Raw genomic sequence first — 128,463 nt, 5'->3', positions numbered from 1 at the left:
GGGATCAAAAGGTACAAACTTCCAGTTATAAAATAAGTCATGGGGCTGTAATGTACAGCACGGTGACGATAGTTAATAATACTGTATAGTATACTTGAAAGTTACTAAGAGAGTAAATCTTGAAAGTTCTCATCGTAAGAAAAAAAATTTGTAACATATGGTGACTGATGTAACTAGATGTAATATGATGATCATTTCACAGTGTATACAAATACTGAATCATATTGTACACCCGAAACTAATAGAATGTTATATGTCAATTATATCTCAATAAAAATAAATACATACCTATGTAAATAGGGAAATAAATAAAATAAAATGGTGCAGCCACTATGGTGGTTCCTCAAACAATGAAAAATAGAATTACCATATGATCCAGTAATTGCACTTTTGGGGATATATTCAAAAGGATTGGAAACAGGATCTCACAGGGATTATTTGTGCACTGATATTCATAGCAGCATAATTCACAGTAGCCAAAAGGTGGAACAACTTAAGTGTCTATCAACTGATGAATAGACAGACAAAAATGTGGCATATACATACAACGGAATATTATTCAGCTTTAAAAAGGAAGAACATTCTGACACATGCTGCAATTATGCTAAGTGAAATAGGATGGTCACAAAAAGACAAATACTGTGTGACTCCACTTATAGAGCAAATTTATGGAGACAGCAGAATGGTGGTTGCCAGGGGCCGGAAGGAGAGGGAATGAGTTGTTGTTGTTTAATGGCTATAGAGTTTCAGTTTTGCAAAATGAAAAGACTTCTGGAGATGGCATTCTGAATGGTGGTGCTAGTTTAACAACAAGGTGAATGTGCTTACTGTCACTGAACTGTACACTTAAAAATGTTTGATGTTAAATTACGCATATATTTTATCACAATTTTTAAAAATGTAAAAACCATTCTGGGCTCATGGACTGTACAAAAACAGTGGTGGGCTATAGTTGTCCTATAGGTTTGTATTAGCGTCCGATCCTCCCTAATTCAGACATGCCCCAAAATTCCACGTGGCAAGATGCAGTCCCCAAGGAAGAAGTTAGGCGGATAATCTTTGTTTCATAGTAAGTGAAAGCAATGTGCTATTTTATTGAAAAGTGGAAATAAACGCTGACAAGTGCTCCACAAACATCAACATGGAGAAATACTTTTGAGCTTTTTTCCTAAACCCGTTTGCCTTCCTTCTTGAGGATGAAAAACTGCCTTTTGCTGAGCCTTTCCCTGTCATGATTTGGGGTATGAATACCCTGCCTTTAACCGTCAGAGCATCTTTGCCCTTCTGGTTCTCTCTGTTATTTTTGGAGATGAGTGTGAGTTACCAGGTACTTTTTTGCCTCCTTGGCAATAACCTTGTGTTCTTTAAAAAGCTCATTGCAGACCCATTGTAGAGGAATGGCAGAGCATGTGATTATAATACACCAGCTGCAAGAAATACTACATGGATCTGCCCGCCACTCCTTAGGAAGTTACTTCATCTCCCTCAGACTTAGTTTCCTGTTTGGTAACATGGGTCCAATAACATCTACTCACGAGGCTGTGTGAGCATTAAAGAAGGTTTGTAAAACAGGCTGGCCGACACACGCTCACTTGTTGGTTATGAATGCCACTGTGGCTATGAGATAATGTTTCTTCCTTCCCATGCCCATTAGACTCACACTCACCCATCATTTGCCCTTGAATATCCTTTATCTGTCTTTTGGTGTCAACAGTTCTCCCCAAAAGTCTGCACGTTTCCACTTCAGCCAGCAAGAGTAGGGACGCCAGCAGAAAGGTGACCAGTTTCTCTAAGAAACAGTCAGAATTGCCAACCCATACATTTTTAAACTTCACTGATATATCACTGATATATAATAAACTGTAAATCTTTAAGTGTATAATTTGATGTTTTGACATATGTAATCACTTACAAAACCATCACCACAATCAAGTGAGCATATCCAGCACCCCTCAAAATTTCCTTGCGCCTTGCAGCCCCTCCCTACAGACAACCTGCGTTGTCACTACAGAGTAGTTTACAGTTTCTAGGATTTTAGACAAGTGAACCCCACAGCACGTCCTCTTTTTTTGCCCCGTTTCTTTCACTCAGAATAGTGATTTTGAAACTCACCCCTGTTGTTGAGTGTTAGTAGTTCTTCCTTCGTATTGCTGAGCAGTGAGCGTTCCATTGTTGGGACATACCACCGACGATCCATTTCCCTGTTAGAGGACATTTGGGTTGTTTCCATTCTTTTGGCAAGGAAAGCTGCTATTACCCTTCCGTATAAGTCTTTGGATATGTTTTTGTTTCTCTCCATCGAATCTTAAAAACCAGTATTCTCTCCAAATGTCGGTCGTGTCCAGCATTTTTCTCAAGAATGTAGAGTCGGGGTGCCCCTGCGCTTGGGTCAGACTCTTGTCATTTAGGTTTTTATCAGGGCTGTTCTTCTCCGTGCTGTCATCACAGTACAGAGCATGCCCCTTTTTCTCTCACATCACGCACATTAGCCACTTAGGTCGGTAGGATTTTTAGGCAGGAGGTTTATGGCAACCCTTTTAAGGATCTGCACTTAAGGATTCCTCCCAAGGGCCTGGCTCCAGACAAGATCTGAGGCCTGAATCTGCAGCTGCTCCTGGCTTCTCAGCTCCCCCACGAGGCAGAGAAACAAGGGGAAACTGAGGCACAGAAAAAAAGGAGTATCGCTTGAAGTTGTTGTTCTAGGCGCCCTCTGCCAGGACTGCCTTCCCTTTCCCACTGGCTTCACCTTGCATTTTATTGAGAAGCAAGATGCCTGGAGTGACGTCACCTAAAAACAAGAGTTGACACATTAGGGTCTTTTTAACTGGAAGGGAATGTCTACATTATTTGCCAATTAACTCCTCGCTCCTCCTCAGGGGCGTGCTTTAGCCCCAGGGTTCTATAATCACTTACGAAATATTTCCACTATCATGATGCTCACCCCAAAATAAATAAATATCAGCACCCCCACAGATGTTTCCTTATTTGCCGAAGGAAAAAGAAGATAAACACAGTTATTGTGACTCCAAATATTTGTGTAAAAGGCACCACACTAGAGCCTTCCTAAGTACTCCCAACAACAATATTTTGGGAACTTTAATTTTTTATCTCTGATGGCTCCATGCCACTTTGATTCAGCTTCAGGTTTTACCCCTCAATGTTAACACCTAGATAAGTCAGAAGAGTTTGGGGAGATGGCCTGGTACTTCCAGGAATCGCCTTCTCCACCCCCATACCTGGAGGCTGGTTTCTCCTTTTCAGCAGTGTCAGGGGGACACCCAGGGAGTCTACAGAATCTGGAGACTTTTGCAGACAGGCTCACTGATCTAAAGTAGGGGCTCTCCAAATTGACCATCAGAATTCCCTGGAGTGCATGTTGACTAGCAGGCTGGGCCCCACCCGAGATGTGACATCTGCATTTCCATCAAATTCCCAGGTGATGCCGCCGCTGCTGCTGGTCTTGGGACCTCACTTTGAGAACCACTGATCTAATGCTTCTCTTTCTTTCCAAAGCTCCTTAAAACGATAACTCACAGCTGTGGAACTGATTTTGCACAAGCCTGAAAAGAGACTCTGCCTACTTGGAGGTTTGCGCTGAAATGCTGGCTTTAGTTGGGAGGTCAGGGAAGAAAGACCACTTTGCTGGTGCCCAGGCCTGGGTTAAGTAAGTCTCAAGAACTCAAGAGTCTGCCTGGTACCCGACAACTTTCCGGAAGGTACGCAGATTTGGGAACTCCCTGAGGATGACTGCTGGGAGAGATTTATGCTGGATTCTCTGTGGCTATCTGAAGTTCACCATGTCTGAACGCAGTCTTTGGGACTGAGCCAGAGAGAAGAGGGAGCCTGAGGCCTGCGCCTTGGACCCCAGTCTGTGTGGGCTGCCCGAGAGGGTGTCCTCAGGCTGGGCAGAAAGCTCTGTCAGTGACTCAGGCATTGGGAACTAGTGTCAGGTCAGGTGAGTCCAGTGAGCCTAAGATCTGGACGTGGAGGAGCGAGGGGACGTGGGCTTGTCAGGGGCCACCCTGAAGAGTTGAGCAGACAGTGTAGGGAAACAAAGGTGGAAAGGGCTTCTGAGCTTGAGGGCAGGGGTGGCTCAGGCCCCAGCCTGCCCAGTGTCCTGTGTCTGAGCCTGGCAAATGAGGCACTGTGCAGCTCTCAGGGCACTCGTTGGGTTGACCTAAGGACTCCAGGCCCTCTTGCTGCCACCGTGGCCCTCCTGTCTCCCTGGGTTCTGGCCTGGGCCCCTGGCTGTGACATTTGATGGTCTCCTTACCTGGGCTATCTTCCACACACTCCCAACCCCTGGACCCATTCAGACCCCAGTTGAATACATTCCTGGATTGTATAGTGTCAGGCCTCCCAGGAGCCTTGCCCAAACCACTTCCTGTTTCCTCAGCCAGCTTCCTCATTCCTGTTCCTTGATGCCCCCTCTGGACCCCTCCCATTTGGAGGCTGCTGACTGAGCCTGGCTGCATCCTGTGACTTTGCCCCTTGCTTGTCAGTGAGAACTGGGACTCACTGGCACTGGGGTACTCACCAGCCTGCTTTGAGGTTCTTTCCGTCTTCACCCATGGGGTCCCGAGGCCCTTATCTGTTAAAACAAGGTCTCTACAGCTCAGGCAGAGTGGTACACTCCTTCAGTGAGGACCCCTCAAGTTGAGTTAGTGTTGAGGGGATGAAGGAGGTGCTACCAGTGTTTGGGGCTCCTCTCCTGAGACTGGGGCATGGTCCTCATAGTGATAATGGTAACGCAGGGGTTCAGAATGAGCCACCCCAAGATACGCCTTAGTGGTATGTGAATTATTTTGAGCTAAAGGCAACCAAGAACCAGTGGGCTCAAGGGAAGCTTCTGACCCCCCCATAATTATCTAGAAGAATTCAAATTAGGAGCCTAGCCCATGATAAGTTATTACTAGAAATAACTCTTGACCTTCCTATATGGACGAGCAAGCTGATAATTACTGAACATGTCCTCTCTATGCAATGACTTTCCGAAGCCCAAAGGAACCCCAACTCATCCCTAGCCCAGAATGTCTTACATACCTTGATTTCCGTTTCCATCTCTGAACCTCTCATACATGTAGGGTCTCTGACTCTCTCATGTATGTGTGGTTGTCATACATGTATATGTAATTAAATGTGGTCACGTTCTCTTGCTGACCTGTCTCATGTCTATTTGATTGTTAGATGAGCTGACAGAACCTTGAGGATAGAGGAAAGCTTCCTCCTCCCTCACCATAACATTTATTTAGAAGAAGCTGTGTGCAGCAGTTCAGCAAAGGGCATGATAGCACGGTCCCCCTGAGCCTACTGTGTGGCCCTAAGAGAGGCTCTGGGAGCCTTGAAGGGGAGTAGATAGAGGCCCTTCACGGGCCTGCAAGTGGCTCCTGTAAGCCCAAAAGGGCCCCTCACCCAAGTCCATTTTGTCACCTTAAGATGACAAATGAAGGGTTCCAGTGGAGAGGCTGCTAAAGGACACCTCTTTCTCCCGACCCCACCCCACAGGGCTGGTTGAATTGGAATTGCAGGAAAACTGGGTCTGGGTTTGAGAAAACTGCAATTGGAAACTTGAATCCCCCCCAACTGCTAGGATGGCTGAAAAAGTTGACTGAATTTTGGCACTTTTATATACTACTGTATAGAATTTAAGATATGCAGGGGCAAGCTTGCTTCCCTCACCGCATTTTCATGGGCTGTTTGTAAAGGTTTTCACATAAATCTCAATACGTGGATAAAATACTTTCAGAGTGGTTAGATCTGACCACTTCTCTCTCTTAACTGAACAAGTCTGTCCTTAAGCATTTAAATAAAATAAAACGTCAAAAATTTCCAAGGTGCAAGTAAATAGGGCATTTAATTGTGATAGTTTGAAACAGTGAATGATTTGCTTCATTTTCTTGCTATAAATGTTTTTGAAATTTAGCATTTCCGTTGTTTTCTTTTAAACTGCCACCAAAAACAACTGAGTCCCAAAGTGATCGTTACACTATTATTGGTTATAGGTTTTAATTTCCTCCATGTTCCCCATACATAACCAGGGGTCGGGTGGGGAGGGGCTTGCGGTAAGAAATAAAGCCATCCAGAGGATGGGGAAATGCTGGGTCTATGCCTCATCTTTTTTGATCACTGGAAGGGCCAACTGTCATCCAAAATGTTGTCCTCTGTGACATCAGAATTGTCAGTCCCTTCAGCTCCTTATCTGAGTCCAAATAATCACCTTCACAAGTTGGTGCCAGCTTTGCTGTTTTAAGGCAGCTTTTTGTCTACAAACTATTAAAAGATAAACCGAGGCAAACATTTTAAGCTTTGATTTGAGCAAAAATCAGTTGGAATCAGGCAAACCAGAATTGATTCGCTCTCTGCCCACAGGAGCCAGGGGCCCCAGCCTCTCCTCAGCCCAGAGTTTCAGTGGTGGAGAGAGAAGTCACCATAATTTCTGGCTGTGAAAACCAGTAGAGAAAGTAGCTGAGATGGTGGGTGGCTACACTCCCAGGAGCTCCTCTTAAAGGGACTGGACATGGACTTACTTGCTGACGGACTCACTTGCTCTCGCTGAGCTCCAGTACTGGGGTAACAGCTGGAAAGACACCAGGAACATGCAGAAAGGAACTGAATTGTCTAGCTCCAGGGTGAGGGCTGGAGGGGCAGCTTTCTGGAAACCATTGTTTCTTTGTTGATCCCTTCCCCTCCCAGCATGCAGATGCAGACAGACGCCAATCTGAGTCTCCATTAAACTGGCTATCACCTTTCTTCTGCCCTGCCCTATTGATTCTGAGACCCCACCCCACCCAACTTTTGAGCACACCCAAGCTGCATCCAGTGGCTTTTCTGTATAAATGGCTTGCCTTGGCTCATGCTGCAGATATTCCTAAAATCTCTCAAAGGTTCACAAAACCCAAACAAGCAGTATCTGGCTTTAGCGTGTTCCATACCTCTGGTTGAGCAGCCCTCAGCCTGGCACCAGCAACAGCTGGCCTTGTTTCATGGCTTGGCCTCTCAAGGCACCTCCAAGCACAGTTTGAGTGGTGGCCATCTCTGGATTGCTTTGTGGCTCATGCCAAGTAGTCCTGGGCAGGGCACAGACTGCAGCTGAACTTGGCCTGCAGTGGGTCACCTCCCAGGAGGTCCCAAAGCTGGCAGGTCCAGTGGCCAGCTTCAGACTGGGCTGCAGCATCACTTGGCCACTTTCAAGGATGACACACCCAAAAGGCAGATTGGGAAGACAACAAGAGCCCTGCTAATGTGAACTCTGTCGGGTCAGCCCCTGCACAACAGCTCCTCCACTGTAGTCACAGCCAGTCCTCACAACCAATCAGCCTGAGGGCCAGTCCCTCCCAGTGACATGCAAACAGCAATCAAGTCTCAACTATAACAAGTGGGTACACAAAACCCACACAGAGGACCCACCTAGAGCATCCATCTCTGGTGACCAAGGAGACTGTACCACTGGGTCCCACAGAATACCTACTACATAAGGCCATTCTGCTAAGACTGGGAGGCATAGCAGCTGTACATATAAACAAACACAGGGAGGCAGTCAAAATGGGGAGACAGAGAAACATTTCCCAAATGAAAGAACAGAACAAAGCTCCAGAAAAAGAACTAAACAAAATGGAGACAAGTAATCTACCAGACGCAGAGTTCCAAACTGGTTATAAAGATGCTCAGTGATCTCAGGGAGAACTTCAACAATGAGATAGGAAACATAAAAATGGAGATAGAAAACATAAAAAAGAACCAGTCAAAAATAAAGACTACAATAACTTAACTGAAGAATACATTAGAGGGTATCAACAGATTAGATGAAGCAGAGAATCAAATCAGCAATTTAAAAGACAAGGTAGCAGAAAACACCCAATCAGAACAGCAAAAAGAATCCAAAAAAAAATGCGAGTTTTAGGGGTCTCTGGGAATCAAGCATAACAACATTCACATCATAGGGGTACCAGAAGGAGAAGACAGAAAAACAAGGAATTGAAAACCTATTTGAAGAAATAATGACTGAAAACTTTCCTAACCTGATGAAAGAAGGGGATATTCAAGCTCAGGAAGCACACAGAGTCCCAAACAAGATGAACCCAAAGAGGCCCACACCAAGACACATGATAATTAAATGTCAAACGTTAAAGAGCGAATTTTGAAACCAGCAAGAGAAAAGCAGTTAGTTACCTACAGGTAACTCCTATAAGAGCTCCCATAAGATTGTCAGCTGATTTATGAACAGAAACTTTGCAGGTCAGAAGAAATTGGCACAAAATATTCAAAGTGATGAAAAGCTAGGACCTACAACCAAGATTACTCTACACAGCAAAGCTATCATTTAGAATTAAGTGACAGATAAAAAGCTTCCCAGATAAGAAAAAGCTAAAGGAGTTCATCATCACTAAACCAGAATTACAAGGAATCTTAGAGGGACTTCTTTAAGACTAAATAAATCAAAAATATGAATAATAAAATGGCAACAACTACATATCAACAATTACTTTCAATGTAAATGGAGTAAGTGCTCCAATCAAAAGATAGGGTAACTGAATGGATAAGAAAAAAGACCCTTACATGGGCTGCCTACAAGAGACTCACTTCAGATCAAAAGACACATAGACTGAAAGGGATGGAAAAAAGTTATTTCACGAAAATGGAAACAAACAAAAAAGCTAAGGTAGCAATACTTATACAAGACAAAATAGACATTTAAAACAAAGGCTGTAAGAAGTGACAAAGAAGGACCAGTAATCCCCCTTTAGGGTAATTATCTGAAGAAACCCAAAATGCTACTTCCAGGGGATGTGTGCACCCATATGTTCATTACAGCAGTGTTTACAATGTCCCAGATGTGGAGGCAGTTGGGGTGTCTGTCAATGGATGCATGGATAAAGAGGAGGTCATACATATATCCAGTGGAATATTGCTCAGCCAGGGAAAGGAAAGGGTTCTCACATTCTGTGGCAGAATGGATGGACCTGGAGGGTATTGTGTTTAGTGAAGTATGTAAGACAGCAAAAGACAGATGCAATGTGATTTCGCTTATATGTGGCATTAAACAATAAACAAACAAAATAGAAACAAACTCAAAGATACGGAGAACATTTTGATGGTTGCCAGTCGGGAGGAGGGCTGGAAATGGGTGCAAAAGGGGAAGGGATTAAGAAGTACAAATTTGTTGTTGTGAAGCAGTCAAGGGGATATAGGGTACAGCATAAGGAACATAGCCAATAATATTGTAATAACTATGGATGGTGTCACATGGGTCCTAGACTTATTGGGATGATAGATGGGAAGGGTGTTGGGGGACAGGGTGAAAAAGGAGAAGGGATTCAGAAGTACAAATTGGTAGTTACAAAATAGTCACGGGATGTAAAGCAGTGCATAGGAAATATAGTCAATGCTATGGTAATAACTATGCACAGTGCTGGGTGGGTACTAGTCAGGGGATCACTTCTTAAATTATATAAATGCCTAGCCACTGTGCTGTACACCTGAAATTAATATAATACTGAATGTCATCCATAATTAAAAAATTATAAAAGGGGGAGGAAGGTGAAGAATAAGAGGTTCAAATTTCTAGGTATAAAACAAATAAATCATGGGGATGTAATGTACAGCATTGGGAATATAGTCAGTAATATTGTGATAGCGTGGTACAGTGTCAGATGGCTGCTGGACTTTCACGGTGATCATTTCTTTAGGTAGTAAATATTGAATAACTCTTGTGTACACCTTAAACTAATACAATATTGCATGTTAGCTATATTTTAATAGAAATCTTAAAAAAAAGAATCCGTCTAAAATGATGGCTGTTTGTTTTTTTGACAGTGCAGGCAGTGTGGCCTTCTCAGTTCTGGGTAGAGTTGAGAAATATATTAAATTTGGAAAAGAATGTTGTTCACTCCAGAGAATTCTTCCTTGATGAGCAAAACCTTTGTATCTAAGACTGAACTCCATGTCAAAAAGTAGGTCAATACAAAAAACGTACAAAAGTTTTGATATTACAAAACAAAGAGGAACTGAAATATACGGCAGAAAACTAAACAAACCTTAATAGCACTTTAGTCTAATTCAACAGGTTACATACACTTTCACTGTTATTAATGTAAAATATAGGCATAAGCTTAAAATATGGTGGCAAATTGTTTCACCAAACTTAACAAAGTCAAGTGGCAAAATGACAAGCCAAAGAATGAACCTTTTCGCTACAAAAGAACAAACCTCAGATGAGAATTTGTGAGAAATCAAGACTAAAGGTCTCTGAACATTGGTCAGTTTATTTGGAAGCATGTCATGTCTACCCACGACAGGCTATTCTCTGAAAGGTCAGCACTGGCCATTGCCTTGGAGTAGCAGAGAAACTCAGCAGTAACCGGAACACAGCTGTGCGAAGCTATGTCGTGTCTTATTCTTGTGTACACCTAAAGGGACTCTGCTTGGCCTCAGGTGCCTCTCATCTTGGAAACATGGACTTTGGAATGGGAAACTCAATTCAAGTATGGCCCGTCCTCTAAAAACACTAGCCTGGTTACATCACAGAACCCTGTCTTTAATGTTTTTGACAAGTTCTATTCTAATATATGGGCTAGTATGAAATGGGATTCTAGTGCTTCAATAAAAGTAAGATCCTTAGAGATTCAGAACCGTATTCCTTCCTCTTTATTAACCTTAACCTTTTCTGGAGTTGCGGGGCTAAGTTTTATGGAGGTTTATTTAGAGATGCTAAAGAGGGCTGCTGAAGCACTATGGGGAAGTATTCTTGCTTCTCTTGTTGGCGGCACAAGTTACTGACTAACCTGGTTGTTGGTGCTGTCACTATATTCTCGAGACAATTCAGCAAAATGGCATGACATGGTTCAAATTAGTACATCCAGAGGGATGCACAGAGGGATGCATCCAGAGGTGAGCTACAGGGTAGGCTCAACTGCGGTAGTCAATGCAGGACCTGAGGAATGAGTTGACTTTTTTGAGAAGAATAGAATGTAGCATTCTTCAAAAAGTCTAACAGGCTGAAAACCTCAGCTCCAAACTATTTGCCCAGACAGGAGCGGAATATATTCCCACACATGGGACCTGCATGGCTCTAGGGAATGACAGGGTCCTGCATGGCACACTGTAGGTCTTCAAAACAAGTCTGCTGGATGAATAAACAAATTAACGACCACAGTCCATCAAAAATCAGCCTAGTTAAAGGCAAGAATACTGAGGCCTTCCCAGATTGCTTCAGTATTCTTTGTAATTGAGGATTTCTCACATTTGCTATTCCCTTACTAATAGGCAAGGTACAATAATTTTAAACAAGAATTCCTAAATAAATTAGAAAGAGCTCACAAAGAATGGACAGGCTTTTTGTAATTTATTTTGAGTTATTTCCAAGCGACAGTTACAAAAGTTTTTAATTTTTATAATACTCTTGATAAGAAAATAAATTTTAAATAAAAATACATTCTCAACAATACAACATGGTTACACAAATTTACTACATTAAGTTTTGATAACTTACATTTTTAAACTGCACACTGTAAAAACCAATATTTACTAGCAACATATTAATTTCAAACTTATAAAAATGGAAGCAAATAATATCAAGACAGGTAATTTAACTCTAGAATGAGTCCTGTATTTTTCACATACTGTAAGGCCACCTAAAAGGCTTTGTTGCATTCTGTCTTTACAGGATGTACCGTTAGAACAAATTAAAGGTGCTTTTACTTAAAAAAAATAAATCTGCTCTCTAAAATCTGGCATAAATGAGCCTTTCTGATAAATGAAATTAGGCTTCAGAAACAGAAACAAAAGCCACATCATTCGTCACCTTTTTTTGTATAATAAGGAAAGCCTCGTTTGACATTTAATATGACCAGCGATACTATAATATAAACATATTTCTTTGGCAAATAAAATCGTTAACTTTGATAAACTATATTTCTGGGAGTAAAAAACTTTGCTATTGCCCATCATTTTATTAAATGAGTATTAAAAAAAACAAAGCTAAACAATACCCCCCCAAAAACAACGAAATAGGCAACAGATCACCAAAATTTCCACTGATGGAAATGGCTATGCTAAGAACCAGAACTGGCATTTATGGCAAAAGTTTCTCTGTATTATCGCTTTCTTTCCTTCTTGGGGTTTTCAGGTTTTAGGGTGAAGTGAGCTGCCATGTATTTTTTCAAATGTGGGAAAGGCAGAGAAAGCAGATCAGGTAGTAAAAAATATCAAAGTATTGTAAGTAACAGCTGAGGACTGAGGCCCTCAGAAGCAAGTACCTTGATTATCTAGGGTCCTACTGACATGGTCTCTTATTCCAGAAGACTTTCAAAGAAAATTAACTTCACATTACTTCTTTTTAGGCTGTGCAATGTTGGTTAATTCCAGTCAACTGGCTGTTTGAAAGTGTCATTTGAAGAAAACAACTAGATGACTGAACTCTTTCCTTCAAATTCGGCGTTATGCATCCACACAGCATTGGTCCCTTTGTATAATGCCATGAACTTTAAAAACCATCATAATTGGGAATTTGGTATTATAAATATCAGAAGAATATTTCTTTTGCCTTGAAAAATATAGCAGATGACTAAAAAACCACTAAAGATAAATGGGTGGTACCTGGCAATGCTCACATGTCCTTTTCAAGTAGACATTTCAGAGACTCTTAAAAGGAAATTTCAATCTGAATGAAATTCACCAATAACAAATTTATTAAATGGTTAAATTCCTTCACATTTATAAATCAGTATACAGAATCTACAGGCTCATAAAATTTAAAGGACTCTTTCAAACTTGTCTTTAAAATGGGCCAGGAATAACCTACCATAATGTAGACTAAGACTGTTTCTTAAATAAAACCAACTGATTTTCACAAGTCATTTAGGGAAATACATTGCTCTGGTATAATCATTTATGGAACAACTTGGATTGTGCGCCAATGGTCTTTAAAAATAACGACCTAGTAACAATATAATTTAAAAGCAATTACCAATTGTATAATTGGCAAAGTGTATCTTAAAATATAGCTTATGCTCAGGGAAACAAAAAAAGCACTATTTGCTAGACTTACATTAATAAGTCACAGTTTTAAACAAAGATGTATAAATACTCCAAGGTTCAAAGTACCACATTTAGAAAATGTTTGCTTTTAAAAAGACAAAATAAGAGTACCATGGTTTTTAATACTGATGAAGAAAAGTGTATCCCTCTTAACTCAAGGTGGCAACTTGCTTTGACTGCTTATTTACAGTTACGGTTTTTAAGATAAAAGTAAATTATCAGGGAAAAACAGGATTCTAACAGTTGCTTGCCCAAATTCCATTTGGCTAGCAGGTAATAAGCAAACAGCAATGAAATATAAACATTTTCAGGAAAGCGGTATTTCTAGATTTAAACACTGATCATTCAACTGATCATAAAGATTAGATACCATGGAGTATCTGAAGTAAAATCTGGGGCAGCCCAGATTATTAAAGTGCGCCGAGTGACTGTTCTTAAGTTAGTTAGCTCTCCAACCGCTACTAGTCACACCAGGAGGAGGGCATCCCTACGGTGGTCCTTATAATAATATGGAACAACAGGTGAAGTCAAGTGATTTTGACTTCACCACCACCTTCATTCACTGTTTACTTTCTCTTCTTTTTCAGAAGAGATGTCCTAACAAGTCATGTGAACTGGAACTCTCAAGTCAAGAGAATGAGTACCTGATATTTAAAACAATGAAAAAAAAATTTAGTGGTCTCATTTTTATTTCATCTGCTATCACTCATCTCAAATGTAAACAAGACGCACACTATAGTACATGTTCCCTGATTCTTCCTATCTGAGTTCTGTTTACATCTTTAAATAGGCAAAAGGATCTACCAACTTTCAAGGCTACTCTGGCCGTTTTCTCAAGTTTCTGTCCCTGCCCTAAATGTAATCTGTAATGACTAATCAACCAAAGGAAAAGACTTTTATGTTTTTTCTTTTTTGAAGAGGGAGGGTCTAGGTGAACTACCTGGAAAGCTCTGAGTTGTCATGGACTGAGATTTTCTAGTAAAACAACACAATGTCGGCAGTATAGAGCAGGCACTAATGGTAGTGAAAAGTCCACAGCACATGGAGTGTTACAAGAGATGGTTTCTTGTTACAGAAGAGTTCTCCTTTTTTTTTTTAACAAAGCTTCTTTAGGAAGATTCTTTCTATTAAAAAGAAGTTTTAGAAACATGGCTTTCAACTCGTAAGATATGAAGGGAAATCTTGGATTTCAAATTCTCTAGTAATACATCAATACCAGGATTCCCAAACAGTTAATTTCAATTATTAAATATTAAATACAATGTGAATGCAGGTGACACTGAAGCCAATGTTCATTCTTAAATACTATGAACAAAATATATGATGAATTGAAAAACAAAAAAAATTTTCCAGTTCTTCTGATTTAATTGGACAAATTCTAAGATGTTTTCCCAATTGGATTTTCCCTAGAAAATAATAAAAAGAAAGTCATTTTTCAAAAGTTAAAAAAATGTAACATTTTAAAAAGTGACAAATATCTCATAGTATCCATTAAGTATTTATCATTTTCCCTTAACAATCTCTCATGACAAGTCTTATTTCATTAATTCAACAAGTATTTACTGATCACCTATTAAATGTCAGGCACTGTTTTAGAAGCTACGGTAACAGTAGTTAACAAAATAGTCAAAACTCTTGCCTGAATGGAGCTTATATTCTAGCATGAGGAAAATAAAATGAAGAAGTAAAATAGTAATAGAAGAGTGACTGATAATTTTTAATAGAGAAAAATAAAGCTGGGAAGGAGTATAGTGTGTGTGGGTATGACGGGGAGTTACTATTTTAAAAGGATGGTGGAGCATGAGCTAGAACCTTATATGGAAACTTCGTGGGGCTACACAACTGCATGACCACTGTTGGAAGAGAACCAATTACGCTGATGTAGAAAAGACAAAATGAGGATGTTTATAATAACCTGTTTAATGCACTGAGCCTTCTATCCGGGAGACATAAAGATTTATACCTGTGAAACTGATTTTGATTGTTCAACAACCACAAATATAATTATTAATCCACATAATTTTAAAAGAATACTTAAAATTGTGGGGCCAGGATTTAAACACCATCTTACTAATCAGCTGTGTGACTTCGAGCAAGGCACTTAACTTCCCCGAGCCTCAGTTTCTCTAGCTATAAAATGGGGGTATAACCAGGTTGGGCTGATGTGAGGATCAATGAAAGTTGGCAAACACTTATTTGCCACTTATTTGCTGGTCTAAGCACCATCCCCTCCTTATTTACTCCTGTATAAACAGAAACCTGATTGCAGTGCTGGTACTGGGCAGCCCTGCATTCCTAGGGAAGCTGGGTAACTTTAGATAAGGTTCTTTTCTCTTCGTGAGGAGAAACTGCTTTTTCTCTGCCTCCCAGAACTATTATATGAAAGTGTGAGGCGTGGGGCGGCCAGATGGCTCAGTTGGTTAGAACGCAAGCTCTGAACAACAGGGTTGCTGGTTTGATTCCCACATGGGCCAGTGAGCTGCGCCCTTCACAACTGGATTGAAGGACAATGACTTGGAGCTGATGGGCCCTGGAGAAACACACTGTTCCCCAATAAAATTTAAAAAAACAAAGATAAAAAAAAATTAAAAATAAAAATTAAAAAAATAATGGAAAAAGGACTTGAATACATTAAAAAAAAAAAAGTGTGAGGCTCTGAACTATTATAGCCCATCTGTGACCATATAGCCTGAAGAAGACCGAAATCATCTTGTTGAGAATGGCTGAGTGGCCGGATGGTCCTTTTTGTTTGTTTTATAGAATTTTTATAAAAATGTATCTGAGCCAAAAAGAGGAGGCAAGATCTCAACAGACTGAGATGAATGCTTCCCTTGATGTGTTGAGCTGACGAATTAACCAACTGTAGAAACTAGGACTTAATTTGTGAGATTAAAATTTTTCTTACTGGTTAAGCCACTTCCACTGGTACGCTGATGATTTTCTGTTACTTGCTGCTAAAAACAATCTAGGTGATGTGATGTAGAGTTAGGCACAGTGCCTGGTGCTAGAATAAGCTCCCAACAAATAAATGTTAGCTGTGTTGTTATCCATCTACATCTGAGATGGATCCAAAAATCTACTATAAAATACTTCTGGAACCTTTACAGCAGATTCTTTCTCTCTCTCCTTCTTTCCTTCCTTCCTTCCCTCCTTCCCTTTCTTTTTTAGTACATATGTATAAAGCACGGTGGGAGATAATCAGAAAGGAAGAGAATCAGTAAAAACAAAACAACAAGCTACTGAGTATTCAATTTAATGAATTACAGTGGACTATAACATTAAAAGTGATGATAAAGTACAGCATCAACATAAGGAAATGATACCAGAATTGAAAAGACAAAGGTCACTGTGAGAGTGGCCAGGGAAGCTCTTACACAGGAGAAAGGTTCTGAGCTGGGCCCTGAAAGAGGAAGGGAAGCAGGAGGCCTGCATTCCAGGTATGAGTACAGAGTAGCAGAGGCAATCTCAAACTATGTTTAAAAATATGTTTAAAGTTTCTTAAAAATACTTACTTGCTCCCATATTTTGCACTACTTGATCTTTTCTTCCTATACTTTTCATGAGGTTCATCTAGTTTCTCTATGATGCTTTTTATTTGCTGAATTGTCTTAAAGGTTGTTACGGAATCCTCGATTACAAAGTTAGAATAATCATCAGGCTCTTTCTGTGGTCCTTGATAGACTGCTATAGTTCCACAAGCCTCTACAAGGAGCAGCAAAGTCTCTCATCAGACAACTATATTCCATAAAGGTAATTTGTAGCATAAGTAAGAACTTTTCAAGTGTCTCAAGCTGGGGAGATTCCCCCCCCGGGAATGCATTGATAACCCAAATACATTCACATTTTATTAATTATGATCATCACATTTATGCAAAAACAGTATTTTTCATGAATTATCTATGATAATTCATGGGAGTTTGTCAACTTTCATATAAAGTAACATTTTGGTAAACCTATGAGTATTTTCAACTTTAAGATAATGCCAAAGCAACACTATAGGAATTGGCAATTAAGGATCATAGTTACATAAAAATATTTTAATTGTACATTTACCTTCCATTTTCTGTAGCTTAAGTAAACTGAGGGTAAAAAGGGAATAAATTCTTTCTGTTTCTCTGTCTTCATCAATATCTATTTGGATGTCTGCAGGGACACCTCTATGGTAAAAATGAAATTAAAGACATTGGAAAAATTTCACTTTGTTAACATGCCAAAGACTTTTGATGATTTGAGACTAAAAAACAAACTCACAGAATTTTGCATAAGGAACCTCAGAAATCTAGTCTTGTTTGACAATTACACAGGGCCAAGAGGTTTGGTCATTATGTGACCCTAATCAAAAGGAGGGGAATTTTAAAGTGAAATCATTTTCATAACCTATGCTTCATCACAATACCAATACATTACATTACTTCTTAAGTCTATAGGGCGACAATGGCTGTTCCATACAATTAAAAATGAGAATGCTAAGCCCTTCTTCCTTGATATCTTGCTCAGGTTTATACATCTATTTAAACATTGCCCCTTTTTGCTGACTTGTGCCAGCACTACTTATTTGAGAACATTTTTATCACCCCCAAAAGAAATCTTGTATCCATCAGCAGTCTCCATTCCTCCCTCCCTCCAGCCCCTCACAACTGCCAATCTACTTTCTGTCTCTATGAATTTACCTATTCTGGACACTTTATATAAATGTTATCATACAGTATATGGTCTTTGTGTCTGGCTTCTTTCACTTAGCATGTTTTCAAGGTTCACGTGTGTTGTAGCATGTATCAGTACTTCAGTCCCTTTTATGTGTCAACAGTATTCCATTGTATAGATATACCACAACTGAAACATTGCTTTTTTTAGTCAGAAAGAAAACTTACGCAGTACATGGCTTGCAGCCGACAGCGTTTTCACTGGTCTCCTGACAGCAGAGCCAGCTTCCATTTATATATGCAGAGGGGTGATAGGAACTGAGCCTGTTCTGATTGCATCGGCTCACCCTGCAGAGTACGTCTATCCATTCATTAGCTTCTACACAATTATTTGCCTGGACATAGAGTGGTTTCTCCGTATGTATTACTTGGAACATCTTCATAGGCAATTAAGATAAAAAGTTAGTGACAGTCTAAAAACCAACACACAGAGCAAAACAGAAAAGGTATATAACAGAAACATAGTTTGCTTGGCTAGGTAACTGCTCAGGTATCTTATGAATTGTTACTTTTCAAGCAAGTTAGTCTCAAGGACAATCTGAGTCACATGTACTAAATAGTACAACATTATATAATTTTTAGAAGCCACACATGCCCAAAGGAATGGACTATCACATAAACAGTATAAAGGGAGGGAATTTCAGATGGAAGAAAAAGTATGAGTAAAGGCAAAGCAGTGGGAAAATACAGAGAAACAAGGAAATCATCTTGGTTGGCTTTAGTATAATGACATGTACTGAGTGGTAGCAGATGAGAAGATGGCACAGATTGCTTGAGACTATATTATTAAAGACTTGAATGTCGTTACCAGAGGGTAAGGGGGGAGTGGGGTGGGAGATGAGGGTAAAGGGGATCAAATACATGGTGATGGAAGGAGAACTGACTCTGGGTGGTGCACACACAATGGGATTTATAGATGATGTAATACAGAATTGTACACCTGAAATCTATGTAATTGTACAAACAATTGTCACCCCAATAAACTTGAAAAAAAAAAAAAAAGACTTGAATGTCAAATTGAGAAGTTTCAATAGGGTAATGATGAGAAAAGTACCTTTAACTTAATACTGTAGGCAGACTGACTATACAAAGCATCAACAATAACGGATATTTTTAAGACAGAGTTCTAACCAGCAATTATACAATAAAATAGTAATGATTAATGGCAAATACTAAAACGACCAGCTTCTTCAAAATTCTCAACTTAGTAATATATACAGTTTAAAAAGCTTTATATCTGTAACTTACATTTTTCTTGTTGAAAGAGCTCTCTTCCAGTTTTTCCACAGCAAGAATGTTCTTCACTGGAATTGTGTAAATTGCATCTTTGCCTAATAAAAGAAGTATGACAAAATTAAAATAATTTCCTTCAGAATTATAAAGATGAGAAGCTAATTCTGTAAAGTTTAAGTTTACCCTCTTGATGGTATAGGAGTATAAGATTTCCAAATGGCGCATTTAAAAATATTTTTTTGTTTTATGGAACAGATGAATTTTGATTGTTTTCTATAAAGTGACTTTCTCTTTTTTCAATATAAAATTAAAACATTTTCAAGGAAAAATGTGGGAATAAATTTGACTTCTATGTAGAAATTAAAAATGTTTTAATATTTTGTAATATTTATTATATGGGGATTGAAAGAGATAATATACTTAATCATAGAGGCCTACTCAAAACTTGCTAAGACATGGAATTTTCTTTTATGGAGTTATTACATTAACAGCTGATCTGACTGTACCTAAGCAGATTTTTCTGTTTTTCCACTCTAATATTTAATTAAGGGATTAACCCTTAAAATAGTGTTTTTACATTGAAAAATTGTTCATTACTATCACATATTGGCTGGTCAGCTGACTAGAGCTACCAAATTTACTCTAAGAGATACAGGAAACAAAAGTAAAACCTTTATTTAGTAGAGTGAATATTTAACCTAGTTTAAGAATTTGAAATTTGGGTTTGCTGAAGGAGCTCCATAATAATATGGCACGAGGATATGATGTACTTCAACGTACAATTTACCTGAGAATAGACTTGACCTCATGTAGTCATAGAAACGAAAAACAAACAGAATCACAACTTTTCCTGGTCATCTTGTAATGTTGTTGTTTAGAAAATCAAAGCTTTGCTTTCCCCTCCACCCAGACTTTAATGACATGTGGACTGACATGCTGGAGGTTAAGACCTTTACATTTTAATCCAGGGATTAATGTGTAGCTTTCTGGTCTAAGATAATTATTAGGTTAGTAAAGGTTTTTTGTGTTGAACAGAGAGGCTAACATAGAATATTTGCTAAGCCTAGTTCCTAGTGTAAAATCTAAAATTTATGTAATTCAAGTGGATGTGATATACAGTTTTTTTTTAAAAAACAAAACATCAAGTCACTTCATTCAACGGTCATACATTGAATGTCTACCATACACCAGACACTGTTTATGCACTTAGAACATAGCAGTAAACAGAACATACAAGGTCCCTAAAGAAGTTTACATTTAAGTCTGGAAAGACTGATAAAAGACAAATAAATATTAAGGAGAGATGAATGCTATACTGAAAATAACCCGCGGTGATTTGATAGAAGTAACTGGGAAGTTACTTTAAACTGGGTGGTTAGGGAAAACTTTTCTGAGGAAACGACATTTAAATTCAACAAATATAGATCATAAATGCCCGGGAAAATAAGAAAAGGCTCCTGGAAGAAGACAAAATCAAATTTATGGCAGCAGAGGAGGAAGGGCAGTGGTGAGGTGGGGAGGGAGTAAACTGAAAGAAGCCACATGTAGAAGAAGACATCTGCAAAAGTAGGGCTGGTTAGGAGGGAGCTTCAAGCCACAGTCAATGGTCACACTCAGACAGACATACCTCAGGATGATTAGTAAGTAGGTGAGCTGCATCTGAAACAGCTGGGCCAATTAGCTCCTCCCTCTCCCCCAACCCACTAGCTGTGCTAAGCAGCAGTCAGCAGCGGCATATGTCCCAGGCTGAAGCAGCAAGGATGCATACTGGGCTGCAGAACAGTGCTATGTCACAGGTAGTTGCTGGCCCTCAGGAGGGAAAGAGCTGCCACAGCAGGAGACAAGCGCCAGTACCCTTGCCCCGGCCTTGTAATCACTGGGGTAAGCTACTGAACACTCAAGCAGGTGATCTAACTGTAAAACACAAATATGAGCAAATCACCAATTAAAAGAAAATCACCAAACAGATGAGGAAATCACTAAACTCTGAAGGACACACATGCAACTAAGAGAATGACATCTGAGGAAATCAGAGGTATAATAACTTGGGGGGCAGAGAAGCCATGTCTTTGGGTACTGATCTACATGGGGGCACTACAGAGATCACAGAGAGTTTACAAATTTGGCAGAAGTTTCTAGCTTCAGATTTCGTGAATACACAAAGCAGGCATATACCCTACAGTTGCTGTATTTGTTCATTTCTGGACAAATTATAATATGGCTTACATAGAAAAAGTGCATGGCCCCCAGGCACATACACTGTCCATGATGTCACTAGAGTTAATTTCACAGTAAATAGTGTTAAATGGAATGAATTACAAGGTAAAATAGTAAAATGGAAGATCTTACTGAGGACTCTTCAAAAACACAAAGAAACAGAAAGTAAAAAAGTTAAGAGCCATGGTGGATGGATTAAGCAGTTTCAATACATCTAGTAAGAATTCCAGAAAACAGAATAGAAAGACTGTTCAGGAGAAAATTACCAATTAAAAAGAGATAAAGGTAGAAATCTTCAGATTGAAAGAATTCATTAACTGCTGAGCAAATGGAATAAAAAACAACATGTGGACACTTGGCTGTAAAATATTAGAAGTTGAAGGCTAAAGAAAGGCCTAAGAGTTTCTAGGAAGAAGAATCAAGACTACGAATGGTAAGATTGATGTCAAAATTCTCACCAGCAACAGTGGAAACTAGAAAACCATGGAGTAATATCTTCAAAGTTCTGAGGGAAAATAATTTTAAATTCAGTCTATTATTCAAGAGTAAGGGTAAAAATAAAGACCTTTTTTTTTTAATACATAGGGACTCAGAAAATTTATCAGTCATCAAGCCAATCTGAAATAATTCCTCAAGAAAGTATTCCTGCAAAATAAGTAATGAATCCAGGAAAAAGACGAGTATGTTATATAAGAAAAAGTGCTGGACAGGACGGGGTCCTGCCTCTTTCGCTCTGCTCTCGGTATAGGATTCTCTAGCGAACTTGTGAGTGCTATCTTCAAAATAGATCCAGAATGTGATCCATTTTTACCACTTCCATTGCTACCAAAGAAAATATAGAGAAAAAAATACTGCAGAGCCAGCCCTGTGTATGAAAATGTGAGCAGGTAAAAACCAAGTCAACCCAAATGTATGGAGATTTCTGTTGAAAACATTACGGAAATTTCGTTTATATTGTCCACATGCTATATGAGCTAGAACATTTGCAATCACGTGGAAGTTATGTAGACTGTATGTATGTACCTGCGTATGAGTATGTCAGGTCTCCCAAAAGTGGACACTATCTAAGCAAGTCTGGAGAACACAGGAAAGAATTTCAGAGACGAATTTGTTAATAATCTATATGCTTAGTGAAAATTTTAGAAGTCTGGTGTTGTGGTTCTTAACGTAATTAAGGTGATAGCATATCCAGAACACATGGTCTTCTTTGAAGAACACCATTTATTAAAAACATTGACTTGCTTTAATGAAGGAAGTAAAAACATGTCCCTACCACTGAGGATTTTTTTTTTTTTTAAAGATTTTATTGGGGAAGGGGAACAGGACTTTATTGGGGAATAGTAGGTACTTCCAGGCCTTTTTTCCAAGTCAAGTTGTTGTCCTTTCAATCTTAGTTGTGGAGGGTGCCGTTCAGCTTCAAGTTGTTGTCCTTTCAGTCTTAGTTGTGGAGGGCGCAGCTCAGCTCCACGTCCAGTTGCCGTTACTAGTTGCAGGGGGCACAGCCCACCATCCCTTGCGGGAGTTGAACCGCCAACCTTGTGGTTGAGAGGATGCACTCCAACCAACTGAGCCATCTGGGAGCTCAGCGGCAGCTCAGCTCAAGGTGCCGTGTTCAATCTTAGTTGCAGGGGGCGGAGCCCACCATCCCTCGCGGGACTCGAGGAATTGAACTGACAACCTTGTGGTTGAGAGCCTACTGGCCCATGTGGGAATCAAACCGGCAGCCTTCGGAGTTAGGAGCAGGGAGCTCTAACCGCCTGAGCCACCGGGCCGGCCCCACCACTGAGGATTTTAAAGACCAGGGGAAGAGAAAGACCACACAGTGTGACAGAAGTTATTACTAAGGTGATAAAGAAACACAGTAAGGGAATAGCTCAACTGAGGCAGCTAGCGGCTTATAAATGACTTCTGTAAAAAGCTAACATTTGGGGGCGGCCGGATGGTTCAGCTGGTTAGAGAGCAAGCTCTGAACAACAGGGTTGCCAGTTCAATTCCCACGTGGGCCAGTGAGCTGGGCCCTCCACAAGTAGATTGAAGGACAACGACTTGGAGCTGATGGGCCCTGGAAAAACAAACTCTTCCCCAATATTCCCCAATTAAAAAAAGAATCATATTATTGATTTAAAAAAAAAGAGCTAACACGACTTAAGGCTTAAAGGACAACAAACCACTGGAAGAAGGAAAGAAAGGGATTTCTAGGTAGAGCATACGCAAAAAGCATGTATGTAAAAGAGTACAAGTTAAAGGAATTACAAGAGCTAGGCTGGTGAAGTGACATGTGGAAAAAGCAAAAGATGAGGCTGGATGAGACAGGAAGAGGCTGGAACATCAGTATCTCATTTGGCTCCAACATACAACTAGAAGGACTTTTACTTGTGGAAGACTACTGCATTAAAATAGAGCAATATGAAAAACCATAATCACAAGCACATGGGTCTATAAAAAACTGTCAAGGTAATCATGACTGACAGCTGACTGAGTACCCTGTAATATTCATTTGCCACATGTTAATTTAGTTCTATTGAAGATTTGTTGCTTACTATTGCTGTTAGTAATTACCCAAGCAGGCATCAAAAATTTAATAATTTGTTTGAGAAAAACCCTTAAAAATGAGAACATTCTATTAATTGCTTTTCCAATATATAAACTGGAAAAAGGCTGTATTATTTGATTCTAAGTGGTAGAAAAATTCAGAATACTAGTGTCCAGTAAGAGAACAAAGTGAAGGACTCAATGATTTAGAGCTAGGTCACAGAAAATTTGGGAGGAATGCTTACAGACACCAAAGTCACATAGCAAGTGGAGCAAGAGACTTAACTAGTAGTCTTGGCTATCCAGAAAGCAGCAAGGAAACAGGCAATAAGCAAAACATTTGTTGAACAACCAAACAGGGAATACAAAGCCTATGTATTTTATCCATAGAGGAAAGTCCTTAAGTTTTCAAAGACTTAATCTTATGCATAATTTTAACAAACACAGTACCTGTATCCTGACTCACAGTATATTAGCAATACAAAATGAAGGTGGGTGATGGAGATGGAAGTGAGATGTTACATTATGTTTCACTAACAGCACAAGAAATTTAAGGTGACAGCCTAAACATAAAGGGGATAGAAAAAAAAAGTATAAAGCAAATACAAGAACACAAAAAAGCACAGCAGTCCAAGGCATTTAGCTGGGGACTAAACAGCTGCAGACACCCATAAGCAGCCCTGAAGACATTACTAAATCACAGCACAATATAGTAATTAATATTATCAATGATAGCCCCAAGTCTTCTAGAAAATGTTAACTTACGTTCAATGAACTCTTTTTTAGGAGGCAAGGAAGCATGTAATACATTTTGGAAAAATCCATCAAAATAGTTAAAGCAACAAGCATGGATGCTTAAAATTGTAGGCTTTGGTAAATAATCTCACAACTTCTTATGACAGAGCTCACTCCTCCAATGTCATGCTAAATTTCTTAACGTCTGGAAACAATGTAACTTCTAATGTTTCTATTTTATATCTAGAGTAGCCTAATCATTCTACAAAATTTTATTCTCCTAAAATCACTGGATACAATAGAGGTTCTTGAGAGTTGTGAATGGACTTTGGGTCTATGAACTCTCTGAAATTATATGCAAAATTTTGGGTTTAGTTTGTATGTGCATTTTTCTAGAGTAAAAAGGGCCTAAAAGCTATCATCTTAGTCTCAAAGTCTTAACCCCAAAGACTTTAGAATATTGGCTTAGATTAGAAAATGCTTTCAATGAGGAAAAAAATAGCTAATTTATTCATGGAGAATGACTAACTTAATTTAAATTTTGTATCAATGTACCATTAATGTAAACATAATTAGCCCATTATAACAGTGATTTTTTTTAAATGTTGCTATATATGTGAGAACATTTATATAGTATTCAACATAAGCTGTAACTTCTAAAACATTCAAAATATGCTTAGCCTAAAACATGCTGTCTGGAGGGGCAAGTATGTGGCCTACTGATGTTTAATCATTTGAATATTTACATGCCATAACAAATTGGGTGCCTAAAGATAAAATGCATTTGGTTTTGTCTGTCTTACTAATATATTTGGACATAAACAGCCATTTTGGCTAGGCCATTCAAAGAAATTATGAAACAAAAAAATGTTATTATCACGCTACTCTTCTTAACTGAGTAAAGTGAGTAACTTAACTATTCTTAAGCTCCATTTAACTGAGTTTACATTCTCTTGAAGGTATCCTATATCTGGTTTTGTTTTATCCGTTCAGAATTTATAGCAGAAGCTCTCATAAGAGATCTTTACCTAACAGATTTGATAGACTAACTGAGACTCCCCATTTCCTCTGTAAACCATACTAAATGACGTTCATGGGATGCTAAACATCCCATGGTTGCTAGGCTACTATCTATTAAGCCTGTATCCTTCTGTTCCATTGGTTAGGCTTTTTTGCTTACCAAGTCCACTGGGCTTGTTCCCAAACCTATTTATCCCATTTTTCCATGTTATAATTTTAACTTACTGAAATATATATAAAGTGATGTGCCTCCTACTAACAGGCTTATTATTTATTTGAAAATCAGGCAAGTGCTCTGAAAAGCTTCCAAAAAGGGGACTCAGACACACACAAATAAGGTTGATTTACATAGAGTTATAAAAGACTAGGGTGACTATCATGAAAATCTAAAAGGATTCTGTATTTGGATTACTTTTCAAGTATTTAAGTTCTAGCTTCACTTTGGAGAAATTAACCTGAAAACTGATGCATTAGGTGTATATTTGCACAAGACAGAAGGGAAATCCAATCTATAAATCCATACTCAAAGAAAAGATCTTGGCTCTCTATGAAAAGATTGGAAACAAATATACAAATATTTAAAATATGTATGTATCTTTTTGTTTCTTTTAAAATGTTTCTTGCTTTAACTGACCTTTTTGGTTAAGTGAACATCTTTGGATCCTGATCACTTAGAATAAAAAGGATTCTACTGTATGTGATCTATAATCTAGATACTAAGTTCTTCTTGCTAAGATATCAGAAGAAGCTAATGGCCTTTTATAGGTAATGCTTTAACCCAATGAAATAAACTGACAATGGAGATTTTAAGCATTGTGTCAGTCCACCGAGAAACTTTGCCTCTCTGAAGCCTTCACATCACACCGTAGAAAGATAGCTTTCTTCACACAGATAGCCTATTTGTGCTTTCTCAGGAGGCAGACTATTAAAACTCCCATCTTGGAGTTGGCTTGGCCAAAGTCTACAATGAATCTTATAACTTTACAGGAATCACAATTTATGGTATGACTATGGGAATTTTTGGTTGATATTATCCAGCAAATCACTGAAGTACTCTCCTTTATTTGATACTGATTCTTAACCATTTGACTCTGAGAGTTAGAGAAACTTCTAAGTTCTAAGAGATCTAAATGTTGTTCCTTATATATTGATTGTAACAGCAGGGATTTACTGGGGATTTTTAAAAAACAGAGCATGTGTGAGAAAAATGTAATTTACATGGTGCCACTTGTCAAACACTTATTCCATTCTTAGTGTGTATGCATCACTGTGAGAATCAATAAACTATAGTTTTATTAGTGAAAAGATTCACTAGAGTCACGTTAAGCAGCAAAAAAGAAATCATTACTGAGAACCAGGAAAGAAGAGGCCCCACAATAAAGCATAAACACAACTACCTGGCTGTTTGTGGTAGGTGAGCTCTCTGCTTGTCAAGCAGAACCACCGTTTCTTGAAGTTCTTTTTTCCAATCCTAGTTCTTCCCTGAGCTCTTTTATGCATCTCACTGCCAAAACAACAGATGTAAACATTTAGGTACAAATATTAAAATAGTTAATCCAAAACAAAAACTTGCTCTTTAATTTTAAATAATATGAAAGGCTGTATAAGATTGTATTAAATATATTAAAATGTCTTTGCCATTTATAAGCTTTGCATTTATTTTGGCCATACTAAGAAAATAAAGTCTTTAATTAATTTGATATTTATAATTGTGCTATCCAGAACTAAAAGGGCCAAATGAGTGATTTCCCCTTTAACTTCCAATGGTAACACTATTCTAAGACTGAACAGTGCTAGTACTTTTTCAAAGTACTCTAATACCCATAATTTCATTATATTTGCAAAACAACCCTAGGATTGCATGGACAAGGAATCTCACCCATCTGGCATAATGTTATAGGATAATGAGGGCAAATTACCTGATTGAGGTCACTTAGGCAGTTCTAGCACGGAACAAAAACTCAAGACTGCCTCATTCCCAGACCCATGCTATTTGTACTTAACGTCCTAACTAAAACATGCCTTTACTGTTTAATTTCATTAAATTACCCTTCTTTCAGGTGCACAGGCTCACTCGTACCACTGGATTCTTTAGTTTCAGTAGATGAAATTTCATCCAAGAACTAAATGGGAAAATAGGCAAATATTACACTTTGTGATAAGATATAGCATAAATTCAGTTTATCTTAAATGTCACTGATAATACTGTAAAATTCTTCATTATTAAGGAATACACATAATTGTAATTTACAAAGCTAAAAGCATATTTAATTGTAGCAGAAGTCCCTAATTTACATATGACAGGAATTTTAAAAAGTTTATTCTTAAATTACTTAAAACTCAGAATATATTCCCTGTAGAAATAATTCAATCCATAATCCCTTAACTGCAATTCTGGAATCTGTAAAGCACAAATATTTTTTCTTTTTATTTACAGTAAACTAATTTAGGGGTATAACTTAACCAGAACTGGGATAAGACTATTTATAGTCTATATGAATCTACTTAGTGTGAATATTCATACATTTACTACATAAATATTAACATGTTTGATTATGGGGTACGGTCCCAGGTCCCACTGGGAGTATTATAATACATAGCATATACTCAATTTTTAAAAACTTTGAAAAGCTGAATTCTGAAATACTCCTGGTCCCAAAGATTTTAGATATAGGACTGTGAACCTATGTTATAGATTAGGGATCATCAAACTATGGCTTGGAGGGCCAAATTCAACCTGTAGCCTGTTTTTATAAGGCCCACGAGTTAAAACTCGTTTTTACATTTTTAAAGTGTTGTAAAACAAAAACAAAAAAGAAGAAGATGTGGCAGAGCCCTTAAGTGGGCAGCAAAACCTAAAACATTTACTCACTGGCCTTTTACAGAGAAAGAGTTTGCTGACTTCTAGTATATACAATTGACTTTAGCCCGAGAGACAGTATTTCATAGTTATGACCGAAGTATAACTGGGTTCTCTGGAATAACCTCGAATCTAATCACCATTTATAAACTTCCTATGGAGAATGTGTGAATGTGGTGGCTCAAGAAAATTGGGAGTACCCGTGTCTAACAATGGCAAGCTACCCAGTGAAGAGCATTTAGCTTCATACATATGCTACCTTGACTGGTCAAGAGCTTCCTGTGTGGCTGTTGTGGGAAAGGGAAATGAGTACTTCAAGAACAATTCTTGTTCTTAGAGAGGAATCCTATTTTGTCCCGCAAATGCACGTCCTTGCTTTTTCCTTTATATTTTGCTTATGTTGTGCCATTTAGGACTTACAAAAAAATAAACAAAAACAGAGTATATTCCAATAAGAATGACACTGAGGCTCCAGTGCCTACTGTGAAGTAGAATTTGTGGGCACAGCCATTTTCTCCTATGACCAGCTGCAGATTGCCTGCCAGAACCCACACTGGGAAGTTTTCCAATGGAATGTTTACTTCTAGTTTGCTGGAAGGAAATCTTGGTAAGAGACACAATAAGAGCGGAGTTTCTTTTGCATTATACGTGGGTGATATAGAACAAGTATCCAAGGGAACTGAAGAAGAAGTATCCTATCCCAGCTTCAGTTGTCACAGATGGGCCACCTGCTAACGGAGTGTAACACACTGATTTGAACATTTCATTTCTTAGTTTTGCCCTTGAAGGCCCTGGTTTATTTATTTGACAATACTTATTATTTATTTATGATAATTATTACATTTTAAACTTTATTTGTATATTTATAAGGAATTATGGGGTAAATATAGTTATACAAAGTGAAAGAAAACACAGTAATTAAGATGGGACTAGACGCAGGGTGAACATAGGCCCCATTTTGCTCAGGGCTGTCCTTATCTACAACTGTGGTCCCAGCATAATCAATAGAACTCCCTGTTACTCTTGAAAATATCCAGGTTTTGACACTGAATTACATGGTCATTCTGTTTATAGACCTATCCAGGTTACCGTTACTAAACTGTAGGAATAGTAAAGGATTCAGAGTTATAACCTATTTTCTTTGGGAGCAGAGGTCAATGTCACTAGTGAGAACAATATGAAGTAAGAAATTGCGTTTTGTAAGTTTTGCAATTTATAACACTGCACATATCCAGACTTATCTAGTGAATAATAAAGAAAACTCTTATATTAGGACAAAATATCCTACGCTAGTTTAGGAAAATAGAACCAAATCTGAGGAGACATACTGTGGTGACAGTCCATGAGAATGTGAGTGGGTGACTCAGGGTGGATCAGGAACAGACTAAACTGGCATCCTTGAATGCTTTCTCCACTGACCTTATCAACTCTACACATTCTGATTATATCAGGAAAAAACAAAATCAGATGCTACTATGGCCTAGGTCATAAAAAAATGGAAAAACAACCCTAAAACAAAAGACAGTACATCATAATCTTGCCAACAAAAGTCTGCCTACACTGTCCCACAAATGTTTCAACAATGTCCTATAAATAAAAGGGTAGCTTTTTCTTTGCCTATTCTTTTGAAAGACTTTCTCCTCAAAAGCCTTCAATGGATGCTTAAAAAAAAATTTGGTTGAACTTACACTATTCTAGATGAAAAATTCCAACTGGCTTTAATTTTTTTAATTATCACTTTCATTTATTGAGTCCCTGTAAGAATTTTAAAAGTGTAATAAAAAGCACAAACATACTTCCACAAAATATACTCTTGCCAATCAATTGTGAACCATGCTGCAGAAATTGAATGAAATCTGTAAAATTTGGTCTTGCTAATTTGAATTCATTAAGTTAGAATTGTGATAAATAAGCTATAGTGTTTTCTTTAAGCCAAGTTTAAATGTACTTCAAAATAACTTTTTTTAAACAAATTTTTAGGATTTTACAACAATGTTAATTTTGTTTAGAATGATTCAGAACCAAAGACTCAAGAAATTATAGATCCTGTCAAAACATTCTCAGTTACTAAGTACAGTAATTTTTGTATATTATAGGCCTTGTGTTAGGATGTTATATACTGTAGGCTTTCGTACATTTTAATTTACAGTAACTTTCCTCAGGTTACTGCCACAAGCCTGTATCATTTATAAAATGTTCAATAATTCATAAATTTTTACAATGGCAGTTAAGTACCTACTATACGTCAGGCACACAGTAATCCTTTACCCCTAGATCAGAGGTTCTCAATCAGAGGCAATTTTGTCTCTCAGAGGACATTTGGCCACTTAGAGACATTTTTGGTTGTCAAACTGGGGGCATGCTACTGGCATCCAATGGGTAGAGGCCAGGGATGCTGCTAAATATCCTACAATGTACAAGATAGACCCTTATAATCTGTAATTATCCAACCAAATTGCCAATAGTGCCACTTTTGAGAAGCCCTACTCTAGATGTAATTTGTGTCATTAAGATACTGGCACTAGCAGCTGTCACTAAAATTCATTTAGGTATTTTCACAGCTAAAAAACCCGTAGTTTTGTATAGGAGAAGAAATGGGGAAAAAGACAGCCTTGTTATAATTGATGGTTAGTTTAAACATTATTTTTTAAACCAGAGATTGACACCTAGGAATAATAAAACATGTTATTTTCCCAGTGCTATATGTAAGAAATGTTAACATTTCCAGAGTAAAACAATCATACCTTTTTAACTGCTATAATGTATCCTTCTTCTTGAAACATTTTGAAAAATTCACACATGAATGTTTCCTTGAAACTTGACTAAGAAAAAAAAACACACAGAGGATTTATATATTTTCAGTAGAGAACTAAGACTATAATGGACTGTATTTTTAATAAAGCTGAAGATTAAGGCCTGAAAGGATTCAATCATATTTTTCAAGAGCGTGGAGCTGAAGATTTCCTCAAAAGCTGTCATTTGATAAGGGCGCAAACCGATAAACAGGAAGCACTAGCGTCTGTTTACTAGGCTCGCTCCCCGTTTAGATAGATTAGTTTAAATGAATTTATTTCCTTTAACAGGTGACGAATATACAACATCTACCTAAAAGACAGCTACAGAATCTATATATATGTATTTTGGGTTTTGCTTTGTTTTTAATTTGGGAGGGAGTAAGTGAGGGAGAAGGGATCACAGTAGAACAACATTTAGAAATGTGAATAAAAAGCAGGAGATGTAAAGACTTACCTTGCTTTTGGACAGACTTCCCCAGCTTCCCAAAGTTTGAATGGTTTTTGAGATGAGAGTTAATGTTCTAATTGTCGGTGCATCCTAGAGAATGCAAAAAAGACACGAAACTCCTGTTAAGTTTTCAAAAAATAGAATTTGTATAAGCATAGAGTGAGTGGGCTACATTGCTCTAAAACAGTGACTCAAAAATGTTCATTCAAACCACCAACATAGTTAAAATCTAGCTAAGGATGGGCACAATTCATCGAACTAAGGAATTAAGAGGCTAAAGAAGTCACATGTATTGACAATTCCTTCCAAAGTAATTATATTTGACATGTCACCTCTGAAAGACATAGTTTAATAAATATTATACATGTTGTGTTGTCCAGTATGACAGCTTTAATTACCTAACAAACTGCATGCACTTTTGAAATGTCAATGGCATCTACTGTTCTCTACCTTATAACTTAAAACAGCCATTTCCAAATTTTCTGTACTCAACCCATATTTAAGCACATTCAATAACTTTTTTTTTTTAAAGAGTACACTCTTTCCACCCCCTCTCCCCCTCCCCACTCCAGTTCAAGCTGTTGTTTCTCAGTCTAGTTGTGTAGGACACAGCTCCTTGGCCCGTGCTGGTATTATGAGCCTTGCGCTCCCCCAAGCTGAGGCAGTCGGTCGCTCAGCTCACGGCAGCTCTTGCCGGCTGCCGGCCACTCACGCTGGCTGCCGGCCACTCACGCTGGCCTCTGGCCATTCATGGTAGCACATGGTAGCCCACGGCAGCGCACAGCAGCACACAGCAACTCACGATGGTTGCTGGCCACTCACGCTGGCTGCTGGCCACTCACTGGCTGCTGGCCACTCACTGGCTGCTGGCCACTCATGCTGGCTACCAGCCGCTCATGGTGGCACATGGTAGACCACAGCAGCACATAGCAGCCCCTGGCAGCTCATGCCAACCTCCAGCTGCTCATGGCAGCCCAGCTCCAGGGAGATCTGTTGTTCACAATCTTAGCTGTAGAGGGCGCTGCTCACTGGCCCATGTGGGAATCCAACCTGTGACCTCGGCGTTAGGAGTACGGTGCTCCAACTACCTGAGCCACCAGGCCGACACCATATTCAATAATTTATATAGTTTCTGTAATCAATTCTTTTCACCATGAAAGCAAAGCTCTAAATTCAACTTAGGAAATGAGAAATCACCCAGTTCACATAGGATCTTAAGCAGAGGGTAACTATTTGGGTCTATTACCCAAGGTGTTTTTTCAGGCCTCTCTATCAGAAAGAAGTAAATGTACATAATATGATTAACAGTATTCCTTAGAGTCCTTGCTTCTTCCTTTTTTTTTTAAAAAAATTGAGATATAATTTACATATAGTGAAATGAACTGACTTTAAATATATATAGCCTGATGAGTTTTCACCAATTCATACATCTGTATAACTAATTCCTCTATCACTATATAGAATATCTTTGTTCAGGGGATTCAAATAAACAATATCATTCATCAAAAGACATGCTGAAGAAAATGTAGATACAGAAATGGTTTAGTTTTTGGTTTACATTCCTTAAAATTTGGTATCCACACACTGAAAACAGGCAGTGAATGTGAAGGGGATGAAACAACCGGAAGGTAAGGCAATCTGGAGAAAAAGGGCTATGTGGGATATGATGATTATGATATACTTATGAAATAGTTACATACCTTAATTAAGGTTATTCAGAAACGTTTTGGCTAGAATGTCCAGGATTCCACTATATATATCAAAGGTCCCTATAATTCTCTGCCTTGGAAGAATACAAAATTCTTAATGTGCTAATAAACTAAGTTTCACCAAGACCTCCCTGTTCAAATTTGGTTTTAAAATCAATGTTTTATGCCATCATCTCCCTGAACTAGAAAAAAGGAACAAAGCATATTTTATAGTTTCTGCCTATCAGAGATTGGTTTTCAACAACATGGCTCTCACAGCTATTTGACAGGCGTGCCATTCAGTGCCAGTTGATTCCCTGGTGTCTTCTACATAGAAGCTGTTCTAAGCTTTCCCCTTGTTACCATCTGCCATCATAATTTTTCATAGACATCCAGTACCTTAGACATCTGGCAACTAACACACAGCTTGGCACTGGCATATAGTAGATGCTGTGTAACATTTATTAAATTAAACTGAAATGTTGACTCAATGTTGACCTCAAAACAACATATCCTACCCTTTTTTCCTTATATTAAGTTGAACATATGAAATTACCATTATTTGACTATTTTTGATCTACAAAAACCCAAACAAAACAATTTCATGGGGTTCACCAGAATATTATTTCATAGGAGGAATTATTCTTTTTCCCAAAGTTCACACCATCACTTTTTAAAAAGATACTCTTTCTGGGACGGCCGGTTAGCTCAGTTGGTTAGAGAGCGGTGCTCTTAACAACAAGGTTGCCAGTTCTATCCCCACATGGGCCGCTGTAAGCTGCGCCCTCCACAACTAGATCGAAACAACTATTTGACTGATGGGTCCTGGAAAACCACACTTAAAATAAATAAAAGTTAAAAAAACGACACTCTTTCTGAATCCTCCAGGATACTGATCTGGTATTAGTGAGCCCCCTTCTCTCTTAATTTCTCCTACTGCTCATCTCATCTCCTCTATTTAAACCACATGTAGGTTTTCCCATTTTGGAAAAGACTCATCCTTTGACGCGCTCTCTCGCTGAGCTACCATCTTTCACTTCCCAAACATTTACTGAGCATCTACTTATCCTAGAAACTGTGCCATGTGCTTGGGATACACAAACTTGAAAAAGATCTAGCCCTTGCTCTTAAGGTACTGACAGTCCACACTCAGAGACTATAAACAGATGATTATAAAACAGTGTAAGAAATGCCATGACAGAGAGAGACACATGATGCTCCAGGCACACACAAGAGAGGCACCTAACCCAGAAGTCTGCCTTGGCTGAGTTCTTGAAAGGAGCTATCAATGAAAGAACGGGGAATATGGTGAGAAGGATAGTTCAATCCTTACTTTTTCCACTATAAAATTTCTGGCAAGAGTGGCCCGCCATGTCAATGGTAACATAACTCATGTTTTAAAAATACTATTCATTCACATGTACATGCATGTGTACATACCTGAATTTGCCCATATGTTTGGCAGCAGGGCAAGCTTACTTTTATTTCCTAGGTAAAACTACATTCACCTACTTATTCTTTAATCTTCTGCAATCTGATTTTCTTCTTCTCTTTTACTCTACTATTACTGGCTTCTCAAAAGTCAGAGAACTTCTAAATATAAAATCTAACGACTTTTAATTGGTTCTCTTCCCCAACCACTCTGTAAATTTTAATACTGGTCTTGACAATGCCATCACTCCCAGGTCTCCGAGATCATTCCTTGCTCTCAATTTGTATAGTGTGAATTGTCTATACTTCTTACTTGGTACTAATCAGGTCCTAGTTTTAGATTTATATATGTAGTTTTAGATTGTGTATCTTATGAATTTACCCTATTTCCCCAATTAGAATGAAAGGTTCTTAAAAAGAAGGGATGAGGTTACACTTAAAAGTAAACAATAGTGGGGCGGCCAGGTGGCTCAGTTGGTTAGAGCACGAGCTCTCAACAACAGAGTTGCCGGTTCGATTCCAACATGGGCCAGTGAGCTGCGCCCTCCACAACTAGATTCAAGGGCAACGACTTGGAGCTGATGGGCCCTGGAAAACACACTGTTCCCCAATAAAATTTAAAAAGTAAGCAATAGTTATATGACAGTATGAAGCAATCCTTCTGGCATACTGATAAGAAAAGTGACCTCAAATAACAGAATTTGTGGTTAAAAAAACTCTATAGCAACATCTGTTCCCAGGAATATGCAAATCCAAGTCTGAATACAAGGCAGGGTCACAAGCTCAGAGGTAGGAGTTCTGTTTACGTCCCGAATGTTGCTACCAAGCGTTTGCTTCCCCCGAGTTCAGTTCAGCTTCAGCGACACAGCCATAGAAAGGACAGCCATGTGAACAAAAGGACACTGACCCACGCTCTGCTGCAGTTACTCACAGACCATTTGTCCTTTGACAAGAATGGGTGTGTTGCTGCCACAGCAGCAGGGTTCTATTCAGTTCTCCAAGTTAAATGAGTGGCCATTGTCAAGAGGAGGCGTGACCTTCAGAGCCCTGTTTAACTCCAAAACCGAGGGGTCCTCCCCACACTGTATTAGTCAGTGAGTTTCCTAAGGGCAGGAGTCTTCCCTTCACTGCATCCCCAGGGCAGAGCACAGTGCCTGATACATTGTAGGGGCTCCAACACCTGACTGCCTAAGAGGCAGGAAGGAACAGGGAGCAAGCACACAGACTGGAAGACCGACTGAGTCAAATTCCGGTTTAATCCAGTTCAAACTGAGTGAGATCAAATCGTAATTTACTAGCTGTTTGACCTTGGAGAAGTAAGCGAATTGTGATTTTCTTACCTGCAAATGGGGATGATAATAGAATTGACAGGGTTATTGGGAGGACTAAGTTGAAACATATAAAGTACTTAGAACAAAGCCCAGTACAAAGTAAGAACAAAATAAATGTTGGCTATTACTATTATTTGTTAGACAAATCAGCAACAAAAGCAATTAAGATTATAAAATATTTGGGGCATGAAAGGTTAAAGAATTAGCAGAAATAAACTGTATGAGAAGGAAACGCAAACAGCAAAAATAAGGACTTTAAAAATGTTAAGAAACGTAAACCTATGTCGTTCAGATTCCTATTTAAATAATTAAATAGGACTTCACAACAAAAATATGATATGCTTTAAAAAAGTTTTAATCTCATACAATTACAACATCATCTCAGGTGAATAAATAGTAAAAATATGGAGATACCAAACAAACTGTGTTCCAATAAAAGTTTCCACAACTTTCAGAAATGAGCCTCTTCAAATTTCTGTGAGATTTAAAAATATTTGAAAGATTAAACTAAACTTATAACTAACTTAAAAAATCCTGTATTATGGAAATTTACAAACATGCACAACAACAGATGGAAAATATAATGAATCCTCTTTGTACCCATCACCAAGCTCCAACAGTTATCAGTATTTTATTACTCTGTGTAGTACCTTTTAACAACAATAAAAAACAGAATTTTCAGCCTTCTCTGAAAAACTGAAACGGCCAAGAAAAATGCCCAGTGAATTTAAGTATAAGAAAACATAGCCAAGTGAAATTGGCATATTTTATCTTTTCTTCATTTTAATAAAAATAAATAAAAATGGAATAAAGCTTTGAGAAGAACAACACTTACTGGATGATGAGGTCGCAAATGAAAAGTATGAGGTGATACTACGGCTACAGCAAAGAAACGAAGAAATACAAAGCTGCTCACTGCAGAATACTGAACATGAGGGTCATCTGCAGGAAAAAAATGGTGAAATGTCATGCACAAAAACACTGAATTGAAAAACAAAGATGACAAACTAAAAAATATTGAAAAAAACATGAAACTAAATAGGAGATTAATATAATTTGTCTAGTAAACATTGAGTAGATGAAATGATAGTAATAATTATGACTAAATTAAAGGAAAAAAATTCTATGACTAAAAAAATCTGAAAGAAATACAATAAATAATAAAGAAAATGAAAGGCAAAGCTGCTAAGTTTTCAGAAATATTTTAATTTGAAAAAATACTTCTTTCCTTAATCTGCAAGAGACTCCTGAAATTACAACAAAAATAAAAGTAGTATCTAGCACTACCTAGTGGTAATACTGAATCCCTTAAGACTAGAAGAGGAGGTTGTTTTCAACTTTGGGATATTATTTCAAGTTTCCCCTCAAAAATCTTACTAATATCAAAGTTTATGCAATGAAAACAATTCAGCTGAAATCTTTATTTTTAAAAAGTTATCAATATCCCATATAAAAATACAGATGAACTGGAGACAACTTGTGGCTTTGATTATCCACCTATAGCTTTCGTTTCAGACTGGAGTCAACTCTTAACCCAACAATCAAATGGTAGAGAAGCAGGTGATGAGGGAAAGAATGTCTGGATTTGGTTTGAGTTTTACTTCTTGTAAGTCACTCAATAGGTAGTCACTGACAAGTCATTTTAATTTGTAGTTCTTTAATAATTCTTGCTTCCCATTCATTGCTTCCTCCCCACTTCCCAACCCATCTTCTTCCCAGGGTGGTAAGAACAAATGAGAAAATATGAAAGTATTTTATGACAATAAAACTATCGTTACTGTAAGTCTACTTACAGTAGACTTACATACGAAGTAATGTATTCGTATACGAATACATATTAATATGTATACAAAGGATACGAGGATACGAAGACATATTAATATTTAAGCCAACAAAAAAAACAGTCAAGAAGATATGTTTGCATTTATTTAAAAAATCCTAAAATGTGTTTTAGATTCTTTATGTAAACAAGTTACACGCGTATAGCATATTTAAGGCCAGATCACTGAGCATTGGAGGTACAGTGATTAGCAGCAGGCTTTGGAATAGGCCAGGCCCAGGTTTGAGATTCTGCTTGCCCACTGGCCATGTCATGGACCTTGGGCAAGTTACTTCAAGTTCTCTAAACCTGTTTCATTATTTACCTGTGGTACTGAGCAGATAAGAGCGGGAGACGATACAGGCCAGCCCTGTGCCTGTTCACTCACTAAGCATTCCATGTGGTTACTATGTTCTAACTCACTAAAATATAATTTCAATCAGCATTTCATCTTTCCATATGTTAATGTCTCTATTCCCTTTATTTTTGTTACAAAGATTGGATTTAGTATACTTATTAAAGTTATTTGTTTATGTCTTTACTATAATTAGCAAAGACATCTAGGTCTGAATTTATCTACATGTTAGTTGGACAACTCAGCCCCACCACTTTATCACTGGGTAAATTTAATGGAAGGGCAGAAACTGCATACACAAGTGTGAACATACACACACAAAATCTCTTCAGATGATTATAGAAATAAATCATCTGAAAAGTTTCACACAGCTGGGTAAGACTGATAATTTAAGTAGCTCCCCCTCCCTGCCATTACAGGCAGATCTGGAAAGACAGCTATATCAAGTTTATTTGCTTATCAGAGATGCATGTGATTAGAATAATTCCAAGTATTGACCATCAGAGATAGCAACTCTTAATTTTGTGAAATGTATCTAAGTAAAGCCTTGACATAGCTACTGTCAAAAATTAAAGTATGCTAGTTATTGATATGTTCCTCAAAATTCTATGTATATTACAACAGAGATGTTTCTAATATCTAAAACCAAACTTATCACCACCAAAACCTTATCATCTCAAACTGTCAAATCTAGTCAGCCATAAAAATTCTCAGTATTTGAAGGCATGCACGTGGAAAAGGGAGTTAGTACAAGTAACAAAGATGTTTCTATTATAGTTAACAATCTCATAAGTACCTCATATAAATGTTTGTATGTTATAGTTCTAAACTTTGCCTTGCTTAAAAATAATGGTTTTGATTTACTCCTAGTATAAACTTGTCATTATATTGAAATAAAAAGGAATATATGTTTTCAGATTACAAGAAAATTAAATCAGATTTTCATAAAAAAGCTAGAAATATTTTTAAAAACTAAGACTGTACCTATAAACTGTAAACATTTCCCATAAACCAAATACACAGGGAACCTACGAAAAAATAAAATATTGAGAAAGAAACGGCATGTTTTAGAATACAAAGCACTTACTAGGAAATCTCTGAGTAGCCATTTGCCTTAAAGAATAAAAGATATCACACATTACAGTGGGGCAGCTCATACTTGATTTTATAATTGTACTGAATAACTTGTCTACATAGTAGCGCAGATTCTCCTGTAGGATTTAAAAAGGCAAACATTAAGATTTTGATTTTTACACATGTTCAATAGCCTTCATGGAAACAAATGCAATGAAAATGAGATCAATAAGGCAGTCACTATTGAGTATTCTAAAGCTCTGCTTCCCTTCACTAAACTCATCAGCTAAAGGACAACTTACAGCTTGACCTAATTTAATTAATTAGATTTAGACTAGCTAGATATAAGAGGTAAATGTATGGAATAAACTGCACAAGAAGCAACAGAGAATAAAACAATACAAAGGGAAATAACTGAAATACACACACACACACACACACACACACACACGACACTGCAGCACTGTTACCTACTGCAATGAAAACTTGTGGCTCTAACACATTCAGGATTTCCCCAGAGGCAACTATAATTATCGGTTGACCAAGTCATTGCGTTCCTTAGCCTGATCAGCTTGAACCTAAAGGACTGACCAGAATGGGGTTGCAACCAGACACAGCCTTACTTCACTATTGTTACTAGAGCAAAAAGGGAGAATCAAGAACAAAAGTAAAGTGAAACCTGATAAGGAGATAACATTCTAAAAACTAGACATAGGAAATGCTGCTAACAGTATGGGCATCATGTAAAGAATAAAAAGCACTGCTTCCCTCCACACAGCATTACAATAACATAAGTGGGAGATACGTATACCTTTACGGCCAATTTTAGTGCAGTTATAAAGATAACAAGGACATACCTTATTATTTTCTACATTATCTCCCTCTTTCAATTTAATAGGATCAATTTCACAGGATTTTGAGGATTCGCATATCTGGAAAATAGATTTTTCATTTACTGCTCTTTTAAAAATAATTTGGCAAAATGAAAATAATTAATATTTTTTGATATACAAGTTAACTATAAAAATCAAAACTGTAACAAACTTTAAAACCCCCATCCAGAGATAATGTATACAACACTCCCAAAGAACTATATAAAAAAATATTTCTCATATATTTGACACTCTAGCTAAAACAGAAATCCACTAACAAAGAAATAATTATGTAGATTATATCACAATTGCCCTTTGAGTAAAAATCCATTGATGAAACAGTAAATAGTTTATTTTACTTCTCAAGTGTAAAGCCTTATTTTTTAAGTAATACATGAATGGATATATCATTCCCATCAATAGATTATTAGATGACACAGATGCTACAATAAGGCTACACAAACCATTATCCTCAGAGTATGTATATTCCATACCTCATCTATAATAGGTTTTAATGTAACTTTCAGGTAGTGCCCTCCCACTATTTTCATCATCTCATCCAGACATCGGGTAGCCAAGGAATTTCCTCTGAAAATTGTGTTTGCATCTCTGAAATACAAAGAGAAATAAGATGAAACCAAGTAAACAAAGGCTATGAAATCAGTAATACAAGATATCTGACTTGGTCATATGAACAATTTTAGTAATTTGTACTGTCCATTTAAAAGCTTGATGCCATTAAGATTTTCAAACTTACAAAAACTACTTACTGAAAATATAAGAAAATAAGTTTAAAAAAAGCAAGCCATATTTACTAACTACAAACATGAAGACTGCGTGTGTGTGTGTGTAACAACAGACTATGACGAGACCGGGAAGCCACCTGATTGCTTTTTCTAATGTCACACCTGTGCATATAAGGGTGATATATAATGGATAAAGAAAAAGGAACTTGTGACTTTGTGTTTTATTTGTGACACGTGAATCATTATAAGAAGCTATGACTAGTAACAGGAAATTTTGACACAGTAAAAAAAAAATTAACATTAATTGTTAATTTTACTGTTTGCTAACTTAAAAGAACTGCCTTTTATTACATGGTAAGCAGTTCTTTACAGACTATGATACAGATTATGAAAAAATTTGACAAACTAAGGTCCATATCAATACATAATTGACATTTAATACAACTCTTACTGTGTGTCCTTCAAGTCTAATTCAGCCACTGCAGTGGCAAAAGGAACAAGTTTATCATGGTGCAGCAGCAGTCGTACAAGGGGCAAAACAGCATCATTTTTATCTCGACATATTTCACCGAAAATGTAAGCAGCTGAGGCAGATATCGGCTAGAATATAGAAAGGTAGAAAACAAGCACAAAATCAAGGAAACATGACTGACTATTCAATCACTAGCCTGTAAAAGTAATTCAAATATGTTCATTAACTATCGGAGATGAAATCTGGAGCACATATTGGAACCACAATACTGAGGTTCAGGTAAATTAAATGTGTGTATATATATATATATATACATATATATATATGTATATATATATGTATATATATATATATATACATACACACACACATACACACACATATGTATATGTGTGTGTATATATATGTATATATATATATAAAATTGCTGTTTTAATAAAATTTGATACTCTGAAATATTTTCCTCATCATTTATAGAATTATTTTAGCCTTTTCATATTAAATGATACACTTAAGATGTTTAAGATTTTAAAGTACCTGAACATCTGGTGATTTGAGCAGCAAAGTTTTCAAAGGACCATAGTACTCTGAAGGAAGCACATAGTCTTCTGTATAACATATATTTAGTCGAAGAGACCCCAGGTCATCAGTTTTAGATGACTTGTTTCCATTGTCTCTTGGCTGTAGCAAGTACCTAAAGTAAAACACACAATCAGTCTCATGTGATGGTAATGAGCACCCAAGCTGGAGGTGAATAAATAGATAAACTATAAAAAATCTGAACCAGAAACTCAGTATTTAAGGTTAGGACACTTCATAAGCAGCAGACTATTATATTAGTCTTCAGATTAATAGTTGTATATTGAACTAGAACGCTATGAATGGATTTTTATCCAAGAAACAAAAGGTACAGATAATACAAAAATTAAGACCTCAAAGGGATTGAGTAAGAGTTTGATTAGCTTGCAGGTTTAGGAAAAAAAAAATAAAAAGTAAAAAATTTAAAATCCATTGTATTATCAAAAATAACTTTTTACCAACTAAGTTTAAGAAAGATGCATTTAGTTAAAATAGATAGGACATACTACACAAAAAGGCGTAAGTGACCTTATTTAAAGGTAAATCCTGACCGGCCTGGTAGCTCAGGTGGGTGGAGCGCCCTGCTGCTAACGCCGAGGTCACTGGTTCGATTCCCACGTGGGCCAGTGAGCTGCGCCCTCTACAGCTAAGATTGTGAACAACGGCTCTCCAGGGAGCTGGGCTGCCGTGAGCAGCCAGAGGTCGGCATGAGCTGCCGTGGGACGCCAAGGCTCATAATACGAGCATGGACCAGGGAGCTGTGTTCTATACAACTAGACTGAGAAACAATGGCTTGAAGGGAGTGGTGGCGGGGGGAGGTGGAAGAAGGGAGGAAAAAAAAATAAAAATAAATCCCATATGTAAAACTTTGAACTTATTTTTTAAAAAGTTAGTGACTGAAGGTCTATTATATTAAAGGAGCAACAGTGTAACCACAATGAAAATTTTTTTATTTGTAAAAATCAGATTTACATGAATTTTTTTCAGTTAAGTAAAAGGAAAAAATAATGTAAAAAGAGACAGCTATAAAAATCCAAGCAAAGTTTAGAAATCAAGAGAAGTTTGGAGAACTAAAACTAGAAATCTAAGTTACTTTATAAGACTTTTTATTATGGAAAATTAAAACTACATAGAAAAGTAAAGACAGCAGTATGCCGAGCTTCAATAATTGTCTCAAGGCTATTCTTCCAGCCATACCTCTACTCACTCCTCCCATCTCACTCATGTGTTACTTGACAGCAATTTCCAAGTGTTTAATAATTTCATCTATAAATATTTCAGTATATGTAACTATAACTATATATATAAAACTTTTAAAAATCATTAACAGTCAGTACTCAAGTTCTCCCAAACTTATCATAAACAGTTTTCTACAGTTTTTTCAAATCCACGGTCCATAGATTATAATTGGTTGATAGCTCATATTTCTTTTAATCTATGGACTCCCTCTACCCCCTAAATATCAAATAGTTTGTCTGGCAGAACTTCCCACATTTGGGGTTGTGTTTGTCTCCATAACGTCATTTAACATGTTATTTTGTCCCTCTATATTTCTGTATATTAGTAGTTAGAAATAGAGGCTTGGTTAGATTCGTATTTGATATTCTGCCAAGAACACTTCATTGACAGTGCTGTGTAGTTCTACCAAGAGGCATTAATGTCTGGTTGTTTTTCCCTTTGTGATATTAGCAGTCATAGATGATCACTGCCTAGCACTGTTAATCTTCACAGGCTGCAAAATGATTTTATAAGTCTATCATTGCCCCTTCATTTATTAGCTAGAATGCTTTTTATAAAGAAAAGTCAGTAGTTTGGATATTTACTTTTGATATTTACCACTTATGGCCTCCCCCAACAGACTAACCTGTTTAAAAATAGGAAGGAGGAGAATTTAATAGAAAATTTATTAGCTTTGAGAAAGAAAGGATTAAAGACTTAAAAGACAACTAGAGAAGCAAGCAAGCAAACTTTTAAAGATGAGGGGATGGTAATACAGGGAGAAGAAATTATACAGAAATTATACCACTACCCACAAAAGAGGAATTTCTATCTTGGAAGACCAACCTTCAAAACTTCTACTGATTTGAGAAATAATGATTTAAAGATTTCCTAAGAAAATAACTGCAAATAAGCCTGTCAGCAAAGGAGACTCAGAAGTACCTCTAAGGGAAGTGCAGCTGGCTGATCACTGAGCATCTGGACAAGGGCATTACTTTGGGCATTTCCCACAATCGGTGCGTGTTCTGCAGCCTTGCAAATTCAGATACCAAGTTTCATCAGCTTCTAAAAGTGAACCTGAATTGCAATGACTGAGCAGAGGCTGGTATATTTAAAGTAGAGAGTCAATTACTAAATTTATAAAAGGAAATACAAGAGTCAAGTGGCAAAAATACCTGCACTTTTTTTGTGACCAATACATTTTATTATGGAAATGTTTCTTCACAGAAGCAAGAAGAAGAGTGATATTAAATACGAACACTCTCACCACCACCACGTTCCTCAGCTTCAACAATTACCATCATTTTCCATGGTATTTCATCTATATCCTTCACTTCAACTAATACAGTTTTTTCCATCTGTTAATAAAAATTCTTAAATCTGTTTGATTAATATTTTTTACCTGTTGGTAAGCTATTTGGAAAGCCAAATTATCAGAAGGTGCTATGGTGAGTACAGAGATACAGCACAAAGATTTCAGGAGGCTTAAGAATCTCTAAGCTAAGACAACAGATTTTGCCAAGGAAATAGTAATGCGTCTGGAGCAGAATCTCCTTCTCTTTGATCGTGCTCCAAAGGGCAGTACCCACCCTTGATTGCCTCTTTGGGGTCACATTTTTGATTGTTCCAATATTCCCCTTCTATTTTAACCTTGTATTACGGTTAGAACCTGGTTCTACCTCCCTGAGACTGAACCTACCCATCTTAAACAGTGTCCCCACACTCGGGTCAGATTTCAGACTCTGTTTTGGTTTGTTTTATAGAAATTTTACTCAGAGGTTAACTTTAATTCCCTTATCTCCAAATTACTGGAGAAGGGAGTATGTCTTATTCCTGTTACTCTCATAAACCTACAAAATACTAGCAAGCAAAATAGATCTACAGTTCTAACATGGCATGTTCTTTGCAGAAGGATTAGGATAGCACTATGCCAGTTATTAAGTTTTATGCATACAGTGTGTTAGGATGCTCCGAGACTCCAGAAGGGCTCACTCCTGCCAGACTTTTTAAGCTTGTCCTTGGGTTTATTTGGCAGGGTAAAAAATCCCTGTGGAGAAAATATCTCATCTGTGCCTACTTGAAAAAAATACAAAATTTCAAAATATCTCACTGTCCTACCCATTCCTTGAAGAGATTATATTTTTAATGAGTAGGGACCACTTCAATTTTCTTTTAAATAATACTTTATAATCAAAGGGAACTCAAATCTTTGCTGACAGCTTAAAACAGAATATTTTTGAGTTTTAAACATATTCAAAAATATGTATGACAAAACACAAATTTATTATAGTAGATTGGTTAAGAGCACAAACTTTGGAATCAGAGTTTGTTTCAAATCCTAGCTGTATGACCTTGGGCAAACTGCTCAGTCTCTCTGTGCTTCTTTTCTTATCTGTTCAATAAGGAGTAATAATAGTATCTAATGGATTTAATCCTTATAAGAACTCTAAAAAGTTATATAAATAAAGCACTTAGAATAGTCCCTAGTATACAGTAAACACTGCAAATGCTATTTACATAACATTTATACACATATAACCCTTACCACTTAAATATCTAAATAACCATTGATAAATGTAGTTATTTATATAACTATATAAGTATGATTTATTATTTTAAAATATTGTTACAAAAGGCTCAATTTAAATCACCTGAAGGGTCCCTTATAAATTAAGGAATCCTGTATAAATTGAAATTGAGGTAGGCAGGCAAAAACTGTAATTATTTGTTCATAATGTGATATAAGCTGAAAAATAACTGTTCAAAGGCAACTCTACTAATACTTGAATGTTACTTCTGGTTCCATAAAGATAACCATTATCAATGAATTTTTACAAGATAGGAGATTAAAGATTAGGTGCCAAAAATGGCAAACTAGGAAACCAACTCATCTCAAGTAAAATGTTTAGCGACTTTTAAATATGTATAAAGTGCTTATGTTGAAAGAAACCCAACCACTGCTTCATTTACTATTTGAATCTTTGTTTCAAAATTAAAAATTACAATATGAAAAGATATTTATATTCTTTTCTTAATGTAGATTTTCACAGTTTGGATCATTTTGGGGAAAATTATTGTACCAATCCGTATAATCACACAAATGTTTTACACACATTAAGTTCTCTGACATTGAGGAAACTGATGAAATGTGATTGAACTAGATTATCTCTAAGGTTCTTTTATTGATAACCTTCCAAACAATGGAATATTGGTGCAAAAAAAAGAGAAAGGATGCAGAAATACTATATGTGCTGATATGGAATAATGGTGATGACAACAGCAATAAATATAACGACGAGAACATGAGTTATACCCACGGTCACTGCGCTGGCAGCTCCCTTTATGCAAATTCATTTCATTGATCCTCTAATAACTTTGAGAGGCAGGTACTATTAGTATTACCCCCATTTTATAGCCAAAGAAAGCAAAGGCAAACAGGTGGAATAACTGGTCCAAGGTCACACAGGTAGTTGGTTAATGGCAGAGATGGGATTTGAACCAAGGCAGCTTGGTTTCAGAGTCCATACTCATCACTATTATCAAGAGACAACATATATATACATATTGAGATTCTACTAAGTAGCTAAGTGAAAAAAAGCAAGGTGCAGAGCAGGATACAGTATATGTTCATTTGTGTAAAGAAGGATATATATATGTATTTGCCTGTACATACATAAACTATTTCCCCAAAACTTAAAACAGTGGACGCCTCAGAGGAAGGAAACTGATTTTGCTGCTGGACAGAATCAGGCAACAGATTTTTACCTTTCGAACTGTGAACCATGTAAGTATATTACCTATTGAAAAAAAAATCAAATAGGGGCGGACAGATGGCTCAGTTGGTTAGAGCGCAAGCTCTGGGCAACAGGGCTGCTGGTTCGATGCCCACATGGGCCAGCGAGCTGTGCCCTCCGCAACTAGAATGAAGTCAATGAGCTGCAGCTGAGCTCCCAGATGGCCAGAGGGCTCAGTTGGTTGGAGCACATCCTCTCAACCACAAGGTTGCCGGTTCGACTCCCGCAAGGGATGGTGGGCTGCGCCCCCTGCATCTAAGGCGACCGGACCTGGAGCTGAGCTGCGCCCTCCACAACTAAGACCGAAAGGACAACAACTTGCCTTGGATGGCGCTGATGAGTCCTGGGAAAAAAAACACTACTGTTCCCCAACAGAAAGTCCTGGAAATACATACTGTTTCCCAATAAAGTCCTGTTCCCCTTCCCCAATAAAATCTTTAAAAAAAATAAATCAAATAAAATTCTATTATCTACATAGGTTCAAGTTAAAGCTAGGTAATATCAACACCAATAAGCTAATCCTAACGCTTGACAGACATTTCAGAATAAAGAACACGCATCACTACTCAGGAACTGAAGAACCAAGAAAGGACTGGGAAAATGATTGAATCGTGTTTAATTTGAGAATAAAATTAAATTGGAACCATCTAAAATCAGTTTTCAGAAAAAACTACAGTAGACAAATACTAAGTAGAAATTATGTGAAAAAGGAAAACAAACTGAGGCTTCTGAAACAATAGTATTACATTACTGATGATTTTCCTAACTCCTTCCTAGTATCAAGATTAGAAAGAATATGCCTGAAATCTTGAAGCTAAATAAAGCTTTCCTTGAATGTTCATGCAGTTACCATCAACCCCATAAGGAGGTGCTACAGCTCTACAACTGACAAAGGAGGCTAAAAGTTCAAATTTTAACTTAAAAGGAAACGGCATTCACATTTTATTTTTTATAATGTTAAATGCGTTAACAAGTAACCAGTAAATTATTTCATAAGAAACACTCAGAAAAAGATTATTAGGTGATAATACTACTAGATGGTCAAGATAAACATTATAAGCAAGATTTATCTCAGAAATCAGTTAACAGTAAGAATAAATGTAAACAAACTATCTGCTGTACTAATGCACCATGTTTTCATCATTTCACATCTTCCAGAGTATTCTTTCACATTTTTGTATTTCCTTACATCCATGGAAGTATAAATGAACTAGGAGATGTTTCTATTTCATGCTGGATAAATTTCAGCACTTTTGTTGGGTTACTTTAAAATATTTTAAACTACTATTGACAAAAAAAACCCCACAAAAAACTATAGAAATAAAATTAATTTTTATTTGTTAGTGTTCTTCCATCCTGCCAAGGTAGGTGGACAATGTTTTGCCAAATTTGGAGGGCCTGTCTGGAGATAGTCTTACTTAAAATTCATGCTACGTGGCACGTTTCAAGTTCACCCTGAGAGGCTCTGGGAGGCACAATTCACTTTTTATTTTGTACCAAGTAGTCTGGCACATAATTTTAAAGACTTAACAAACTGAGTTCAGAAATTTTCATTTTAAAATGTATGCTATTTTATGGAAGGTGGAAGAAGACCTCTGGGGGCGGGGGGGCCAGGCCTCAAATGTTCATCAATTTTTCACAGTGACTAAGTTTAATTTTTGCCCCTCCATGGATGCATTTTAGAAATTACACAAAATACCACCATAAAGACCAATAAATCTTAGATCTGCATCAGCAAGAGGTAAAAATAAAATAAAAATTCTGAGTCTAAAAATCAGTCTCAGAGGGTAACTCCTTGAACAGAGCAGTCCAAAGTGAAGAACATCTGATGGCCAATCAGGAGAGGCAGGCTTTTTTAACGACAAATGAGACTGGTGCCCAGACATTCAGTTTGAAACTCTTCTTCCAGGCAACTGAAACTGAGTTTTAAAAAGTTGGCCTTAAAAGCTTAGCAAATGAGAAGGTATGTTCTTTTATACTCAGTTGAAATCCAAGTCTAGCAAGAGGGCTGCTGGGCAACTCACTGGAAGGGAGAGCATATGCAGGCTTGTAAGTGCCACAGACAGAAAAAAACAATAGCTTCACATCAGTTCTGCTAAAGAAACTACCGTGTTTCCACGAAAATAAGACCTAACTGGAAAATAAGTCCTAACATGATTTTTCAGGATGGCATCCCCTGACCATAAGCCCTAATGCGTCTTTTGGAGCAAGAATTAATATAAGACCCGGTCTTATTTTCAAGGAAACACGGTAACATCAATTTAGTGTCTGAACATTACTTTCAAATTAACATCAATTTAATGTCACTATTAGAGTCATGAAGGTAAAATAATGTTGTGACCATTCTTGAGCCACCAGAGCTGTTGAAGTGTATTAAATGAATCAGCTCAACAACATCTAGACCCTCGACATTTAGAAAATATCACCTGGGCCGTTCACAGTGCATGTAATGTTCACATGCAATGTTCACAGTGCATGTAATGGGTGTGTGTGGTGAAGGAACATCACAGGTTAGATCCCTTACGCAGCTGATTCCCTACAATCAACCCTTTGCCCTCGAACATCCACAGGTCCCATGACCATTAATAAAGCTTCTGAACTGCAGATGTTAATTTGTGACCAAACATCTTCTCTCACGGGCAACTTTTATGTAATGCTTTACATGTTTTCCAGTTTCTCCTTAGAGATAGGATCTAGTTTTCAAACAGAAAAACATTCCTAGACAATTCAGGTCTTTTGTCACAGTACCAGAGGTCCAGTCATAAACCTATGTACTTATATTTCTGCAACAACAAATTAATGACTACATCAATTAATGTTAATGACTTTTGGCTCATCCCCTTGCAAATTTTAAACATGCTTATAGTAAGCATTTATTTGCATATACAGTACATTTACATGGAGTTCACTAGAATGTGTGTCTTCTTACCAGGCTTGATGAGAGGAATCACTTCTTAACACGTTCACAGGCACCTTAAGCTCACCTAGGAAAATATCTTGAACCAGGTTTCCGTTGTTCCACAAGTCGATCCTGAAAATTTTAAACTGGCTTTATTTTTTGCAAACAGTGTTTAAGACAACACATGCCACCAAATGGCTTCAAATTACTTGGATTTGTATTATAGCATTATTTTTACATGCTTAAAAGTAAGAGATGTTAACACTGTCATATACCTTACTGTCTAAACTAAAAAAGCAAAATACCGCAGTAGCTTTTATTTATAAGCACAGAAAGAAACTATTTTAAATAGTGTAAAAGGAAGCACTTAAGTTTCCTAGTTTCAAAGTCTAGGCTTTATTTTAACCTGTAGGAGTAAGGACTACAGTTACTTTGTTGAATTTGAGAAAAGAAACCGACACATGACTACAGTTTCTTTCTCAATTAGAATCAGTTAACATGTAAAGATAGGTTACTCAGAAAAATACATTACCTGATCATTCCAAACATGTGATTAATACACCCTTTAGATGAACACACTGTTAACACCACACCTATACATGCATTTACAAAAACTTTCCCCTCCCAAACAGCATAGATATTTAAGACCTAGGAAATAGCACAAACTTCAAACACATGCACCTGTTGAATTATCTTATAAGACTTCTTACCTCACTGAAATTTCTGTTAGACAGCAGATATGTTAAGAAGAATAAAAAAATTATTTCTAAATTGGCTAATATGTAATTACTTTTCTATATATTCTTTGCATCCATTATGCTATGATTCAGAAATTTAAGGAGCAATTAAATTTGGGAAAAATTAAAAATATAATAAAATGAGTGAAACAGTTCATTGTTGTTTATAAAATAAATATACCTTGACTATTTCTATAAAGAAATCAGATTTTGAAAATATAGTTTGGATTTAAATTAAATTAGATGCATGTTCCTCTAAGTTTTATCAACCAATTTGCTAAAGAAAATTCTATTAAGCTTGATTCACCTTTTCCAGTTAAATTTAGGATTTTCTTTTGGCACAGAAAAAAGTAATTCTGTAAAACTCCAAGATACATACCTAATTTCTAGCTTTTCAATGTCCTCCTCTTCTACCTGGAACTGGGACTTTCTGGTGTAACTACTGGATCTGGTTACCTGCAAACAAAATATTTTAGTAAAAAAAAATTTTTTTTAAATCTCTTACATGAACTTAAAAAACTATCATCCCTAAAACGTTCTAAACAGAGGAAAATGCCTAGGTAATATCTGACCCAAAAGTGAAATACAAAAACAGCTATGGAAGTAGCAGGGAGGTAAGAATAAGGTGGTGTGAAAATATCAAAAGCAGCCTTGCCTCCATACTGTTCCTTATCAACTCATCATAAAGCACCAGGAGGTTTCTCTGGCTCTTTGGTAATCTGCTGGCGACTCAAAGAGTAAAAGTGTTTCTATTTCATGCTAAGAACTGTTTGAAGGCTTTTCCATTTCTTTCAAGATACCAAATGCCACCCTTACACTTCCTTCTCGTATGTTTACTTAAAACATCAAGGTCATTGGCAGCAACTTCCTCAAATACTGTCCACCTGAACACGTCCACTCCCGTAAAGGTTTTTCTACCTGATGAGTTTTCTCATCCTCTTCTGAGCAAGATAATGAAATGATCCTGCTCTTTTCTAAGACCACTCCGCCCACACATAGTATGCAGTAAGCATCCAATCTATTTTAATTACAGTTTTCCCTACCAGCTTGTTCACCTCACTCAAGTCTAAGAAAAATTCTCCCCTTAAATTAGGGGGCTCCTATCTCTTTCCTTTCACAGACAAGTATCTCAAAACTGTAATCCATGCTCACAGCCTCCACTTCCTCACCACCCACTTGCTACAGTTAACTCCTCATAATCTGGCTTCCTCACCCGCCTAAACCCCCACTCTTAATCACCAAGTCTGATGATGAATTCTTGGTTCTCACTCTCATTGACCCCTCTATCTGAACAAGTGATCACACAACTACACCTTCTTTCCCAGAAACACTCTTTTCTTGGAGTTCGCCCAGGCACCATCCTGGCAAACCTCTGCTCTGGTACCTCTTCCTCCACAGAACATACACACATACATATGGGTTTTCTCCAAGGTTTTGTTTTCATTTTGCTCTACCAGCTGCACAGTGCTGTACAGCCTACACATCCATTATCTCCTCTGTTCATCAGACCACGGCTCTGAAGCAGGCAGAGCTCGATTTATTATCCTCATCTCGAAAATGAGGAAGCTAAAGTACAGAAATTAAGAGACATGCTCACAGTCGAACACCTATAAGTGGCAGAACTGAGCTTCTTCACTTGTCTCCTTTACTGTATACGTCTACTCACTTGGCTTTCTTGAGTCTCTGTAAGCAAATCCTGAGTCTTTATCCACAGCCATCACCCATCTTAAGTTTCAGTCATGAACTTTGAGCTCATCATGCCCCAAAATGAACCACTTAATTTTCCTTCTTCTTAAGTTTTCTGTTTTTCCAAATTAAAAACCATGAGGACATTGGACTCGTTCTTTTGTCTTTTCTTCTACAACCAATTCATTGTCTTGCCCTTTGCAGTTTCTTTCTCATCTGTCCCTTCCTATTTTCATATTATTGTCTTAGACCAGACCCCTTTCTTCTTCTTTTCTTTTTTTTTTCAAAATAACAGCTAAACTACAACAGTCTCTTGATTTTTCTCTCTGTCTCGGCCCACTGATCATGGTTAATTCTTCCTAAAACACTGCAATACTCTTGTCACTTCCAGGCTTGAAACATTCAGTGGCTAATATTTAAGCACCTCAGCCAGGCACTCAAAGCCTTTCATTAGTTGGACCTAGTCTACTTTTTTAAGCTTAGTTCTCATTATTCCCTTATCCAAACCTTCCCGTCAAACCATACTTGCCATTCTTTGGACATAACTTTCTTCTCTTTTGTCTCTGTCTCTGCTCAACATGTTCCTTCTCTCTAGAACTCTTCCTCTGATTTAACCCAGCTGGAGCTGACCTCCACAATATATACTACAGTTTACTGCTGTGTGTACATTATGCATGCGTGTGTGTGCTGTGTGTCTCTTGCTCTACTAGAGGTCAGTAACTGAACTTTATCTTTATAATTAGCTCAACAAAGTGCCTTCTGAAAGAATGTTTCAAGGCCTAATAGGTACACTTGGATACAGCAAGCCAGTCAGGCCTTGACTTTCAAAGGGCCATCTGCTTACTGCAAGTTGCCCTTTCTTTGCTTACTCCACGCTAGATGTAACAGCCATTAATAAATGTAGAAGAACTGACCTAAATCCTTAGCCAGGGAATGGAAAAGTCTCACATCAGTACATTTTCTTTTGTTCTTCCTTTTCCCTTGCCTCCCCCTCCACAATTCTTCCCACTCCAATTTTGGCATTTCCTTCAACCTGCGTTCCTTTATTAAATGAGGCAAGCCTAGCTGTGCTCTCACTCTCTCCACTTTGAAATATCAAGGAAAAAACACACTAAAGAAGAAAAAGCACAAAAATGTAACATTTTTCAAATCTTCCCTACATGTTAATCTCAACATTCTACAGTTAGAACACAATCTTTTAGAATAGAGAGTTTGACTTTTCTTCCGTAATTTTCAAATAATATGAAAAATAATTTCTTTAACAAATTTAAGAAATGCTCCCCAATAAAGAACTCCAAAGCACTGTATTTTGGGCAACTTCAAGGCAGCTGAAGATCCCTATGAAAATAAGCATGTGTCCATAGAGGGTACTTTACAGTCTCAAAGCATTCTTATTACATTTGGGCCTCATAAAAACTCTATCATTTAGGTAGGGCTGCTACTATTTTCTCTAACAAAGTTATCCTTTCACAAGAGGAGAAATTTGAGTCTCACATTTCATGCTTTGTTCAAAGTCAACTGAGACTAGACCTTGGATCTTCCAAGTGCTGTAATACTTACTTCACCAGTGGTGTTCAGACAGTACTCTGCAGAAGAGTCCTGAGGCCACTATGTCAGGTGGGGGGGGCTGGACAAGGTGGTGGGTATATGGAAAAGGGTGACACTGAGGATGCCTGGGGAGTGGCTGTGGCCTTAGACTTCCCCAGCCCCAAATCAATCAGCGCTCTGCCTGTACTTGGTTTTATATACTGGGCCTCCATTGCATAACACCATGGTTCTACGGCTTTCAGGAGAGAAATGTTTAGTTGCATTAGTGGTAAAATGATTACTATGGCTGTAGTTTGAAAAAAGAAGTCAACCAAATATTAAATATTCATTGTTAGTATTTATATAAAACAAAAGTTACCTCAAAATAAAAGATTTCATTAAACTGCGGATTGCTTGTTTTCTTCTTTACTTTTGTCTTCTTTTGGTCATTCCTGTTCCAATGTGGTAGAGTTTTACCTTGTAGAACTTAATAGTACACAATTATAAAACATGCTATTTCCAACCAGGGAGCCTGACCTCTGTTTAACTGTTAAGATGACTCAGAGAAGATCGTAGTTTTAAATATTACTTGGGGAAAAAAATTGAGGTATCTCTAGAACTTAAAAAATACACAAGTTTTGTATATCCGATATTTGCCAAGATTGCATTATTCTCTTTATGGCTATACTAGATGGATTGCCAAGTTTACTTCAGGGGTTTTCAATAATACATTTTATCATATAAGCAACTCAGAATAAATGGTAGAAAGAACACAATGAGATTCAGAGTACCTTTATGCTGAAAAATACCTGAGGAACACGAAAAGCATTCTTAACTCAGTTTACTTCTTGGGCTTCAGCAACAATGTGGCTTTTTAAAAATCTTTTCATTTTGAAATAATTATAGATTCAGAGGAGGTTGCAAAGAAATGTACAGGGAAGTCCCATGTAGCCTTTCCCCAGCCTCCCCCAATGTTAACATCTTATACAACTACATCACAACATCAAAACCAACAGTGACTTTTTAAAACAAATTCAAATGTCAAATAGTTTCCATCTGTATGTTGCTACACAATTACACCTGTGCCTGTCATGCACAGATTATAAACAAAAACAAAAACAGCTCCACTAGGTTAAATCTTTTTTAACATGAAAAACTAAATCCCTCTGATAGCATGAATGTTATAGGATCGGGTATCTCTTTTTAAATTTAAAACAATCTATAATAATAATAGCATTACTACTGAGAACCCAGTAAGTACCGGGCATGGTGATAGGATTTTACATACATATATACAAATACATTTTTCAAAGTGACTTACTGGTGATTTTCTAAGAAATAAGAATATCTAGAGAGCTTAAGGTTGGTGAAAAGGTGCATGTGTGTGTGTGTATGTTGTGTTTGTGTAGAAGGAATACTGTACTCTTTATTTCCTGATTCTAAATCTTGAAGATGTAGGCAAATTTCAGACTAGTCAAGCTCTGGAAGAAACCATAATGAAATGATAAAATATAAAACAGTACATGTGCTGTAGGTTTTTCCATAGATTATCCTGAGTAATTTAAGTCCATGATACAGCTCACTTCACCATGTTCTGGTACTTCAGCAGTTTGTCTACAGCTTAGAATTCTCTCTGTAGAGCACAGATGCCATAAACAGAAAAGGCACTTTTTTGTCCTGAGATGCTTTCCAGATAAAACTGTGGAAACTGCCTTATTTTGTTATTAAAACAGGATTTTACCTGCATAAAATCTAGGACATTTGCAAGTAGGAAGGCCGACGATGAATGAAAGTCCAGTTTATAAGTACATTTTAACTAAATACTATAAAATTGATGCTGTTCCCCACAGCTTAAGAGTCTGGCGGATTTGAAATGGCACCTACTTTCTTTCTATAAAAACAGGAGTTGGTGTTTGCAAGTGTGTAACAGAATTCTAAAGACTTTTTTCATTCAAAGCACTCATTATTTTGTGTCATAAATAGCTATTTAGCATTTGATCTTAGAACCTTAATTCTGTAATTCTTACATAAAACTTCAAAACTTAAAAATCTAATAATAATTCAATAAACATTACCTAGAAGGGCCCACTAGAGAAACTGTTGCATACGGGTCACAACTTTGTCCATTTATGAGAGGCAACCCATGGCATGCCTTGATGCTAAGAATAAAAAAAGTTAACATATGACATTCAAGTTAAACAGCATAAAACATTACCTTTAAGTACAAATTAATACATTCAAAGAGTTAAAATTGTTTTCCATATGTCTGCAGTTGTATGCTTATATACCACCTACCCCAAATATATTTATGTATGCATTTATTTACTTATGCTGTATTTCCAAAATAGGACTAAACTAGAATGCCACAACCAGTACTGAGACTACCAAATAACACGTAGCACACATACCCCCACTAAATACTGTATCCAACAAGGTACATTTTGTGGTTTGACAACACACTAAAACTGCTGTGGCTTCTAAAAAGGAAAAGAAATAGGTGTGAACCTTAAACGAGAAACTACAAAACCAAGCCAGATCTACAGTATCATATCCTCTGCTAAAGCATGAATGAGAAACAAGGAAACAACTGTGGTTTCCACTTAAAATCTGATTCATATACAGAGGGCAAGCCTCACATAATTCTGTAGCCTTTTTTCAGATTCTCAGTAACAGCTCCTGCATCATTCTATAGAAAATGTTTATGACCATAAAAACCAAGGCATCTAATTACTCCATGAGTAATAGTCATTGATATTTACAGAGAACAAAGAATTTGACTTAATGATCTACTCTTCAAAATTTCTCACTAAATACTGACGTCATGAATTTAGTTTAACATCTAAGGGTCTGTATTTCCTAATAACTAAGAGAAACTTTTGAGTGTTGCGGAAAAGTATTCTTTGTTGAAAGATATGGCCTATTGAGTAATATCCTTATTTCTCCCCACAGTCCCACAGGTCACATATGTGGGTGAAGTGCACACGGTGTACTGTTGAGTAAAGAAAGAAATGGTAATATGATTCATTTCCATTAAATTGGGTATCAAAAATCAAATAAAAAAAATGGAAACTAACCAAAGAAAGCACAGGCCAAGATAATAATTCTGGTTATTAATGTTAGGCTTAGGCACAGTCAAACTTTCCCACTGTACATACTGTGTGAAACTTACATTCTCAGGCTAAACCTCAAAATGATACCTGATTTTTATATAGCATTTGCAGTTTACTATGTATTTTCACAAATTGCATCTAATTCTCACAACTGCCTCTCAGCAGAGTATCAAAGAGTATCATCATGCCATTTTAAAGAAGAAACTAAAGCTCAAAAGGGTTATGTGAAAGTAACAAATTAAGGATAATGAAGTAATACAAAATGTTTAAAAAGTGGACCAAGACTCAGCTTCTACTTTCTTAACTGTTTCTAAAGTCTAGCCTTCTTCATTCCTACTGTGCCTGGAATATATTGTATTACTCTTCTTGTAAGACCAGATTTATCTCAGGTAAACACTCATTATGATCATTTTCGCTCTTTTTTTTTATATAATTTATACTTTTTTTTTAGTTTCAGGTGTACAAAACAGATGATCCCTCTTAATTACAGAAATTTACTACAATTTTATAAGGTATAAAAAAAATGAGAAAAACGTAGTTCAGTACACAAAGACTTCTATGAGAATACTCACAAACCAAAACAATGATACCTGTAAGCCAAAAGTATGAGACTATAAAAATCATCAGAAATACTCAATTTTTAAATGTAAGAGTTTAAAAATTGAGTTTTCTGAAAAACTTAATATTATAAATACAGATTATTTTATTTGCTATATATATTATGAAATATCCTATTTCTAATTACCCAGGATACAACTATTCTTCTAATGGGTAACCCAGGCAATTTCGTATCATAAACCATAGATGAGAAGAAAATGATGAAAATAACCACAGTATACGAAATATCTTACATCTTGTTTATATATCCCATATAAAAGCATTTGATATTAATACATATTTTAGAAATTACAAAGGAAATAAATTTATTTCAAACTTGTTTATAATACAAAGTGATCTGGATCTTTTCTTTAGATTTTTTTTTTTTAAACTAAAAGACAAATGTTTATTTCTACATGTAGCTAAGATAGAGTAACAGGGAATGGAGATATCCCTCCCACCTGAAAAAAAAAAAACTTAAAGAAAAGAAGAAAATCAGCACCACAGGATAGTCATCTCTCATGGCAGAAGAAACAAGCTGAGCCCTCCGACTGTCCCACCTCACTGCCATACAGTTTCCCTGAGAAGAGACAACTGTCAGCTGGGGAAGGCCAAAGTGACTAAAGTTCCAAGGGCAGAGGACTGGAGGAAAGAAATGGTAATATGATTCATTTCTCTGGAGAAGAAACCTCCAGAGAGCTACAAGAATCCCCCTGGAGTCTTCAGCTAGTGCTGATAAACATACATGCCAGGAAACTACCTGAGGCTAGGAAAGAATCATTTGAAAATAGTAAAGGGAACAATTCCTGAAGCCCATAAATGGCTAGCATGAGGTCTCACTGGCTACAAAAAAACCTAGTAATTCATGGGTGCTATCTCAATAGTGGGAAAGTATAACCTGTAGTCTACAGGCCAACTCTTGTTTTATCTAACAAAGCTTAAAAGCAAGCTGAAAAAGAAACTGTTTCGAAGTAACTTAACTGAGTCCTTAAGTATATTCATGGGAATACAAAAATATCCAGCAACTTCGTAATGTCTAGCATTCAACAGAAAATAAGCAGAAACACAAGGAATCAAGAAAATATGACACACAATGAAAACAAATTAATAGTAACAGGTAGTGTTGTAACTTCTCTCTCTCGCTTACTCGCTCTCTATCTCTGCTTCTCTAATATAAAAATCAGTGCCTGGACCTCATGTCACCCTGTACCTATCTCATTTTTCTGTTTGTCTCTTCAAATTTCTTGACCTCCCATTCACTCTGCGCCCTACTGAAACCTAGTTTTTTCTACATTCAGCATCCTATGGAAACTCTCATTAAGGTCCTCATTATGCTAGCCATACTTTTCAGAGCTCTTCTTATTAGACTTCTCGCTGCACACAATACTTCTGACTACTCTTTCTTTGAAACCCTTTTCTCTCTTGGTTTCCTTGGCCTCTACTCTCCTAATTTTCTTCATATCATCTATTGGTCTCCTTCATGTTTTCCTCACCTACCAGTCTACCTCTTCTGCTGGACCCGTTCTCAGTCAACTGCTCTCTTTACATTCTAATAACCTTCCTCTAAGCCTACTTCTATCTATTTATTCTCATGGCCACAACTATCGTTAACTTTACATTTCTATATGAGACCTCACCACAGAGTTTTAGATTTTTATACCGAAATGCCTGATGGAAATCCCCAACTAAATGTTCAGGAGCAGCTAAAACTGAACTCATTACCACTTAATTAAAGCAACTCCTCCTCCAGCATTTTTTCTTTGTTGCAAACACCACCATCCAACCAGTAATACAATCTAGAAATCTAGAAACCACACTTAAATTCCTTTTTCTTCTTCACTTTCTGTATCTAATCAATCAGCAAGTTTTAGTGATTCTACACTTTAAATATTCCTTCATCTGTCTTCTTTTCTCATATCTACAACTACTGTTCTGGTGTAGAATCCATCATTTCTCACTTGATCACCCTAACAACCTTCAAATTCACCTCCCAGTTTCTATACTTCACTGCTGTTACAGATCTGATCTTTCTAAAATGAAAATTTGTCCATGTTACTCTGTTGTCTAAAATCTTCCAATAGTTTCATAAGCTCATGTAAGTTTCACAAATTTATACGGTACAGAAGAGCCTCCAAGATCTAGCTCCTGACTATTTCATCAATTTCTGACCAATCTTTGACTCAAGCTTCATATACTAAGTAACATCAAATGGCTTCTCTCTCTCTCTCTCTCTCTCTCTCTCTCTCTCTCTCTCTCTCTCTCTCTCTCTCTCTCTCTCTCTCTCTCACCATGCTATTTCTTGCCTCCATACTTTTGTCTATATTATTCTTTCCTTCTGGGGAAAAAAATCTCACTTTTTCTAGCCTAGCTACTTTCTATTCATCCTTTAAGAAGACAAACGTTACCTTCTTTCTTCATTTAGTTGTTCCAAAGATTTACTTAGTGCTTATTGTCAGGCACTGGGGTGACCAGGTGAATAAGACAAACATGGTCCCTGCCCTCAGAGAGCTTAGAGTCCACTTAAAGAAACAGACAACAAGCAATAAAGAAGAAAATAATTGCAAATAGTGTTAAGTGCTATGAAGGAAAAAGAACAAGTGCCCTATTTTAGAGTAAGTGATATTTAAGCTGAAACTTTAAGGGTGAGAAGGAACTAGCTAGAAGTAGAATGGCATAAGGGTATTCCAGGCAAAAGGAAGACTGGATATAGAGCTCTGAACTGGAAGTGTGTCACATTTGAGGAATTGAGAGGAAGTGAGAGAAGGCCAGCAAGAATATGGACAAGGGGAAGCATGCCACACGATTAAATCAAAGAGGCAGGCAGGGTCAAAACGCTGGATCTCGTGGTCCAAGATAAGGGGCTTGGACTTTATTCTAACTGTAATGGGAACTCAGTAAGTGTCTGAGCACTTACTGAGTAAACATGATCTAATTTATGTTTTAAAAGATTACGCTGGGTGGCTATCACGAGAATGGACTGCAGACTCGAAGACCAGCTAAGAAACTGTTGAAACAGACAAGGTAAGAAATGGTTGGTTTGAATGAGAACATGCCACTAGACATTACTAAAAATTAGAAAATTCAAGAAATATTGTGCAGAATCAATAAGAAATGGATCCAGCATGTGGGGACAGTGAGGAGAAAAGATTTTAAGTGACTCCTAGAATTAATGGCTTGAGCAGTTAGGTGAAGAACAGTCCCACTTGCTAAGGCTGTGGGGAGGAGCTGGACAGATGTAAGAATCAACATGGCAGTTTTAAACGTATTAAAATTTGTGATGTTGTTAGACATCAATTAGAGTTGCCAAAAAGACAGATGGACATATGAGTTTGGAGCTCAGAAAAAAGACCTGGGTAGAATGAACAAGATACAGACAAAACTTTTTAACTTCTTATTTTGAAATAATTTCTGACTTACAAAAAGTAGCAAAAATAATATATAAAGTTCCTGTATACACATCACCCAATGTTAACATTTGTGTAACCAGAGTAGATTTATAGAAAGAGGAAACTAGCATTGATACAATGTTAGTTAATAATATTAACTATTCTATAGACCTTACTCAAATTTCACCAATGTCCTTTTTCTGGTCCAGGATGCAATATAAGATCTCACACTGCATTTAGTTGTCATGTCTTCTTAGTCTCCTCCATCTTAAAATAGTTCCTTAGTTTCCTTCTTTGTCCCATCATCTTGCCAGTATTGGCCAGTTCTTTTGTAGACTATTCCTTAATTTTAATTTGTTTGATGTTTGCTTGTGATTAGATTAAGGTTATGCACCTTGGTGTCTTTCTCAATGCATCATATAAGGGGGTACTGGATGCTTCATCACAGGTAATATTAACTTTGATCACTCAGTTAAGGTGGTATCTATCAGACATCTATGGGGAGATTCTTTGAGACTATGCAAATATGCTGCTTGTCATCATACTTAGGCCCACTTATTTAGCATCTATAGATGATTTGTCCATGCACTAATTATTATTGTAGTGATGGCCAATGATGGTTTTCTATTTCCATCATTTGTCCTACTTCATTAATTAGTTTGTTTATATCAGCACTGACTTGTGTATATTTTATTCTATAGGCTTTTTTTTGAATAGTCAAAAAGGACTTCATTTAATGATATGTAGACTTTTGCATAGAAAAAAGGTTACAAACTCATCTCGTTTAATATTCTATAGGTTTTAATCCACCATTACCTTTATTTATTGTGATGTTCAAATTGTCCCAGATTTGGTCATCTGGAGCTCCTTCAAGTTGGTTTCAATGTCCTTTCTACATGCCCTGATTATTTTTTAAAACTTACGAATTATTTATTTCTGAAATTTTCTATTTAATATTTTTGGACTGTGGTTGGCTGTGGGTAACCGGAACCACAGAAAGTGAAAATGCTGATGGGGGGCGGGGGACTACCGCACTTTATATATCCCAGACCGAGGAGGAGAGAAGGTGTCAACCTGGAAACACCAAGGGGCATAGACAAAAAACATGCCCTAAGAAAAATCCAGCTCCCTGTAGCCAAAGGACAAGGAACTGGGCAGTTTACCAAGACAGAAACCATTTTTACATAATAACCACCTACTCCAAACAAACACCATGAAAACACCATGGCTCCACCCTTACCCCATCAACAAAAGGCCAAATGTTGAGGGGAGAAGCTAGACTTCCATCTTTGACAGGCTGTAACGAGCTCCTTCCCCCCATGGTGTCAGGAGGGACCACTGGCTTTCCATCCCCCCTAAGATCAACAAGGCATCCTCCCCCTCCACGGCAGGGCAGTGTCAGAGAAGGCGGAGTGGGAAGGCAAGGCTCTCCCCACTTTCTGTGGGTAGCTAACTCCTCCCAGCCCTGGTGTCAGTGGAGGCCACATGGGGCAGTAATGAGGCAGTCCCCTGGTCCCGGTCAGCCTGGTCATGGGAGAGGACGAATGGGAGCCTGAACTACCACTCCGTTCAGCAGTAACAAGGAATGCTTCTCACTCTTCCCCAGGGGTATGAACAGAGGTTACGTCAGGAACCCGGACTTCTACCTGATAGTAAAGAGTAGGCACTCCTCTTCTCCCACCAGGAGAGGGTCAGAGGAGTTTGGCTAAAGCAGAAGTTTTAAATGAGATCTAGAGTCTCACAACATAATACCAAAAACGTCCAGGACAGAACTGAAAACCACTCACTATACCAGAAAACCAGACAATCTTCAACTTCAATGAGAAAAGACAATTAGCAGAAACCAACACTAAGATAACATGACCGTCAGAATTATCTGGCAAGGAGGGGAAAGCAGCCACCATAAAAATGATTCAATGAGCAATTATGAACATGTTTGAAATAAATGAAAAAAACGGAAGTTTCAGCAAAAAAAAAAAAAAGAAAATCACACACACACACACACACACACACACATTCTCACCAAGGAAATAAAAGATATACAGTACAGGAACCAAATGGAAATTTTAGAACTTAGAAATAACCAAAATAAAAAACTTAATAAATGGGATCAACAGCAGAATGAGGAAGACAGAGGAAAGACTCAGTGAGCTTAAAGACAGAATGATAGAAAATTACCCAAAATGAACAATAGAAGGAAAATAGACTGTGGGGCAGGGGTAGGCAGAGCCTCAAGAACCTATAGGACTCTAACAGAAGCTCTAACATTCATGCCACTGAGGTCTCAAAAGGAGAAGAGAAAAATGGCAGGGCTGATAAAAGTACTAAAAGAAATAATGGCCAAAAATTCCCCAAATTTGGCAGAAGACCTATTTATATATCCAAGAGACTGAGTGAAAACCAAACAGGATAAACCAAAAGAAATCTATGTCAAGATATATCATAGTCAAACTAAAACACATGGAAAATAAAAATGAAGGAAAAATCTTGAAGCTAGCCAGAGAGAAACAGCACATTATCTGCCTAGGAAAAACAATTTGAATGACAGTAACTTTCTCATCAAAAACCACGGGGGCCAGAAGGAAGTGGTACATGTTTTTATGTGGAAAAAAAAAAAAGAACTGTCAACCAAGAATTCTATATTCAGTGAAAAAATCCTTCAGATATAAAGAAAAAATTCAAGACATTCTCAGACGAAGGAAAACAAAGAAAATATGTCACCAGTAGACCTACTCTAAAAGAATTAAGAGGAAATTTTCTAAACATAAAGATAGTGATGAAGGAATCTTGAAACAATAGGAAGGAAAAAAGAGTACAGAAGGAGCAAAAATATGGGTAAATACAATTTTCTAACGTTTCCTAATTGTGTTAAAGGGCTGAAGCAAAAATTATAACACTCTTTGATGTGGTTCTCAATGTATATAGAAGAAACATTTAAGACAATTATATTACAAATGGTGAATGGTAAAGGGGTTAGGAAGAAGTTAAGATTTCTACATTTTATTCTAACTAGTAAAATGTCAATACCAGCAGACTACGATGTTATAGATGTATGATGTAATACCTAAAGCAACCACTAAAAAAACTATACAAAGATATACACTATAGATTGAAAACCATTATAGATAAGTCAAAATGGAATTCTAAAAAATGTTCAAGTAACTCACAAAAAAACAACACAGAAAATGAAGGGCACAGAAAACAAAACAAAAATGGCAGATTTAAGCCTAACATATCAATAATTATAATACATCAAAAGTAAATGTATAAATTCACTAAATAAAAGAGATTGGCAGAGTACATTCAAAAAGTGACCCAACTACATTCTATCCACAAGAAACACACACAACAATTGGATGGATCTGATTGAAAAAGCCAATCTCAAAAGGTCATGTATCATAAGATTTTATTTACATAACATTCTTGAAATGACACAATTATAGATACGGATTAGATGTTGCCAAAGGTTAGGGATGGTGGTGGGGGAAGGAGTGGGTGTGACTATAAAGAGATCTTTATGGTGACAGAATACTTCTGTATCTTGATTGTGGTGCTGGTTACACAAATCTACACATGCGATGAAATGATATATAATACTTGTACACTGTACAATGTCAATTTCCTGGTTTCTATATTGCATTACAATTACGTAAGATGTAATCATTGAGGGAAACTGAGTGCAGGACCTCTCTGTAGTTTACAATTTCCTGTAAACCTGATTATCCTGAAAGAAAATTTTTTTTTTTAAAAAGTCAAACTTTGCAAGGTCAAATCCACTCTACTACTCCCTTTATGAACCTGGGCTTATTTAACCAATCTGTGCATCATTTTGTCATCTGTAAAATGAGGATGACAGTATCTACCAAGTTAAGATGAGAAAAAAATGAAATAACACCTAAAAAAGGATAAACTATTGATATATGCAACAATGTAGATGAATCTCAAAAGCGTTATGCTAAGTTACATAAGCCAGACACCAGACTATGTATTATATGAATCTGTTCATACGACATTTTGGAAAAGGCAAAATTACAGGGACAGAAATCAGATCATGGTTGCCTGGAGGGAGGTATAGAAAGCAGGGATTGAACATATTTTTGAGTAATGCCATTTGGTATAGTTTTGACTTTTGAAGTCATGCTAATGTTCTTCTACATATTCAAAAAATAAAAGTAAATCAACAAGGATGGGGGGAAACAACATTAAACTAAATGCAAACCAACCAACCCAACCCCACTCACTGTGTTTCACACGTACAGCACAACCAAACTAAGCAGGGGGGGGAGCAGTGGAAGAGGGACGAATCCGAACACTTTCACTATACGCTTGCAGTCTAGGGGGAACAACCTGTAAAGAAATCTTGAATTGTTTTTAGTAGGTAAATCCAAATTGAAGAAATAACTGGTCTGTATTCTTTAAAAAAATCTTAATACCATGAAAGACAAAGAAAAGCTAAAAATGATTACAAGTTAAGTAGATTAAAGAGACATGACAGCTAAATGTAATATATGACCTTGGACTGGATCTTGGAGAGAAAAAAATGTCTAAAGGACATTACTGGGACAGTTGCCAAAACTGACATATAACTGTAGATTAAAGTATTGAATAACTATAGATTATACTTTTATTGTAACTGTTAAATTTCCTGAGTTTGATAACTCTGCTACAGTTATTTAAGAGAATACGTTTATTCTTAGGAAACACACATTGATATATTAAGGATCATGATATATGTAACCTTCTTTAAGAGATCAGAAAAAATTAACCAAGTAAATTACATACAATATTTAATATATATAAACAAATATAAATTTATACATATTTATATAGAGAGCAGATGCCTCAAAGGAGCTGGGGTGCTCATAATTAAAAGAATAAATTATAGACAGGGAGAGAACGCCACTGAAGATGGAGGCAGAGACTGGAGTGATATGTCAACAAGCCAAGGAATTGCCAAGGATTGCTGGCAACTACCAGAAGCTAGAAGAGGGGTCTGAGAGAGATTTTATCTCAGAGACTCCAGAAGGAACAAACCCTGCCCAACACCTTGATTTTGGACTTCTAGACTCAAGAACTGTGAAAGAATAAATTTTTGTTGTTTTAAACCAAAAAAAAGAAAGAAAGAAAGAGAGATGAAGGAAGGAAGGAAGGAAGGAAGAGAGAGAGAAAGAATAAATCATAGCTTGGAGCAGCAATAGTAGAGCAACATTTATCCTACTCCCTGGCTCTAAGGTATCTGGGTATGGTGGAAAATACAGCCTCTGACTGAAAAGACAGTAGAGGAAACAGTATCTCAGGAGATATTCAGCTATCAGTTAAGACAAAGACAGAAAAAACATTTAGAAGAGGAAGAATCTGGGTAAGAAGGAAAAGGTCAAGGATTGGGTTAGATTCCCAGAACTGTTAGAAGATTAGAGTTTGGGTGATTAAAAAAAATGACTTGAGGGCAAAAAAGGAAAAAAGGAATTCAAATTAGGTAACAATCAATACTGGTAATCTCAGGCAGGCATTTAGAGTTAGTCCCAGGGTCACTAATGCCCTGCTCTGTGGTGTCCTAGTTCCTAGAGGCCCTCCACTAGGAAGCCTTTCTACCTCCCTCCTGCCAGGTAGTTAGTTAGACACGCTTATCTGTGATCCTATAACATCCGATTGCCTATATTAGCATTTAACCCACATTCAATAATAAATATTGGTTGAATGAATTAATGACTCATCATAACCCGAGCAGACTAAATAGGAGAAAATAAATTGGAAATCAACTTAATAAATGAATGGCATAGCAGTTTCATTTCTGAAAAAAGTTTCTGAAGAATTTAAAATAAGGAGTTGGCTTAAGATTCAAAGAATATAAAATGGAGAATTATTTTTAGTTGATTTTGGTAAAAGAAATATGCTTACTGTACAACAAGCTGCTGGCACACAGTTCCATTCTCTGTTATCAGTTCATTCAGTTTTAATTCAAGGTGAACTTTACCCTATAACGACAAAAAAAAAATATATTATAAACTGAGTAGTCTATTTTGTTGACAAACTATTAATTAAAGGTATATACTTTTTCAAATGATACTCATAATATCTAGTTCCATACTAACTAAAATATTAGTGATTCCTAGCACATGGTTTTGCCCACACTAAGTACTTGTTAAATGACTAATAACCAACAATGTAGATCAAAATCTGAAAGATAAGCACCAAATGCTTATATCAAACATGGTATTCAAATCTAAGAATTTCATTCCCAGTTCAACAAATATTTATGTATCTCAATTATCAAGAATTACAAATAAAGATAACATTAATGTCTTAGAAAACTCTGAAATAAAAGCAAATTATAAAATGTAGAATGCTTTTTCCAGAAAAGACAAACCATCAATAAGGACGGAGGTAGTATCATTAAAAGAGAAATTATGTAATTCTAAAACAATAAAACTAAGTTAAAGCTAGTAAGACAATCTGTCAACACTTCTCTTAATAAAGATTTATGGATTTTAGGAGGCAGTATGGGAGTGGGTAGGAATCCATATACATATAACACACAGTCACTGCTTATAAGAATCTCACAATCTAGTTGGGGAGACAATAAACAAAAGATAACAATATATGGCCAAGAGCTTTGATGAAAAAAATGAGATACTGAAAACCAAGGCTTACTTTCTTAAATAGCTATTAATAATTGGATTTTTAAAAAAGTCAGTAGAATAAATTTAAAGCAAGTTCTTAAGAAACTATCAAGTTCTTAAGAAACAAAGGCTTAGGAACAATATAATCTAGCGCTTGCTATTTCTACTCTGCCACTGGTGGTGATGAGCAATTCTGAACTGGTTAAGAATCAGTGCTAGATTACCTCCACCCAGCTGACAAGACAAATTCCCACGGTGCCAAGTGGAAATTTCTGGGGTGTGATGTCTAGGGGCTGATGACATAAATAATTTCACCAGAGGTAAGCAAGTTTGTTATCTAGTCACTGTTCCTCCTTGGAACAACCACTTCCCAACATTCTTTCACAGAAATCTAACCTGAATCAGCCTCACTATTTTATGGGGATTTGTTATACAAGAGTGAATCTGAGGTTCACTAACTACAAAGCTCAGGGTTAGAAAGATAGTTTAAGTGCTGAACAATAAATATTGACAGATCTCAACACAAAAATCTGCATAAGAAAGGTAAGCTCTAAAGAAAGGCATCAGTGGTAGTAAAATTAGCAGTTAGGTGGAGTTAGAACTACATTAAGCCAATCTTCCACTAAAAATCTAAGCACAAATATTTATAAAATCATATGTAATTTATAAAATAGGTCTTTTGTTTTAGTTCTGCATTTAATACTCACAACTCCTTCTGTTCAAGAGTGACCCTGAAGAGGTCCATCTCTAGTAATTTGTATTATTATTCAATTAGAGTTTTGAATCATGTTTGCTGTCACACCGGCATGTGTATCACTTAGCTAATGAGTGAGCCTAGCCAAACTGCACCAACATTTGCATCTCAAGGCAGTGTTACTATTTAATGTATATGCACTTTATGATAGAAATTGTATGCTCACAAGGTACTCCCAACTGTCTCTCAGGAAATATCTAGAATCTACTGGAAGACAATTTAAGATCCATTAAAATAGAGTAGAGAAAAAGTATAATAATTTCATTTACAACTAGAAATCATAGTACTGTATCAAGTGAAGCCTAGAAATAAAAAGATAATTAATGGGATTCTACCAGGAATCATTATCACTGAGTCAGAGCCTACTGAATATGTTCATTACCACCACGGGCTGTTAAACAGAACAACCCTTTGGTATGAGTCAACAATAACATAATTGTATATTAACCTGGTCAAGAAAAGAGTGGGGGCAAAACAGGTAAACACACAGGATGCATACTATTAGTGTAGAACACTAAAATTAAAAAGCATTATGAGTTAAATTAAGGAAATTATAATTTCTAAACTGTAAAATATTACCTCATTGTATACTTTAACATGGAAATGTTACTTAGTAAAAGAAACCAGTTACAAAATAGGGTGCATAATACAATGCTAATTTGTAAAAATAAAATATACTATATATTACTACGTAAAATTACTACAAGGCCATCTACTAAAACATTGTTAGAACTTACCTTTGATTGGTAAAATTTCAAATTTTTTCTTTCGCTCATCTAAATTTTTTTAGTTTCTACTACTAGTGTGTGTTATTTTTTAGTAAAGAAAAATGAACAAAAAGTTAAAAATTATTTGAAGCTCCTTTTAAGGGTCAGAAACCTAAATCTGTGTACATTTTAGAAAAATTATTTAGCATTCCTTACTACAGTCACACAAAAGTTCGGTTTTACTTACATCTGTCATCATTTAGTAGATTTGGATTGCAGCAAAACAATTTATTTGTTTGTTTTCTTGACAGGGCAGTTATGAATTCAGCAAAACATTTCCTAGTCTCCCTTGAAGCCAGGGATAGTGGCTAAGGATAGCCATATGATACCGTTCTGGCCAATGAGATGCAAAACAGAAGTTGCTGGTAAGGCATCTGAAGAAGCTTGCTGAATGGGATTTCCTAACTTCAGCAGTGGCCGGAGAGGCTACTCAGCTTAATCAAAGCTTTCCACAGTCTCATGGTACTGGGCAGATAAAAACTGGAGACCAGGGCCCACCAAGATAGAGTGGCCCTGGTAAACACCCAAGCTTCCTGTTGGAACCTCTGAACTATTATGCCTGAGGAGTAACAATGAACAACATAGACCAGTCCTTCCTTACAGAGACTGAAACCTAGCCTGGAATCAGCCAAATCCCTAACTGGATTAAGGTAAACTGCCTCTAACCTACTCACATGCCAAAAGCAAAAGTAAATCTCTGGAGGAATAAAAAAAAGGAAGTATCACTCAGAGTTTCAAATTATCTCTAAAATATTTTATATTTCAATGTCCAGCATTCCATCAAAAATTACTAAGCATGCCAGAAGACAAGACAACACCAAAACAAAAATAAAAAACTGACAAAAAAGATGCAGATTTATAGGTGATGCAGATATTGGAGTTAACTGACAGAGGTTAAAATAGCTGTTTGAAAAAAATTTTAAGACAGAAAACAAAATGGAAAAAACCTAGCAAATAAGTGGAAAGTATAAAATGTTATCAAATGAAAAATTTAGAATTAAGCAATAAGAAGACCAAAATGAGGATGTATTTCACAGCAGATTAGCCACAGCTAAAAAGAGGATTGGTGAAATGGAAGGCGTATTAGCCAACATAAAATGTCCACAAATGAACTATGGGAGGGAGAGAGCATAAGAGACAGAGCAAAATGGTCTATTATTCATGTAACTGCAGTCCCAGGAAGAGAGGAAAAAGAACAGGGAAGGAAAAAAAAAAAAGATGAAGAGATAATTGCCCGGAATTTTCCAAAACTGAAGAATGACATCAAGGCAAAAATTCAAGAGCCCCCAGGAACAGCCAAATAGGATAAAGAAAACCACACGTAGGCACAGCATAGTAAAACTGCTGAAAACAGAAGATACAGAGAAAATCCTAAAAGCAACTAGAAAAAACAGAGACGTTACCTACAAAGAAGTAACTGTAAGACTTTGACAAGGAACTATGTTTGCTCATAAGCATGCAATATGATTTGGTCCACAACTATTTTCTTATCCAATATCCTAAGGGAGATTCAATAACAAAATAGTATACCTTTTATATCTGTCACAAAACATTGGAAGATCAGCTATCTGGCAGCATAGTCTCTACTTTTAATTAAAAATAAACCAAATTTTTGGAATATATTCTATGTATTTCATAGCACTGATTATATTAGGGTGGTATATGCAATTATAGCATATTAATTTGTATTAGTATGTTTAGAACTTTGTTCTGGTATTATTCTTGTACTGTCTGAAGGCTTAATATTTTATATGCTAACTTTATTTCAATTACTTTTACAAATATTTCACATAGATTGTGATTACTTTTATTTTACATTGTTATTCTTGGTAACATACAGGATACGTAAATTTCTGCATACACTTTGGGAAATTCAGATGAATATAGGTAGCAAAACACAACGCATGCACTTAAAACCACAAGTCTAAACACTTTTTTTAGTTTTCAATCACAAAACACTAAATTTTAACAACTATTCCACACAAAGGAACACAGTACATTTCATCTGGTAAAAATTTTGCTTCTTATGAGGGGGTAAAAAAACCTCCAACTTCTAGATTTCTGACAGATATTTTCATATATAGTAATTAAATCTATAAATAATTTTGGACCTAACTACCTGTCAGATGAAAAACAAAATAAAGGTTTTACTCACTATCTCTTATTTCTGTTTGGATAAATTTGTTTTTCTCCGTAAAGAAGTACTTATGATCTAGAAGGCTCATTCTTTTGCTATTTCATGTTTATAAATTTACAAACGATTTTTTAAAAATCAATTTACAACAAATTGTATCTTTATATTCAATTATGTCTTAATTGGGCATGTAAACAAAAAAACCTGATGTACGTATTATTAGCTATAATCAACACATTTCTTTTTTAATACTTGTTTAAACAGGGAGGGCAGAAGCCATGTTACAAAAGAAAAACTACAAAACAATCAATAACTTATGGCATGATCCAGAAATTCAAGATTAGCTTGTTGGTAAAGACTTATTAACTAAGTAATTACATTAAAAGGATGCAATTGACAGTACATCTGGATTTACTGCTTGTACAAGTTATGTGAGACAAACACCCATATTAATGAGAGCACCAGTTTCTCCATGTGGGAGATTTGGTTTAATCGGTCTTATGTGAAGGTATGCTCTTTATCATAGCACCTAAGAAATACAGGAAAGACCTTTGCTGTGAGTTCCAGGACCAAATAGCTAACAGCATGGCTGCAGATCACCAAAGCGAAAAGAGAATTTACAGAAAGAGGCACCAACACAACCCATGTAACTTCATTTACATGACAAAGAATGTGGAGGAGTAACACCAAGTGAAGTAGGATGATAACCAGGACCAGAAATTAAAAGAATGCTTCAAAAAGGAGAGAGTGGTCAACAATATCAAAAGCTGCTGAAAATCACTTAAGAAAAGGACTAAAATATGCCCACTAGACTTGGCAGTGACACAATGTCATGGGGAGTCATAGTGAGAGCCGTCTGTGCTCTCTCTGACCCACTGTGGCGTCTGAAGGCAGATAAGAATGGATAGACAATAGTCCAATCCAGAGGGAAAAACTGCAAAAGTGCAGAAAATGCATTCATGAAATAGCAGTATCTTGAATGTTTGAAAAGAAAACTGAAAATAACTAACATTAAACGAAATAATAAAGCACCTGGGAAACAAGTCCAGGTAAGAGGTTAGAGTTCTTGGCAATTTTTCAACTGTTTTGGTATAAAACCCATCTTAGTACTAACTATTGGGATCTTTTCATTTGAGGGCTAAATTATGTTTTCGCACGTTAATGAAACTGAAGGGAATCCTACATATTGAAGTCCTCAGTTCACAGATGAAGATCCTCAGACAACCATAGAAAGGTCAGCACTATTTTGGAAACAAATGCCAATTAGTGGTCGAGATAGGAAATCAAACATTCTCCCTTCTCAAGTAGAGAGATCAATCATTTCCTCTACCCAAATCCTGTTCTTAAGGGACATGCCTACCCAAAGCCGCAAAACAGACTTCTCTACCGTGACTTTACCCCCAATAACACCAAATTAGACTGCAGTGGACATCTGACCCAAGTTTGGCCAAATTCTCTCTCTAAATTGTGGCAGAGCACTGAATCAGAGAGTGAGGGGACTGTCTGGCCATGTATACTCGAAGGCTGACATGGCCTTCTTTTATAGCTATCAACAAGAGATCAGAGTGGATTTACAGAGAGACGCAGAAGGGAGAGACACGTAGTCTCTCATCAGACATAGAAAAAGAACGTAACAGCATCTCATCATTAAATTGTATGGTTTCCTTTCCCTTGCATTTTGCAAAGTGAGTAGTTATTAAAATGAGAAGGACAGATTGAGAGAAAACATTAAGTATTCACTTTACAAAATGAAAGGGAAATAAAAAAAAATACTACTTAAACAGTGAGCACTTACACTGAGTTCAGTGAACATATGGGTAGGGAGAAATGAAGCAGTGGGTCTCAGTTCCCATGTCCCATGTGCCTCTTGCAGGATTTACTGCTTACTGAGTGGAAGTTTAAAGACACAGTATGTATTTTAATTTCACGATGGCCCCAAATGCAAGATTTTATGTAGAGGTCAACCAACTACCCAATATTTTAGTGTACTTTATGAGAAATTGAAAACTCTTCAAAAATAATTTTGACTAGACTTACTATTGTAAGACCCCAACCATAACTTCAGATGCAGTGTCCCTGTAAATGTCTGACAACTTTCTAGCTCTTACTGGCCAAATTGAAGTTCCTGTAATTATACTCCAAGAAGTTCCTTAGGAACTTTCTAATGCCCCTTCCTTTTTCTTTGAGCTTATTTGAGTAGGCTTCTGTTCCTTATACTCCTCCGATGGTCCCTAAGAAATTCTCCTAATAATCTCTGTTGGAGCCTTTTTATGACCAACAGTACAGAATAGTGAAAGGCAGTAGGGCCGGTGGTTAGGAGTTTTATAACCAGACAAGATTCTAAATAGAGATTGTAATCATGGTCCCATCACTTAATAGTGCTGTGACTTTGGAGACATCAATTAAACCTATGAATTCATTTTCCATATTTGTAAAATGGAGGTAATGCCACCTATCCCTCTTAATTCTGTTTTGAAGATTAAATGAGATAATGTATCTTAAGTACTTAATACTGTGCTTGGTATATACTGTTATAATTACTAACAGCAATTATTAGATGGAATTCCTGCTGAACGCAATCTGTCTCGTAGCTTTTTCCTATGTCTCCATCAATGACTCTCATTTCCGTGATGTTTTTGTAAAATTTTATAAAATTTATGCAAGTGAACAAATTCATTGACAAAATAGGATTTGTATGAATCCTAGACTGCTTTCCTATGTTAAACTAACAAAGTTAATTTAGTATTCCTAGATCAGTTTTGGGGCCAAACAACAATATTCCCAATGGTACATATTAACCCGAAAAGTGTTATGCATTCCTCCCACCTCCTAAAGTACTTGTCCTTCCAAATTTTATTTTAAATAGTGAATAGCTCTTACTAATTAGATATCATTTAAGAAAAAGAGCTGTAGAGGTTAATAAACTCATGGTCATGAAAATAACTCATAGAAATTAAAAAGTTGACATTATACTTCTATAGAGAATATTCTATAGAGATTTTTACTTTTTGAGTGCTAGGGCCCTTAAATCACTTAGCAAATTTACATTGGTCATAAGAAAAAAATGGATTTTAGAAACTGTATCTTAAAATAATCCTCAAATTTCATTTTGTATCAAATTCTCAAAAGCCTTTTCTTATCTTGCGTTTTGTTAAAACTATTAAAAAAGAAAAACTAGTACTTTAAATCTTTCACATCTGCCTTTTCGTAAAGGTTTATATTAGGGAAATGGCCACCTGATCAAGTGGTGGTAAATAGGCATTTTACACTTGGATAGCATTTAACAGCTTTCAAAATACTCTTAAAGGTATTTCACATAATTCTTACAATTGTATGAGTCAACATGGAAACCTTTATTTCCATTTTATAGAAATAAAATTCAAGGTCAGTAAATTAACCACATATGAAAATTAGGACCTAAATTTTCTGATTTCTAGTTTAAGACCCTTTCCACTTCACCACATTGCCTCTCACCTGGATCATTTACCGTACTGTATAATTGGGATCTGAAAAACAGTTATTGTCAAATGGAAAGAAAAGAACACTAAAATGGGGCACAGTGGATAAAAGGGAAAAGTTTCCATTGCATCTTGTACTTAAGAAGGTACTTAGTATGGCTTTTACATGCCAATACTTAATTTTTTGAGAATTTAATCAAAGACAATGCTTGAGAGGTTATGAGGAAACAGAGACACAGGCACTTTATTTGCAATTATCTGTGGGTGTGTGCACAGCACTTTTTTCTTGTTCTAAACTTCTGTTTGAGTCACAGGGGCAAATTATAGCTTCTTTTAGAGAGGAAGAATTCTGCTTGCAGTTATGCACTCGGGAAATGGTTTCACAATCCTTACCCTATTTTATAAATAAATAGAGTTACAAAAAAGAATTCCCTTTAGACAGAAATAACAATTTCTAAAAGCAACTCAGATTTTTCAGAAACAAATAGAAAGTTAAGGTAAACGGCTAAACATCCATCTTTCCTAACATATTAACATTTGTAACACCTCTTATTTTGCCAAGAGGAAAGAAGAGCCTTAAAAAGAGTAATGATACCCTTTTCAAATAAAGAAAAGGTGAACACTAGGAAGGGTAGAGTGTGGGAATAAAGGTTCTGTATTGTGGGCTCAGGCATGGTTTGAATGAATAACATTTTCCCAAGTCTAGTTTATCAGAGTAAAGCAATAGATGAAATCACAGACATTTAGGGATTCTCTTCAAAGTTAGTATAAAACATATTATATTTTTTCCCTTAAAACTTTTCTCCATCTAAAAAAATTTGGTAATTTGCTACTGTGATTCAAACAAAAGAACTAAGTAAGGAAAAAAATGTCCCCTTAATACAACCTCCCCAAAGTCACGTGTTATTCTTGAATTCATTTGGCCAAGCATTTCCTTTTACTACATATATTACTCAAAGGTCTAGAATATTTGCACCAGAATTTAAAATAAGGTGTAATAAGCTCTACGTATATGAACTAGTATAATTCATTTTTCACTCATTTTCTGTGACAATCTCCTACGTCGCTGAAGCCTTAATATTTACCTGAACCTCTGAATTGGAGTCAACAGGCTGTAGTGAAAACCAAGTTTCTTTGCCACTGTGGTTACACAAGTCTTCTTTTTTGATGGCTACTTTTCCTATAGGAAACAAGTAAAACAATATGAGGAAACATTTTGTATAATCATTAGCACTGTTGTATATAATACTTTGTAGAAAATATTTTTAAATAATTTGGACCTATTGATAGAAAAATACATTTTTATAAAGCATTTTTCTATATTCTAACGAATGAAAAGTGCTTATTTTTCCTTGCCTCTTGGCAGAACCAGAAATTTCTCTGGGTCATTTTGAATCAGGGGATTAGACAAAAACTCAGTTGTATTTATATGCAACTGCATTTTTAATACTTATTCAGAATCATGTTTTCACCTAGAGTACATTCAGTATAAAAAGCAATGTACAATGGTAGTACAAACTAATCCTGCGAATTCTTAAATGCTATGAATAAACCATATGTTCTATTATATATCTGCATTTAATAAGAGTTTATAAGTCCCAATTAAGAGAAAAATAAAAAACATCATATATCACTAAGAATACTAAAAATTATGGGAGATTAAAACAATAATTTTCTTAAAAGTTTGCTTTTATCAAAATACTTCAAACACTGCTTAAACTGCTTCAATGCATACAAAAAAAAATCAAGGCAGTTCCTTAAAGAGTTTCTACCTCTTAGAGAAAGATACAGTACAATGAACAAAGTAGTATGAGAGGAAGAAACAGAAATGCTCTTATTATAATGAAGTATTTGCCATGTTGGTACAAAGCATTTCCTTCCTCAATTCAAGTTTTAAGAAGTAGACATAGTTTTGCATATGACTGACAATTCATTTGAAGATCCTACACAAAAACTTCAACAAAGGATATACACTAAAGTCAAAAACACTTCCTTTTATTTTGTCAAATAAGAATTTTCATTTTAACTGCCCTAATTATACTTCAAGGGTAGCTTTCACTTATGACCTATCTTGGTCTTTTAGTTCACATTTGAAAACTTTTAGAAAACGGTAAAAAAATATTCTGTCAAGATATGTCAATTTTTGTGTATCAAGTGGAAAGGAAAGTCATGACAGAAAAAAAACCCCACAGAAAAACTATCTTTAAAACTTTATTCTGAAATTAGCAATGATGGCTGCACAACTCTGTGAGCATACCATAAACCACTGCATTGTTTACGTTAAAAGGGTGAGTTTTTAGGGTGTGTGAATTACACCCTAATAAAGCTGTTATTTTTAACCATATTAAAAATTTTGATACGCTTACCTTTCTATTCATGATTTGGAACTCAAACTACAAAGACTACCTATATACTGGGGGTGCCAAAAAAATGTGTACAAGTGGACACCGGTCAACGTTGCTCAAGAAGTAGTTCGCTGTAATCAGAAGTGTCTGGACGCTGTTGGTAACCACTTTGAGCACCTCTTGTAATTGCAGAAGTCAAACGTGACTTGTATTCATCTTTTGAGAATATATTGAGAATTACAATTTTAATACAGTTTTCCTTTCTTAAAGTGTGTATACATTTTTTTGGCACCTTCTGCATATGCGTAATTTTAAGCAAAACATTAAAATACACAGTTATATATATTTTCATTATAGTGGCAACTGTATTAATATATAACCCAAAGGCAACTACTGAAAATTCATTAACTATATTATCAAATGAGGCTTAAAATGAGTAAAATTTTAAAATTAATAAATTGGCCCTCACAACAAGCATCAACCTTCCCAAATTTATTTTAGATGTATGGGATGGACTCTAATGTGAAGGCCAGAATCTTCATGTGAATATATAGCACTGATAATTGATTCAAACCTTGCAGGAAATGGCACTAGGAAAAGAATGTATTTCAGCCTTTTGGGGGTTAAATGTAAGATTCCAGTAATAAATATACAGATTAAAAGCCAAGTATGGAATTCAAGCATGAAATGGAACATCCAAATATTCTTTATGTTGCTGACGGGTTTAGGTTAAAAGCCAACTTATATAAATCTCTTGACATGTTTTACCTATAGATTGTATCAAATTCCTGGCAAATCAATATAATACCAGGAATGGCTTAAGAAACAGAATCATGACAAAGTATTCAATATTGTTTGTCACACATGATTATGATTATCACAATTCTACCAGGTGGGTCCATCTACCATTGATTTCACTCCAGATATAAACATTAAGGCAATGGATAACAGCTTGTTACATATATACATATACGTATACGTACAGACAGACCTATACATCTTACTGCTAAAGTTCTTACATTTTTAGAACCACTCACCTCCTTCTTTAAGAATCTCAGTATCTATGTATCTTTTGTGTCCTCTCCCCAGAAAAATGCAGATATTATCTGGCATATTATTTTAAGAGAGTTTACCCACCATCCAGAAATTCACTGGTATGCTCCTGGTTAAGATCCCTATCCTACAATTCTGGATTTTTAGTTTTATACATAATTTATGAATAAGTATGTAGATGTACATATGTATGTACATATAATATATACAAACATCACTACAGCAAGCCCCCAACTTAAAAATAGGGTATTTTTTAAAGTTTATTTAGAAATTTACTGGTTTGATTCACTTATTCCTTCAACAAATAATCACACTGGCACTGTGTTTTAAATGGTGATTTGACTTCCAGACTCCCCTAACCAATGTCTACTTAACTAATAATGAATCTGAAAACCACAGCAGGAATCTACCTTTTATATTTATGACTCACAACTCCAAATCACTGGAAATACATCTTCTCTCACAGGTGTCTTCCCAAAAGAGAATCCTCTCTTAGTTCACAGGTAAACAAAAAATCCCAGAACCAAGTACCTTCTTCCTCCCATTTCATAACTCCTGTATCCATAGTCATGAAAAGAGTTGAATGGTTCTTGTCTTCTAAGAGGGAAACCCTTCTCTGACTAGCTGCATAAATAAGACATTCCTAAGTTCAGAAAAACCTGCAATTTTATTGCCAGCTTTTATTCTTATCAAGTTCCTTTTTAAGATGTCAGTTTGTGAAATGTAAAGATTTATTAATAGTTGCATGAGACTAGCCTGAAGAAGCAAGGAAGAGCACATGATCCCAAGAAGTCAGAGAAACTGTTATATAAGAACAGAGGAAAATAAAGAAAAACATTTGACATTAGGTATTAGGATACCTGCAATACGTTCAGCACTTTATTGAGCAACATAACAAGAAAAAGTCATCAGTCCTAGAAATCAAACAGGGTAGAAATGGGGAAGGGAGAGAGGTAAAGAGAGAGAATGACTGAATAAATGAATGAGAGAAAGGTGGGAGAGTAAAGGGTAGGGAATACAGAAGAGGGAGAAGAGAGGGACAGGGATGGAAGGGACAAGTTTCTGAAATACAAATAAGGCTAAAAAAAATAAAAAATAAAAAGAAAGCCACCCTCATCATTCTTACTTGTTTTGAGATACCCTTAGTTAAAATGGTTAGATGGCAAGTATTGATTGTAAAAGGCAGGCAGCCTGATACAGGAGAAAGAGCACTGAACTGAGGAAAAGCCAGCATTTACTGAACATATTTTCTGTTTAATCTTTGTAACAATCTTGGGTATACAGGGTATAATTACCATCTTAAAGATGAGGAAAGCTGAACGATATTTAAAAACCTGCCCACTAACAAGTGCTAAGCCAGGTTTCAAAACCAAGGTATCCCCATCATGTTCCTTCCAACACAGACATTAATTTCGTAGCATAGTGTCAATCCTGTTACATGTTAACTATGTGATCTTGGACAGCTTATATAAACTCTATGTCTCGTTTACCTCCTCTGTATTAGAAACAACTTTTAGCTCTAATGATCTTAAAAACCAATTCTGTGACTTCAATGGTCCCAAAGATTGTTTTCGTTTAGCGTTTACTATTTTTAAACAAAGTTAACTCATTACTTCACTAGCCAGGAAATCACCCAGGAACAAACTATCCAACAAATTATTCATAGATACTATTTCATTTTCTCACTGTCCGATAAACTCACAGACAGAAAGAGCTTGGAACAGGAACGAACGAACACACACACACACACACACACACACCCCTGCCCCGCCCCCCCTCCCCCCAGATGCACTATTAGTTCCTTAAAATAAGACAAGGAGAGGAAACACAAAAAGAATTGCAGGAACTGTGGGCAAAGAAACCATCTTTGTTGGTCTCTAAGTAAAAAACACAGCATATTCTTAGAAATCTCATCCTGATACAGATCACCGGCTGGCAAAATCTCGATAGTCCTATTCCTACTTGGACACAAGTAGAAATGGTTGAAAGGGTAAATAAAAGTAGTGACAAGTGTGACTGCCTATACAAGATGAAATAGAATAAGAAGACTGAACAAATGCCGGCAGATAGTCAACAACAGCAATTCAGTCAATGGAAACACTTCGCCTCCTCAGTATACGGTTTAGGTGGATACATTTTGGCCTTCGTGGCAGACTGGTACATAAACAGTCTCCTTGGTGGCAGACTGGTATAGTAACGGTGTCCCTGGTGGCAGACGGGTATATGAACAGTCTCCTTGGTGGCAGACGGGTATATGAACGGTCTCCTTGGTCTATGCCATTGTGCAGTCCCCTCCAGCAGAGACTCTGGGTTTGGCCATGTCACTTGGTTTTGCCAAAGGGACATCAGCAAATATGATACAAATAGAGGCTTAATAAATATCTGTGCAGTAGGGTTACCCTCTTGGAACCCTGACACCACATGGAGAGGAAGCCCCAGATAACAGCCAGCATCAGCCATCAGATATACGAGTCAGACCATTCAGCCCAGTCTCCCATACAACTGACCCCAGGTGAGACCAGCAGAAGAACCACCCAGTTCAGCTTGGCCCAAATTGACAACCCACAGGATCATCAATAAATAAATATATGGTTGCTGTGTTAAGCCACTAAGTATTGGAGTAATTTGTTACATAGCAATAGATAACTGATACAGTGGGAAAACAGACACTAAGGCAGATTTTTAAACAGTAGGTTTAACTTTAGAGCTAAATGCCAGCAGAAATTACAATTCAGTTGGAAAAGACAACTATCTTAAACTCAGCCTTATTTTATAGATGAAACGGGCCTAAGAAGCTAAAGTGACTTGCTTAAGGTCATATAGCAAGACTGGAATTCAAGTCTCTGATAACCTAGTAAAATTCTCTTATCAAATGTTGTCCTAAACAAAAGGGGAAGAAAAAAAAGTTGCCAAAGTCTACTAAGATAATCAAAGTTTAGTTGTTTGAGCCTAGATTCCTCTGAAAACTAAAATAACTAGAAAATACACATTAGGAGATAAAATACATATGTTTTACTTTTAATGTTATTAGGATCTTCATTAGAATTGGAAATACATTGTACATAAAGATTTTCTTTTCTCTTTTTCTCAATTTTTAAGAGAAGACACTATACTTTAAGACAATATATCACACAGTAAAAGACTTCTAAAGCCTTAGTTTCACAATTTCTTATCTTTTGATAAAATGTTTCCTAGGCCTCAAGTTTTAATTAATCCATAACTGATCTTTTGCACTAAGTGTTCCTGGCATATAAAGACGCCTAATGTGAAAAATTATGCTCCATATTGATAACAGTTATAATTTCTGGGAAGGGGAATAGAAGGGGATTAGGGGATTAGTGGTCAAAATTAATCAGGATTATCTGTAATATTATAATTAAAATTTTTTTTATAAGAAGAAAAATATTTATATATTACTTATACAATTAAAAATAAAAACCAAATAAGCACTTAAAGCTATATTCATCCAGTACGCATTCTCAGATCTCTAGCTCAAATTTCATTTCCAGAAAATGCCATGGCACTGTTTAATCTACAATTGGGCAACTTAGAGTTATAAAATTAAAAAAGTAAAGCAACCACCCAACTTTATGAGTTAATGACAAAAGAAAATATGTTGAACTACAAAAATGTAAATATAAACGAAAACATTCAATTTTCAACTTTAAATCAAAAATTTTCAACCCTTTAAATCAAAGGGTATGTGTCTACTGTGTTTAGTTAAATAATAATTCCTATGTGTAAAAGGAAAAAAAATTCCCCCTAATTATAGAAATTTTATCTACTAATAAGAAAAATTTATTTGACAAAAGTTCTCATACAAAGTTATGGTTTTCTGATACCAATCCACAAAGAATTGGTTTTTACTTAAAATTATTTTACTTAAAATAAAATTAATTTTTACTTTAAAAACACACACAAAACAAAGGCAACTTTTGGAAATCATACTTATAAACCTCAACTCAAAGCCTTTTCAAGAAACAATAACTATTATATTATGTGTAAACAGACAATAAAAATTACAAAATATTTTCTTAGAAAGACGTGACAGTCAATCCAAGATACACACTCTCTCAAGGACTGCTAATAATCACCAACAGCCTCTATCCAATCCTTATCCTACTCTACCTCTCTCTACTTGTTGACATTAAAAGACCTCCTTGCTTTCAATGATATTAATCTCTCCTATCTTTCCATCTTCCTGATGTACCTTATTCATCTTCACTGAAGCCTCATTTTCCCTGCAACACACTCCCTATCTTTTCCTAGGGAAATTTCATTCCCTAGGAGGGGCTTCAAGTATCACTTAATGTTAATGACGCTCAAATCCAGATCTCCAGCCCTCCTAAACCTCAGATTTGTATTCCCAACAGTCAACCAAAGACGTTCCACCACGATGTCCTCAAGGTAATACAAATTTAATTTGTTTGAAACCAAAGTCTTTCTCTCCCCTAACCATCCCTCACTCAAAACTGAAGGCTCCTAAAACAAAAAACAAAAAGCTCCTGCTATGTTCCTTATCAGTTAATTACAGCCATACTAACAAGGCATTTTTAACTCTTGCCCTTCTCACATCCTCTTTGTCCCCTTAGTCCCCATATCCTACTTGAAGCTACTGCTGTGAAGTACGTTTCCTCATTTGCATTTCCACTGCCGTCACCCTATTCATCTCCTGTGGTAATAGCTTCCTGGTTGGTCTCTGCCTCTAATCTCTCTCTAAACTATAAACTATAGATTACATGTTTAAAGCATATATATATATTTTAATACATGTGTGTATACGAGTATATAGTTATATATAATTACATATAATGCACTTTATGTAATCAATAAACATTTAGTTTATAGTTTGAAAGTTACCGTTTAGACCACAGGAAGTTGTTAAACTACAAAAGTATACATGTATATACAGTTATATAAATTTTTTAAAAGGTTCCTCACTTTTAAAAGGCTCAACACTACTGTCTATAGGATCAAGTCCAAATTACTTAGCATGGCCTTTAGGGTCCATCACAATTTGACGCCAATTTATATTCCCAACTTCACCTTCTACCACCTTCCTCCTAAGCAATTTATATACTCCAGCAGATACACCACAAACATGATTCAATTTTTCTCCTCTGCTTCTGCCAATCCCTATTACCTTGAAACTTCTTCCTTTTTCTTCCTAGGTAGTCTGTTAATCTTCCACCAACCAAAATGATCTGTTCTCCCCTCTATGCTCCCAAGTGCTTTGTTCATACCTCCAGCATAGAACGTATCATATTAGTATTAGAGTACAAATCTACCTCTCTGATAGCCTAGAAGCAAACAGAGTCTTATTCGTCTTAATATTCCCATCCATTGTATGCCACATAAAAGTGTTTGTAAATGTTTGCTTAGCTGAATTGAGGATGGAGCCTCAGGAATGATCTCTAATTAAGGATTTGTTAGAAAGAGAAGAGTCTTCATATAAGAAGTCAGAACAACAAGACAGCTAAGAAAATACAATGTCATCGAACTGTAATTTCCTTGGCTTTCAACAAGTTAAATAAGCAATCAAAGAATGTAACGTGACAGAGACAGATGAGGATTAAAAACTGTGAATTGCCTTTTGTGACAGAGAAAAAGTATTTGCTATGAATACAGCTGACAATAGCTAACATTTAATAATATGTCACAATATTGTCACAAAATAACATTAAACTTCAACTATAATTAAATATATATACACATGCATATATATGATATGGTCATGGGATATGGAGTACAGCATAGTGAATAGTCAATGGTGTTGTAACAGCTATGTATGATGTTAGAGGGGTAGCAGATTGGGGGGGTGATCACTTTGTGAGGGGTGTAAATGTCTATCTGAAAGTAATAAAAAAAAGTTAACATATTTGACAAATAAAAATGCATAAGAATAAATATAAGATACAATTCCAACCAATGGGCAAATGGGCAAAAAAAAATGAAAAACCAATTTATAGGGGAAAAAAATGGAAAAGACTAATACATATGTATGCAAATTCCTCAAATTCACTGATAACCAAAAAAATACAAGTTAAAAATTAAATATTATTTTTCACCTACCAAATTGTAAACATTTTTCCATGGTTAATACCCAAGACTGACTGACCAGGCTGGTATCGTGAAATGGTTAATGTCCATGCCGTATTTGGGGGAATGTAAATTAGTACCATACTTCTGAGGCCAATGTAAGAATATATATAGAAAGAACCCTAAAAACATCCATACCCTTTAACTCAATATTTTCACTTCTAAAAATTTATCCTAAGAAAAATAGACAATTTTGCAAAAATTAACAAATTAAAATGCAAAAATTAACACAGAAGGATGTTTATAGCAGCATCATTTAGAGCACCAAAAATCTGGAAATACAAATATTTACCAACAAAGGAGTAGTTAAAATAATACATTTCTATATAAAAGATACTATATAACAAGCATTTTTGAAAAATATTTACTAACACAGGAAAAGGATCATTAGATGATATTAAGTACAAAAGGAAAAAACTGAGTAAGTAGTACAATGTAATGATATAAACATATGGAATAAAGAATGGGAAAAAATATACAAATTATTAACTGTAGTTACTCCTTTGCAGTCACTACCTGTCACTAAAATTATGTAAGTTTCATAATTCAAACATGTTTTTTAAAATGTTATTTGACTTTCTCTAAAATGATTTTTGCAAATTTCAAAAAAATCGTTTGTCAGAAAAATGTAGAGGCCAGGTTACAGAGATTTAAAAGGAAACAAGTAGCAAGCAGAAAAGGGATACAGACCATTTGTTAAAGAGTTAAATAGCAAAGGAGAAACAAATTAGATGGTGGTGAAGAGGACTAAGTCAAATAAAGCTTAATCATTTAAACTGAAGGAGACTTGAGCATATTTGAAATCAGAAAGGAGAGATTCAGATGATGAAATTAAGAATACCAAAAGGGGAGAGGATAATACATGTTAAATTACACATCTCTACCTGTTATTAAAATACAAAGATAGTGGTGCAAAGACCATGAATGCAAAAACACATATTTGGCCAGTTAGCTTTGCTGTAGTCCACTCAGCCTCAGACAGTTGTTTAAGAAATAAACAACTCTGGGGGGATCAAATACTGAGATCTTTGTATAAAAACACCTTTGAACCATTCTACAAATATTAGGTTGGGTGCAAAAGTCATTGCAGTTTAAAAGGTTAAAAATAATTGCAAAAACCACAATGCACCAATCTAATACATACTGAACATTTACTAAATGTAAGGCACTCTGAGTGCGGCCTCTGCCTTCACAAGTATCATATTCAACTAGAGAATCTAGATATCAAACAACAAACTGATGAACAAGCATAATGAGAACTATGGAAAGGAACCCATCAGGTACTATGGAAACATAGGACACTGTAACAAGGAGGGATCAGTCATGACATTTCCCTGAGGAAGTGTCACCAAAGTTGAGCATGCAAATTAAAAATCAGATTCACAAATGAACATGAAGGCTAGAAAAAATGATTAGAAATGTTGAACATATATTACTTTGCTGTTTTCAAGATTTTACACTTAGATAAAGAATGAACATAAACACCAATGTTGTGATTAAAGACAGTCAAGAATAGTTCATACCTATACGAAGGTCTCTTTGCAAAACATTCTTATCATAAACGTAGAAAGACAAATACTGGAAAGCTCTTGGAATCTCAAAGTAAAATTCTTCACTGAAAAATGGGCTAGAGAGAAAAGGAGGAAAGTTAATTATTTTAAATTTAACAGTGTCCTCAAATAATATTTTCAATAAAATAAATTAGACTAGAATATAGTAAGAAAAGCTTCAAAAGCTCCAAAGTAATTCCTGATGCTCAGTTTCAACTAAATCCTGTACAAACCAAACTGAACTCTGAAAGGACCTCAACTGCCAGGCTGACCTCTAAACAAACAGCTTTTCAGGAGTGCTGCAACAGAAGACCCAGTAATTGCCTAGGTCATGCCCACCTACAGTGGACACAAATGAGAGCGGAGGACACTGTCAATCACACCATCATCATCTTAAAAATGTGTAAAACTATATTAACCACAATACATAACACCTAAAATGGATGTTACGTAATTACAATACATTTACAAAATCAAAACTGGTTATTTTTAAATCAACTTTACAGAGGTATAAATTACATACAATAAAATCCAATTTATACAAGGCTTTTCTTGGAAATATGCTTTCGATTCTTTTGAGTAGGTAACTAAGAACGGAATTGCTGGGTTAAAGGGTAGGTGAAATTTTAGTTTATAAGAAACTGCCAAACTGATTTCCAACCACTTGACATTCCTACCAGCAATGTATGAGAGCTCCAGCTACTCCATATTGTCAACTTTTGTTATTGAAAATCTTTTTACAATTAGCTATCTAGTGCATGTGACATAAATTTATGCACCTGTGTAGTCTCTACCCCAATGAAGATATAGAACATTTCTATCTCCCCAGAAAGGTCCCCTTCCATACTGTCACAGGAACCAGTGATCTGATTTTTATCTTGATACATTATGTTCAAGAATACATAGTGCCAGAAATGGTTTCAAACGGCATTTCCCTGATGACTAATGATGCTGAATATTGTTCATGTGTGTGTTGGTCACTTGTATACGTTCTTTTGTACATGTGGATTTTCACCACATAATTTAAATGGGCTGTCTTTCTTCTTATTTTTTCTTTTTAATAAATTCTGGATACAAGTCCTTTTTCAGAATATTTTCTCCTAGCTGTGCTTGCAATTACATTTTCCTAATAGTGTCTGCTGAAGAGCAGAAGTTGTGATTTTGATGAAATCCAGTTTATCAATTTTCCTTTTATGACTTTGTCTTTTTGCATCCTAAGAAATCTTTGCCTACTGCCAAGTTGCTAAGGTTTTTCTCCTATAAAATAGCTTATTTTATAAGTTCATTTTATGAATGCTATTTTGATATTTAAATTTTTCTACGAAGATATAAATCTCTGAGATGCCAGTGAATATCTTTTGTCAAGAGTTCCTCTTTCCTGAGACAGTTTAAAGAACAAAAAGCGACTTTGAAAATGTCACCATAAATGCAATCTCTTTAGGATGTCACAACCTAAAGAGAAAGTAAAATGCTTTCTGACTGGCCAGAAAACAGCTGACTCAGCTCTTGAGCTGTTACAAATGCCTGATCAACTTCTGTCAATATTTTTCACTTCCAACGTAACCAAAGTAAACTTTTAAAAGTTGGTCTGTCAAAATAAGTAGAATCTTCTAAGTAGTCTCAACATAGAAATTGATATAAAAACAACTATTAGGCAAAGGCATGATGTGTTTAGGTATTTTTCTCCTTTACATCATTTTATAAACAATTAGAAAATGGAGAATTTTCTTCATCTCTCATATATCCACATTCAAGTATTATTTTTAAAACACATTCTAAAGCCAAATAAGAATAACATGAGAATTAGCCGTTAAGTAATCTATGCGACTGCATCATCCCACTCTCAATAACCTAATTGCTCCATCTGGGTGCCCACATCTTCATTTTATACATTAATTAATTAACCAATCAATCCATTTGAAGAAAACTTCTCAACAAGGTTGGTAGGAAGTAATGACTAGACTCACACAGTTTTTAAAACTGTGTTTACCACTGACGGTCACCACTGACCGATGATCAGGCGTATGACTCCCAAGGGAATTCCTGGTGTGGGGACGCGAAGCACAAGCAGTACCGCTGTTATATACCACCTACTTCTTAAAAGGATTTGAGGTAGAGATTTAGGAGCTAGAGATTCCTTATGTGACTCCTACTTACCCATTATGAAAATTCTATATCCAGACTACCTATAAAAACTATAGTATCTAGAACCCATAAAAGATCTAAGTGGTATCTACTGACTTTTGACTTAACAGCTAGCTTACTTATCACAATATCCACAAGGGTAGAAAACACTGAAATGAAAGCACGGTGAGCAAGCATTTATACTACAGATTGTTTCACCCTATTCTACAAGGCAAAATGCTAGGGGGCTCCTAGAATACAAGCATCTAGTCTAACACACACATAGTCTATATTGAAATGACCTAGGGTAACCACTGCTAGCTTTAAAATATCTTCCAAGTTGCTATGCATCTAGAAAAATAATTTAAGATGGGTAAAAATAATTGATCTTATCATTTCATTTCCCCCAACACAAACACTTAGAAAGGCAAGGGTTAAAAAAAAAAGTAAGCTAATTTTAATTATTCACTTACAAGGCTACATATTAGAAACTACTGTAAGTATTCAATTTATGGACAATCACCGATTTTTGTGTGACATGGAATCAGCATACATTAAGTAACAAACTGAGATTTAAATAGTTTCAGGTCCTAATCTTAGTTTTGCTTCTAAGTTCCTTTATTACACGCACAAATTATTCAGCTTTTGGTGACTCAATTCCATCATTTATAACATACAAATTACAACAGAATTCTACCAAAACAGGGACAGGTGATTTATGACTGAAGCTGTTAAGTTTATTACTTCAAATCTTTTTGGGTTACTGAAGTATTTTCAGCTTTATACAATGCCTTTCTTATGAAGAACTCAACAGATATTCAAAATTATAAATACTGATAATAAAAACAAAGGGGAAAACTTCAGAGGAAAAAAAAGGCAAGTGTAAAGGGAAAAGATATTTTAAAAAGCATTAAAAAACAGATACCTGAAATACAATTTACGTAAGTCACAACACTCAATATTTGAGCCAGCACATGTTCCTCCCAACAACTCTTGGTGCCCTTGTTTTGACTCTTCTCTCTGAACAAGACTGTACCCTTTCAGCACAGCTCTGCACTGGAGAGACCATAAACGCTACTAGAGTGCAGAGGTGGCACAGTTCAATTTTATGAGTTAGTATTTATACTATGAAACTCTCCAAGTGCTATTTACACTTTCAAAGATGAGAAATCTACCGAAGAGTTCATTCCCTTACAATGCCCTACTTGTATAAACCGTAAGATTTTATTTATTTTCAAGAGAAACAAAATAATGATATACTTTGAGAAAAGTTCAAACAAGTGGGCAAAATTTAGCCTAGAGAACCAACTGAGGCATATGATAGTTGTTTTAAAAAACTTGAATGCGTCATGTGAGGGATGGATTAAACGTGTTCTCTAGAAATCCAAGGGACAGAATTAGGAACAATTAAGAGACATTTTGACGCAATGAAAAACTACACGAAAGTCAGCGCTGTATCTATCCTGCTTTTGTGGATGTATTAATAAATAGCACCCAGTAAGTTCCTGGCATATAGTAAGCTCTTCTTTTAATAGATATTAATCGACTAAATTTAAGAGCTTCTAGGAGACAGAATAGTTTCAAGACCAAACAGGCTGCTTAGGAGGCAGTGAACTCCTTGGTCACTAGTACGTTACTAAGCAAATGCCAGGTGACCACCTGTCAAGGATACTTGTCAGAAGGAACCAAGCGTAAGGCAGTACAGTGAACTAAGTCTAGTTCAGTGAACATTAAGGCTCCTTCAAACTCTGAGATTCTATAATTCTAAAGATAAATTCAGACTGTAAAAGAAAAATAAAAGTTTCATATGAAGAAAGTCTTTTGATGAAGTCTGGAAAGTATATAAAATCAATCCATACATATCATATCAATGATAATTTATCAATTTTTACAAACCTTAAAGATTTTTCAACAACTTGGGTACGATAAACTTCTTCCTGATCCAAATTTATGGTGCAGAAACAATCTCTCATTTTGTTGGGTCCAAGATATGGCAATAAATTTTTTGCTTCACCTGTTAGAACAAAAAATGAAAATTGGTGTTAAATATCACCAGCTGCCTCCTGCTAAGCCTCATATAGGATGAATTCATCCAAAAGAACATGTAAGATGCAGCACAGAAAAAAAATTAGTATTAAAGAAAGACGATGATCAACTTGGTCTAAAGGCGTCTGGTGAGACTGAGGGAGGAGCTGTGTGTGAAGGGGCCTGGGAGGGCGTATGACGTCACTGCATCCATGCTCCGAGAAAGGGGCAATCCCCCCACCTGTGCTGTCCATCCCATCCCACCAGCACCACCCCAAGGACTTGCCTCTACAATTAGTCCCTCTTTCTAGGATCACCATTAATTTTCCTCTCTAGTGTATCGTTCCAATCAACACACAAACAAGCTTGGGTATATCCCAATTTTTCAAAAACTCAAAAAGGATAAAAAAATATCCCTAGACTCCATCTCCTACCTCATGATGTCATTCCATTTCTAGACTCCCTTTCACAGCAAAACCTCTTAAAAGCAATTATCTCTAGTCATTGTTTCTTAATTTCTCATCTTCGTCATTCTTCAACCCTTTCCAATCAGCTTCTAAGCCCATGATGATACTAAAATGGCTCTAGCCAGAGTCGCCAATGCCTTCCACATTGCCAAACCCAGTAGTCCTTTCTCTGTCCTCATCATACTGTTTAGTATAAACGAGCACTAACATCCATCCTTAAAATGTCCTCTTTCCTTGCCTTCCACAACAGTGTTTCTGGCTCTCCTCTTACATCCCCGGCCCCGTCATGACTTCTCTCCCTCCTCACCTGTAAGTGTTACAATGCGTCATGGCTCTGTTCTGGACCACCTTCTCTTCTTTCCCTATGCAAAATCCTTCAGTGTATGATGCTAATGCTGATATCTCCCACAGCTGCATTTCCAGGCCTGATCTCTCTTCCTCAACACTAGATGTGAATATTCAACTGCCTCTTTGGCCATCTAGTAAGGCATCTCAAATTTAACAAGTCCCAGACAAACTATCTGATTTCCTCACCCTAAAACATGCTCTTCCCGCAGTCTACCACCATCTTCCTCTTTTTCTCACCATGCTCCGCAAACCTCCCACCCACATAACAGTCCATGAGTAAATCCAGCAGACCTCCAAAATGAATCCCAAATCCAACCACTCCTCAATCGCCTTCATTGGTAGCACCCTACAATCCACTCTCCATCAAGCAGTGTGATCTTTTAAACACACTCAGGTCAATCACTCCCCAGCTACAACACAATTCCCATTTGCTTAGAATACAATCCCATTTCTTTTTTTTTTCCCTTTTTTTTTTTGCCATTGCAATTAAAGTTTATTGGGGTGACAACTGTCAGTAACGTTAGATTTCAGGTATACAATTCTGTAATACATCACCTACGTATCACATTCTGTGTTCACCGTCCAGAGTCAGTTCTCCTTCCATCACCATATATTTGACCCCATTTACCCTCTGGTAACCACGAAACTATTGTCCGTGTCTATGAGTTTTTGTTTCTTCATTTGTTTGTCTTGTTCCTTTGTTGTTTTCAGTTTTATATACCACGTATCAGTGAAATCATACGGTTCTCGACGACTTCTGTCTGACTTATTTCTCATTTATCCGTAAAGATATATGTACTCCTGTGTTCATTCATTGCAGCTTTATTTATGGTGGCCAAGACATGGAAACCAAAGTGTCCTTCCATAGATGATTGGGTAACGAAGATGTGGTATACATACACACAATGGAATACTACACTGCCATAAGAAAAGATGAAATAATGGCATTTGCAACAACATGGACAGATCTTGAGATTATGATGATACAATCCCATTTCTAAATTCTCACTTTCGTGGTCTACACAGCCCTACAGAACTGTCCTCTCCTCTCTGACCTACCTCTTCTCCTCTCACTCTCTCCAGTGTTCACCTTCTTTCCATTCATCAACCATGCCAAGCTTGTTCAAGCGTAGGGCCTCTGCCAAGAATGCTCTGACCCATGGGTGGCTCTTCTTATCATTCAAGTCTCAGCTCGAATGTCACTTCCTCAGCGAACCCTTCCCTGACTATTCTATCTAAAGTAGATAATCTTGTTACCACATTCTATTTCTCTATTTCTTTTCATGGTAGCATTTACAACTAATATTTATTTGTGTTTCTTTTCTGGTTCCCTCATTCTTGAGGCCTGAGAACTTTTTGATACCCAAGATCTAAAATAGTGACTGCTATTCAGTAGACACTTGAGAAATATTTGTGGAATGAATATTAAAGAAACCAAGTAAATCAAGTTTTGAAGTTCTTGTGAGATGCTCAGGGGCCACAAGGAAATACAGAAGCGGAGGTGCTGAAATCAGACACCCGTGGATTAAATCAGGAAAGGAAGGCAGCTGGCGTAAGGGAAAGTGCATGGCCCTAACGATCATGAAACCCATCTTCCTGTCTGACCTCAGCTACTAAGCGGCTAAGTGAGTTCAGACAGACCACTGACGCACAGCTTTCCTCATGAAAGTTGGGACTGGATGAACTTAAGTCTCTTATTGCTTAACTTGAAAATCAAAAGCCGTTTAATCAATATATTTTTTTAAAGTTTATCAGAAAAGTAAGAAGCACCTATGAAAAACTCAATAAACAAATTTTAAAAAATTAAAATGAGAAAATCAATGGAAAGGCACTAGTAAAATAGTCATTAAGCTTGTTGCTGAGAAATTAGGAAAAAAATCAAATTACCAACTTGAAGAACGGAATATGAAAAAATATTTATGTTCATCTCAAGTCAGACTCAAGGAATCTAATCTTTAAAATGACCCCCAAATTGCCTCATATGGGTTGAGAGCTTTTACAAATAAGCCTGTTTCTTAACAGGAAAAATGATACATATTTGAATTTGTATCCATCCATTCTCTTCCTCAAAAGACTAGATGTCCTTCCTCCTATCAGAAGCTCATCCTTAGTTCATCCATCTACCTGCGCTCTCTCTACCCCTTCCCTCCCTCTCACTGCAGGACACCGATCAGCAATTCTGTTTTCATTATTTTCAAGCTTCTCCTTTAGATTTCTCCTTCTTCTTGAGGACTCCTCTCTGAATACTCCAGAGGGTTTTGTTTTGTTTTTTAACAAAAAAATCCAACTAGGTTACCTACAGAGCTTGGAATGTAAACGAATTTGGAATTAAATCATAGCAAACATGCTCCACAACTAATGAGGGAATTTGGAACACCAAATAACTGCCCTTGAATATGTTCCTGTTTCATTCCCGTAAGTGCAGCGTAAGAAAACTACACTATATAAATGTACACATAGCCTACCACCCACCTTTTTAAGAGGGAGACAATGGGGATTATTTTGTCTGCAGCGTCCAATGAACTTGACATTATCAGATATTTACTTAGAATAAATAAAAACTCAAGCTCTATGTAATATATGAAATGCATTCAACAGCACTTCCTATAAAAGCAGTTATAATCTATACTCTTTGAGTATCTGTCACTAATGTTCAAATGAACTACACGGGAAGAGAATCCATCTTAATTAATGTTCAGCTCACCAATCACTCATACAAATATGTTGATTAAGTCAGCTATCAAGACTTTAAACTGCACCTTTCCAAACTATAGTAGTAATTAATTGGCACTTTTTAAAAAAACGTAAAAATATTAACTGCCACTTTATATAAAAAAGTAATCAGAAGTGAAGTAACTAATTGTTACAGAATAAAATAATGTTGCACCTATTGTATCTCTAAGCAGAAAGAGATTATTTTAATAGCACACACTTCACATCAAACTACACAAAAAGACCAAAGTGAGGACATTTGGAAGATTGTACTTATCTTGCATGTGGTATGTGCTTTGGGCCTCACTTGTTCTAGGTAATTATGGTACATAAAGCAAGTGAATTGGACCAAAAAACAAAAACAACACAAATTACTGCTTCTCAAAAGGCAAGCTTCTTAAAAACATTCTATAATCTCTGCTCCAATCCTTTCCCTCCTACTCACAGCCTAAACCTGCAATTTGGCTTCAGATTCTATTTCTTTATTAGAACCTTCAAGAACACCAACAATATTTTTTTATTAGTTTCAGGTGTACAAAACAGCATAATGATTAGACATTTACACCCCTCACAAAGTGATAACCCCACCAAGTCTACTACCCCTCTGACACCGTACATAGCTATTGCAGTACCACTGACTATAGTCCCTATGCTGTACTTTACATCCCGTGACCATATATATATATGTGTGTCACACACATGCATACATGTATATGGATATATATTTAGAGTTGACATTCAAATTATTTTATATAGTGTCAGGTATAGCGCAGTGGTTAGGCATTTATATAATTTATGAAGTGATTCCCCCCAATAAGTCCAGTACCCATCTAACACCCTACATAGTCTTTACAACATTACTGATTATATTCCCCATACTGCGTTTCACATCCCTGTGACTCTTTTGTGACTACAATTTGTACTTCCTAATCCCTCCACCTTTCTCACCCATCCCCCAACACCCCTCCCATCGAGCAACCATCAGTTTGCAAGAACACTAATAATACTAACTGCTACCAAATCAGATGATCGCTTTTCAGTTCCCACCTTATTTAACCATGCTTCAGTACTGGATAGCACTGGCCCAGCCTTAGTTTAGGTAACCCATGCTAACGGTTTTTCTTTTAGTCCCTCTTTCATCTACTACCCACACTTTAAATGTGAGGAAACTTTTGGCATCCACATACCATTAAATTCATCACATAGATGAAGCACCAATTTTAGGTATTTTTTAAGAAGCACCTATGAAAAACTCAATAAACAAACAATTCTTAATAATTAAAATGGGAAAATCAATGGAACGGTGCTGTGTGTCATTATAAAACAATAAAAATATAGAAAAAACAAATACTTGTAAGTTTCTCATCATTATTTCTCAGCTTAGCCATAGCGCATAGTCTTAAGGACAATCAGAGTCTATAACTGTGGTACATAGATCAGTGTTCATCATCCATTTCAACGTCCTTTGGTGTATGACTTCCTGTACTGCAGAGACTAGGAAGCTAAAACGACATTTCCCAGCCTCTCTTGCAGTTAGGGCTGTGGATATGACTTAAGTTCCACCAATCAGATGCACTCTCTAGAAACTCAGAGGTTAGAAGAGAAGGGAGGTTGCATTTAGGCTGCTTCTACTAGCAAGTACTGGCATGGAGACGTCCAAGTTTTCTTCAGCAGTGTTTGCAGAGGTCCTTGTATCCAGTCACGTTTCACTGGTATCAAGAAGGGTACAAGGAACCTTCTGTCACACAGGTTGTGGCAGCCGTGGCTTGGCTCTAGAGCCAGCAGCAGGGACACCAGCTTACTGATGAAGGTCGGTCTGTGCAGATGGCTATTTCCTAATAGTGGCAGATTCCTGATCATGGCAGAGGGGGCAAGGATCTTGGCCAAGCAGCTAAAATTACAGGTTCTCAATTATGTAGGCACCTTTCTGATCCTAAATGAGACAGTAACTCTCTTGGTGGTCCAGTTGCAATATGGCTTTGGGATGTCATTCTTGAAAGTTCAACAGAGTCTGTTTCTTCAGTCTTTCCAACAATTCTCTAAGCCACTTAAAATCTTTTACTAAATCTCTTTCTGCTTAAACTAGCTAGAGTTGATTCTGTAACCTAATCCTGACTCGTTTCTTTTCTTATCCTTTATTTCCAACAAATTAGAAAAGCCCATCCCACGGTACTGGCCATCAGAGTCTGGTAAATCTTTCAGCTAGATGTGACTATCTGGATCAAACATGGACTCCGAAATGATAAAGCAGTATCTCACTGAAAACTACTTTTATTGTTCCATTAACAATGTTTCACTGAATAGGATAGCATATTCCAAAGGTGAATGTTTCAACTTGGGAAACAGAGACAAAAGGATCTTAATTCTCTATATTGTTGCATCTGTCTTTGGCAAACATGTCTTCATTTCCTACTGTAGCATTTGGATGTGGTTTAAAATAATGCTCAATAACACAGGATCATGTTTCCATGAATTTGGGAATGCCAAATTCTCAAATTCAAACCATGTACACTATTTTGGGTATCTCCATCTTATCCTTAAATTTACACATCATATTCTGACCCAAGGGTAGTAAGATTAAAGTATTCAAGACATTCAGTGTATCACTGAGATGTGACACTTGAGCAAGACAACTGAAGTCATGTAAATGGTTTTCACTTGCAGTGGAATGAAAGGAAGAAATGTTTTAGCTTATCCCTCATTTAAAAAATTCTGTGCATGCCAGGGTGCTGTAATATGCAAAGGCTGATATCCGGCCCTACAAAAGTAGATGTGTTGGCCCTACAGAAAATAGTATAGATCTGATTATATTTACAACTGTCACTATTTCCGTCAACAGTGACTCAAGATCAGGAGGCATATTATTGATAAAACTGTTCCTCTCTGAAAAAAGGAGGCTGGCCTTCTAGCACAACGTCTTTCATTCTGTAACAACACCCTTTTTTGTTGAATTCGTAACTGGTACTCCTTAAAAACTTTTCTAGTCTACATTATGACTTACAATATAATTAACTAAAATTTTTTAAATCTCTCTCCTAAAGCATGGATTTTTAGAGATGAATAAACTAATGCCCCCACAGGGCATTTCTTCTCCCTCATAGATGTATTGCAAGTGTGCCAAGAACACCTTCACACTACACACCAGTGGTTTCCGCCCAACCATAAAATGAAATAGCCTTTTGCCCATTCAGGTGATAGTAACCATTTATCTGCATCATACATAGCTTGCAACATCATATATGGCTTAAATAAAATGCTGTGTTTAGCTTGGATCCCCATCCTTCACACTGTTGCCAGCTACCTTTTTAATATATAAACATATGTTATCACACCTTGCTCAAAATCTTCAGTGGCTCCACACTACTAACCTTACAGGATAAAATCTAAAACTCCTTAGTCTAGCATAAGAACCCTTCATGGTCTGACACCATCTTCTACATGTTTGGTCTCATCTACTTATGTAATCTTTACCCCCACAAGTTATGCTCCAGAACTGTACGTCTGGTTCCTTCAATACACTGTGTACTCTCATGCCTTTGTACACCTGCAATGCTATTTTCATTGTATGGAACCTCTTACCTTTTTTTTTTCCCCAAAAAAAAGCTCTGTTTAAGGGCATATTTGGTAAGTCTTTCCTCAATTCCTAGGTAGTCATGACACTCTTTTCTCTATTTCCTAATGAATCTTATATGTCCTTCTACTATAATGATCGTACTGGACTGCACTTGTTGCATTTCATTCAACAAATATTAAGTGCCTGTAACATGCCAGTAACGTTGCTAAATGCTGATATAACAATGAGTGAAAACAAGTCTCCTGACACGGAACTATTGCACAATCCAGACAGGGGAGACAAACTTCGTAAACTCTTAAATAAGTATATACTATTTATTGCAATGGAAGAAACAAAGTAGGGTTAGAGTGTCAGAGTCACAGGGTAGACAGAGGGACGAGAGTAATGTTATTTTGTAGAGGGACCCAAGGAAGGCCTTTTTATGAAGACATTTGAGCACATACCGGAAGGAAGTCAATAATGAGCCATGGGGATTTCTGGGGAAAGGGATGGAGAGGCAGAAAGAATAAATATGCAAAGGCCCTGACACAGGATAGTTTGGACACTGAAGTAATAGCAAGGAGGCCAACATGGCTCTAAAACAATAAGCAAAGTGGAGAGAAGGAGGAAATGGTGCGAGATGAAGTAGGGGTAAGAAGAAGGCAGATTAAATAGGTCTTGTAGACCAGTGGAAAGTCTTAGGCTTTTCTGAGTGGGATGGGAAGCTACTGAAGGATTCTGAGAAGAATGGCCTGATCTAACTTCTGTTTTAGAAAACTCACTGCCAAAGGGAAGGGTGGAAGCAGGAGACTAACAGGAGGCTATTGTAATAACCTTGATTAGAGGTAAGTTAGATGGGAGGAGGGTGGATGGCGGGGCAGTTCCGGCATGGAGAGAAGTGGTCAGTTGGGCATATATATTGAAAACACAGCCAACAGTTTTGATATTTTGGATATGGGTGTGAGAGAAAGAGGGGTTAAGGATGATTTCTTATGAGTTTCAGCCTAAGTAGCTGGATGAATAGAGATGCCATTTCCAGAGGGAGGAAGGGGATCAAAATTTTATACTGGGCATATTAAGTCTCAGATGCCTATTAAATATCCAAGTGTAGATGTCAAGAGGGCAAAGAAGTCCAGGACGGAGATAAAATTTGAGAACCATCAAGAACTACATAATCTCAGTAAAACCGTGAGACTATACAAGATCTCCCAGAGAAATATGGAGAGAAAAGAAGAGATTTGAAGATTGAGCCTCAGAGCTCTTTATTTTGAGTTAGGAGAGAGGGGAAGTCTCCAGCAAAGAAGAATGCTTATATGTGTCTTCACCGAACTATATATACTTCTTAAGGGAAGAGATCAATTCTTAGTACCGTTTTAGCTTATAATAGAGAATGAAATAAGTGAATACTGAATAAGTGTGTGTGTGTGTGTGTGTGTGTAACTCTAGCATGAGCAATTACAGTTCTAATATCACATCACGAATTATAAAATTGTACATAAGCTTTTTTTTTTTTAGTTGATCTAGGCTGATCTATGTCAACTGCTCAAAAGCTTAACAAAAAAAAAGGGCTCCTGTATGCAGTTATCAAGAGCACTAAGTATAAGAATCTTTGTAATGTTAATATAGAAATACCATGCTGAAAATAAGCAAACCAGTCCTGAAATGCAAACATTCTAATATTTACTGAGTGCCTACTAAGATGCTAGGGATAGAACACTGAGAAAAACAAATAAAACTGTATCTTTATTGAGCTAATATAGACAGACAACAAACAAGATACATGAGTACACATGGTAGGGCACTATGAGCGTTAGGCCGGAATGGGCAGGCAGCACACGAGACGGCAGAGACGGGGGAGCCGAGGAAGGCTCGGCTGAGAAGGCAGCTTCTGCATAAATACCTGAACAGGGGAGATAAGTCTTTTCTAGAAAATAGTAGCCTTTAGTCATTGTCAAAAGTAAACAGTTTAAACCAAGAAGATAAACACCACTGGGGATCAAAACTGAGAACTTAGACTAACAAATGGAAAGCTAGTCAACTCTGTGTACAAGAGCAATGATTCTACATAAAAGCTGCCAGATATTAATAGTAAATTCAGATCCTACCATGTAAATTTTACCTAGGTCTAGAATTCCAAGTATTAGGCTACGGGGTACAGATTCTGGTATATGTGCTTCTGGACATGTGAGTATGCACACGTGTGGGTGCTTAGGTGTATGTCTGGCGGGGACTGTGTTTGAGTCCATTTATAGCTGTAGGTTTGTATGTGTGTTTCTGTGTGTCCTGGTGGAAGACACTACTAGGAGAAGAAAGGAAGATTAATATTTATCAAGTAGTTGGATGCTCCAAGACAATGCTAAACATGTTCTCAAATATCTCATTTGATCTATACAACAATCTTGTAAGGTAAGTACTACTGTTCCTTTTTATAAATTAAAAAAAAAATCAGTTACATATCTGATAAGGTGATTTGACAGAAATCAAACTCCAAAGCTTAGTCTTTCCATTCCATTCTGTCTTTCTGAATACAGCAGTGCTGAGAGGAATAGACAGCTGTTCCTTTCTGAAATTGTCCTGAAGAGATCCTGCAGGCCCAAGTCTATTCAAACCATAAATTAAGTACAGGGATAAGAGCCAACAGGGATCCCAGTGGGACTGGATTAAAACCCAAGAAAAACTGCAAAGGGCCAGGGTCTTGGATGAGATGACCCTAAGACGAAGATTATTTGGCGTGGGAGGAAAGCTACATCGTAACAATAGCTACCATGTACTGAATAAGTTAATACATACACTACACACAGCAGGTATTTTTTAAGGACTTTACGTTACTTAATCTTCACAATAACACCTTCCAATTGGTTTTTGTTGTTGTTGTTGTTGTTTTTAATACAGAAATTGAGGGTGGAGGGATAACATACCAAGAGTAAGGCACAATGTGAACAAGTTCTGGAGGTGGAAACAAAAGGAACTCCTTCAAGGAGGCAGTGAGTAGTACAAACTGACTAAAGCAAAAGGGAGCTGAAAAGGAAACAGAAGAATTAAGATTGTAAAGGAAGGGTGGAATCAAACAGAACCTGAAATGTCAAGCTAAGGAGTTTTAACTTTATTCAGCAGGCAACAAGGGTCACTAAACATTTCTATGTCGTGAGAACTATGCCTTAGGAAAACTACTCTGATGGTTAAAGGGCCTCAACTAAGGTAACGAAATGGGAGGAAAAGAAAAATGTAAGAGCTACTACAGAGATAGAATAATTTTGCCTGAGTGACTCAGGATACGATGTTCTAATAAAAAGAATCAACCTAAACATAGGGTTGGAATTTAAGATGCGGAAAAGATATAAAACCATGCAAACTTTATCATTTAAATTCACACACACACGCACACACACATGAATGGACTAAAGAAGAATGAAGCAAATGTACACTTAAAATATACTGTGTTTCCCCGAAAATAAGACCGGGTCTTATATTAATTTTTGCTCCAAAAGACGCATTAGGGCATATTTTCAGGGGGTGTCTTATTCTTTCATGTACGACAATCTACATTTATTCAAATACAGTCATGCCATCTTCTTCTGGAACATCGTCGTAACGTATTAAATGCATCTGACTGGCTGATGATTTTAACTGGGGCTTATTTTTGGGGTAGGTCTTATTTTCAGGGAAACACGGTAATAGTCTTGGTGTTGACAAATTTAGAGTAAAATTAAATGCTGTTATGCCATGTAATCATATATAAATAAGACAATCCTATATAATACTAACATAAGGTCTTTCAAATTTTCTTATAAAGTTTAATTTTTGCAATAAGATAAAAGGGGCACATAATTCTGAAAACATACGGTATTAATATAGTATCACAAGTTAAATGAATTCATTTTGGAAACAAGAGATTGGAATTTCAATACAAGCTTTGTACTTGATCACCGGTATGTCTTTAGTCTCAACCTGCTGCATAAAAAGAGGTAACGAATGCTTCAGGATTGCTGTGACTATTAACTGAGGTAAAGCACTTACCACAATGCCTAGAACAGAGGAAGCACTCAGTAAACAGTAACTAGTAGTGCCCTTCCTTGGTCAGAGATTCTAAAAATGTTAGTATCCGTACACAATTCCTTCTCCCCAAGCCATTAGGTCCTGACCAAAGATAATCTTTAATTTAACATTTGGATACACCAGAGGAGATCACTTATTTTTAAAAAATGAGATTCTTATTTCAGAAGTAATAGATTTCTATTATGGGAAATAGATGGAAAAACACCTGGCCTTTTTATTTCTGTACCTCAGGCTCCACATCTCTAAAGTGAGGGGTTTGAACTGTTTTAGAGGACACAAATTGGGGGTTAGCCAGCCAGAGATTTATTTTGTTTGGCCTGCCAAGTATTAAAAAATATATAGCAGAAATCTAGAAACTGGGAGAGTTACTAATAGGTACATTATTTCTGGTTTCTCTTCAATAATCAAAGACCTGGCACCATGGTTCTGAATAGAAATTGCAGGTACCCCTTACTAAATCATAACCATCCCTACCTGGATTTACCTCATTACGCCCGGTCTTGTAGACTGGAGTTTGCAACCCCTTCACTAGTTAATCTTCTTGGTTCCCCACAGCTTCAAAATTCTGACACGACATTTAAAAAGCACATGGTAACAATGATTTCAAACGTGTTTAGACATTGCTACCTATTCCAGTTCAATCTGATGAACAGTACAAGAACTAGATATAGATTTATATTAAATAAACTGTTCATCAAAACAAACTATGCGAGTATACTTTACCAAGTATCACTACCGCTTACATTACAGCCCACACTTCACTGAGCGCAGGTGCCGGGCGGTGTGTATTAAATCATTTAACCTTTGTAAGATTAGAAAAACTGCTATTCCGAATTTATACAAGAGGAGGCTGAGGCTCAGAGAGGTTAGTTAGGTGGTTACTAGAAAAGCAGCAGAAAACCATGCTTTCAACATGCTATATTATCGTTTATCAACCAATTTCTGTATAGCTAATATAATATACTGTCTAGGATAAAGACATCTTACACAAGATAAAAACTCTCTTTTGTTCATTTATCTTTATCGTTTTCAGTGGAGTAAGGAAGAGAACTACCATAATCACACACGACCTTCCTAAGAGTCTTATATTCACCCTCTTCAGAGTATGTCAGATTACCCAAGGTGCATGGTAGCAAAAAAAAAAAAAAAAGGAAACGGGGTGAGGGGCTAAGAACCACTGAAGAGAAAAAAGTTATGTAGCTGCGAGGTACTTCCCTCCTTACTTGTCACCTTGAAAGCACCAATGAAAAGTTATACGTTTCTGATATTATTCAGGCAGAGAAAGAGAAATGGTATCACTAGGCATAAGGAGGGTTTCCAACACACAAATTAATGTGAACAGATAACGGGGGTGTCAAGCAATTTTTCTCACTTCCACTAAATGATTTAAAAAATATAATCTGAGCTTTAAAAAATGTAATCTGAGATTCCATAATCCCATGCAACTGTTACCTAAAAAAAAAATCAACAGATTACATAATTCCTCTCAGAAATCTGGTTCTGCCTCAGAATAGGCAGTATGATACTAACCTGGAACCTACCTGGAGGTTAAAGAAAAAGGGAATAATAAAGTTTCACTAACACTGCATTCCTACTCCATCATGGAAGTAAGGATGTGCAATGGTCAAGGTGCCTAAAAACAAGGTCACACTACTGAGCAAGCACTTGAGTGATCAAAGGACCCCGGAACCCAGCATAGTTTAGGTGGTTAGCCTAAACTCAGTGAGCAAAGAACTGTTTTGTGGCTATAAAATCTGAACAAGAAGCATAATTCTTGACAAGGCATAAAATCAAGGTTAAAGCATACATTCCACAGCAACTCCTCAAAAGTGTCCTACTAGGTAAGATGCAACTCCTCAGTGGGAAAGTCGATAGGACATAATTAGGGGCCAGTTGTTTTACCCAAGTCATGTGCATAATAATTATCATAGTTATCTATATTACTATCGTATTAATCACCTTGGAGTGAAGCTCAGCACAGAACAAGAAGTTAGGAAACTACTCTACATGAAAAAGCAAGTTTCACAAGGTATTGCCAGGAAGCGTCCATGGGTTATAGAGGTACGTCGCCAAGATGCAGGCAGGATCTTCCTGTGGTTTGCCTTGCCCACTTCCGGCTTCAGTTTTGAAAGTGTGCTGATCCCTAAGCCCCCTTCTCAAGTAGCAAACCAAACTCTGAAACACATATGGTAGGCGTCTCTCCTCGGGTCGGCCAGTGGTTCCTACAGCTACATAAAGCTTAGCAAGGCTCCTAAACTGACCAGGAGAGACCAGTGAGGCAAGCAAACAAATGGCCAAAAGCCAGATTGTAGCAGAACTAAGGCCTATATGGCCGGGTCATGTATGGAATACGGCTGCTATTTCTGGTAACGGCATCCAGAGACCCAAAATGGGACTCATTATGATCTAGTGCTTTTCAAAAAAAAAAGTGGCACCTGGATATAAAGAAGTTGCACCCCATACACATGCATGTAGAGGGTGCGTCAGTGTGTGTTTGTGTGTTTTCTAGAAGAACCATTCACAAGCACAAACTCACATAAACATAGACAAACAGAAGAGTAACATTTTTTTGTGACCCCCCAAAACAACACTAAAGATATAGCATTCCAACATTCTAATTTTACTGAGTATCTATTATGTTAGACCACAACCAATTTAGGGATAATTACTAACTTTTTGACAACAGAAATGTACTCATCAGTTCTGTCCTTTATATCATCTGTTAGGCAACTTGCTGGAGAAAAGATCCGGACTTTGGTAACTTAAAGACCTTTTTTAAACCCTGGACAAATAACTTTTCTATCTGCTTCTTCACTAAAAGAGGAATAACAACCTCCTTCATGAAATTGGGTTATATAAAACAATTTGCAAAATAGCCTCACACAGTACCTAGAAAAGAGTAAATCAATACTCAATAAATGTAGTTCATTTCCCCCTATCCTAAGAAAATTTTACATAAAATTGTCCAAACTCAAAATTAAGAGGTTTTGCACCACTCACACACGTTATTATTTTAAAGGATCAAAATTATTCTTTTTACTACATTCCTCTGAAACAAAACATTCAATTTTTTTCAGTCAACTTTTTTAATACAAATAGTGAAAACAGGCAAAGTATAGGAAATAAACAGTTACGCAAAAACTTGACAGAAAAGTTGCCTTTACTTCTATGTGCACTCGAAATGTTCCCAAGCCTAACATTTAGTTGCCCTTATTTCTGTAGATAGGATAGCCTTCAACAGTAGAGCAAGAGAGATTAATTAGTATCAAATTCATTTACACAAATGTCATTTTTTATAACACAGCTAATACACAAATGCTCTGCAGAAAAATAAACCAGTGTAAGTAAGGCTACTTCCCTTCGTTCATCACTGCGGTAACCAAGGTACACTTGTTACAATTTCTCTCTGTGCATTTTCCCATATACATGTAGGAAAGATAAAACACATATGTACCACACATATCATTGTAACAATTTGCTTTTTTTCCACTCAATAATCATCTTGAAGTTCTTTCCTTTCATATTATAGATACACCTCATTCTTTTTAGCTGCTATAGAATATGTATCTGAAAATATTATGTAGCCATTTTACTAGTGATAGACACTTAAGTTGTCTCTAATCGTTTTGTTTTACCAACAAGGCAACAGTAAACATCTTTGTACATGCCTCTTCCGCAACTGGACAAATTTTTCTATAGGGTAGATATGTAGAAATAGAAATGCATAGGGTATATACATTTAAATTTTTAACAGATACTGTCAAAATGCTCTCCAACATTGCTTTACCAATTTAACAGTGAAGAAAGTAGCTTTTCCCTAAATCATCACAAAATACTGAAATTAACAAGCTTTTCTGTTTTCACAAACTGATGACTTTTTAAAATTTGTATCTCCCTGATTGATTTTTGTTAAATCTTACCAGTATTTTCTTATGTTTATTAGCCTTTCGTATCTCCTTTTCTGTGAAATGCTTATTCACATTCTTTATTTTTCTAGTGGCCTTTTCCTTTTTCATATTTGTATGAACTTTTTATATATTCCGGACACTAACAAATAGAGGCAGCACAGCCTAGAAGGTGAAGATTAACAGGATGGACTCTAGAGCCAGTCTGCCCAACGACAGGTCCACCACTCATCAGCTGTCTGATCTCGGTCAACTGACTTAGTTTAGCTGTTCTGTGCGTCAGTTTCCTCACCTGTCATAATAACTGTACTTACAGTTACCATGAGGATTAAATTAATTAATACGTTAATTAATTTTTGGAGACAAAGAGGAAAAACTGAGGGTTGCTAGATGGGCGGGGAGGGGGTGGGTGTAAGGGGGAAGGTGAGGGGATTAGAAAACAATCAGTAACCACAAGATGGCCACGGGGTTTGAAAATTAATCTGGGGAACATAATTTAGTGGTTACCAGAGGGCAAGGGGGTTGGGGGGGTGGGAGATGAAGGTAAGGGGGATCAAATATGTGGTGATGGAAGGAGAACTGACTCTGGATGGTGAACACATAATGTAATTTATAGATGATGTGATACAGAATTGCACACCTGAAATCTATGTAATTTTACTAACAATTGTCACCCCAATAAATTTAATTAAAAAAAAAGAAATAAACAAAATAAAACATAAAGAAATTATACAGGAAAAAAAAATTAATACGCTTAAAGTGTTTTAACACACTGCCTGGTACAGAGTAAGTGCTACATATGTGTTTCCTTTTTGTCTGTAGGATTTGTTGCAAAATCTTCTCCCAAACTATTATTTCTCTTTTAACTCCTGTTTATAAGTTGTCACTTACCTTTCCTCAAACAGTTCTTTCTCCAGCTCTATTCTAGTATCAGAAATTATGTAAGATGAGATCGACAACTGACTGCCGTCACTGGATCTCATAATCAACTTCTCAAGAATAAATGCAAGCATCAGCCAAAGCATTTAAATTAAAAAATATATTTCCGCTAAAAAAATTAGCTACATTCCTTACTGAATAAAGCATACCCACAAATCAGTAAGAAGACTGATACTCTAGTAGAAAAAAGGAAAACCGAAATAAACAGGTAAGTTCATCCAAAAAACAGGAAATAAAAATTGGTCTTAAAAATATGAAGAGATCCTTGACCTCATTTAGAAGAAGTGCAAATTAAAACTACAAATTAAATGTTTCCTTTCATCTTACAGACCAGTAAAGATCAAGAAGTTTTAAAATATACACTATGTAGGTGTAAAGATATAGGCATTCATACATTGCTGGTAGGAGCATAAATTGCTGTAATTTCTATGAAAAGCAATTTGGCATTGTCTTTCCAAAGTAAAAATATACATACCATTCAATTCATCAATTTAACATCTAGAAATTTAGCCTACTAATAGATACATGCACTCATATTAAAAATGACATCCCTACAAGGTTATTTATTACAGTAATGTTTGTAATAGCAAATGGAAACAACCTAAATGAACATCAATCGGGGACTGGTTAAATAAATGGTGGTATACCCAGAGGATGGAATATTATGCAGCTGTTAAAAATAAGGCAGCTCCCTATATATATTATGGATATGAAAAATCTTCAAACTATTGTTGTTAAGTATAAAAAAGCAATATGCGATGTGTATATTTTGCTATAATTTGTAAGCTGATGAGAGAGACATTAATACTCTACATTTGTGTTTGTAAATATCTAAATAATCTCTGTAAGCATACACGAAAAACTGGTATGCTTCTGGAGTGGGAATGGCTAGGGGACAACAGAAATAAGAAAACTTACTTTTCAATGTATACCTGTTTTTATCTTTTGAATTTTATACCAGGTATTTGTATCACCTAATCAAATAAATAAATCTTCTCAAAAATATTCAAACAAATTAAAACTTCCCTGTGATCACACCAAACTTTCTATGATCCCTTTTAACTGGTCATGCACAGCAGGTTGCTATCATTCAGACAGTTTGTGGCTAGTCTGTTCAACTTGCAAAAGAAAAAGTTCACCAGGATATCCTGGCTGTCCATTATCACCCTTTGATGAACACTTTAAACCTACAGATGCCCAGGTACCACCCCAGAAATTATGATTCCGTGGGCATTAGAATATTTTAAGTTCACAGGTGACACTGATGGGCAGTCAGGACTGAAAACAGCGAGGTTTGAGCAGGACACAAACAGGGAAGCACCCAGGCTCGGTCTCCACGTAGGTCACAACCATAGTCTCATCACTAATCCTAACCACTTCACAAAGGTATTAAAATGAAACTGATGAGTGTGTGTAGATGGCACAATGAAAACCTGTTACTACTGGATACGTCACTAGATAAGGCAGTGCAATCTTCTTATACTAAATGAGGTACGTTTGCAACACTAGTACTAATGAATTCATCCTAAGTAGCATTTTAGAAAGAACTTTGATAATACTAGTGGACTAGTGGCCAACAGGCCATTAACTGTGTGACACCTGGACTCTCTGAGTGTCAGCTCCTTCGTTTGAAAAATGAGAGGACAGAACAAGTATGTTCTCTACCTTCCAGCTCTAAACTTCTATAATTCTCTACGCATTCGGGTATCTGAAAGCAACTGTTGCTTAGTATAAAATATACTTCAGGATAAACCAGTAAGGAACTTTTTCATCCTATTCACAGCTTAGACCCAATTCACAGTCCCGTGGGCTAATGTCCTATCACTCAGATATGTTTAATGTACTGCTAACTAAATTAATTAACATACAGAGGAAAAAAACTTTAGAATTCAAATAATCTTATCCAATAAATCTTAGATATTTTTAAAACAGTGCATCTTATGCACAATAGGTATACTAAATACATTTAAGCGTTAAAGTACCACGTATGTCTTAAACCGGATGGTTCAAGTTTAAAAGCAAAAATCAAACAGTGCTAAAAGGGATGTTAAAGACCACATCCAAACCTCTCATTTTACAAGTGAGAAAACGGGCTCAGCAAAGTTAAAGAATTTTTCCAAAGTCCTTCTGTCATTAATAGTATTCTTAGAACCAAGCTCTTAGTAACAAATTTGTCAATTATTATTCATTGATATTTGCATGTGTATTGCAAATATCACAAATATAACCTTATAAGGTATATTATTTTAACTAGGGATTTTTTTTCATGACTAAAATGACACACAAAACTAAAGATATATGATAGAAATTTCTTAATATACATAGTTACTAAAGTTGCATTAATCGATGACTATACAACAAAATTTAGCAGCTCTCAAAAGAGCATAGAACTTCCTTAGTAGATAAAACATGTAATCTGGTATTATTGTCAAATAATTTCATAAAGCACATTAACAAAGAAATAGGATTAGCATCTATGATTAAAGGATAAAACGATAGTTTTATTTCGGCTACATTAATTTCACAGGCTCTTAGAGTCTATTCAGAGAGTTCTAAGTTCAAAAAGAAAAAAATACTCTATGAACTCATTGAGGTTTACCTCCTGTCTTCCTCAGAGCAAATGATTAGCAGACTGCTCTGCGAACTTTTACAAAGAACCTTTTCTCTCATTTCTATCCATCTGAAAGATGGATTCTTCCTCCATCCTAAATAACTCATCATCTCATTTCAAATTTCTGACAATAATGAATTCTTAGCATGAACAAAACCTTTTTTAACCTTTCCCTCTATTAATTTCTTAAACAACTTATCTCATTTCAAATATCTGATAATAATGAATTCTTAGCATAAATAAACTTTTAAATCTCTCCCTCTCAATTCTATTTTGTGGTCAATAAAATGTTCGATTTATATATTACCAAAAAATTCAAACCTGCCATGACAAATAAGAACATTTAGTGTAAGGTGTGATTATGAGATTTTTTTTTTGTTTTCCACGCTAAAGACCAAGTATTAACAATATTCATGAAATACATACAGTCAGGTAACAATAGTCAAATCCCTTAATAATAAGCAATCGAAGCATTTAGAAAAATGTAATCCTTTTCCTAATGAGGCAATTTAGGCAACAGTTCAAACCTAAGCTCAGTCGGCACTGTGATTTTCAAAGGGATGATCTTCCTGCCACAGATCCATGTAGTTTTCTTTTAATAATACCATCTCTTCTAGTTTGTTCAGCAATAAAATGTACAAAACAGTTTCGCATCTTGTATCTCAAATCCTCCTCAGGATAACATAGTGAGAGGCATGGCATTTTCTAAAGGCCAGGTCTGTTCTGGGCACCATGCTGACACTAGGATAGCTAAACAAGAAAAAAATGAACAAGAATGAATTCTACCTTGGAAGAGTACACAGTCTAACAGGGGAAATAAATGAATTTTATGAAATGTACTATATAATAAGGAAATGGACAAGGAATTATGATTTCCCAGCAGTACAAAGGCCTAACACCTTCTCCCCAGGGATGGGGGTTGGTGGTGTCCCAAAGAAGGCTTTGGTCAGGAGATTGCATGGAGCAGGGTTTTGAAGGATGAGTAGGAGTTCTCTAACTTAAACATGGGGCAGAAGAAAGAAGAAAGACACACCCAGGCAGAGGGAACAATGTACATGATTTTAAAGATGAGGAAGATAAGCTCAAAGGTAAGTGAGCTACCTAAAGTCACCGCACGAATAATAATAAACAATGTATGAAACAGAACACAGGTCTTCTGATTTTAATCAGCTTTGTACACCAGAAAATGCCAGTATATGTTGGACAAGAACATCAAATAAAGATTAGTTTTTATCTCCTACTTGACTCCTTCCTAAGAGATGGTCCATGTCTGACCCAGCTCCTGGAGGGAGGGGAAGAAATGATCAGAAAAGAGGATTTATTTAATCCTCAAATCAATCCTGTGAGATAGATGATTTTACTATTCCCATTTTACATATGAGAACACAGAGTCACACAGAGGTTAACTCGAGTTGGAAATTAAGTGAAGATTCAAACCTAGGTGACTAACCTGACGAAGCATGTGAACTCAAGCATACCCCATAGATCCTACTTTGCCAAATAGCCATAGGTCATTCTTTACCTGAAGATTATCAGGGACACCAAGTAAGTTCTGGGATGTGTCAGGGAACCAAACCTCACACTGTACTACATATCTCAACATTCACCCAAATCCTCAGATTTGGCTTCCTTTCCAACCTGCTCTCCCTTGAGCAGGTAAACCTGTGCATGAGGTGGTGTGGGCTCTTTCAGCACCATTTTACAATCTGATTTAATTGGACAAGAAAAGCTTAACAAAAAGCAGTAAACAAAAAGGAGGACATCACAAAACAACAGCATGAAGCCTAAAAGTATAAAGGAGAAAGCCCCAATCCCCTTCTTTTGCTTGTGTATGAGTTTTTTTGTTTTTGTGTGTGTGTGTGGGGGCGGGGGGAGAGCATGCAAAGTGCTTCAGCTGCCCTAGCATACTTGCCACTCACGGCACAGACCAAAGGATGGTGTCTGGAGTAACCCTTAATTTTCTTTATCAAGGGTTCATATGACAACTGTAGGATATCCAACAACCAAACCTGCCTGTTGAATATGATGGAAGCAGACCACAGGAAACTGCCATAGTTCCCTAGGGCACTAAAATGACCTCAGGGAATCGAAGATCAGCATGTAAGAAAATAATTGTCAGCAGCCCTGGATTTGTTAACGTCAGTTGATTGTTTGAAACTGACCATAAAATAGTGTTTCAATCTGTCAGCCTGGTAATTCACCTTGTGAAGTATATGGGAATAAATACTGGAATGAAACCCCTAAAGAAGGCTGTGGACCATTACCTCTAGAACCTGAAAGATATAGAAATCAATCCAGCCTCACTTTTTTGCTGATATGATTTGGAGTTGAAGGGTCTTAGCCCAGTCTAGGAAAAAGGATGTTTCCCTTTCAGCCCAATGGATCCCTTTCAGCCCAATGGATCTCCAATTCTCCAGATCAGAGACTCAGTCAGCAGTGTGGAATCTGCCAGCACATCTCCAGGCTAATGGGCACTATCAGCCTTCACACCCCCGCCCAAGGTCTCCCAATATGGTCAAAAGAAAAGCTGACAGATTACCCCCACCTCCAAGCTGCTTAGTATCTTCAGTGTCAGAACCATCCTCATCCCATTTCTGTGACTTTAGCACCTGCTAATGACTCCTCCAGCCCCCCAACCCCCACCATGCAAAACCCACATGTCAGTTTCAGGAAAACAGAAAACAGCATCTCTTCACAGGGTTCTGAAGGTCAACCAACTTTGGATTACACCAGCTAAAAGGAGAGCAGATGGAGACAGACGTGGAGAGAAGTTCTGTATATAAGTATCCTGATGCATTTTTTCTGTGAAGCAGACACTCCAATGATCTGAGCTATAAAGCTGAGCAATTCAAAAAGCAAGAAACTGACTGAGATAACAGATGTCATATTTCCACTATCGTTAAAGTGGTAATAGCACTCTCAGCAACTGGATGATCAATCTCCAAGTCTGAGCAGTGGGGTTGCTCTAACCCACGGAAACAAAGTAGTGTGTTGTTTTTAATCTGTGGGCCCAAGGTTCACGCACAGTACTATCTCTTACTGTGATATCTCTGCCATGGAACAGGTGAAAGTGCAGGGCAGCTATACAGCCCAACCCCAACTCTCAATTCCAAAACATGTGTATGCGTAATTCCATGGTATAATCTGCAGCTATGTAAACCCGTGAGGCTCCAATGGACAATTCCTAGCATCAAGTTAACACTAAAATGTAAAGTCGTAAAAATTTGGAAAATTAGATCAAGGGGGAAACTCTGGCCCATTTACAGTTTTCCCAAATATCAAATTAGACATATACAAATATTAAGTATAAGATGTAATCTGAATTCTAAAAAGATTTTAATACCCTAGAAAGTAACTTTAATGTTGGAATTTAGATATAGACAAGATTTACCTCTCTGGTGTAATTTTCCAGATTTTAAGAACTGCACTCTCTTAAGAGCCCCAGGAAAAACACATAACATGTCTGATTTTGAGGTTTAATAAAATCCCAAATACTTGAAAGTGGGGTGGGGGCAACTTGAAAAGAGGAATGTGGGAGAATCCAAGATCAGTGAATAATATCACTATTCAGAAAGAGGAACATTTTACATCCTGCGTAAGACAGAGCATTGTTAGCCATTTTAATACAGTTCGATTTTCGTCAAAGTAAAAAGCATGTACTCCGCATAACTAAAGGTTATTTACATGAAACATGAAGCACATTTCCAGTCTGAGGATACTGAATAAAGAAAATAAAACTAACGTTTGACAAAAGCAAAGAGAAGTTTTATTGATGTTATCTTACAAATAGCAAAAAAGAAGTGTTTCCTCTAAATAAATTACTGTGAAAAATTGGCAGTCTGACGCCAAAAGGTCATTTTCCCCCCAAAATAAATGTCCAAATGACTGAACTCAAATGGTCTGTCTACAGTAATGCTCAGGGCCTCTCAGCAAAAATTTTGTATTAAGTCAACTAGTATGGCTCGCTCACAAAAGTAACAATTAAATGCATGAGAAGGAAATGAATTAAGTGGGTTAAGTGCTGGCTAGATGACTGTTTTGAGACCTGCTCACAGGAAGCCACTACATCCTGCCTGAATTCACTGTCAGTCACGCTGTCTCTCGATTCAAGTCACCGCCGCAGCGAGTTGGGGCGAGTACAGGTGTCCAGCCCCGAGCCCCTCCCAAACACCCCGTGCGGCGGCCACTTGAGTCCCAGGGAGCCTGTTTCCTCCAGATCAGGGAGCATTTTCCAACCTCGCCAAGGCTCGTGAGCCCAAGAAACAGGCAGCCCCCTCCCCCTTGGGCCAGCCTCACTTCCCCGCCCTCCTCCTCCTCCGGCCGCGCCTCCCGGTAATTACCGCTCCCACCTCGGGGCAGCTCCCGGGCGCCCGCAGCTGCCGGGAGGCCTGCGTCTGAGGGCGGCCGGAAGCACCTCACGCCCCCAGCCCGCGCCCCCGGCCGCACCCCGACCTGGGGCGTCCCCGGGTTCAGGCCGCGCCCCCAAGCCGAGCCCCTCACGCTGGCGCTGCCCAGGCGCCCTCCTCCCGGACCAACTCCCCCGCGCTCCACTCCCTCCGGACCCGGGCAGCCCCAGCCCACGCCGCCCCGTCCAGGCGACGCCTCCCCCAACACACCCCCCTTCCAGCCTCACCCGTGCCGGGCGTCCCCGCAAGTCTCGCCGGGCCCCCGACCAGCTCCGGCTCCCGCCCAGGCCCCCTCACGGCCCAGCGATCCCAGCGCGGCTCGGGGCCGCCACCCCCGCGCGCCCGCCGCCCCCTCAGCCCGCGGCCGCCGCCGCCGCTGGGTGGGTCCCGTCAGCCCGGCCCCCGCTTACAGATCTTGCCCCGCAGACTCTGCAGCACTCGGACCTCGCGATTGTCCTCGTCCCCAGCCTCAGGCTCTGCCGTCGCAGTCGCCGCCGGCGCCTCGGAAGAAGCCGCCGCAGCAGCAGGCGCCGCCGCCGCCATGGTGCCGCCCGGCCCGTGCCGCAGCCCCGCCGCCTGCGTAGCCCGGCGAGGCGGAGCCCAGCGGCGGCCTAGGCGAGGGCGACCCGCGCCTGGCCCCGCCCCGGCCTCGGCCTGCCTCGCCCCGCCCCGCCCCGCCCTGCCGCGGCCCCGCCTCCGCCGCACCCTGCAGTCGCCGCCCTCCTGTCCCGAACTTGGGCCGCAACCCCTGCGGGAACCGAACTCCTGGCTTTCCTACTCTTTGCCCCACAAAAGCCCAGGCGCCAGCCACATGAGGCTCCAAGTCGTGGCTCTGAGCAGCCTTCAAACACCACTTCGAGAAAACCCCGGCCCTCCCGAGATCCCCAAACCCTCTGGGAATTAGGCTCCCCGCACCAGCGGACTTCCACATCTCCTGACTCTCAAGGGAACTCCCTGTGGAATAGGATGGAATTTGACAGTTGGGTGGACTTCAAAACTCCCGTATTCCAAAGGATCCCAGAGATGTATTAGTGACTCCCCCCAATAATACCCATATGTCTTCCTACCCCCAAGACACACACACCACACGCAAATCCTTATTTTGAAGTAAGAACACTGCTCTGCAAAAGCTGGTTCAAAAAAGGAGCAACGTCCCCAGTTACAACCTGAATGCAGTGCCTGCCTGACACCCACAGAGAAATTCTGAAGTCTTGACCACCACTGTGTATTTCGGAAACAAAGAGCAAAGGAGGGTGGAACCTCCACCCCCACCACCGCAAGTGGGCTTGTTAAAAGTTAATTGATACTAGGAAATTCGTCAATTTTTGACTTATTGTTAGCTTTATTTCAAGGGCGCTCTTTACAGTGAGTAAACTGCATGAATAATACCCTGGTATGTGATGAGGAAGATGATTTCCTGGTCTTGAGGTTGTTCACTGCACTGCCTTAAGAAGGAAGAAACTGTGACTTACTAGGGCAGTGTGGTTGTTTTCCAAGGGCAACAATAGGAATCAGTCTGTCACAAACATTTTTAGAAGGTCAGACTTGGTGATGGCCTCAGAAACTACACAACTGTCAAGGTGAAGAGAGCCCCAGCCCTCCAGCAGCAGCTCAGTCTATGGGGAGACACAGAAAAGAACAAAGGCACTGGGGAAAAAGAACTAAGATGAGGAAACTGGGGACTCAGGGGAGGCCTTCCTGGGAAATGCACTGGGGGGTGAACTAAAGACAAGCCAGGAGAGGCAGAAATGTGCCAAGAAGTACAAGCCACTTGTGCAAAGGCTGGACAGCCAGAGAGAATACCCTTAGTCGGTGTCTGTTGCTGAGGTGTGACACTTCCAGTTCTCGGGTGTGTTGCAGGTGATCTCTACGTGATTTTTACACATTGCAGAAAGTGAATCTACCTCCTCTTGTGTGGATGTTTTGCTGTCATTTCAAACAATAAGTACAAAATTTGATTTCCTATCTTCCTTTCCAAGTCTGAGTTCAAAGCCATACAAATTCTGTTAACTGACTTTTTAAAATCCCTTGTCACCATACTGTTTGCAGTTGCCACATCCTTCTTACTGCTGAAATCTCTCCCTTCCTTCCTTTCCATTCCCTGCCATTGTCCTTGTTAAAATTTTCCTCATTTGAATAGTATCAACTTGCTGTAGTTTTGTTTGTTTGTTTGTTTGTTTGTTTTAAAGGACATGAGCTTATGAGTCAGACTTGGGTTGGAGCCTAATTCTACCACTTGTACATGTGCGACATTTGGGCAAGCTACTCACCCTTTCTGAACCTGCTTTTTACCAGTAAAATGAGAATGCTATATTTACTCTTCCTTCTTCAAAGGGTTATTATCAGGATTAAATAATTATCGAGAGTATGTGTGTGAAGCAGCCAGTGGAATACTGTAGTAGTGGGATTAACTCAGGAAACTCATGCTCTTGACTGGAATTCTTATAATAGGTCTCCCATCCCTCTCATTCCTCCTACACACCACTTAAATTAATCTTCCTAAAGCAAAAATTGGAGTTTGTCATTTGCTCAAAAAAAAAAAAAACATCAATGGCTTCATTCATCCCTTCAGCCAGCAAGCAAGCTACACTACAGGTCATGAAGAGTTCTAGAAACGACAAAAGAATAAAATTCAAATTCCTCAGGCAAGTGTCCAGTGTTGGGACTGGACCCAACTTACCTAACTCCTCTTATCTCCGGCCACACTGAGTCACTTTTCCCACCAGTCTGACTCTGTTAGGAGTGACATTCTTTCTACAGGGCCAAATGGTGCCTCATTCACCTCTCTCTTTCTCTCATAGATGAAGGATTGTTTTTGTTTGTTTCTTTGTTTGTTTTGTTTTTTTGACAGAGGTTCTTATTTGTACCTTTTTGTGGCATTGGTCACAGGTATTATGGACCTGTATTCTTGTTTATCTCTTCTCCTAGATTCATGTTTTTAACTCCCTCGATAAATATCTGTTGAACAAATGAATTGAATCATGTTAGTTCACTTACTTCCTCCACGCTGAAGACTTGAAGTTTCCCGGTTTTGAAAATTCTGATTTGTATTTATTATCCATTATCATACCTATCCAAATGGTTAAAATAGGAATAGAAAACTTCAATAACATCCTACAATTTGAAATTAAAAGCTAGTTTTTAAAGCTTTGTTTCCTACCTTAAAATGTCAATATCTGTACCAGATTCTCCTAAGTTACCTTCTTTTTCACTAGCTTAACCTTAAGTCCATAACTCTATTACAATTAAATTGTTACTGAACGTATGAAAACAATTTTACATGAAGTGACACTCCACTTTTTTTTTTAACTCCAAGCAGTCTTCCTATTGCAAATTTCAGAATTGTCATACTGTTTCACTAAAACCCAGAAACTCCAAATTTCCTTCATCCAAAATCATTCTTAATCACTCTAACTCTGAATAAGCACTTAAGGACATTACTATTCTTTAACTGGTACTGGCCTGCTATGCAAAGATCTGTAGCAGAGTCAACGTTTCCTTAGTGTAAAATATTTGGGAAATAAAGTTTAATAAAGACTAATAAGATTTACAGTAAAATTACAAGAAAGCTATTATTACATCTCTTTCCCTTTATTGCCCTTGCATTGTGTTTTGAATTCGTCTACAGTTCCTCTCATTTCTTCATGATGTTTAGTAACTGGAACAATATTGCATCACGCACAACTTGCAGTTCACTTCCTTCCTCAAATTATTAATGAATGTATTTAAAGCCTATCACTCCTATCTCTACCCGCTCTGTTCTGATGAGCAAACCATTCATTACTACGTCTTTTCCTATTTCTTCATCAGTTTTTAACCCATTCAGTCATTTTCACCCATAAACTGGCTTGCTTCATGGTGGCTGAGGTAGGAAAACCGCATTGCCTTTTAACATGTCCTCCAGCTAGAAACTAATTCTGGAACTTGTCAGTTATACAGCATTGTTTTGAATCAGCACCCACCAACGTATAACATGGCGAGTGAGGGATTAGCTCCTGGTCCTGAGTTATTTACTACCTTCTTTCTGGTGAGTCAGGAAAGAGAAATGTGCTTGCTTTTTAATATTTACACAGAGATCATTTTCATAGGACTGTATATTCATGAGGCAGAAATATTTTTGCTCTACTAGTGGGAAGGCAAGTTCTTTTGGTCAATGATGAGTTGATTTCCCCAATCATCTCATCAGAGTACCACATCATGCACTCAGTTACATTGTACAAATAGTCTCTAAACCATTCAGCATTTTTCTTTTTGGAAAAGCTGGAGTGGTGGAAGGTGAGAACTTACATATTCAAAATATCTTTGCAGACCAGTTCAAATATACTTTTAATATTTTACCTCAAGATCAAATCTGGCCATAACAAGGATGTGTCTAAAAATATGGACAAGTTTTTACCCTAAAGCCTCCAGCTCCTCCCTTAAAAATATTTTCAAATTTGCTCACGTCCCAGAGGAGGACACCAACGGCCTGAATGTTGAAGCATGGGACAGTCTATGCCCTTAGGCAAATCTGACCTCAGTTGTTTCTCAGCTTCCCTCCTTTTGAACTTGATGGCGTATCCACTCCACTTCCACTGCACTTTTCTTGTCATTTCAGACTGAAAAAGCAATGAGTCTGAAAAGAAAGCTGGAAAGTTGGGCCATTGTGCACTAGTTTTATCTGCTACTCTGTACTCAAGGAATTTCTCTACTTGTCTGGGCAAATGTGTCCATTCATCAAAAACCCTGGAGACATGTTCCATCCAGTTGGCGAGAACCAGGCCAGAGGACCTGAGGCCATGACCCAGCTGATATTCATGTTCTGAAGACATAACTAAGGTCTCCTGAGGCTAAGAAACTTGTCACTCATCTGCTTGGCACACATTTGAGTTTGTGCCTCCAGGAGTCAGGGAAGGAGGTTGGGGCTGGAGACCCATCAGGCTGTACTCATGGTATGTTGGAGATCAACGTGTCACCTCTCAGCTCCTTCCCCGGTGCCGTGGGAGGACAGTGGAAGGTGTTTGGGTAGGTGATGCTCTTTCAAACTTTTAGGAAGGAAAAAGGAGACTTGGGTGGAACTAGAAAGCAACTGGCTAGAGAGCTGGCCAAAAGCCCCCTCTTTCAGCAAAGCTCAGGATAGGGAAAACATCAATACCGAGGGAGCGTCAACAATGGGGAACTTCTCTAAAAGATATCTCTACCCTCTGGCAGAGCACAGGAACTAATAGTGCCATGTTCTGAGTGCTGACTCTGTGTCAGACTCTTCGTGTGGACCCATACGGGTTGATACTATTGTTTTTGCTGTTGCTGTTATTCCCATTTTATAGATGATGTCTCTGGGCACCGAGGGGTGAAAAGACTTCCAGGTCAAATAGGAAGTAGAATATCTGGGGTGGGCATTGATGCAGTCTGTCTGCTGGGCACATTCCCAATCATGCCACTCCAGTGCCATCCTAGGAAGAGCCGTCTCCCACTGGGCAGTTTTCCTAGTGATAAGGGTTTGGAAGCTCAGCACTTAGGGTCAGTCACACTTGATGGTGAGAGCAACTTCTGGTATTTTGCTCTCCATGCAGCTTCCATGGTATTTTGGAGGTGAAAAAGCTGGTTGGGGGTTTAGCCCTAAAGAAGCGAAGCTGGCTGGCTCCAGAACAGGACCAGAGAAGAATCTTAGGTGAGATGAGAAGGGTACAGATAGCTCCTGGAGACAAAAAGGTGCCCAGAAGGAAAGGGCTGGAGGAGCCGGGCAGCACTGAGGAGGAGGAGACGCCAGCAATTCCTGTACCAACTATTTTATTGCATAAGCAGAATTCTGTGGGTACAATACAATTTTGTTTTCCCCTCCATGTCCTTTTCTCCCTTCTCTAGGACTAAACTTCTCTCCCGCCCTGGGTGAAGTCTCATAAAGGTTCTACTACTTGTTCAGTCACTTTTAGTTACAAAAAGTCTCATGTCAGTAATGTGTCTAGTTCAGAATAACAATCAAAACTTCTCATTTCAAACTTAAAGCGTCTCCTTTGCCTGATTCAGACCTGCCCCCGGGCAGGGAGGTTTACAGGGGGAGGGAGGATGAGATTGAATTCTTGCCTTTAACCTGGGCTCCTTCTGCACCTGCCAAGGTGGCAGACTCCAAGATCAAGGTCTGGCCAAATCAGTTTCTGGTGAGAGCTCTCTTCCTGGCTTTCAGATGGCGACTTCTCTCCATGTCCTCACATGGACTTTCTTTGATGAATTCCCATGGAGAGAGAGCAGGAACTCTCTGTCATCTCTTCTTATAAGAACACAAATCCTATTGGATCAGGGCCCCTCCCTTACAATCTCGTTTAACCTTCGTTAGTTACTTCCTTAAAGGCCCTGTCTCCAAATACAGCCACACGGGGGACTCGGTCTTCAACATATGAATTTGGGAGGACACAGACTTTCAGTCCATAACAAGCGCACATAATACGTACCTATGGCACACACTGCCAATCAATCACAGCTCTTCTTTCTACTGAATTTTAATGAACCTCAGAACATCGTGTCCAGTCTTCTCAAGGTCAACGTCTCTCCTGAAGCTGGAATGCATACATATGACTCAGTTTCTCCCAGGGAGTGAGAGCCATGAGAGACTTTAATTCAGAAGAGAGAAATATGAGGAAGAAGAAGACATTGGTGATGAGCATAGCAAGGCATAGCCCTGAGGCAGTAGTGGTAGAGGCCCTGGCCACTGTATCCTGTGCAAACTACAGCGCTGTGTGTGTTGACCAGATGTGTGACTTGGGTGTTGATCTTGGATGAAAAGCTTTTCCACTTGACTCTGACTCTCCAAGAGACCCTTAGTTACCCAATACACTTACGGGATTTGTTTCTGGCTTAAACTAACTAGGGAAGGTTCTGTTGTTTCAACAATAGATACAACTGATACATTCTTGGACTTTATGGGCTGATATGTCCAGCTCTTTGCAGTTTCCTAAGTGTGCCAGATGGTTCTGTGCAGATCTGCTGTACTTCAACTGCTTCCTTGTCCCAGATTCCCTCCCCCATGTCCCCCGTCAGACCACTTAGGAGGCTTTTGGCTGCAAGTAACAGAAAAACTGTCAGAAAATGGCTTAAGAAATTAGTTTATTTTGCCCATGAAAAAAGAAGTCCTTATGGACCCTCGAAAATTAAAACTAGAATTACTACATGATCCAGCAATGCCACTCCTGGGTATATACCCAAAATAATTGAAAGCACAGTCTCAAAGAGATTTTTACACCCATGTTCATAGCAGCACTATTCACAATAGTCAATCCAAGTGTCCACTGACAGATGAACGTATGTGAGCAAAATGTGGCATATCCATATGATGGAATGTTATTCAGCCTTATAAAGGAAGGTAGTTCTCACACATGATATAGCATGGCTAAAACTTGAGGACATTATGCTAAGTGAGCTAAGTCAGTCCCAAGAGACAAATATGTATGATTCCACTTGTCAAGCAATGGTCATTAGCATCAATTTGAAACTAACAGGAATCCCCAATTTGGGATTTGATGAAGAAAGAAACTTTATTCCGTGCAAACAGCTCAAGTGTGATACAGCACAACTATGAAGAGAGCATGGCTGTAGAATGGCTCAATAGTGTTACAGCTCAATTATGAATCAGCATGGCTGCAAAGTGGTCTTGGGGCCAGGCCCCTCTCCAGTGAAACAGCTCTGCTCTGCTCTGTCCTTCTTTCTGCTTCTCAGCTCTGGTCCTGCAAGATGTCTGTTGTTACTTCATATTCAGTGTTTCAGCTCCAGTCTTCAGTGGAAAGGTAAAGCGTGGACCTTGACCCACAGGGGAACTGGCTTATATAGACAGAAGTCCTAACCCCTGGTCCCTGATTGACCTGTTCTCATGCAAATAAGAACTCCAAATCCTCACAGTCTGATTGGCTCAAAAGGCACTGCCCTGATTGGTTAGAATGGAGCTACTCTGGTCAGTGAAATGCTTATGGGAATATAGCTGCTTGGCTCCAATTGGATGAGGAAAGCTTCAGTCCTATTGGTTGAAATACTATTCCAGGAACTCCTTTATAAGGGTTGGCTCAGGTGGCAGGAACACAGTGCAGGCAAGCAGCTTACTGCAGTCTTCTCCCTGAGTGTAGTTTGCATGAGAGGTGCCTGTGTAGCAATGACTGCTAGACCCTGTTTGGTTTTTTTTTTGCTTTTTTTAGCTTGTTTGTTTTTGTTTGTTTTAATTTGAGCCCAGTTGGCCACCAGGCACCCTTCTTAGTAAGTATCTTCTTTCTCAGAGTCCACACACTTATGTGCGGTCCCTAGAGTAGTCAAAATCCTAGAGACAGAAAGTAGAATGGTGGTTGCCAGAGGCTGTGGGAAGAGAGGAATGGAGAGTTATTGTTCAACGGGTACAGGGTTTCAGTTTTGCAAGATGAAAGGAGTTCTGGAAATGGATGGTGGTAATGGTTACACAACAATATGAATGTACTTAACTGAATTATACATTTAAAAATGGCTAACATGATCAATTTTATGTTACGTATATTTTGACACAATAAAAGAATTAGCAAAAAAGGTGTCCTTAATACCCAGCCCCAGGGATGATGAATTCATCAACTCAACGATGGCTGTGTTCTGGGTTAGCTTCTGTACAATTCTCTCTGCTTTGGCCTCATGGGCACAAGATGACTGCTACAGCTCTAAACATCTCAACATCCAATGGCAGGAAGGAGCATTTTCTCCTTTTTTTTTTTTAAATCAGGGAGGAAATCCCTTCCCAGATAGCTTTTTCTGGAAGTCACACCCCTCAGTGCTCCTTCCCACCCTGGCCTTAAATCTCACTCATAATCATGATAATTCTCTTAGCCCGATCAATAGTCCCTGGATCTGGAGATGGACTTTCCTTCCAAAAGTGCATTGTTGCCTGTGACCTGATTGCTGAACCAAACCAATATTCTCTTGTGAAAGAAAGGGGACCAATAGCCATAGAGTAGACAGCAAACTCTGCCCACCATACCAACATACCTACTTATATTTCAACAATAAACTCAACTGAAAATATTTCAATGTATGTAATGCCTGAGATTCACCTCCTGCTTTGCCCCATAGAATTGGCCTCTTCTTCCTTCGTGCCAATATAGTACCTGATATATACATTCACCATAATGCTCATAACACATGTACCATTCCAATTTGTTTGCCTAGATGTAAGATTCTAAAAGACTGGACACTATTTTATTTGTCTTTTCCTCTCTAATGCATAGAAAACATAGAAGAACATAGTTCTTACTAAATGTTTGATGAATGGTGAATGGATAAATGAAAATGAATGGGTAAATGAATGAGATGGCCGGCTCAGAGAAGCTGCTAATAAATGAACTCGGCATTCTGAATTTAAAACCCACAAGGGAAACCAGAGCAGACCACATAACCATGTTGGGCTGAGCCTGGGCTTTGCAGAAAGCTTAGGTGCAGAGAAAAGGCAACGCCTCAGAAGTTAGACGAGGAAGAAGAAAGGGAAGGAGGCAGGGCCTGGGGTTTGCAATCCTCCCCCTTGGCAGAGGCTGGGTATGTCACAAGCAGCTCATTTTGGCAGCGACACCAAGGAGAGCAGAAACTCATTGGTCATGAACTGTCGTCTAGCAGTGGGCTAGATCTAAATATCTTCCATTTGTTGTGGGTTGTTGTGAAAGTTGGAAAAACTGATTTCAAAGTGGCCAGTTGTTCTCACACTTGTTGTTATGATCAAATCTCCAGGCAGGCAGCCATATGAGCCTGTGGCTACACATGAAATGCTGCTAGCATCATTAACCCCCAATTTTTTTACCTTGCCCCCACTTTCCACTTGTGTGAATAATTCAATCTCTCCCCAAGTGTTTATTTCCAAGAGTGCCCACGTGGTCAGTTAGACTCACCATTGACAGTCTGGAGGTAGCTGGGTTTGTTATGTTCTTGCTTTCCTGCTCTGACTTCCCTTTGTCACTGTGTCTACTCAGGAAATAGCTTGAGGGACTCTCACCCCTTTATGGTGCCTGCGGTGAGGCCACCAAGACCTAAGCCAAAAACATGGTCCCTCAGAGCCCACAGAGCTTCCAGGTGTCAGCAAAGCTGGTGAAAAAGGCCACTGCCCCAATTCTAGGCACCCATGTAGGACTGCTCATGTTCAGAATCTCTCAGAAAACCAACTCTCAGCTCTGGTTCTCATCTTTTTCCTCAGCAGGCCTCCAATTAGTCAGAGATGCCAGGCTGGAAGCTGGAGCGTTTTTTTATATTACGGTTAACTCAACAGATACTTCACACCTCTTTCTCCCTTGCTGCCTGCACTACAGAGGACAGTAACGCTAAACATTGCTTTTCCAGCCTCCCTGACAGCTAGAGTTGGTTATACGACCCAATGAGAAAGGAGAGGAGTCCCCTTTCGGCTTCCAGAAGGCTGTTGCTCTTCCTGGTAGAAGGAACAGACGAGGCCGCCACCACACCTTTTCCCTGTGGCCCCCTGTCTTCTTCCTTCATCGAACATGGATACAATGTCTGGAAATGCAACAGCTGTCTGTCACCATGACAAAAAGTCCAAGAGAATTCCTGTCCCGACATCTTTAAGCCTCTGCACCAGCTTTGGATGGCTTTCCTCCAGCCTTCTTGTTATGAGAGAGAAAAATAGATGCTTAGGTGTTTAAGCTACCATTTGTCAGTTATTAAAGCCCAAACTATGATCCTAGCTGTTACAAGTTTGATTTTTGCACATTACGCCAGACTAGAAAACCATGTTTTAGGGTGACTGGTTAGCTCAGTTGGTTAGAGTGCAGTGCTTTTAACAACAAGGTTGATGGTTCGATCCCCACAGGGGCCTCTTTGAGCTGCACCCTCCACAACTACATTGCAACAACCACTTGACTTGGGCTGATGGGTCCTGGAAAAACACACTTTAAATAAATAAAAGTAAAAAGAAACCACACACAAAAAAACCCATCTCTTAGAGTCCATTTTGTTCATTCATAAACCACCTGATGGACAATGCTCTTGATTCATCACTTGGTGGTCCTCCCTGCCATTTGCTGTTACTGGAAGGAGAGACAAGTGTCTAGCAAAATGGTTCAGGCAATTGAAGGCAGTTACTTTTGGTGGCATTGGTGCTAGGACCAACCCTGGTGGCAATTACCCTTTGGCCCTATGTCCTGTCTCTGAGTTCTTTTATGTCCCTACAGAGAAATGTAGAGGTTAAAGACAGACCAGCCTTGTACCCTGGCCCTCATGGTTGTATACACAATGGAAGGAGAGATGCCCAAATTGCCCTCCCAAGGCCAGAAGCCCCTAGGTGCCTTGTTCCTGCCTTCAGTCTAAAAGAGGATGAGATCCGGAATGAAATGAGATAGTAAAACCCCTATTCTTTATGACATGCATAAGTATAGCACTGTTGTTGTTGTAAATTGTACTTTATCTAGTTCTGAAGACCTTGGCATTGATTTCATAAAACTGTTTCTTCTATAGGACCAAATTTCAGAGAAAAGACATGGATATACAAACACAAAAGAAATAGGGCATTTTGATAAGTTGGTAGTCTATTGACAATAACTGAATCAAAATGGCCACCGAAGTGTAAGAGCTCTAGTTGGTTGTGTTATCGTTGTCAGCCATGTAAGGTGGTCCTTAAGAGTGACCTCTGGTGCTGTTCATGCAGAGTGATGGAGTGGGGACCTGAGGAGGAAGGGCTGATGGAGAGAGGGCCAAGTAGAGTGAATCAAAATCCAAAGGCATTGAATACAGCATTTGGATGGAGGGTCAACTATATCACTATCCCTCAACACCCTTACCCCAAATAATCCTTCTTAGTAGATGTCTTATCTGCAACAACACAAAACAAATTTATTTGTATCTCAGTGAAATTGTTGGGAGGGGTGAACTGGGAGGAGAGCTACATTCTGGTTTTTATCTACTAGTGAGCAAAAGATGGAGAGTAACCATGGTTGTTTCTATTGATCATATCTTAAATGTGATCGCTATTTTATTTGGTGTGCTAGTTATGTATCTTTTATATCGAGAGTAAAAATATTCGTGGGGGATTTACATGAATTTTGTAAAACCCTCCATATTCAACTTTTCCCACAGGGTCTGGAATTCTTCAATAGGAATTCTCCCAACTTAAAGGTTTTTAGGAACCCTAATTCTATGATTTGGCTAATATTACTCTATGTATTTAATGCTGTTTAAGAATCAATATCACCAACTTGAAAAAATGTTTCAAATGAGAAAAGAGCTGTTTTTCATTTAGTCTTTGGGAAGAGAAGATGTAAGGAAATAACTACCCCTTCTTCCATTTTTCTATATCAGCGTTTCTCTACCGTGACGCTATCGACATTTTGGCTGGGATAATTCTTTGCTGTTGGGGGCTACCCTGTGCATTGTAAGATATTTACCAGCATGTCTGGCCTCTACCCACTAGATGGTATCTCCCAGTTGTGACAATCAAAAACGTCTCCAGACATTCCCAAATGTCTCCTGGGAGGCAAAGTCACCCCCAGTTGAGAACCCCTGCTCTATATTAATGCATCTCCTGTATAACGGGACGGTCATTGTGTTTTTAAACCTGTCAAAGCTGAGATCCCTAAGTAGGTGGGGTTCAAAAAAGCAAAATCCTGATAGGAATTCTACTCTTAATTTCAAGGAATATAAATGAGATCCAAGCATGTAATCTAGAGCTGCTCTTATCACAACACATTTCCTCTCCTCTAATGTTCAACCACTCCATTCCTCCCTCTCGTTCCCCAGAACAGTGTGCTCTCTCATCTACGCCTTCTCTCCCTACATCTCTCTCTGTCCCTCTCCCATTCCCACTCGATGCGAATATACCCATTTACGCCCTCCATGGCTGCTTGCAAGAGGAGCTTGGTTTTTATTCTTTTCTCCTTAGAATCAACCCATGTGTCTTATGCCACTTTTGTCTCTTTCTCCCATTTTCCCCATTCTGCATCGAAAATCCCCCAAATCCTGTCTGGACCCTCTAAGCTCTTCTTCACAGTTGGGTGTGGGTGGATGGGAGGAACTGAGCAGCCCGAGCAAGCACCAAATTTAGCAGCAGCGGGGAGGACGGGAAAAGCTGTCAACACTCATATGTGTGAAGGGTTGCAGATTTTTTCACCCTACTCACAAATGTGCAGAGAAGATGCAGCATCTTCATTTCTCTGAAATTATTGCTATCTTCCTTTCGAGCCTCCAACCACCGAATAGGTGGGAAAAATACTGTGTCACAACAAGTTAAAGAGACATATTAGGTAAATGGTCCGTCTCTTTAGGTAACACATGCTTAACCTCTTGGATACCTGCATCCTCCTTTTCTGTCTTTTCGAGATGGTGTCTGGGTTTTTGGTGGAGGTGTGCTACAGCATTCCCTATGACAGAGAAAGATGGGATCCGCAGGTCCATGCAGCATCTTTGCTGCTTTCTGCTGTGGGTGGGTGGTCTGGACACTCCCTGGGTTGTATCCACTCCCTGGGAGCTCTGTGAGCACTTGCTGTGGAGGTTGTATCTGCAGTTCCTGAGGTCCCTCCTGGGTTGGAAGGGCCTGTTAGTTCTCCCTGATGACTCAGTCTCTGCTCTGGCTGCTGCCGCAGACCCGACACCCTCCATCTGGCTCTTGCCTAGAATGTCCACCCCCTGTCTTGTTGCTGACTCACCTTTTTCTCGTGATGGCCGACGCGTGGAGGCCTATGGGCTCTCAGCTCAGGTACTTTCCAGGCCTCTTTGCAGCAGGAGCAGGTGGGAACTCCTTGGTCCAATTTATTCCCTACTGGTCCTGGGGGCAGCCCAGAAAAATTACGTTCCGCCTCTCTCCCTGCAGAATCACAGGGTACTGTTGAGTTAAACCTTGATATAGCCACTCCCAGGGTGGTGCCAGCCAACCTACAAGGTGAGCTCCTCCCAGAGTCCCAAAGATGAAGTCTTCAGAAGCCTTCAATCTTTCCTCCACCTACTTAACAAACCTCCCCGCTTTGGGAGAATCAAGGAAGGGAGAGTAGAGTTACCTCTGACAGTACCTCCACCTCTCTCTCTTGTTTCCCTATGTAGTCCACTAGGACTGAGAGGGCGGTTTTCCCCTTTGTCTTCCTGTCTATCCCAGGACTTACCTATGTTTGGACTTCCCTAAGTCCCAGGACTTCCCTAATCAGGTTTGTTTTTGATATGTCAACAAGAGAAATAAAGGAATCTAAAACATCTTTTCTCTTTCTTACAAAACCTAGCTTTTAAGATCATTTGGCTGAAAAATCCTAAAATCTTATTTGGAGGTTGATACTTAACTTTTTTTCCCCTCTCTTTCTCTTGTTCTTTGTATTTCTTCTGTAACAATCCTAAACTTCTCTGAGGCAAATGGAAGCCTCCGGAAATATGGGGGGAGGGTCAGTATAGGAAATATAAAAGAAAGCAGCATGTCTGGGTATTTCAAAACTCTATACTCACTAGCATACACACTGATAATTTTCCCCACCACGTGGCCTGTTCTAATGTGGTTGTTCCATAGAGGCCTGCAAGGCCAAGACCGCAGCCCTGTGGGTAGACCGCGTCTGTCCAGTGAATGGCAGGAAGAAAATGTAGGTCCTCAGACAGGAAACCAGAACTCTGAGGGCAAATTGTAACAAACAGAAAAAAAGGGCTCTTTGCCATCCTCTAGGTCCCTTGGCCTGGACTCTCAGGGGCCTTGGGACTAGGACATTCCTCTCAGGCATGGGCTCATTTTCTCTCCAAATGGAGTCAGGCCCAGGCCTGCGAAGGGAGATGTCTTCGTAAGACTGTGCTTCCCTGACTCTGCAACAAAAGATCAGTGTAACACAATATTTTTAATGGGGTGACTAACACTGAGTTATCAACTTTTTATTTTGCCAAGCAAGTATGTTTAAAACAAACCATTATTTCTATCATCAAGGTTTGGTGATTTTGTTTTAGGGAAGGCATCATTTATGCTGAGACAAAGCCATTTCACATGCCTGGAATGGCATGGAGCAAAGGCATGGAACAGAGGTAGGGAAGGGAGGTAGGCAATATTTACTCCAGGGTTGATGGGCATGCTTCTTTGCCTCCAGGATTTGTACAGGGGCCGATGGGAGGCGGGACTAAAAGGAAGTTAGAGCATGTCATGGACATCCTTAAGTAACAGGGTGAGAAACTAGAATGTCAGCTCTGAGAGAGGAAGAGCTTCGACTGTTTCATGAGAAGGAAATTGACACAAAGAAAACCACGTTGGGGAAATTTCAGTTGTAGGTATGTGTAGCCTCTGATGGAATTACTGCATTTTGAGTGTGAGAGGCTAGAGGAAGAAAAGCCATTTAGGAGAGAAAGTGTGGAAGCCTCTCAGACTTTGGCTGAAGTGTAAGGTTTGGTGGGAGGTGAATGGGGCACTTTTTCTGTGTCTGTTGGTTATTGTGTCTATTGGTCACCATGGTGGGGGTGGGGAATGATTTTAAAGAGTACCACAGATACTCCTGATAATGTAATAGATATGCACAGGGTAGATTTCAACATTTTAGACAATCCTTATCTCATTCTGCACAGAATTTAGTTCACATTTATACAGGATTTCTACCTTGATTCACCTTGTCTTGATGCCTGTACTTTGTTATATGGCTTTTACTTTTCTATTGAATCACTTACCACAATTGGTGATTATTTCATTAATGTGAACATTTCGGTAGTCTCTATTTCCTCCA

At 37.7% G+C, this 128,463-nt stretch overlaps 1 protein-coding gene across 4 annotated transcripts; it reads right to left on the bottom strand.

Annotated features, from left to right (window-relative positions):
• Positions 1-11,312: 11,312 nt before the first annotated feature.
• On the bottom strand, positions 11,313-113,419 carry RASA2 (RAS p21 protein activator 2). Of its 4 annotated transcripts, none has more exons than XM_033132537.1 (25): positions 113,236-113,419; positions 89,700-89,817; positions 85,653-85,756; positions 75,718-75,812; positions 66,798-66,874; positions 55,882-55,965; positions 54,186-54,258; positions 50,973-51,049; positions 49,887-49,988; positions 41,904-42,060; positions 41,346-41,494; positions 40,643-40,757; positions 40,134-40,208; positions 39,290-39,413; positions 36,864-36,970; positions 31,585-31,668; positions 31,080-31,157; positions 27,525-27,598; positions 26,873-26,979; positions 24,486-24,497; positions 18,987-19,069; positions 17,907-18,115; positions 17,089-17,192; positions 16,548-16,737; positions 11,313-14,441 (listed from the first exon to the last, which is right to left on the bottom strand). In XM_033132537.1, exons 1-25 carry the CDS (start codon positions 113,366-113,368, stop codon positions 14,414-14,416), a joined length of 2,559 nt encoding a protein of 852 aa, XP_032988428.1. In that variant the 5' UTR covers positions 113,369-113,419; the 3' UTR covers positions 11,313-14,413. The 4 variants fall into 4 exon arrangements, with proteins under 4 accessions (XP_032988428.1, XP_032988429.1, XP_032988430.1 ...); XM_033132536.1 differs by having other exon boundaries at positions 11,410-14,441; positions 26,870-26,979; positions 113,236-113,403; XM_033132538.1 differs by lacking the exon at positions 24,486-24,497 and having other exon boundaries at positions 26,870-26,979.
• Between the last annotated feature and the right edge of the window lie 15,044 nt (positions 113,420-128,463).

The sequence above is a fragment of the Rhinolophus ferrumequinum genome, chromosome 17 (genome assembly GCF_004115265.2).
Source record: "Rhinolophus ferrumequinum isolate MPI-CBG mRhiFer1 chromosome 17, mRhiFer1_v1.p, whole genome shotgun sequence".
In the NCBI taxonomy this organism is placed as follows: domain Eukaryota; kingdom Metazoa; phylum Chordata; class Mammalia; order Chiroptera; family Rhinolophidae; genus Rhinolophus; species Rhinolophus ferrumequinum.
The sequence above is the reverse complement of the archived record's forward strand: the minus strand, read 5'-3'. Positions and strand labels throughout refer to the sequence as shown.

Coding starts and splice junctions, on each gene's coding strand:
- RASA2 (XM_033132536.1), bottom strand. CDS start 113,368: ATGGCGGCGGCGGCGCCTGCTGCTGCGGCGGCTTCTTCCGAGGCGCCG. Junction 66,875..75,717: donor ACTCCAATTCAGAGGTTCAG/GTAAATATTAAG, acceptor TTGTCGTTATAG/GGTAAAGTTCACCTTGAATT. Junction 49,989..50,972: donor ATTGAAAAGCTAGAAATTAG/GTATGTATCTTG, acceptor TAAAATTTTCAG/GATCGACTTGTGGAACAACG.